This window comes from Diprion similis, chromosome 8 (assembly GCF_021155765.1).
Source record: "Diprion similis isolate iyDipSimi1 chromosome 8, iyDipSimi1.1, whole genome shotgun sequence".
Lineage (NCBI taxonomy): Eukaryota > Metazoa > Arthropoda > Insecta > Hymenoptera > Diprionidae > Diprion > Diprion similis.
The window spans coordinates 21,643,320-21,745,279 of NC_060112.1; the positions used below are offsets into that span (position 1 = coordinate 21,643,320).

General features: G+C 38.3%; 18 protein-coding genes across 33 annotated transcripts; 9 read left to right on the forward strand and 9 right to left on the reverse strand.

The window, feature by feature from the left end:
- Positions 1 to 4,189: 4,189 nt before the first annotated feature.
- Positions 4,190 to 10,739, forward strand: LOC124409352 (pancreatic lipase-related protein 2-like). Of its 2 annotated transcripts, none has more exons than XM_046886927.1 (7): positions 4,190 to 4,921; positions 6,098 to 6,369; positions 6,623 to 6,893; positions 8,669 to 8,908; positions 8,995 to 9,228; positions 9,324 to 9,648; positions 9,749 to 10,739. In XM_046886927.1, exons 1-7 carry the CDS (start codon positions 4,750 to 4,752, stop codon positions 9,852 to 9,854), a joined length of 1,620 nt encoding a protein of 539 aa, XP_046742883.1. In that variant the 5' UTR covers positions 4,190 to 4,749; the 3' UTR covers positions 9,855 to 10,739. The 2 variants fall into 2 exon arrangements, with proteins under 2 accessions (XP_046742883.1, XP_046742884.1); XM_046886928.1 differs by having other exon boundaries at positions 4,192 to 4,360.
- Positions 10,740 to 12,046: 1,307 nt separating this feature from the next.
- Positions 12,047 to 31,834, forward strand: LOC124409351 (pancreatic triacylglycerol lipase-like). Of its 2 annotated transcripts, none has more exons than XM_046886925.1 (10): positions 12,047 to 12,261; positions 27,641 to 27,813; positions 27,899 to 28,053; positions 28,118 to 28,237; positions 28,876 to 29,022; positions 29,114 to 29,342; positions 29,416 to 29,865; positions 30,234 to 30,360; positions 30,621 to 30,836; positions 30,957 to 31,834. In XM_046886925.1, exons 2-10 carry the CDS (start codon positions 27,642 to 27,644, stop codon positions 31,060 to 31,062), a joined length of 1,722 nt encoding a protein of 573 aa, XP_046742881.1. In that variant the 5' UTR covers positions 12,047 to 12,261; position 27,641; the 3' UTR covers positions 31,063 to 31,834. The 2 variants fall into 2 exon arrangements, with proteins under 2 accessions (XP_046742881.1, XP_046742882.1); XM_046886926.1 differs by having other exon boundaries at positions 29,431 to 29,865.
- A 1,812-nt stretch (positions 31,835 to 33,646) lies between these two features.
- LOC124409349 (rho GTPase-activating protein 39) lies at positions 33,647 to 43,224 on the reverse strand. 6 transcript variants are annotated; one of them, XM_046886919.1, is made up of 13 exons: positions 43,073 to 43,224; positions 41,597 to 41,701; positions 40,768 to 40,906; positions 39,444 to 39,605; positions 39,129 to 39,308; positions 38,693 to 39,047; positions 38,041 to 38,556; positions 37,565 to 37,933; positions 37,295 to 37,483; positions 36,805 to 36,914; positions 35,928 to 36,683; positions 34,494 to 34,937; positions 33,647 to 34,410 (listed from the first exon to the last, which is right to left on the reverse strand). In XM_046886919.1, exons 1-13 carry the CDS (start codon positions 43,084 to 43,086, stop codon positions 34,216 to 34,218), a joined length of 3,534 nt encoding a protein of 1,177 aa, XP_046742875.1. In that variant the 5' UTR covers positions 43,087 to 43,224; the 3' UTR covers positions 33,647 to 34,215. The 6 variants fall into 6 exon arrangements, with proteins under 6 accessions (XP_046742875.1, XP_046742876.1, XP_046742874.1 ...); XM_046886920.1 differs by having other exon boundaries at positions 38,702 to 39,047; positions 39,129 to 39,311; XM_046886918.1 differs by having other exon boundaries at positions 39,129 to 39,311.
- Positions 43,225 to 43,366: 142 nt separating this feature from the next.
- On the forward strand, positions 43,367 to 46,457 carry LOC124409353 (ankyrin repeat, SAM and basic leucine zipper domain-containing protein 1-like). The gene is made up of 9 exons (XM_046886929.1): positions 43,367 to 43,597; positions 43,795 to 43,966; positions 44,062 to 44,187; positions 44,271 to 44,391; positions 44,741 to 44,846; positions 44,976 to 45,110; positions 45,207 to 45,562; positions 45,657 to 45,879; positions 45,957 to 46,457. The coding sequence occupies exons 1-9, from the start codon at positions 43,529 to 43,531 to the stop codon at positions 46,101 to 46,103; spliced, it is 1,455 nt and encodes a 484-aa protein (XP_046742885.1). The 5' UTR covers positions 43,367 to 43,528; the 3' UTR covers positions 46,104 to 46,457.
- On the reverse strand, positions 46,368 to 50,256 carry LOC124409350 (conserved oligomeric Golgi complex subunit 5). The gene is made up of 14 exons (XM_046886924.1): positions 49,990 to 50,256; positions 49,797 to 49,889; positions 49,581 to 49,705; positions 49,243 to 49,462; positions 49,007 to 49,149; positions 48,652 to 48,918; positions 48,445 to 48,565; positions 48,258 to 48,375; positions 48,037 to 48,177; positions 47,574 to 47,957; positions 47,359 to 47,484; positions 47,169 to 47,277; positions 46,832 to 47,047; positions 46,368 to 46,699 (listed from the first exon to the last, which is right to left on the reverse strand). Exons 1-14 carry the CDS (start codon positions 50,027 to 50,029, stop codon positions 46,520 to 46,522), a joined length of 2,283 nt encoding a protein of 760 aa, XP_046742880.1. The 5' UTR covers positions 50,030 to 50,256; the 3' UTR covers positions 46,368 to 46,519.
- A 1,699-nt stretch (positions 50,257 to 51,955) lies between these two features.
- Positions 51,956 to 62,156, reverse strand: LOC124409348 (activated Cdc42 kinase-like). 8 transcript variants are annotated; one of them, XM_046886917.1, is made up of 8 exons: positions 61,918 to 62,156; positions 61,145 to 61,237; positions 59,402 to 60,994; positions 58,955 to 59,215; positions 58,621 to 58,685; positions 58,193 to 58,423; positions 53,194 to 53,876; positions 51,956 to 52,948 (listed from the first exon to the last, which is right to left on the reverse strand). In XM_046886917.1, exons 1-8 carry the CDS (start codon positions 61,919 to 61,921, stop codon positions 52,003 to 52,005), a joined length of 3,876 nt encoding a protein of 1,291 aa, XP_046742873.1. In that variant the 5' UTR covers positions 61,922 to 62,156; the 3' UTR covers positions 51,956 to 52,002. The 8 variants fall into 8 exon arrangements, with proteins under 8 accessions (XP_046742873.1, XP_046742872.1, XP_046742871.1 ...); XM_046886916.1 differs by having other exon boundaries at positions 58,561 to 58,685; XM_046886915.1 differs by having other exon boundaries at positions 58,546 to 58,685.
- A 982-nt stretch (positions 62,157 to 63,138) lies between these two features.
- LOC124409972 (NADH dehydrogenase [ubiquinone] 1 alpha subcomplex subunit 10, mitochondrial) lies at positions 63,139 to 65,297 on the forward strand. The gene is made up of 4 exons (XM_046887986.1): positions 63,139 to 63,372; positions 63,654 to 64,310; positions 64,527 to 64,919; positions 65,053 to 65,297. Exons 1-4 carry the CDS (start codon positions 63,304 to 63,306, stop codon positions 65,161 to 65,163), a joined length of 1,230 nt encoding a protein of 409 aa, XP_046743942.1. The 5' UTR covers positions 63,139 to 63,303; the 3' UTR covers positions 65,164 to 65,297.
- On the reverse strand, positions 65,159 to 68,498 carry LOC124409975 (synaptobrevin homolog YKT6). Its single transcript, XM_046887989.1, has 5 exons — positions 68,287 to 68,498; positions 67,956 to 68,149; positions 67,658 to 67,853; positions 67,108 to 67,379; positions 65,159 to 66,377 (listed from the first exon to the last, which is right to left on the reverse strand). Exons 3-5 carry the CDS (start codon positions 67,845 to 67,847, stop codon positions 66,237 to 66,239), a joined length of 603 nt encoding a protein of 200 aa, XP_046743945.1. The 5' UTR covers positions 67,848 to 67,853; positions 67,956 to 68,149; positions 68,287 to 68,498; the 3' UTR covers positions 65,159 to 66,236.
- A 284-nt stretch (positions 68,499 to 68,782) lies between these two features.
- LOC124409974 (inhibitor of growth protein 5) lies at positions 68,783 to 71,240 on the forward strand. Its single transcript, XM_046887988.1, has 4 exons — positions 68,783 to 69,186; positions 69,701 to 70,153; positions 70,405 to 70,583; positions 70,715 to 71,240. The coding sequence occupies exons 1-4, from the start codon at positions 69,150 to 69,152 to the stop codon at positions 70,814 to 70,816; spliced, it is 771 nt and encodes a 256-aa protein (XP_046743944.1). The 5' UTR covers positions 68,783 to 69,149; the 3' UTR covers positions 70,817 to 71,240.
- On the reverse strand, positions 71,097 to 73,068 carry LOC124409973 (beta-1,3-galactosyltransferase 6). Its single transcript, XM_046887987.1, has 3 exons — positions 72,939 to 73,068; positions 72,009 to 72,770; positions 71,097 to 71,928 (listed from the first exon to the last, which is right to left on the reverse strand). Exons 2-3 carry the CDS (start codon positions 72,692 to 72,694, stop codon positions 71,643 to 71,645), a joined length of 972 nt encoding a protein of 323 aa, XP_046743943.1. The 5' UTR covers positions 72,695 to 72,770; positions 72,939 to 73,068; the 3' UTR covers positions 71,097 to 71,642.
- Positions 73,069 to 73,260: 192 nt separating this feature from the next.
- LOC124409971 (large subunit GTPase 1 homolog) lies at positions 73,261 to 76,011 on the forward strand. The gene is made up of 4 exons (XM_046887984.1): positions 73,261 to 73,397; positions 73,659 to 75,081; positions 75,295 to 75,619; positions 75,737 to 76,011. The coding sequence occupies exons 1-4, from the start codon at positions 73,296 to 73,298 to the stop codon at positions 75,870 to 75,872; spliced, it is 1,986 nt and encodes a 661-aa protein (XP_046743940.1). The 5' UTR covers positions 73,261 to 73,295; the 3' UTR covers positions 75,873 to 76,011.
- Positions 76,012 to 77,081: 1,070 nt separating this feature from the next.
- Positions 77,082 to 78,871, reverse strand: LOC124409359 (RNA polymerase II subunit A C-terminal domain phosphatase SSU72). Its single transcript, XM_046886934.1, has 4 exons — positions 78,535 to 78,871; positions 78,231 to 78,374; positions 77,834 to 78,092; positions 77,082 to 77,624 (listed from the first exon to the last, which is right to left on the reverse strand). Exons 1-4 carry the CDS (start codon positions 78,615 to 78,617, stop codon positions 77,523 to 77,525), a joined length of 588 nt encoding a protein of 195 aa, XP_046742890.1. The 5' UTR covers positions 78,618 to 78,871; the 3' UTR covers positions 77,082 to 77,522.
- A 479-nt stretch (positions 78,872 to 79,350) lies between these two features.
- Positions 79,351 to 81,653, reverse strand: LOC124408528 (gametocyte-specific factor 1 homolog). Its single transcript, XM_046885504.1, has 4 exons — positions 81,418 to 81,653; positions 80,373 to 80,755; positions 80,059 to 80,223; positions 79,351 to 79,803 (listed from the first exon to the last, which is right to left on the reverse strand). The coding sequence occupies exons 2-4, from the start codon at positions 80,691 to 80,693 to the stop codon at positions 79,585 to 79,587; spliced, it is 705 nt and encodes a 234-aa protein (XP_046741460.1). The 5' UTR covers positions 80,694 to 80,755; positions 81,418 to 81,653; the 3' UTR covers positions 79,351 to 79,584.
- An 89-nt stretch (positions 81,654 to 81,742) lies between these two features.
- Positions 81,743 to 82,719, forward strand: LOC124409889 (DNA polymerase epsilon subunit 4). The gene is made up of 2 exons (XM_046887833.1): positions 81,743 to 82,309; positions 82,395 to 82,719. The coding sequence occupies exons 1-2, from the start codon at positions 82,067 to 82,069 to the stop codon at positions 82,533 to 82,535; spliced, it is 384 nt and encodes a 127-aa protein (XP_046743789.1). The 5' UTR covers positions 81,743 to 82,066; the 3' UTR covers positions 82,536 to 82,719.
- A 1,960-nt stretch (positions 82,720 to 84,679) lies between these two features.
- Positions 84,680 to 88,784, reverse strand: LOC124409873 (dnaJ homolog dnj-5). 2 transcript variants are annotated; one of them, XM_046887804.1, is made up of 6 exons: positions 88,506 to 88,784; positions 86,363 to 87,912; positions 85,836 to 86,280; positions 85,526 to 85,741; positions 85,120 to 85,349; positions 84,680 to 84,884 (listed from the first exon to the last, which is right to left on the reverse strand). In XM_046887804.1, the coding sequence occupies exons 2-6, from the start codon at positions 87,898 to 87,900 to the stop codon at positions 84,764 to 84,766; spliced, it is 2,550 nt and encodes an 849-aa protein (XP_046743760.1). In that variant the 5' UTR covers positions 87,901 to 87,912; positions 88,506 to 88,784; the 3' UTR covers positions 84,680 to 84,763. The 2 variants fall into 2 exon arrangements, with proteins under 2 accessions (XP_046743760.1, XP_046743759.1); XM_046887803.1 differs by having other exon boundaries at positions 88,134 to 88,784.
- A 114-nt stretch (positions 88,785 to 88,898) lies between these two features.
- Positions 88,899 to 93,034, forward strand: LOC124409878. The gene is made up of 7 exons (XM_046887816.1): positions 88,899 to 89,024; positions 89,730 to 90,010; positions 90,166 to 90,457; positions 90,535 to 90,620; positions 91,207 to 91,413; positions 91,490 to 91,748; positions 91,881 to 93,034. The coding sequence occupies exons 2-7, from the start codon at positions 89,735 to 89,737 to the stop codon at positions 92,396 to 92,398; spliced, it is 1,638 nt and encodes a 545-aa protein (XP_046743772.1). The 5' UTR covers positions 88,899 to 89,024; positions 89,730 to 89,734; the 3' UTR covers positions 92,399 to 93,034.
- A 256-nt stretch (positions 93,035 to 93,290) lies between these two features.
- On the forward strand, positions 93,291 to 94,313 carry LOC124409890 (protein Asterix). The gene is made up of 2 exons (XM_046887834.1): positions 93,291 to 93,437; positions 93,708 to 94,313. Exon 2 carries the CDS (start codon positions 93,709 to 93,711, stop codon positions 94,039 to 94,041), a length of 333 nt encoding a protein of 110 aa, XP_046743790.1. The 5' UTR covers positions 93,291 to 93,437; position 93,708; the 3' UTR covers positions 94,042 to 94,313.
- Positions 94,314 to 95,115: 802 nt separating this feature from the next.
- Positions 95,116 to 98,005, reverse strand: LOC124409880 (pelle-like serine/threonine-protein kinase pik-1). The gene is made up of 5 exons (XM_046887818.1): positions 97,825 to 98,005; positions 97,604 to 97,736; positions 96,793 to 97,356; positions 96,065 to 96,501; positions 95,116 to 95,819 (listed from the first exon to the last, which is right to left on the reverse strand). Exons 2-5 carry the CDS (start codon positions 97,716 to 97,718, stop codon positions 95,484 to 95,486), a joined length of 1,452 nt encoding a protein of 483 aa, XP_046743774.1. The 5' UTR covers positions 97,719 to 97,736; positions 97,825 to 98,005; the 3' UTR covers positions 95,116 to 95,483.
- Positions 98,006 to 101,960: the final 3,955 nt, after the last annotated feature.

Genomic DNA, 101,960 nt, shown 5'->3' on the forward strand with positions numbered 1-101,960 from the left:
GGTTGCATCAGCCATCGTTTGTCACGGCCCTATCGAGGTCAATGGCGCAACTCAGTTTCTCTAACTTTTTAACGCATGCGAGTCTCACGTCATCCGAGTTCTTATATGAAGCATGAGCACTTATCACTAACATGCGAGTACACACCTGTCAAGAAGAATCGTTGGCTCGCAACAGTTCTGCTGGGGTTGTTTGTCCTTGACACTGCATAAATCAGATCTATAATTTATAATTTTATTTTCTGATAATAATCAATTTAGTCTAGATTCGACTGCATTCAATGATCGTAAACTGCTCCCTCTAAATCTGCGGTCACATATCGGTTTGAATTTAACTATATATGATTCTACCTTCGCCGATGTAGAAAACTCTAGTCAAACTCCATTAGATCTTTACGTGGAAGTTATGGGCTATCATCTGGGCCAATTACAATTTATTCCAATCATGTGCCTGAGAGATAGTGTAACTGCAGTAAAACTGAAAGAAAGGTAAATCGCAGTCTCGTTTTTTGATCAACCCTTGTAAAAGCAACAAATATTCAAATTTCAGATCTGTACAGGTATTCTACAACAATTGTCTTTCTTTTTATTCGTCATTTTAACACAATTTCAAGATCTTCCAATGGTTGTTAAAGTTAATACTTTTATCGAACTTACGTGTACATTACACCGATGTGATGAAGATAGCATTTGATCGATGTTGTTTTTCGTCCTTTTTTTTTTTTTTTTTTTTTCATATATAATAAAAATTCACTCCTCATCGCGTAAAGGGATGCAAATGAAACGACAAGTGGGTGCAGTCTATCGAGCACGTGCTCTTTTCCCCACTGTATGAAAGGCGTCTGCGCAGTGTCTGCCAACAGAGCGACGACCAGCCAGCCTGCCAGCCAGCCAACCGGCGTGCCAGTCGATGAAAATAACTGTACTTCAGTATGTTCAGCTCCGCGTTCATAATCTCCTGTTAAAAAAGTTGAGTTTCCTTTGTACAAGATATTTTGTGTAACTTTAACGTAACGTCGTACTGACTGGGCGGGGACACAAGAGCAAACCTATCACTTACTGCTCGCTGGCTGACAAAGACTCGCGGTAAAAACCCTCTTTTGAAAATCATTTAACCACCAACGCACCGAAAGAGTTAAGGTCAGACAGACACGTGTCAGCTTATAAACCAGGAACCCATAACCACGCGGGGGATGATAAGACCTTTGGCGCCGCCCACATCTTGCTCCGTCACTCCGTTCACCAATGCGAAGGTTCCCGTCGAGCGATAATCCCATTTGAAATACCTACACGAATCTCACTGCATGAAAATATGATTCCGTGGTATTACCTGACGTAATGATTCGAGTCAAACCACTGATCCTTAACAGGCCTTGGTAATTCTACACAGAGATCGATCTGCACTGAATCGAAGTAGTATTTTGTTGTTTTTTCTTTTTTGTAAATTTATAAAAAATAGTGCATCAAGTTTCAGTCTGCGTCACTGAATATACGCAGAGACCGTTTAAAACAGCGAAGAGACGTAATTTCGCCGGTCGATTAACACCGGATGCTGCGGATTGGTTGAGGGAAATAACGAGCGTTACAGCCCCAGGTGATTCGCAATATACCCCCACTCTTTGGTAAAAGGCTTGGGGTGAATTCGAAGGGGTGAGAAGCCCGGTGCCATAGCAACGACACCCCTAGCGGATCGGCGAATACATTTTCCCAGGGTAGCTTTAGCAGTGCTTAATTCACCCTCCTCGCAGAGGGTTCGAGGCGTTACTTACACAGGGGCGAGGGCTCGTACGCACCTCGGGCACGCATGTAAATGAATGGGGTTTTGATAGGGCTGGGTAGCAGGAGATCAAGGAGGCAGAGGAGCCGGCGAAGGGCCCTAAAAACCCTTTGATCGCACGTCCGCAGGTCGCACCGCCCACGGCCCACGATGGGCCGCCCACCCCCCATTTCGTCGTGTGAATTGCCAGCCGCACCTGCAGGCGGACTGCCGAGCCGCGTTGCGTCAAGTACACATCTGCTGCTGTCGAACCGCCCCGCGTACGCACCTAAGGATGTTCGCACACTCTCCAAAAGCTAGTGTCTAACGCTCGTTCTAACCGCAAAACAACACAAACACAACCGGGACACCCAGTTTCCAGGATCTCTTAGGAGTTGCCTAGGCCGTGATGCTTGCTCGCCACCCCATCTCCAACCCCTCCGAGAAATTCCCGCCCATTTGCAAAATTCGCAAACATCCCCTTGGCGAATTCGTGAAATATCATAGGGGTTGCAAAATACCGGGAGAATATGATCGGCGTAGAGCAAATCTCCGCGGAGGGTTCTCTATCGGAAATTTGGTCCGGGGAAGCTGCGGGGAGGGTGACTCTGGGGGGTGATGTGACTAGCAACTCCATTCGGAGTTTCATTCTCCCTCTCTCTCTCTCTCTCTTTCTCCTCTGCAATACTTCGCCCCGATCGATATTCTCCCTTCGCGCAGTCCCTGCCTTTTGTTGAATCAAGTGTCAAAGGTGGAGCGAATCTACCCCCTCGATATCAGGGGAGTAACCGATTGGGCGGATGGGGTGTAGAGACGAGTTACAAGTTTCGTTGTGGAATGGTGCCTAGAAAAGGATGCTGGAAGGGATGATCTGCGCATTTATCGTCATAAGTAATATTGTTGTAATACTTGTAAACGTACGCATTATTTGTCAGCAATAATACTTATCGTACTATCAGATTATAGAGATTTCCGCAATTTCTTTTTATTTTCAACATATACTGATTAAAATCAAATGAAAATTTGCAACCTCTTACATTACACCCACCAGCTTTGAGCCGTACCTACATCGGAAAGCACAAATAATCGTATTTTAACTTTTCTGGCGTGTCCTGAGCGAAGAACGAGGAAAACCTTAGAACGACACGTTATACAGACGGCATGGCAGCTCGAATTTCATTGAGCTAGCATCTGGCACATCTGGTACTGAGTATTTTCTCTGCTTGTTTCCTCTCGGATCGGATGAACGACTTTGCTTGTCAACGGCATGAACGCTAGGCAGCAAACTTGATACCCACTTCGTCCCGTTACTTATAATATTTGGCAAGCAAATTCCTGTAGAGTGAACAAACGGACTACAGCCTATAGCACTACAAGAGATTACTCGGTTCGATGTACAGATAAAGTGTAACATATAATAAAAAGCGGTCAACTTTCATAATAATTAATGATCTCGTGTTAGGGTGAGTTCAGAAATCGCTGTGAAATATTTTCTAACGCGTTTTGTGCGAGATTTTGTTGGGGCAGAAAAAGGTCGAGAAGAGGTTTTTACCGAGAAGAGAAAAAGGTTTATTTTCACATTTCTTTGATTGCTGCTGCAAACGTTTCGTTGGCTGTGGAGACGGAACCTGCGGGGCAGTTCTGTTCGAGGAAGGATATTTAATTGCCATACGCTTCTTGTTCGAGGAATATTCGGCGTCACTGAGAAGCCGTACGCTCGGTAGATCCTCGTCAGACCATAGAAGAGAGCATCTTTTTAGTAAAGGAGCGGTGCCTTTGGCGGCATTTGTTCTAAGGACCACTTCTTCGAGCTGGGTACGTCGATGCACATGTGCTGCTACGCCATTCGATGAAACTAATAAATCACTTACGATCTGAACATTGGTAGCCACAGTAAGCGCCGTCGTTCGTCAGCTGCATGCTTCGTCTTATCCATTCCAAGCAGAGGTCCAGGTCAATTTCAACCAGAGGGTCGATCAGAAGACGACTCCTCGCGTTAATATTGGTTGCTCAGAAGCTGGTGGCATAGTCATTGTACTTGTTGTCAGCCTGCACTGAATTTGCGTGAGCGATAAAAAAAAACCATGGATTCGCAATTGACTCGAAATGGCAACTGCCAAATTCTATCATTTTGGCGGATGTTTTATTGACTCTATTGACCCCTTCGAGTGTGTGTACTAGTCGCCAGTGGGATTCCGTGTAAGCATCGTAAATATGATGATGAAAAAAAGCTTGGCACAAATTGCCTCGGTTTATAGTTACATTACAATTAATTGGCAATTAATAATTAATGTGGTGTCACGACAGCGTTAGCTTGAAGAACATCAACGTTATCTGTAACAGTTGTGCGTCAATCAATTTTTAACGTTTTTAAACACGGAGGAGATCGAGGAGGGTAGGGAGTGCGGAGGCACTTAAAGAAGGTCGGAATCCGGACGCGCATACGAACGGACGATCAGTCACTAAAAAGCACTTCTGAACCTCGGTTGTGTTGAGTGAGCACTGCAGTATAAACGGTGATTAGTAAAACTGTGATTATCTACTGACTGAAATTTTACTCTGTAGGTACACAGAAAGTTGATATTGTTAATAGTCCGGTATAAAAATGTAAGCCAATGTGAAAAGTAATTTGTTTTTTTTTTTTTTTTGTTAATTTTGTTTCGATAAACTCGCTTCGAAGAATTCATATCTCACCAATTTCCCAGAAATTATAACATTCACGCGACTGCGTCGTAAGCAAGTTCATTAAACAACTTTTCCTTATACAAGTATTATACAAAACTTTATAGAATAACAAGTGATTAAAAGTGAGGAAAGAGTAAAGCGATATTTACGCGCCGCATGTTTTGCAACTCGTGTAACGTCATTTTTCAGTATCAATACTGATGTTCGTATCGTCGGTTCAACTGCAGTGATTTCCAAAAAAGTAGAACTGCGCCTTTCGACGAACGTCGTATAATTTTGTAAAAAATTAATTTACGGGCAACGTAGCAAACATGATTCAAATTCTGAACGATACGTTTTTAGTGTTAATGTACACTGCAAATATCATGAGCACACTTCCCAATGAAACGGAGGTGACAAATGTAACTAATTTGTCAGTAGAAAACGACGTGGCGAAAATAAACGTGTCTAAGCAAGAGCACAACGAATTCGAGTTATTAGACGGTGAGTATCTAAAATTAATTTTTTTTAATTGAACGTAGTTACACAATACAGGGGCGGCCGAAAACAAAACCGGATAAATTTAAAACGTGAATAAAATTCGGAATTAAGCGTCGGCCGATTTTCAAAATCTTTTGACTCTAATGTTACAAAAAACGGTTCATGTCGTGTGAATAAAATCTCGAATATTTGCTAAAATGTCAGAATCAAACTTCGAATCACAATTTCAGATGAAAACAAAGTTGAACATTCTTTAATATTAATGTTTTTCATTCTCACGGCAGTTTTTTCACAAACCATTTTTCAATAACGTGTATCTCGGCAAGGAATAAAGATTTTTCAGATTTTCAGATGCGAAACAAAAGGTTGGTCTTCCAATTACGAGAAAAAAAAAGTTTCTGAAAATCGGTCGACACGTTTTGAATATCAGATCAATTTTTTTTTGGCCCACCTTGTACAAGCTGCACGTGAATCGAATTCGATTTTTCTCTTCAAGTAAACTAGATGCGAAAAGTGTTCAAGAGAAATGCACCGCAGCCGTTTTCTTCGCACGGTCAGCATATTATATATCCTGTAGCCGCAGCAATCTTCAATTGAAGACACAACACCGCCTCGTTTAGATACCACTAGCAAGAAGCAGCGTTATCGCTCCGATAACCTTTAAAGAATCTCGCACGCGCGTTAGAACATAAGTCATTGAAAAAGGCCCACTCTATATATACGCGGTTTGATTCCTGGAAACGGCATAACGTAGTCTGATCGATTGGATGACTTTCTTGTTATCCAGATTTGTCCATGACTGTCTTAGCCTGAATGTGAAACCGCGCGTTTCGTATGATTACCATAATATGTAGAAGAAATATAACCGAGACACCATTCAGCTAACAGTAAGTGCGTTTTTTTCCCCTTAGATGATAATCAATGTTTCAATATTTTTTTAAATTTGAATTTCACAATGCTTGCATAATTACGCCAGCAGTGATGTAGCGACTAATTGCGAAATGTATCTATCATAGTTATAGCGCCCGATGCCTGCAGCGCACTATAAACCGATGATAAGTGCGCGTGTGTAAAAGCCCAGCAGCTTAATTGTTATACTGACCTAAGAAGCGACGGCTCAAAGCAGTACGACAACAATAATTACCGTGTAACTAATTTTATTATAATTTATTATTACAGACTGGTACATGTGGCGTTGCTACCAGCCATTCGGCTGTTTCTACATCGGAGAACCATGGTACGGCGAGAACAGACCAGTGGTGGACTTTCCGATGCGCCCGGACAAAATCGGCCCAGGGTATATCCTGTACACTCGAAATACGATGGACAATCCCGAATCGCTGAAGATCGACCAAAACGCCACAATCAAAAACGCTCACATCCGTCCCAACGGGAACGTTTACTTCATCATCCACGGATACCTTGAGAATGGAGACAAAACCTGGGTCCTGGTGAGACTCTCTCGATTTTAACTCAATGCCATTTCACTCTCTAATGTCACCGCGAATCGTGCACAAGTTTCACCGCGATAAAAAATAACCAGTCTAATGTTGCAGCTGTAATGCCGGGCTGCAAACAAATCCGTCTGTTTAATCAGCAGAGAAATTTCAATCAATCAATCAATCAATCTCTCTTTCTCCCGTGACATTTATACGTTTTGCTATCCACCGATCACTGCAACCAATCTCATTTGTCCTCCCCCAGAGAATGACTAAGGAACTGCTCCACCGTGAGGACTGCAACGTGGTGGTCGTCAACTGGCTCACAGGTGCTGGTCCACCGTACACTCAGGCTGTTGCGAATACCCGATTGGTAGGAGCGATGACTGCTCGTCTTGCGGCCCAGTTCATCAACATTGGAGGCTTCGAACCCTCCCGGGTCCACGTCATCGGACACAGTCTCGGCGCCCACACCGCCGGCTACGTTGGATACCACCTGCGGGTTCGATATGGCCTTAATCTCGGCAGGATAACTGGTGAGTCGCAGAATAGGGTTTACGGTTGTGAGTGTGAAGGGGTGCAAGGCTGTCGGACACTTTTTGCGACCCCCGCTATGCGGAGGATGGAGTAAGAGGTTCTAACCGACAGATTCGTTCATTTCTGACGTGGCCGTCTCGCATTCTATCGATCGGATCAGGAAAGATCAGGGTAGCAGCTAGCGACAGAAAGACTCGGAAGGTTCTCGCCCGGGTTCAGAGGCGAGTGGATCGAAGGTGATTACAAAGACGAAGGGTCGGCTGGTCGTGATCGGACCCTCCAATGACTGTCAGAGAGTCTTTAACCGCCGATGCTGTCGAGGGCGTCTAGGAACTCGAGGGCGGGTCGGGCCCCGCCCGGAGACGAGACAACGGTAAACAAGTGGAGTAAGGTACCACGTCCTGCCAGGAAGTGGCAGCGACTGGTTTTACTTCCCAAGGACCAAGCTGATGCATGCGGCAGCTCGCGGGGTGAAAATCTCGCGGAAAATTATAAATTCGCTCTTTAGCTCGACACGCCAGGAATCGTGAGGACATCCTAAACCAGGCTATTCTAGAGAAATACCTCTTTTTACCCCTTTTAGGAATATAGCCGAAAGGTGAACGCGAAGCATGTAGTACAAGTCACTGTAAACTGATTTGAGTGGGTACTTATAAAGTTATACCAAAACAATGAAACAATTACGGATTAATCTTTTCGTTGAATGTTTTCTCGGTGTCATTAGGTCAATAATAAGACAGATTGATGTGAATGACGTTTTCGCCCTGATGGAGGGGGGGGGGGGGTCCTCAGGCTAGGAACATTTATTTATTTACATTATAATATATTTTACAACCGAAAACGACTTAAAAGTAAAGTTTTACATCGCTAGGATGAGGAAAAGATCAGTTGAGTGCTGGATCGTCGTCTACAGAACCGAATTAGAAAAGGCTGACATTAGAATTCGTCGAAAAGACGAATCTTTTCCTTATTCGAAACTGTATATAGGTACATTGTGACAAAGAAGTTGGCAACGAATCTATACGTAATGTGTGGAGTATGTGGACGTGACTTGTGGTCGAAATAATATGGAAATGTATACGTCAGATTCCGAGGATTACATCACAACGTGCGTAATTCAACGTAGATACGAGGTGGAATCCTTCCGGCACGAGTATTTCGAAATGCGGAAAAATGAAACTCGGATATGGTTATACGGGAAAGTGCATAAGATGTCGTTACGGTCCTGGACGAAATGCGTGTCGTGGATATCTGACCGGTGTTGATATGTAGGTCGTTTCGGTCTGTGTGGAAGTCGGTCGTTGTGCAGTAGAAATGTACTTTGGTGGGACTCCACCGCGTCTCTGGTAGGTCAGTCGCGTGTATGTCGGACAGACGTATACCTATAAGCGTGTGTAAGCGTGGCTTGGAGCAGTGTCAGAAACGGTATGGCTCTTTCTCGGAAGTGTAAACACCGGACAACTTTCATGACCGCGAAGCGAGTAGGCCTGTTGCGTAACAACAAAAACACCTCAATTATACTCCAAAAGCCCGCAGGCGAAAGAAATTTGTTTGGTACAAGATGTATGCTCAATGTAATTCGAAGCCAAAGATATAGCTATGCATAAAACTCTCGAAGAAAAAACAATCTCTGATTCAATCGGACTAACGCCATCCTTTCTTCTCCCACCATTGCCGTCACGGCTTCTAATAATTGTATACATTCACAACGAAAGCTAATCACACCAGATTACGTGTGATGCGTTATTCGATATCAACCTTCGTGATGCTGCAGGTCTGGACCCGGCGGAACCGCACTTCAGCAACACCTCGCCGATGGTTCGTTTGGACCCAACAGACGCCGACTTCGTTGCAGTGATTCACACCGATTGCAACCCTTTCATTAGCGGCGGTCTTGGTATCACCCAGCCGGTTGGCCACATCGATTTCTACCCTAATGATGGCCGGAATCAACCTGGATGCAACGAAGGAGTCCTCGACGCGATAACTCTTGAACGTGGAAGCTTCGTCAGAGGTGAGATGAGCGGCAATTTTTGTCAGGCAGTCTGAATCTAGCCGAAACACTGAATAATGCTTGGTGAAAATTGTGGGTTCTTTTAGGCATCAGAAGGTTCCTCGGCTGCAACCACATCCGAAGCTACGAGTACTTCATTGAAAGCATTAACACCGCTTGTCCGTTTCTTGCCGTTCCCTGTTCGTCCTGGACCCGGTTCCAGGAGGGTGGCTGTTTCGATTGCGTAAATCAGTACTGCCCACGATTCGGGTTCGACGCACAAAGAGGAAACTACCACGCATCGACCTACCTAATGACCGCAGGATCAAAGCCTTTCTGCAGTGAGTTCTTGGGTCTTTATTAGACTCGTTACCAGTCAGTGACTGCAAACTCTGCAACTTCTTCCTTTACTAACGGAGGAGTTTTTTCGTTACAGGAGGACACTACAGGGTAAAAATCAACATCTCGAAGACGGCAGAAAGTATGAACCACGGTGGTGAAGTGGGAATCTTTGTCCTGCGAGTGATCGGGGACAACGGCAAACAGACTGAGAAAATGCGTTTCAGCGAAGACTCGAAGTACTATGGACCGGGAACCACCCACACGATTGTCCTCCCAGGGGAAGTTGTCGGTAAGCCGAAAGCCGTTGAAGTCACTTGGGAGTATCAGACTACGTTCAACCCTCTCACTTGGCGTCTCATCACCAAACCGATGGTTTATCTCGACTCCGTCGTCGTTGACAGCCTGGAATCCAATAGCGGGTAACGCTGATTTGTTGTTTTTCGTTGGCAGTATGATGGAATGATTGTTTGAGGAGTTAAGCCGCGTTTCAAAGCTAACGGGAGGTTGACATTCTTTCAGGATAAAAGTCTGCACGGATGAGTCGAAGACTTTGATAGCCAACGAACCGAAGTTTCTAACCGTGGAGAACTGCAATCCAGTGTTGGCAAACATCGTGACGACGTAGGATACAAGACTCTCCTACCGGCATCGAGGTCTCAACGTGATCTCAGCGACCGTTCAATCGCCATGATTATTATACTTTCAGATACAATCGGAAGTACGGATTGACGGACGAATGTCTCCTCATCTCATCAAAGGCATACGTACATCATCATTTTAGGCAATAAGAAAGTCTTTCACGGTCCAACCCATCGCTCGGCTTTTTTTAAAACATGACTACTGCCAAAGCCTTAATCGTCGTGTTCTTTTTCAAAAATTGTATATATACAGCAGCGTGCTTGGGGTTGGGCTAAAGTTTATTAACACTATCAATGCAAGCTTACGTCGACTTAAGAGATATAAGACGGAATGAGAGAAACGAAGGACGAGAGACTCGCTGCATTACTCTTATAGTATCAAAGTCCTTTCACTCCGGTTACACCTGTGCTGAATGCATTTCTAGTTCACCTGATGCACAGCTTCAGACGTGGACTTTACCCAGGACTTTCATATAACTCAATCAATTTTCGTTTTACAGTAATTACAGTGATCGTTAAAAGTTTCACGCCCCTCATTTACTGAAATATCTATAGCTATATTCGTATTGAAAGTATATGTAATGATGTACTTGACAGTTACTAATAAGCGTCTCAATCGTCACGTAGAATAATTAACTGTAAAATAATATATATAACTGTACATACGTAAATACTTTTCACTATTGTTTTGTTAGCATAAAGCACGATACGACAAGTTCACACGTCTACGGTAAATCGGTATTATTAGAGTTTTTTATTCTTCTATTATTCGTTGTTTGTCGTCGTTGTCGTTTATGATTTCCACAATAAGTGTACTTGTAATTTTTATTTTACTCTTTTCTTCTACAATAAACGTTGAATAAAATTGCAGAGCTGAGCGCAATAGCATCCCATTTCTAGTTTCATAATCTCTGAATCCATATCCGCCACTTCCTATACCGAAGACAAAAGACTTTCTTCCATTTCCGCTGTGAATTTTCTACATAATAACAAGGCAGATGTAAACACACTAAATTTATAGCCACACTTGTGTTGTGACTCCCACCGTAAATGATTGCGTGTAAAATTGCATATAATGTCACGATTTACACACTGTATACCCTTGTGTCACAGAGTAATTTACTGTCACCCACGTATGTTTACTTTCAAGGCTGGATTTGACTGGAATAATAGAAATTTCACCATTATACATACACTTCCTCCGATCCGTTTGCCTGTTACGTGCAGGCTTGGTGATGACCATCATCTAGTCAGACTCACGTTGCTGGCTCTCGTCAAAGTTGAGCGGCGAGTCTTTCGAGCTTCGCTGCGCGTGTCTGTCAATCATGTAACGTCGTGAATGATGAAAAAAAAAATATCTACGTACAAAGTCACGAACGTATAACCCCCGCCGGAGCTTTCTTTCATATGATCTTGCTCACGCGACGACGGTGAGTGAGTTAATATATAGGTACCTACCGCGAATAGAAAGCAGATGAATTGTTGTTATCCTATCGTGGCATTAGGTACAGGTGTAACTTCGTAAGGTACTAAATGTCATGAAAAGTAGAGAAAAAGAAAGAAATAAAATAAACTTGAAGTGACATCGCGGGTACCCTTCGTATGTATATATGGTACCTATATACGTTGGAGAAATGCGGTGTCGAAGACCTGTGTGACCCTTCTCGTGTTACCGAAACGAATGAGGAGGAAAGAAGAAACGGTGAAATTAAAAATAAAAATTAACCGAAATTATGCATACCTTGATAACGCCTGACAAAGATATATGTACATATATATATACGTATAATACCCGCCACTCTCTCCCGGAAGTAAGCCTAAAAAAAGTCTAATGTGGTGGACGCTAAGCAAATGTGATATTAGATGCACTCGGTTTACATAGGGTTCTAGATAAGATAATCGGAACATAATCAAAAGCTTCAATTTATTATACCTATACAGAAACATCAATCATGAACTTAACGGAGAGGGGTACACAGGGTGTAATTATCGTTTTGACATTAGGTAATTTGTGATGAGATTGTGAATGTAAATGGATGGAATGGAGAAGGTGGATGGATCCCAGGTAACAGAGTAAAACACTTCCCGTCACTTCTGCACGAGCTGCCCCCCCTTTACCTTTGAGCGGGGGGAGTCGACACCAGGTAGGTAAGTCGGTTCTTGATTCTCTACGAAAGCAGTTCGCTGCTTCGCCTCGCTACAGCCGGTCACAAACTTATACACGGAACTTATACAAGCGATGAATACGGCGTGCTTCTAGCATCAATATACAGTGCGGGTGACATAATTATTGATTTTATCATCGCAATACGGCTTATCAAAGGCTCCTGACAGCCCCCTGACTAATCTCGGCATCGTTGTGGCCGAGGGATGAAGGCTTGACTGCGGCTAAAAGTGAGTCGGATCATTATACGTATCTGCATACTATGTACATTAGGATGATCGTTGAATGGAAGATCATTTTGGATGGTAATAAATCAGCCCCAAATGTAGAGAAAATTGTTCTTTAATTTCTTCAGAATTTTGTTCTCAGTCCTTAGTCTCCCTGTAGATCGTATATTCAGTACGAGTCGTGAGTGTTTTAATTTGGCATATTGTTTTTTGATTATTTTTCAAGCTACGTAACATCGTATTTTGTACATTTTTTTTTCAACATTCCTTGAGTTTCGAATCACCGTTATTTTCGATTGTACGGAAAGAACATTTGTGGGGAATTCCATTCTATTGCTCAAGAATTCAGTACAAAAACAAGGCCAGCAAGTAGACTCAGAGCTCGTAATGAAGATGTGAAAAAATTAGAGATTCGTTTTTTTTTTTTTTTTTTTTTTAATATTTGAAGCCAATCTACGAACATCCAATATTGAAACCCAAAAAAAAAAACATTCAACAATCACCCTAATATACATAGACCAAAAAAACCTATCCGGAGTTCGTGATCTGCACATGTCTTCCTGCACCATAGTAATCCATTGTCATTTGTCGCAGAATATTTATTATTCATTATCTAGGTGAAAATAATTTACAACCCTCCTCTTACTTCATTTGTTATATTCATAATTTATTATGGTCACGTGGCTACATCCGCGCGTGTTTATCAACCAACCGGTCGTTGCTTGTGATCGTAAAATCCCAGAATCCTCAAGTCTTGTTCCAAATGTTATGTTTCGAACTTTGTCCGTCCGCAGGATTCCGAATCTTAACGATCAGAGATGATATCAAATCAGCATCGTTTAAAATATTCCTGATGCAACTCCGATTCCCATATGAATTCAACCGGTAAAAAGTGATTTAAGCACACGCACATGCACACCTGCCTAAGCATGCGTATAATTTTTTGAGTGCATATAGGTAGAGTCAAAGCGTGCAGGATTACAGGTGCCTATACGAACTGCTAGACTTTCTCCACGAGCAAGGCTATAGGTTACTCGTATATATATATATATGTGTGTATATATCCCTCGTGCATACCCTGTATGTATGTAATACTTGCGTGTAGTCGTTGTGTGTTGGGGAAATGATAGGGAAGCCTGTAGCGAGTAGTAACGTAGGAAATGTGTGATGTTCGCGTAATCGAGGATCGGCGTACGGTGCAGAAACTCGTTTCACACATACCTGAAAGTCGTATACACATAATTAATGACAAACTTGCGGTAATCAAGTAATTGCGTTTCATTGTATAAAGAAGTGATTAATTTTTCGGTGATTAAAGCAGTAATCCGGTGGAAGTGTTTCTTGTTTATATCTCCACCTGTTATTTACACCTTACGTAATTCGATACGTAATTCGATGCGGTGAAAATTACAGTTGCAAGGAATGCGCGTTAAAATTTTACTACGGCTACATTTGTAATGAAATAAGACGGTTTACCGATCATTCTGCAAGATGCTAATTATAGCTGTGTGTTACATGGAAATGTCAGTTCACTCTTGCTTTCTCATTTACTTATAATGATAATTTACAAATTTATCTTCTGTAAGAAAATAAATTTCAAATATGATAAATATGACGATAGTAATAAAGAAAAAATAAAAAGGAGGGAAAGAAACGATAATAACACTTTATCGGTATGAATACACGTAACGATTTGTCCGACCTACTAATTATTCAAAAGTTGACTAATGAGTAATACAAAAAAAAAGTCGTAAAACGAAGAAGAAATAGAAATTAGCCTGATCTACAGCGGCGCGTCGTGCTGGTCAAAAATCGTCTTCAGCTAGATAACGTAATAAATTTTGTCGTCGTTGCAGTTGTACTGTAGTGACGTGATCATGTGTGATAACGCGAGAAAATGTGATGAAAACTTTTTTTGAAAACTTTCTTTCCACTCAGCAGATAAAATTTTTGTCGCCATTACAGGTGCTTCCGAAGCAGATAACATGAAAATAATTTACCGAGAATGCATTGTTATGCTGACTTGCAGCAGTGTTGTTACTAGCAGAAACATGCCCGCGTGTTTAGTAAGTAGATAGTTGTTATGGCGTGATGGCGATGGACGGATTATAGTATGGGTATATATGTATAGACTTGCGCTTCCGCGTCCGGCTCTCGAGGTAATTATTCACACGTTAGCAAAGCGTATCCAAAAGCCCGGAGGTGGCGTTTCTTTTGGATAACAAATAACAAGTAGTTTGCTTGTGTCAACTTGGTTCACCGAACGTACCTCTCATAGAGACGACAGGTGGCTGCTTCGAGAATTAATTTATCCGTTCGATACCCACACATTCCAGAATTACTAATGAGAATTGAACCGGGCCATCGGCATCTCGATTACGGCAATTACTATACGGCGGAAAAGCTGAGACACGCTGTTTCCGCGATCGGATCATCGCATCGGAGGTTCCACGAGTGAGCTAGGCTCTTGCAGTGGAGAAAACGCATCGCACCCACACATCAGCTGCTAAGTCGTTAAATTTTCGAACGAAATACGGAGAGACGATTCATCGGGAATTGCTTCCGGCAATGATCGGCGTTGACAAATATCATGACGCGTACCCGTTACTTTCCACACCTCAATTAATTAAACATTCGCATAGATTCTCGAGTCACCGATTCGATTGATTTTTCTGTCGCTGTTATTGCATAATTATGCAATCACTTTTTCACGATATGTGTCACTTTAATAATCATGTGGAAAAGGTATTGATCGAAGCAAATCCTGAGATGCGCGTTTAGTTTCGCAGACATTCGTGGCACAGCACATGTCTAAGTAGAGGTTTATGTATTTGAATGAAAATTTTCAATTATTATCGAACATACGCAATCGAGAGTATTATGTTTTCACTGATTATACGTTACAACACGCCATTGATCAAGCTGGAGGCAGCGTATAACGTTATCATCAGGGCTGTCTTCAGAGAAGCATTAAACTGTGCCAGGCATAACTAATAACGCTAACAAAGTGGTCGTATGTTTGTGGAAAAAAAAATTTTCTAAGTACTGTAGAAGTAAATTTATAACCGCAAGAAAATCCCACTTTTATTCAATTTAAATCCAATTTAAAATAATTATTACGATTAGTGCTCTTACCGCAGAGCAATTTACGACGATCGGAATGAATAAACTTTTCACGATTAGGTAAAACACGGATTCCGTTTATTTTTTTGTTTTCTCGATACTTGTGAATCATGGAAACGGTCAGTATCTGCACGGTACAACGCTTAAATCCATTGTTTCGAACGCTCGCTCGAATAACTTCAACCAGAATGTACACGAAACAGGACCTCTAATGTTAGATTGTACATAATGGTCTTTAATAACCATGCAACAACTTTTTCAATCGAACAACGAGTATTCTTATACCTTTTTGATTGATTTGTCCAGATCAAATATAAAAACTAATTGAGTAACGGAATCCGCGTTTGTATATTTTACATCAAATTTGACTATAAGGATAGTTCGTGCAAATGGAAGAATGTGCAAAATTTTATTCTATAAAATAAAATCGTCCGAGAATTAGCTGCGTATAAGCAGTAAATACTCGATATATGTAACACCTAACTAATATAATCCTGCATGCGCTTATAACCTATACCTTACGACCACGTGGTGATACCCGGCTAGCCACTGCGTCAGTTATTGCTTTGTATGTGGGTCAGTGTAAAGGCCGATGGAAAGCTTAAGGCCCCGGTAGCAGACGCTCCGACGTCCTTCAACAACCGGTGCTGTGAATTAGCCGGCATCTATATAAGTGTAGGACTGAATGCTTCGTGACCATTAACTTGGCCACCGAACGCGACCCGTAACTTTACAAGGAATTATGGATACAGATCCCATACCGACTCAGTTATCGACACTTAGCCAAGACACAAACCTTTTTCGAGAATATTCGAGAGTGTGGAGGATATGAAAAATGATTGCCGTGAAAGTTCAGCGCTGAAAGCGTTTAACTTGTCACATCAAACAATCCAAACAATTAAAGATGAAATTATACGAAGCGAACAAAGTCAGCGTGTAATAAAAGTGCAACCGGAAGCTGCAGCATCCGTTGGCTCGCAGAGTTGAATACAGTCAGCAAATTATGGTACAAATGACCATGACTATGATGAAACTCTCCCGGCCGCAAACTCATGCCGAGGAAACAGAAAGGAAGTTACTTCCCATTGATCCGATCAAGCTCGATGATAAATTATATTGTACGCATTTTATCATATGGACATATGGATTACAACTTTCGCCGTGCACGGTCACTCGAAGTAATTTATTGTGTGAAATTACAAATATCTTATTATTTTAGATGTGAAAAGTTGGATTAAGAACGCTTTTTGCCAATTCGTTTATTGCTTTGTGATTTACAGTTACCTAAATGTTCAAGGAGATATAATCGATATGTACACCAGCTACCGAATGTAAATTTGAAAATATTCAAAAATACTGTACTTGATTTATTCCGTTATCTTTGTGACTATATGCACAGCTCTAATTGAATTTTTTTCCATCGCTTTTGCAGGTATTTTTTCGAGTGGTAATTGCATAAGTAAATTTATAAACTGTCTTATGCAAATCTTAACCTCCATTTTCAACGAATACCTGGATTGTTGCAAAGTTGTTATAAAGTATTCACAGTTAATTTTTGTCCAAGCAAGGTGAAATGCAAAAGACTCGTTCTATCGCCATCATGTTTATCGATTTGGCGATAAATTTACTCTGGCATAGATACGAGCGACAAAAACTAACAATTTAAAGTCCATTACCAAGTAGGCTCTGCAATCTCCTTGGAGCTGGACATTTGAAATTATGATTTTTCGGAAATATTAAATTACATTGCAGCAATAATTATTTGCTTCCTGAACGTTTGAGTGCCTTTTTGTTCACCAAGTTACGATTTTAAGGAGCAAACATTTTGCGAACAGTAATACTCGTGTTGGTGAGAAGTATGTTATCACGAAGAGAATCGAATTGCCTATTTTTTGATAGAAGAGGTAGTCTAAAATAAGTCTGAGACACGTAACGTGATTTACTTTTTGACTGAATCCGAATTTCTTGTGTATTAAAAATATTTATTATTATAAATTTGAAGGTGAAACGTTTTTCAGTCATTTCTTTGAGGAAAACAATTATCGAATAACTAATAAATGCAAATAGACGAAACCCACAATTTAAAATGCGAGAATAATGATGACAACGAACAAGAACGTAAAATACAAGCCTCGTAAAGAAATACGTGTTGGGATTTTGAAAAGTCTAGCGCGTTCTCGCGCCATTAACTTATTATACACATTGCATAATGCAAAAGCGGCCTGCGCGTGAGAATAATTGTTAAAATTTTTTTAGTCCTCAACGTGTATAACACAGAAATCAACGGAACTGAATGAGCGAACAAAAGAATTAAATTTCAAATCGAACCAGAAGTTACTGTACAAGATGTCATGGGAGGGATGAAATCTGGAACTCGCATATCCACTTATTACGAAATATCGCGGTAATTTCATTGCAGATAGTTACAGGGAAAAAAAGAAAAGAAAAAGTTGACCGCGGTCAGTTTACCGCAGAAAGTGAGGATTCAACTTATGCAGCGTAATACAACTGCTGCGGCTTTGTGCGATTACGTAATCGTTTCCTGATCCGATCATCATAGCGTAGCGTAATTAGGGACTCGAATTATGTGTTCACGCATTCGTCAGCACGAAAAAAGATCGGTATAGTTTTTTATTTATAAATATATGTCATAACGAGGAAGTAATCGAAGCGTCGTTTATGCGATGAATGATAAAATCTTATAATTATAAGACCGAATCTTATTATAGACATGAGCATAACCGTTAATGACGGAATGCGTTAAACGTGTGCCTGCGTTTTTTCTCCAATTTATTTGTCCTTGTATGTTTTTTTTTTCTCTCCTTGTTTTTCACAGAGCACAGCGAACGTAAAATAATTAATAACAATCGGGCAATCGTCAATGTTTCATACGTATGAAAAAAGTGTAAAAAATAATAACGGAAAAAAAAGAGAGCTTTATTCGTACGCTGATGTCTATAATATTGCACGAAGTTTATATTCTTACCTCTCTGTTCACGAAGGCAAATTTACGTTCGTGCGTTGCACAACGAATGAACTACTCTATACCTATATACGTTGGAGGAAGAAAACAGGGGAGAAAGGTGCTCGATCGTTCTTACGCAACGAAGAAAGAGCGCGAGAGAGAGAGAGAAAGAGATAAAGAGAAAAGAAAATAAATATAGCAAAAAAGGTAATAAAATGACTAGAAAAAAAAACAAATACAAAATCTACGAGCATGCTACGCGAGGTAATCGAGATGACTTCGCAGATTCTCGCGCATGAGGAGACTAATTTTCTTTTCTTCTCTAAAGTGATGAACCTAAGGTATAAGGAGCACTATATAGACATATATGATATGAGAGCATATGCTTCTTACACTTGTGCCGATTCAAAGTTATCTCGAATATTAGGTTGCTTTGTCAAAAATCGATACGTTTTATTAATTTCATCACGAGATAGTCGTACATCGGGTATTTGCAAAATTATTATATTAGGAAGTCACGAATAGCACTTCGCAAATATTTAAAAAAAATAGAAAATACTGGAACTAGGAATAAACTAAAGGCTTACCTATAGAAAAAAGTATCTCTATAAATTTCTACAAAATAATCTTGTGAATAAAATCAGTATTCACAGAGTGAAAGTAAACGAATCTACCAAATTTTCAAACATTTTGAAGTGATTTGAATCGATGCATTGATATCCAAGCTTTTGCTTATAAACCTGTTAATTTTTATTTGCGTTTTTTATTTTTTTAAAGACGTCTTCATGGTTTCTGAATATAATGTTTTGATAAATACTTGAAGTGCAACTTGAAGAAGTTGGATCTTGCGTGCAAAAATTATTATTATATCTCATACAGGTAAAACGCACCATATGCTTGATGCGAACGATCCCAGTAGGATTTCTTCGTAATGTAATAATGGCAAAAGCGTATAACGTACTTCATACTTGGGTCACGCTTCCTACCTAATTATACCCGCCAATGTAGTGACTGCCTGGATTATAGACGGACGAGCATGTAGGAAGTGCGTTGATCCATCCACTTGAACCTTTCTCCACAAGTACTTACATTCTTAATTTATTTCCCTCGTGAATCGCGAACGAATAACTGCAGCTACGACTCGTTAGGTTAATCGACTGCATGTAGGTTCAAACGTCGAGACTTTGGGGACAATAAATTACACTGCAATTTAAGCTAATTACAACCAACTGAGCTATCGCTAATAATTCATAAATTATTACTTTTTTTAAAGAGGAAAAGAGAAAAGTGCATTCTGGGTTTAGTGGCTAAATGCAGGTATATAACATAACATGCTCATGATATTAAATATTTACCGGAAGTTTAACCGCCTGCAGTAATTACTACACTACAGCTTATCATATATATATATATATATATTTTACCAGTTTATACAAAAGAAATCAATCGAGTTTATATTCAATTAATTTTACAGGTACAAAATTTCGCGATGTGTACGGTGTTTGCGTCCGGCAAATAATTTCCCCGCGTTCAATCCGACGAGCAAACTTGTCCAAGAAGTTTGAGTCTGTCGATGGCGCGACACGCGTTTTACGGTGTGTAGTGTGTAGTGTGTGTAGTCAGTGTACACATGCATCGGTATAGTGGCAGTACAGGAAGCGAAACAGCATTGCCGCCGGGAAGGACGCGGAATCTGGGACAGTTCTTAACTCCTTGCCATGGCTGGGCCCCGTCACGAAGGTACACCTTCTCACTCTCCCTTTTCAAATAATAATTATTTAACAGCGACTTGGTTACCTGGTGAAATGTCTGCGGGCCAGTCCGCCTCCCCCTCTTTTGCTTCTCGCCCAGATTCCGACCACTTTCGATTAAAACATATGTGGCGCCTGCCGACGATGGAACAAACAACCGATTCGAGCTGTCCGTGAAACGAAATTGGTTTATGAAATCCTTGCCCCTTGAAGCAGATCTCTGCTAAAATTACGAAAACACATCCGGCGCTCGTTGAAATTTATGAGTTTTCATTTTACCGGAAGTCAGAACGGACAGAGGGTGGAAAGTTTTGTCTGAAAAGGCGATTTTTTTTTGTTTTTTGGCATAATGAAAAAGCCAGTGAAATCTCGAGCAATTTCAGCACTTACTTACAGTTATTCTTGAAAATTTCGCGAAACATGGTGTTGAATGCAAACTTTAAATTATTCAAACTATGGTGAATATCTTGAGACTATCCGTTCTTGTTTTTTCTACCTCGCTATCCGCTCGCTCGGAAGTTTCGAAAACATTTTTTGGCACTTGACAGTTTTTATTTATACAGATGATAATGGTTTTCACGGTAAAAATGTAAATACGCATGCTAACGAAAACTTCATGTCTTTTAGTAGATTTAACCTTCTACTTTCTATTAACAAACAATTTAATTTCAACGTTATTAAAAGCATAGAAAAAAAGTGTTGCGAAATACGATTTGCCGAAGCGGAAAGTGAGAAAAAAGCCTAATTTCTGTCAGGGAAACAGGAAAGAATCAACGAACGTTTAAATCCAACTCGAGTGAATCAGATTTCCAGAAACAACTTGAACACAATTCAAAACGCAGAGTAGACATTGTAATATATATATATACCTATACACTAATTGTATACAGTTATAAAGTTTCCCCAATATCGAGGCAGGAATTTGTCGGAATGAATGTCGAATCGGAGAACGCGCGTGACTCTTGGAAAGGAAAGGTTCGATATTTGTCAGGAAAGAGTGTTTGGCCAAAAGAACACAAGTCGTGACTTTTGTGCCAATTTCACGCGTATTTTGTTCTTCTCTTAGTAAGTACAGATGTGAGAAATCCTTCGTTGTAGATATCGTTGGACCAATTTCAAAGTTCATTCATTTGCGAAAACTCTATGTATACCTGCCTATTATACATCTATACATATATTGTGTACAAGGTGCGAAGGTGAGTGTGCCGTATACAGTGCGTGACTGAAGTTACGGGTCATGAATATGGAATGGTGATAATTATTCATGGAATGTGCCTGACCAACCTACTTAGATTAAACGTACTAAGTTTCGCACCTCATCGAACGATTCAACGTACTGTAAATTGTAATATAACTGCAGTGCAAATTACAGCTAGACATCTATCTCTGCAATTTATTCAACATCGATGTCAAGTGTTCCACATTTAACGATCGAATGAATGGTCGGCCGGAGATCATTTTTTGCACTCCACAGTGACTACATCCCTTTATTCTTCAGTGCACACTATATGACGGAATTTGTAACTTCCGTTGACCTTTCGACGTTGCGTGCTGAATCAAGTACACGTATATTATGGGTTAATCTCTGAAAGCTTTGTCTCCTTCGTGTGTACAATAAAGGCGAACTTGTTGTGACGGTATTGTACATACCTACTATCATTCTATGAACGCACAACTCTCCTTTATGCAGCAATCCATGTAGGTATCCATGAAGAGTGACTGGATGTTTTCCATTAACCGTTAAATGCAGGCATGAATAGAACGATTAATGCACTAAACTCTGTGCAAACGTGACTTCCTGGTCTCTAACCGTAATTCGCCGCAACCTTAAATCATCTCACGTATAATCAGGCGTAATGCATGCTATTTACACTCGCCTACGGTTCTTTGCTTCCCGCTTTGCGCGGGTTTTTGTATGCACAAGTACCTTTGATTATACGTGCACCATTCCACTGCAGTATTTATTTGCGGGATATATACATGTGTAATGAACATGCATTATGAATAATTGTGACTACTTTGTAGCTACACTACAGAATTTATCGCGTACGATCATTCATTTCATCCTCATTATCAGTTTACGCATTATGCATGCGCTTGCGGCGATTCCATGCGAGCGTAAATAGCAATATGAAAGCGAAGCCGACGACCCGGCGAACGGAGCGCAAGAAAAATCCTTGTCAGTTCGAAGCGAGCAGCTTCTTTCTTGCAACGTTGCAGCAGCCGCTCGATAACTTTCCGCTCTTGGGGCTGTAGGGGAGATGATTCGCCGCGATATAACGCGCTCAATTACCAACTACATGGTTTGAAAACATCGGTTACAAATAGTTAGACGTTGGATTTCCCGAGCTTGAAGTTATTATACGAAGTAATTACAGAGCAAGGTCGTTGAGGTCTAGGTATAAGGTAGGTACTTGTTGACAGCTTTGAGACGCAGCCATAGGAGAACGGGTTATAGAAATCAACCTGGGGCTGTAGGTACGATACTGCAGTGAAAAGTATAATATAATGAGCATTTATCTTGTCCCACATCCTGGCTGTTGCAGGTGTAGGTGTGTGGCTAATGAACGAAGAACTCGTGTGTATTATAGCTGTTCGCGTTAATGTTTGATATTATCATAATTGAACCGTCTATAGGTAGACCGCGTGTGTGGTACCGATTTACAGAGTCCCACTGGCACAGACGTGATACCTGAACGTTGTCTTTGCTATAGTATGTCGAGGAAGTGGAATTTCGAGATAGTCAGCCAGCCATCGCCCGATCGCAAATACAGATCCAATGAAAAGTGAAAGAACTCCGTTTAACTGCAAAGTGCGAAACGTGTGCATGACTTTCCACGGGTATAAGTGAGCTGCTTTAATTGACTCATGGTTGAAAAACCGATCGTGCACAGAAGTTTTCAAAGGGATTTGAATTCTTGTAGTCACGTTTAGTACCTAAATGGCTTATCAAACCTATAGTTGGGACGCAGCGAAATTTAACGCGTTCAATTTGCTGCAAACATCGTGCTCTGAGCGCATGGAGATGACTTTGGAACTGAAAATTGAAACAGGAAAGCTCGATTATCACCATTTCTTATCTCTGATATATATACGATCAATTGCTCGCACCATAGTTCTCACGGATTTATGACACACAAGGCAATTCGAATTTTGATATCACATGATCCATTAATAAGTGGACAATTTTCATAACAATTTTGTAAGTCCAAAGTAATAACCGCTTCATGCTTGCTTGAACAACGTATGGCACTCGGATATAGTTGAAGGTCAGATTTGGCGTCATCAGAGTAAAATACAATTAAAAACCAATCAAATACTCTTCGCTAATGTTGGTATCAGATACTATAGCTTTAATTCTATTACGGTACCACTAGCCCCATGGCCAATTTCGCAATTTCAGTAACCAAACAATCGTCGCCTGCAATTGATATCGCAATCGTGGCCTGATCAAAACAATATATTTTACAGTTATGTACATACTATAGGGCTTATTAAATCATCAAGGGGGCGATACAGCTTGGACGATCTGAAATCATCTCTATTCGTAGAAGTTCCTTTTTTATTTTTTTATTTTTTAGATAAAATGAAAGCACTTGGAGTAATTTGAGTTTAAGGGCTTTATTATTTACAATTTTAGAGATCACGCTTGATGTATGGTTCTCTGCAACAGTTTTCTCTCTTTCTTTTTTTCTTCTTCATCGGCACAGAATGCGAGAAGATGAAGTAACAGCGGCGTGAATGTGGCACAGTGGACGTGCCCTGCTCGCGTGCAATCGGCTACACCTATTATCGGCGTGGTTACAAAATATTTGAAAAACAATTACTGCTGGATAATGGCCGATACTTGGCAAAAAGAGCACGTGGCTGCTGCAACAGCCTGCCGTTGAGAGCCTTGACGATTTACTTTATAAGTCAGTATTTCGCGATGACAAATTGTATATAACACTAGCATCGTGCCGGCGAGAACGTACTCAACCGATTCAATGAATTGTTATGCAATTCAACGCCTATATTATACGTGTCACCATCTGTGTCGGTTATAAGATACTAAGTATTATGTCACGTCGAATTACAAACCACGTGGGAAGCACATAGTTATCATCGGCATAGTATTTGAATACTTTTATCGCGTCACTTGCAGCACTGCGATGCTTCTGATCGTCCGTTTACGCCTTTTACAACGATGGTATAAAAATATTAATTCCATCAGAATTTCCACAATGGTGACATGAAGTGTGTTACTAATGAGAAAAACGGAGACATCGAGGTCAGGAACGCCGAGTTTTATTAGAAAGGCAAACTAAAATCCATATTTTTTACGCGACACCTCATCAATTAGCACTAATTGAAAAAAATTTCGGTACACCGTACAAAAACTGTTTATTCCATTATTGTACACATAATATTGATATAAATTTTGGTGGTTCTCTTGTATATGTAGAATTAAATTGGAACGAATTTTTTACTTTTTTTATTTTTATCGATAATTACCGACTTTTGAAGAAGATAAATCTCGACGCTTTTGGTAAACCGCAGCGATTGCATAACGCAGTCGATACAAAACTTCCATGAATTAGTGAACACCGCGATGCTTCTCTGCACCTCTCTCTTTTTCTCTTGGTCGTCGTGCACCAAGTGAAAACCCGCGAAGGCCGTCTGCAAGCGGGCAATTCCACTGAACGAAAAATACCTGGGTCGCAATTGTTATGCGACGTGTATCGCCGCACCTCAAATCTGGCAACTAAGTATTACTGTAACTAAATTTCGCGACTAGTTTTTTAAAAACTTTTCAACGATATGTCCTACGAGCTCTACGCCGAAGAGACCGCGGCTGATTCGCGCTGTCCAGGCTTGTAAATCAAGGAAAGGAATAACGTGCGTGTGCCTATTGCCTCTGGCTGCAGAATAAAAGACAGAGAGAGTAGCCGTGGCTTTCACCCAAGACTTCGCCTCCGCGTTATTTTGTATAGGCATTATATAGAACTGCAGGAGCTGCCGCGAAGGTGAGGCAAGTTTGGCGCCGCGAGATCCAGAACGAGAAATGACCGCGAGAAATTGTGCTGAAGGAATTTCTCGTGACATAACTTGAACAACAAACTGCCGTAACACAAACTTGGGTCTCGCCTGATATTCCTGTCCGACAACTCAAAAGCTGCTCGGCCATTCCGCGATCCGAAGCCTCCGCATTGCGGTTGTAAAAATCTTGAATCGCAACGAACGAGTCATACATTAAGTGTATCCTAAATTAAACGATACACGATTGCATATAGTTTTAGGGGATGATAACCTCGGTTACTGCAAACCTCTTCTCCACATCCACATATGGTCATCTCATATAGCTGTTCGCTAGCGTGCAAGTATCTTATGTTCAACAAGTTCTTGAATTTTACTTAATTGCAGCTTTGTTTTGTAAAAACGCGAAGGAAATTGAGACGGCCTCACTTGTCTTTGGATGTGTGGTGAAACATATGTAGAATCACACTCGTTCCATCTTAAGGTCCGCGATATGTTCGTTATATAAAGATGAGCATTGCTCGTCTGAAGAGAGTTCAGTTTAATCGTTAGCCCGTAGAACATCGTCGTCTACACGAATTTTCGGTCAGTGATGATATTAAGTCTCATATAAGTGCCGGAGGTCTGTATAGATACCGAATTTACGACATTCGATCGCTTTTCCCGAGTATATCGCATTACACCAGCATTGACCTGAATTACGACATAAACTAGGATTCTGACCTAGAAATATTATACAGTAGCGATGACAGTAAATCAGCCGGGGAAATCGAGTCGAGAAATAGAGCATTTATTCCTTCGGAAGTGTATTTGTGCGGTATATGGAACTTTCTAGATTTAACCCCCCGACACCCCGAACGGCTCGTTTAAAATTCGATACAGCGTGACGCGCCAGTAGGTATCCTATAAACGATGTACCTACACAGTCCAAAACGGAAATCCTTTCACCGGCAAGCGTATACCCGTGCAAATCTCGAGTAGCGTCATTCGAACTTGTGCTCGAGGTGAACCGCAACGTGGACTAAATTTCCTTGAAGACAAACAAATTGGGAACCTTTTAAACCACTTTTGAAATTGAATAATTGACGTCGGTGAGGTCGTCTATCGAGAGTCCGACCTCAGCAGGAAACGGACGGTAATTTCGTAACGCAGAAGTGTTCGTATAACGTATGCCTTGGAGATTAGAGTCAATGGCCTGTGAAACGTCAAACAGTTGTCGTAGCTGGGGTGCTGTTAGATAATGAGTAAAGGTCCCCAAAATCAAACTACCGAAATTATGAAATAGGCAATGACGTCATTTGAGGAAACAACTTTTTCTCGCTATATTATAATAATATATGCGACGTGATGTCGCAGGTTTCAAACTGCGTGTTATACAATCGTGAAACCGCGCTGCGGCAAGTCAGCGTTAAACGAATCAATACCAATTATAGATTCGTAAAAGAAAAAAGTGAAATTGGGTGAAATTAAAAATTCGTCCTCGATTTTAGAATAGAAAGGAGCAGCTGCCCCATGGTGAAAAATACGCTGCCCAATGTGAGGCTATGATGAAATCCTCAATGTCTTGGCGTATTTATACATTTCAGAGAAAAATTTCTGAAGATTTTCTCCAACGCTTGACTGTTCTACAGCAATTCTATCTATATCTACTATACACTGAAAAGCAACGGATTGTTCAAGTATTCAAAATCGTCCTTCAAATTTTTCAAATCTGCGCTCACCTCTATTTTCTGAATGCAGGCAAACGGGTTTCAAAAAAATTGTAATTCAATACGAATTACAAGGACGTCATTATACAATACCGAGATAACAATCCATCTTTGTGAACATATTAAAATACTAATGCAGCTTACCGGTTCAAACTAACGTGCATTATAAGTATATGTAGTTGAAATATTTGGTAATTATTATCAGTGTAACTTTAAGAACATCAGATATTATCTTGTACCGACCATCCGAACTCTTTTTTATCAGAGTTATTATAAGGAATTGCATAAGGGTAAGCTCATGCGGATATTGCTTATAAAAATTCTCACAAATTCTTAACGCATTTGAGCAGAAACATTTTGGAATTTATACTGCAATGAACAGCTATGGAGAGGAAAAGACATTGCGGCACCACTGACCGATGAAAGTAATTATGGCCCGTGATGATTCAAGTACATATATGTATATAAAACGTGAAGTAACTGTGTTCGTTACCACGTCCTTCGAATCTCGACTCGCAGCCTCCGGATCGGAACGTATAAATATATGATACAAATATAATGTTTTGTACGAAGGTCGACTAAATTCCCCATTCGATAATACATAACGCAATCCCTTCTCTATTCGCGTTTGCTGATAAATAGCCAAAACTTTAATAACAACTTCGACAAATAATAATTCAGTTATCATTCAGTCGCGAATCGGTATACAATCCCGGAGCGATTCTTACGATCTAATATACCTGCACAAAATCACGGCGTTATCGTATATAGTCGGTACAATAACATCACGAACTGTAAGGTTAAAATTGTGGTTGCAGTATGCAAAAGATCGTTGCTGGTCCGAAGCGAGTTGACGAGAATTCAATGGGGTTGACGTTCGTCTTGGCATTAGCACTCTTTCTGGCGCCCACGATTTGCCACGCCGGAATCCTGGACCCGTGGCAATGGGCGCGCAGTGATCGCATTGAGGTCAACATCCCTTGGCTACTTTGTGAGTAACAACAAATCGCACGTTGAAATGTGAGTACGATGCTTTTAACAGACGTGTAACGCTTCCCGTGATTGCCGAATTACAGTTGAAAATGAGACACGGTGTTACGAGGATCTTGGCTGTCTGAACATCACCAGGAGCTGGTACCACCTGCTTCACAGACCTTTCAACGTATTCCCACTCCCCAGGGAAGTTATCAACACTAGATTCATTCTTTATACCAAAGCGAACCCAACGGAGGTAAGTTTCATCACTAGCCCGACAATCATACGGCGATTTACCTAATTTCAATCCTCCTTCTCAGGGCCAAGTCTTGATTGCAAGTAAAGACAAATCCATCAAACGTTCAAACTTTGACCCAAAGCGTGAGACTAAGTTCATTATACACGGATTCATAGACACGCCGCTAAGCAATTGGGTGAAGGTGAGTAAGAAATTTTATTACCTTAATTTAAAAGTAATAAGCTATACGCGCCGATTGAAGAATACTAAAAATACCAGCATAGTTGCGTTAACCACCTCGAATCTTCAATCTTATACATTATACATCAGCATCTCGCAGCCCAATGTTTTCAAAGAATAACAGTATTAACCAATTCAACGCGGTTCTGCGCGTAACCAATCTTTGAACTATCTGTATAATCTGTGAGTAGTATACTGCGGAACCACACGTATAAATACGGCTCTTTACTTCGTTTTACCTTGATGCAATCAGTCAGAAATAGTATAATTCAACTAATTACTACCTGCGCAACTCGTTTGAATACATTTTAGTAACTTAAGCTGACTTGCGTTTCGCCTAATGTTATTATTCACGATTTTTAAACATCATATACCGATACGAAAACTGCGTTTCGTTTTATTGTCATTCCAAGCGGATGATGATTTCACACAAAACGTTTAAATCTAACCTAATTAGCTATTAAGTAAACAACTTCAGAAATAACCTCGGCCAAATTTTTAGTTTGCCCAATGAGATTAGAAGTGGTGTGACTATTTCCATAACGTAATTATTTGCACATCTATCGTAGTTCAACGAGTTCTTTAATATGCTGATAACAGGAGATGCGAAACGAGCTTCTTAAGCATTCCGACTACAACGTGATAATAGTGGACTGGGCGGGTGGCAGCCTTCCGCTCTACACCCAAGCAACAGCCAACACTAGACTGGTTGGCCTTGAAATAGCACATCTCGTCACTCATCTCCAGGTAAGTCAAAAGCCCCGTGTTATAATTTCTCAGGGACATGGAACGAATGCACCCTTGAAATAACGATGATTTCACGATAATCCACTTCCAGACAAACTATGGACTCGATTTGGAGAACGTTCACCTTATCGGACACAGCCTTGGAGCCCACACTGCGGGCTACGCAGGCGAAAAATTAGCCGGGAAGATCAGCCGTATAACTGGACTGGATCCAGCCGAGCCCTACTTTCAGGGAATGCCAAATCACTTGCGCCTCGATCCCTCGGACGCTAAGCTGGTCGACGTAATCCACACGGACGGAAAGAACATATTCTTCCTAGGTGAATATTATGAATGAAAAATCGACGCCTCCCTTCTCCTTAAAATGTGGTAATAAATAACTCGACTGACCAGCTCTTCTTCCCCAAGGTATTCCAGGATATGGAATGAGCCAGCCCTGTGGGCACCTGGACTTTTATCCCAACAACGGAAAGGAGCAGCCTGGCTGCACTGACCTCAGCGAAACTACTCCGTCCTTGCCTCTTACTCTAATCCGCGAAGGACTCGAAGAGGCCTCCAGAGTCCTGGTAGCGTGCAATCACGTACGTGCTATCAAACTCTTCACCGAAAGCATCAACTCCAAGTGTCAATATGTTGCTCACGAATGCGGCAGCTTCTCGAGCTTTATGCGAGGCGAATGCTTTTCCTGCAAAAGTAACAGTAGCCTCAGCTGCGCTGTGATGGGATATCATGCTGACAAGAGTCCGGCGCTTCTTAGGCACCAGAGTCAAGATCAGGACGACACCACACCGCTTCTCGGTTCAAGATTCTTCTTCACTACCGGCAAGGAAGAACCTTACTGCAGTGAGTGTTGACATTTCGTAACCATGAAACCGGTGAGCTGGCCACTTCACATCCATTCCGGCTTCAGCACAATATTTGAATATCTGAATGCGGCATTCGGAGAGTAATATAAGGTCTAACAGTGTCAAGACGAGTAAATACTTAGAGAGCTTGTGTTTCAAAGTCAAGCTTCATCTTTTTTTATTAATCACTATACTAATTGTCAATGTCAACAGTATTACCATTTTAATCCAGTTGACAGTTAACAAACTTAGCGAAGCTTTATAATTCTAGTGTCTGATAATCACTTAGAATGTCGTTGGAAACTTTGGATTCCGAGCAATATGTTCAATCACGTTTAATCTAAACTATCCCTTGTCTGCTCGCAGGAAAACATTACAGAATTACCATCGACCTCGCGAGACCTTCAACAGCTGAAAGCTGGGTCCAGGGCTTCATGAAAGCAACTCTCCACGCTGATAACGGTGTAATCCGCAACTTGGACCTTACCCCAAGGTATACGTCGAAACGATCGTTTTCAGTGGAAATAATTAGGCGCTTTTGTTAACCCCTTTAATATTTTTAATGAGCAGTTGAAAAACTCATCATATCAAATACCTTCAGAAGCACTCGCATATTAATCCATAATTAAATCCATTCGAGTTTTCTCACGAAAGGTACGGGAATCTGTAATGGATTTCTACCAGTTTGCCTAGAACATTTTTCAAATTTCAACATTTAGCCACAGTTCGATTAACCATCTCGTAAAATTTTAGCGGGTACATGAAGCTTGAGCATGGTACAACGGCGAGAATGGTGGTCTCGCACACCGGAGGTGCGAGTGGAGATATCGGAAAAATAAGACGCGTTGAGCTTTCGTGGGAATACGACATGGACGTGCTGCAGCCGCGTTCCTTGTGCTTTTTCTGGTGCAACGATCGCCTCTATGTCAACAGCGTCGCCGTTGATATTATGGAACTTCCTGGGAGAGGGTGAGTGAATTTTATCTCGATATCGCTGTCATTTTTCTTATCATTTTTTACTCGTTTTTCAGGCATACTTTTTATTATTACGCATATCAATCTGTCACGTATTGTAATATTTTCCAACAGGAAAAGAGAAACGGACTTTTCAAGCAAACTGTGCTCAGCCGGCAGACAGGAGTTCGCTGAAATTGCAAGCAGATCAAGTGCTTCATTCGTCGACAACTGTTCGTAGCGCAGGAGATAAGGATAAGCGCTGCAAATCGTCGATAAAATTAGCTGGAAAGATGAAAGCATCATGCTAAAATAAATCAGCGCAATTGATTCTGCAATGTATGATAACAATTGTAGAACTGGGTTACAGTTTGACAGTCTCAAAATTAGGTATTAACGTTACTCAAAGAATCAGCGCTGGGCTTCACCAGTATTAATGTGATCACGTTGTAGATAAACTTTTATATATATTGTGTGTGTGTGTGTGTGTGTGTGTGTGTGCGCGACTATTACCTTTGTAGCCTTGGTATAGCATATCGTTTTCGAGCAATTTTAAGACTAATCGTTGTCGTGTGAACTAAATGTATGTATGTATGTAAATACTTAAAATTGTGTAGCCTAGCTATCCTACTTAATTGGCCTAGCTCATAAACACGTATATGCCTAGACTGTGGTGCATTAGTATATGATTCAGATTATTATTCATCAAGGTTATACAGGCGAGTTAGATTTTCTGTGAATGAGTGCCACCAGCTATGGCCTAGAAAATTCTCGACGTAAGTTAATCTGTGTGATATTGTTTTTTAATAATTTAAGGTAAGCCTATGTGCAGGCCGCAGAAGTCCCATAATTGTAGTCTTCAGAAATACTATCACAAGTCACTTGCCCATTGTACATATTCATCATCGTAGACACTTCCGTAAAAGTATTCAATGCTCAAGCAGTGCTGAATATTGTGAAAGATTGATTTAAGGGTTTGAAGTGGTTGATTTGTTATTTTTTTTTTTTATCGTGACAAACTGCAGATGAGACGAAAACTTGGAAACTTAATACGAATCTACTTCTGTATATTGCTGAATGATCGTACTTGTGTGTCTCAAAAATAAATACATACTAAATGATGATACTAATTTTTTGATTGGTACTTTCCCTCTAAAAAAAATCATATACCGACGTTATATATCATCATACTTATTAATCGTTACTGTTAATTAGCATCATTCGACGCAGGATTCTTTTGGAAGGTTAAGCAAGCTTAGTTCTGTTAATTAGACCCTGAGGAATCCAAAGATATGAAAACAATTTTCGATTTTTGGTTGCAACTTTTGATCTGCTTATCGTAGCGAGTCAAAACTATACGCAATCGATTTCTCTCGTAAATTGATATAGAAATAAGGTCATATTAATAGATTCGAACGTTTATTAAAATCTACCAAAATTCTGCTGTAAACATCCAAATAGGGCCTTTCTTTTCTACAATTTTCGGAGACAAAAACTTGTTGTCTCAGAGTCGATTTGGAGGATCATTTGATAACTAAAAAAGGTACATCTAGAACATGGTATGACCGACGGCTAAGGAAATACGATAAAAATCTCTGACGAGTCTAGTATATTGGTGCATAATAGGTGTGACCAATTCATTCAGTCTAGATATCTAAAAAATGTACACCTCTGATTTAACGTTCACAGCAAACGAATTGTGCAATTTGTCGAATGAGCTTCCGAAATGACCAATTACAAATTACGTGTTTGTTTCTCCGGTCTCGCATGATGTATTAGCAGGTTGGGCGTGGGCAAATGTATTCAACAATATGTCGGCTCGAAATGCCTTCCATACATTATTTGTTTTCAATAAATTTATTTGCAAGCAATCATGGAATACGTTGGATGATCAAAGATACTATAATGGTTTATACTGCGATGTAGCGGATTTTTTTGTTCGGTTTCGATGAATTTTTTTTTTTATCAATTATAGTGTAATGTTGAGACAGCTGTCCATCAAAATCCTGACTTTCGTAATAACCAAACTAATCCAATCGATATTATTTTCGTCGTTTGAGATATTCCATCATTAGATATTAACAATTTGAGGAACATTTGCAAGCTTTGCTCAAACAATTTTTTTAAGATGACCCAGAATATTTGCGTTATGTAACAGCATTTTTACAATCGTCTGAAATAATTTCCGGCACGTTATCTAATCTGTTTAAGAAAATTTTCAGAACAGTGTTAGTGTTTTGTGTAATCATTGCAAATCAAAGTATTTATAGGACTGGTAGTCGCACAGATATCTCAACTCACGACCAATTTGAAAACCAAGTTGAAAACATTGGTACGGTTAGTAGCATACTCAAACAGTTTTAAAAAATTCTTTGACAGATCTTAACATATACACATTTACACAGAAATTGGAATTGTGATAAAGCTCAATTCGTTGTGGGATTTTCGAAAAGTTCTGTGCGTAAAGCTTCATGCAGCAGAAAAAAACATATATTTTTTGTTCGAAAAGCGATGCAACATGAATTTTTTTTCTTCAATTTCAATCTGTATTCGTTTATAGCAGCACAAAGATCACTCCACTTTATGCCCACAAAATTAATATACAGCTTCAGAACTAGCAAAGTTGCAATAAGTCTTGTAATTTCAGTGACGCCTTGAAAAACACTGGTAAGCTACAATTACAAAGTGACTTGCTACCAGTCCTATCACCAAAAGCAGTAGTTGGTTGTACCAACCATAGTATCGGCAATTTGCATGTTCGAATAAATATTGATATGTTGTATCTTGTCAATTTATATTGTAAAAATAAATACACAAATAAATGCTAATCCTTCGCAAGTATTTTCTTTTCCTTTTTACTTCATATAATAAATTTGTATATACGCTTATATTCGTTATACAAAAAGACCTCGCTGTGACGATATCACGGATATACACGGTAACGCATTATTTTTTATATTACATGGGATTCAACAATGATGATCGAGTAAAAAAGCCATCGCAATTCGCGCGGTAACAAGAATCGGTAAAATATCATATAGCGATATATAATCTAATAATATTTTAGTAATATACTAATATATGTTTATAAATAATAAATAGGAAATGAGTGGCTCAGCTCTTGTAGACGTTTAAATTACAGAATTATAGATAAAAGTATACGTTTTAACGAAAATAAAAAATAATATTATTAATAATGATAATGATAATAATTGTTTGTATAAGAACAAATCGTAATAGTAATAATATTTTTCAATTAATACAATAATAATAATAATAGTAATAATAATAATAATAATAATAACACTAACGATGAGACTAATAATAGTGAATATACAGTTGTCGTTTTGGCATAGCAGTTTTTTTTTTAAATCTAATCTAAGTAATCTAATAGTCAGTGAAGACCTTCGACCCACGCAGTGTCTAGAGATTGAATGAGGGTGCGAACAAAGGCCATCTCTTTTCTAGCATTTTCTAAAATAACTCTCGGGTCCTGGGACGTACAGCGCAATACGTTAGGAGCCATTACCATAGCCAAGTTGCTTGCATCCATTTTTGTTCGCACAACAACTTCCGGTCTTGCGAATATCTGAAAAAAAAGACCAAAATTTAAATCAACATTCAATAAGACATGGTCTCAATTTTTTTTTCCATCAACTGTGAGTAACGCACCTGTAAAAATCTTATCAGATGACAAAGAACACGACGGTTAAGGTCAGGAAGCCGATCTATCAAAGCAGTAGCTGCCGCGGCAGCGGCTCGGACGTCGTCGTGGCGTAATGAGACGCATTCCGTATAGAGAGCATCCGGGATGAGTGGTTCGTAGAGTTCCCTTACCCAAAGCTTCAATAGAGAGGCTGGTGCGTGAGCATCTTGGACTGAATTTGCCACTCCGCTATCCTCGAATCGGTCAAGAGACGCTTTAAGGACGCTAACCTCATCTGCGTCGGCAGATACTCTGAAGATCCCTTCTGTTGTAGTTCCACCACGAAGTAAAACCTGGCGTGCTAGTGTCGTTTGCACCCAGGGAAGCTCCCTTTGAGGGTATCGATCTCGTTGCAAAGCCATGACTTCTCCTAGCGTCGCGCCAAACATCGAAGCTCGGAAGATTTGTATCTGCGCGAAATAAAATGATGGTCAATCAGACGCCAGTTATCAAGTAAGAATTATAAATTAAATCAATATTATTTTTGACTCAGGTGAAAAACAGTAAATAATACCGCAACATTTTAATATTAATTTCACAACGTTCGCGGTCACAATAAAATTATCCAGAAATCAGATCACTAACGAAGTCAAACCGCATGTATTTAATCGAGGGTGAGAACATTATTTTACGTATTCATTCAAACATCATTAGTAATTTCGTAAACAGTTTAAGGTAAGTGTACCAGTTATTGACACGTTTAGACCCAATTATTGACCCTTTTATTTTCCAAAATTATAACTTTACGGCACAAATTGCAAATTTCTCAATGACTAAAGCCAATTACTAAAGAGTTAGACACTGCAAATTAATTTTTTGGCAATTTTAGAACTAAAGATACAACCAAAAAAGGTTAATAATTGCGACAGGATCAATAGCTGGTACACTTACCTTAGCTATATTCCACTATTTCTAACAACGAACACCAGTTTGATGCCCCCCTTCGAATTCGTTGCAACTCACGTATGTTGTAGAACATTGAAAACTAAAAGACATATTTTATCGGTGGCAAAACGTTTAAAAGGGTGAAAACGAGCCCCAAAAATGGGCACCCAAAGGGTTGATTTCTTGATGCGCTTGATGTATTTAAATGAAATTAACGTTAAATTATTTCATTCGTTAATACAAACATTTCAGCGTTAGTTTCATTTAAATACATCAAGCGCTTCGCGAAAGTGAGAAACCACTCTATTGGACGCCCATCTTTCAGAGACATTTACATCCCTTTAAACCGGTTTTCCACAGATAAAAAAAAATACGTGTCTTTTAGTTTTCGGAATTGGAAGGTGACACCAAATCGATGTTACTTGTAAGTACTAAATTGAATTCCCTGACTGTTCGAAATTTTCGAAACTCGTATTACAGTAGAGCGCTAAAAATCTTATCACTTTTATCATTACCCTGGCTTGGTCAATGTCCTCAAGAGTAGCTTTGCGAGGTTGGCGTTTTCCATGGGCTCCAATACGCTGTAAGCGTCGGCATGCGACGGTAGCGTAGTGACTGACTTGGACGTGTATTGGCCATTTTGGAACTTCGAGAAATTGAAAATCTGGATCTCTATGCCTGTTCATGTAGCCTTCAAGGTACGGCTCAAAAGTAGCACTAGCAGGAACAAATGCAAGACAGACAGCCATCAGCTCCCATCCTCTACGCAGGCTTTCTTTACGAGGATTCTCCGTAGTTTGACGACAGATTTGCACGTAAAGCTCGTCTCGTAGTGGCGGTTTAGCAAAGATTGTATTTACTATGTCCATCGCTACTCCGTCGAGAGTCATACCTACGTTAGCTTTTCTATCTCCCATGTAAACTTGGACGAGTCTGAATAAATTACAAGCTTCTCTCTTAAGAAGCTTTTCACCGTCTCTACCAGTTATAGCAAGCATTGGCTGAGGTATCGGGTCTTTGGACCAACTCAGCATGTCGCGCACGCTGAATTTCTTACGGAAAAGTAATCTGAGTCCCTTCGGTCTTCCACAGTTCAGGTTCAAATTGTCTTGCGCGTATTTTTCTATGTCTCCACCGCCGCCGTCTCGCCTCACGTCGTCAAAGTCTGTCGATCCTATTCCGGATTCATTTCCAATACTCGGAGCTGTTCCTAAATTCGTTCCAGTCGAAGGTGGCAGAGAAATCGGTCTCACGACGCCCGCAGCTATGCTCTGTACCGGTTAAAAAATGTGTTATCAGACGGTATCGTTTCGAAGAGAATAAAAATGAGCCAATATCAACGCCATATTCACAGAACAGTCTAAAATTGTGGTTCAGAAAGTAAAGGCATACCTCAGTGTGAGAAACTATAGTTGGAGGTGGCGGGGTAGCTGGAGGCCTCGTCAAAGTATCTGCTGTATTATAATAAGTAGCTAAACCTGCCGTGTCATAGTTGCCTAAGTCTGAAAAGCAAAGAAGCTATTATTGCACTGGAAGTTACACATACAAAGTGTTATCAGATCCGAAAAACCACAATATTTTCAAGAAAAAGTATTTCAATCCTACTGAAACTAATTTCTCGTAAAATGAAAAATAATTTCTTATTCGTAAGCTTTCATTTAAAATGTGCTGATATTATACGTTATTTAAAATATGCTGCTATTATACTACATTGTTTGAAATATGCTGGTCGTACTTTTACACATTGTATAGTTGTGAGAGAAAAGTGAGAAAAAAACAATGTTTATTCTGTTGCTACATCAGGAAACTGCACTTCAAGAACTGCGTCGATGCATTGTTCTAGTAACATAAGCTCAGTTGAAAACTATGGCCAAATACTGACCTGCATAGTGATCCTCAAGATATTCTTGGCTTGAAGAATCCCCTTGATTACTAGCAGCTTCATCATCTGCGAATTGATCGTCAGAATCGTCATCCACCCTTCCCCCTGCTCCTCCACCTCGCCCACCTTCTTCATCTAACGAATCATCTCCTTCTTCAACGAGCAAGGGATCACCAAACCTATAACAACCTAAAAATATAAAGTATAGTAATTAGAATTAATAACATGTTGAAAGTTTTCAATAAAAACCAACTACAAATGTCATAGTACCAGAGAGTTTAGCCTGCTGAAGAATGTAATGTTGAAGAGGTAGCAAGTGGTCGGAATCTACTAATAGATTTCCGTAATAAGGTGAAGGGGGGGGGCTAGGGTTTCCATTACTCTTCTTCTTTCTCCCATTTGCGCTCTCCTCAACTCCAACCACTTCCTCACCCCCCATGCTGTTACTGCTGCTGTTTGTGCTGCTGGTGTCATTGCTATTGCTGTTACTGCTGTCTCGCGGTGGAGGATGCGGTTGGCCAACTAAATATCTCTCATGCATTGAATCGTCGTCTCTATCTCGTCTCCTGTTTTGCTGCTTCTGTTGCTGCTTTTGTTGTTGAACGAAACTGTAGCTGCGCGCTATTGGCTGCGGTGTGCCTAAACGCATGAATCAACAATAAAATTTTCAGTTCCCTTCTTATGATACTTCTTAAAAATATTTGCAAGCACGAAAAATTTGATATAAAATTAAAAACAGTGCTTACGGTCAATAGAATTATTGCAAGTTGTCCTCCTATGATCTCTTTCACTAACTTCTAAGCTCCTTTGCTTGGAGACATTAGCTATAATGCCGCCTCCACCTCTGATCAAACTTTTATTTGTTTCTGCTCTCTCGGGTGGCACTCCACCATATTTCTCCCTGACATTAGCCTCTGATAGAGAAACTGTGCCACCATGGTGAGCTCTGCTGATACTACCACTGCCTGTTTCCTGCCTGTTGCGATGGTGAATAGAACTAGGATAAAACGATGTTGCGTTTGTTTTATCTAGACTGTTAACCCTCTCCCTGTGATGTAAATCCCGCTCTCTGTGGTATCGATTCCCTGTCGTCTCCACAAGAGATCCATATTTGTCAACTTGAGGCTTGTACACTTGACCGACTTGCACTTCGGGTGGACGGTATGGCGGCATTTCTTGCCTAAAACCTCGCGATTCCATCAACGATTCTCTATATGGCGATGTACTTGGCTCAGGGCCATACGAACCTCTGTTGTCTTTGCCTAAAAATAAACAATCATACAAATATATTCTTTTTACCAAAATACAGTTAGGTAGGTAGTTAAGTGAGCAGCTAATTGTGGTTATTGATCGAAAAAAGAAGAACAGTTTGGCAATGAAAATATTTTACTTTCATACCATTCTTACTTCTATCCGAGTCCAAATTCGTCCCTCTTATTTCCCTTTGCGGTTCCACAAAGGTTTTTTTTTTGAAAAGAGGAGTACTAGTAGAAAGCGATAAACCAAGCGGTGGCGAGTCAGTTTTTGGTTGCGTTTTTTGGTTTTTCACACTCTCCAGAGTGCCACTTTTGTGACTTCGATTTTCCAAGGTACCAGATTGTTGACGCAAATGAGATGATGGTGGTGGTATCGGCTGGGTCTGACCAATGGAACGATGGTGATGTCGATGAGGTGAATCCAGGAGTCGATACCCAGTGGATTCCAAAGACGTACGGCTATGTGATACCGAGCTATCGCTGGAACGTCCGGAATCCTACATTGAAAATAAAAATTAATTGGATATCAATGCAAACGATTGTACTAAATATCTAGAACTAATTTGATCGGCACAAACCTGGGAGTGATTATGTTGCCTACGAGCAGCAGGCTGTTCGTGATGTCTATGATGATGCCGGCTGTTATGGTGATGATGGTGATGATGATGGTGACGTCTGGACGAAGGTGAAAGTGAAGGAGGTGAAGTTTGAGCATCGATACCGACTCCTGGACCTCGAGATCTGCAAGCACTTCCGACCTGCTGTAATGAATAATTAGTCGTCGATTGATTAGTTGAATATTTGTTGTGAACATCAACTGTGAATTTATGTCCTCCATAACACACATAACATGAATATGAGGGGAATTCAAAATTTTAGGATCACTGACTCACTAGTGTCGCAGCTAGATTTTGACTCTCCTGAAAGGGGAAACGTGCAACTCTACCAACTGAAGAAGTTGGAGTCTGTGTTGACACGGACTCTTTCTTCTTGGGCTCATTCCCCCTCTGCGAATCTCCACCAGGTCCGACAGGCTCCGTATTTTGCTTTAATGTCTGTAAATCCCATTACGTTATTTCAAGCTCAGATGAGCAATGATTATTACATGCAAAAAATTTGTGTTGACCAATTACTACACATTTCATTCTAAAAATAATTGTGCAATTGTTGTAAAAAAAATAATAATCACAATACCCCAAACTACATGCTACAAAATGATTTGAATGATATTTTATTTGGAAATACTTGAATACTATTTAATGGTCTTTCTACTTTACTATGGGTCAACTGAGGAGATACGTGTGTGTGTACACGGAGATAATTGGGATCATAAAGTAGACAGCAGTGGAAAGCTAAGGCCTACTTTTTTTTCTTCCTTTTATTGCATAATAAAAAAATACACGAGATGAGAAACAGCTACCAAAATAATTACACATAACATGACCATGAGTCTATTCAAAGATATAATATACATATAATTGATTTGCATTTTGTTTTCAATTTCATTAGTGAAATTATATTTTTAGCAAATTTATACTATCGTTAATGTTTGGAACATGGTTTTATGATTTGATTTTATATATTGAACTAATTCAGGGTGAAGAAATCACTCAAAGAGGATAAATCTGATTTTTTAAAACTAATTTTTTAAACTACTGGAATATTTCTAAATTTAACCATCTGTTATTTCATAAACAAATAGGAATAGCTCTTTAAATTGGTTTACTGTTTGTGATCTCACGTTGGAGTTGGCCTTTATTTTAAGTGCCTGAGGCAGAGTGCCCCTTCAGAGAGAAATTTATCATCAATCTTTGGCGCCGTATGATGGAGAAAAAAAGGCATAACGAACGAAAAAAAAAGAACACACGCAAACATTATCATTTGATATTTCAATATCCGATCTTCCCAAGAACCCCTCCTGAGCATAAGATGTGGCATGATGTATCATACGTGGGATGGTATAATATAAACCAGAGTTTTTTCTGCCAGCTACCGTCATCTATTTATAGTTTCAGAGAGCATAGCAGACGAGTAAAAGAGCTACTTATCCTACCTCAGTTAAGTATAGGTGAGAGCCGGAATGTTCATTTATGTCATACACATCACACGCAGGTAATTGCGTGTCTGGCTATAACTCTTAATCACAGGGGAGAGAAATGTGCAGCAAGCTCCAAATTTTTACCTTAAATTGAACAAAAAATTTTAATCGCCATTTACCTGCAATTTGGCCAGTGGTATGATGTCACAGTCTGTAGGACGATGCCAAACCGTTTTCTGAGATGTTGCATTGTAGTAGTAAAATCTTGACGTGTTCTGATCAAACAATTCCCACCACTGATTGTTGTCTGTCTTTTTTCTGCAATTACATTCATAAATGCTCCGTTTCCCTTCTTGCAATAATATTTGTGTATTCAAAGCTGACTATTAGTAAGATTTCAATTCTTAAGCTGTCCAACTCGTCAGAAAAGAAACCCTCGATTTGTTGTATGAGGAAACATTTTTTGACAGATAATGTTTTGGCAAAGGTATTTCAATAAGAATGCAAAATAAAAAGTTCAATTTATGAAAAAAATGCACTTTCTTAATTCATATGACAAAAGCATATCTTTTCTCAATATTTAAAGACCCCATATATTGAAATCAAGCTAATGATAAACTTCAATAATTATAATCAGCTATTAATGACTTATATATTAAAATAATTTTCAGCAAGCATAAAACTTTTCTTTGCGTAGATTATTATTTGAGTTATTCTGAAATTTTCAACGACGAAGTGAATAATACCAATATGATCGTCTACTAATCTCCATTAAAAGAACAAAAATCTAACATCAACTGTACACTGTGAAAATTTTACGCTTTTCATTCAAATCATAAAAGTCATTTCAGGTTCATCGATCACTCTCTAATGGAGATAAGCAGTTAGTTTAAGTCCCTAAGCACCAACTGATGTCTTGTTGTATACCAAAAGAGAAAGTTGTGTAACAGCATGAAAAATGACAATTGAAAGTTCTTAATAACAGAGTGCCTTTAATAGTCGTCTTACACAGGAACTCCAGGTGGGGGATCCCACACACATTCGCCAGTGGTCAGGTTCGCATACATGTGCTCCTTGGTACGGGGTTCGATGATTTCCACCCATTCCATCCTGCTGCAATTATCAACATCCAGTCAGACTCTACCTTCAGCATCACCTTAATGCTCGCCTTAATGTCTATATTGCCGTTTTACTCTCTCATTTAGTCATTACTGACAGTCGTTGACAATCATTGACTGTATGTCAGTAATGACTAGCCATTAACATTGCCACATGGAGATCATTAATCTCGCCATAGAAATGGTAAGGTCAAAAAATATACAAAAAATGTCACAACAATGTCTTCTGGTAACGATAATTGGTTACACATAATTTCTGAATTTGCTTCTGTAGAATTTTTAAATATCAAATCAAAAGAATGATATTTAATGTCTTTGACTTGGAAAGCTCTTTTAGATAAAGCTGAAGCCATTAGTCAGAGTTAGCAGCTAAACGTGTTGAACTTTTTGGAAATAGAAAAATGTACAGTTCAGTATTATCCTTATGATTCTATAAAAGTATCAGGGGTTCGAGATATTTTACAAAATGTTAATTATTGAACAACACTATCTTATTCCAATGAATCTTAGAACGTTTGCCTGCTAATTCTGGCTGGTAGCTTCCGCCTTGTCTTTGTTTGATACCTGTACATTGCAGAAATATTATTTATCGAATTCTTGTGGTTAATCGCTACCGCATTCTCTTAGAAACCAACTATCACTATAGTGCGTTAATCGAGACAACATAAAACTGTTGAAATACATGTTACAAAGATTCGGTACCTTTGGTTATAAGTCAACCTTGTTTAAGGCATCAAATAGCGGACTGCGTAAGAGATATCAGAATAATAGAAATCGTGCAACGTTTTTCTTGACTAGGATTCTTGAAATCGTAATAAATATCTAGAATAAGCTTAGTACAGTGCAAATTGGTGGAAACAAAAAAGTGTTTACAACGATTGTGAGAAAACCAGGAATGGGGCCAGCTCAGATGAAACAAACGATGGTACGGGGTAAAGATGAGTCAAACGATCCGTTGATAACGTTAAGAACGGAGTTAAAGGGACAGGGGAAATAAGGGGAGCCCCCACCCTCGAAACTCGCCCATAATAAATAGGAAGGTTGGATGGTAAGCTGATGTCATGCAAGCAGTTTAATTGGTTAAATTGACGGGTTCGAGAGCTCAAGCGTGGTCGAACTAGGGTAAAGGCGAAGTTTTCTCACAGGAATGTCGGTCGAGGTGTAATAAATAAAAGAAAGAGTTGATTCGCAGATAAGAATGCGAGGCAGCGATTAACGAGAGACGAGAGACGGCAGGGCTGTGGTCCACCCTATAGGCACTACTATCCACTATACTATTGCAACTATTGATTTACACTGACACTGAACTCACTCAAAAAATTACCATCATTTACGGAATCATGCAAATAACGACCCTCGTATCTACCTGTCGGATGCCATCTCGTCCGTGTTAAACCCGCCACTTCACTCCACTAATAACGACACTTTATTTAGCCATTCCATCACAATGGTCTCCGGCTCCGCAGCCGCAGAGTACGCACGAAAATGTCCAACAGCCATGAGCGGCCACCATCTCCGGGTTGATACTACTCTACCATTTGAATGAAAGTTTGGAACTCGAGGAGCGTTCGCGACGGCGGTCACCTCGGTTTTAATGCGCGAATAGATTCCCCGAAATTGATGCCGCATAAACGGGCTCCTCTCGTTTATCCCCGTTTATTTTCAAGCCAATCAAATACAAGATTTGACTAGTTTCTGCTCGCTTCTGTCATTTGACATTTGACACCGGACCATTGTGTTTGAACGACGTTGCTTTCAAATTTTTTTTCTTCAAATTAAACACCGGAACACTGGTATTTTTAAAGTAAATATTGCGAAGAGAATGTATGCCAGACCCGCGGGACTCTCTGACGAAGAATCTGACGATGATGGATTCTCTTTTTATGACGAGGTTAAGCCGACATAACCTTTACCTTCACGCTTTTTCTGTTTATGTTTACACCGCAAGCAGACTGCAACCGTCGTAGATTTTTGATATGCGGTATCGCAACATTTTAAATTACACGATTACTTAATTTTCATTAAATTATTCACTTGTTATTAGTACTACATTTTTTTCTGAAATACAGTACGTAAGTCTTTCTTTAGATCCCCCAGCGCAAAAGTAGAAATGCTCAAGCAACAGCCGCTGCAAAAGTGCAGGCTGAAACAGACAAAACACAAGAGCCGTGTTTCGGAGAAGAGGAACAAGAACTTCAGTTCCAAGTAATGCACGCCTGCATGGCAGGACACTTAGAGGTCATAAATGAATATATTACTCGTAAGTGTATAGTCACTAAAACTTGGAATAATTTTTAATACCCTAAGATGTGCTTGAATTGTATTAATTTAATCTACATCTTGATTATCCAACAGTGGGTCACAACCCAAATGATTTCTTAAACAGTGGATGGACGCCACTTCTCTATGCCGCCTCTTCAGTTCGCCCTGATGTTGTGGAATATCTGTTATCCTTAGGAGTAGACCCAAACAAGCACAAAGGTTATTGGCATTCTTTTCTTCGTTGCATTATCCTGATAATCGACTTTGAGCTGTCATGTATATACTTTTTATTTCACGATTAGATGGATTCACACCACTGATGGCATTGTGCAACACAAATGCAGGGACTCCAGAAGCAAGTCTAAAATGCTTGCAACAATTAATTTCAGCCAATGGAAATGTGAACGCGACAAACAAATACAAGTAACTCACAATTGACAGTAAAGCTTTACATAGAAGACGCATATTATGAGATTTTTCATTTGTCTTTTTGTAAAGCTATTTTATCGATTTGTATAACAAAAATCAAGAATACAAATCTAGCTTTAGGTCTAATGAATTCCATTTCGAATATTCGAATCTACAAGTCCATCAATATTACTGAATATTTCCATATATCGTTATTCTTTTTTGGAGAGTTGTTTTCAGAATGCATGACAGCAACAAATAAAGTTAAATATGAGAAATGCTCAATCTACATATGGCGGTTTTAGATAAGCTACAGCATCCATCAGCAGTAATTCTGATCAATAACTTGCAAATTTATTATTAGCGAAACTGCTTTGATGCTTGCCTGCAAAGAAGATAAGTCGGAAGTTGTTGCAGAGCTCTTGAAACATGTGGAAAATGTAAATTTGACTAATAACGAAGGCAAGTCAGTAAGTAGTTTAATTCTTGAAGCAAAAAAAAAAAACTTTTCTACCAATGCCCCTATATTTTTGTCCAATTTAAAATGAAAACCATTTTGAATGTATGATTTGCTATTGTGCTGCGTTTTTTAATTGCAGGCTTTGTTCTATGCAGTGCTAGCTAATAAGCCTGAAATATTGAAAGTTCTTTTGGAAAATGGTGTCGATATAACGATTAAAGATAAACATAATTATACTGCAAGAGATATAGCAATTGCTAAAGGCTATGAGAAGGTAATTTTTTCACTGTGCAACATATTATTTTCATGATCAATTACCAGTCGTTACAATTTTCAAATAATTTCCTAATCGTTGTTATTTTTTTTCAAGATCGCTCTGTTGCTGAGCACAGAAGCTGATGATCTTCTCGAAGTAGCTGATATATCTGAGAGCGTCCAGACGTATGGCTGGAGGGATATGTTCCCCATGCTCTGTACAAATTCAGACAAATACGTAAACTTTGACATAGCGACTATTTTATGTGGCATGGGTATGGAACGGTATAAATCCATGTTTGAAGGAATTGATTTGAAAACGTTTCTGAAATTGACTGAAGAAGACCTTGTTAAACTGGGATTTGACATGCCTTTTCAAAGAAGGCAATTTATGGAAGGACTTCACAAGTTCCATGTCAAAAGTTGGAGCGCGCATAGCATTGGTGCTATAAGAAAAAGCTTGCCATACACGTAAGTTTTATATAATATTCGGTACCATCGAGCGTAATAAGTTTTTACATCTGCAGAGTCAGCTGCATTTCACTGCATTTTTTTCTTTTCCCAGACTTTATGACGGCGTCGTATCTCTCGGGCACGCAGCAAAGCAGATAGGTGTGATAGGTTCCAGTATTAGATTCATTAAAAATAGTCTCGTGGGAGCAAGGAAACAAAATCTCCAACTATCTGACACAGAGAAGATGAAATACAGCGGTGAGCTGCAGAAAAGTCAACAGTGTTTACTGACACTTGAAAAAGAGTTAACATATATGAAAACTCTCACCAAGAAGGTGAGAAAAAGAATCTACAATTCGAAAAACGATTCAAATCAATATCAATTCTGTAACACCCTGATGATTTTTCATAGATTAGCAAAGATACAAAATTAATTCCTCCCGCTGATTACATTGGGCCAAAAAAAAAGAAATCCAACTGGACCATAATCATTGGTGTCACTTTGATAATAGGAATGTACCTCTCAAGGACCAACAACATCCAAAGAATATGGAATTAATACAAATAAGTTGATAGGTGTCGACTGTGTGATAATAATTTTAAGGAACTACGCATTGCACAATCTACTTATACGTCAACTTTAAATATTATTTGTTACCTGTAACTAATATGATTTATACGGCATTAATTACTGTTAAATAATTCTAATTTTTGTAAGTGCCATGACCTGTTAATATCTATAAAATAATCCTAATTAAGTTTGGTGGTGCACTTTGCACCGTCATCTTTCAAGACTGATTTGAATTATTGTAGTTCATGATTTCTTCATTGCACTTTCATCCTACAATTTTCATAAAATTTCTCTAAAACGTGTAAGTCAAATATTTTTGGTGTGCCAAACATTTTTTATTAATTCATATTGCAAAAAACACAAACCGAATATTCTCAAGAAATAAAACTTTGTAAACTTACTACCTAGTTAAGACTAGCTAACTTTGCCATGAGGGGAAATAGCGGATGGAATGTTGGCTGATTTCGTTGGCGAACAGCCAACTGGTAACGTTGTAGAGGGCCACTGCTCAATGCCAATCTCTCTCTCTCTCCAGGATTAGCATCCAGCCACTGAGACAGTCGACTCACGGACCAGCCTGCACTCTAAACATATCGAGAATAGATTATGTCATCATTTTGATTTCCATAACTGCGCTTAATCAAGCTTTTGTCGCTAGCATAACCAATTTGTTTAAGTTCCATACAAATGATGGGAAAAATTAATTTTTTCAATACCTGATGAGGAGATGGCAAATCACTTGGAGCACCAGAAAATAGATGTAAGAGGACAAGGGAAGAGGGTACACTCCCTTCACCCTCTAATACTCGTTGAACCATTTCTTCAGGTCTAAGAGGAAGCAGTGCTCTCAATGCTCGAAGCACTCTATACTGCTGTTGCTCAGCCAAGCCAAGCTGTCCACTTCGGCACAGCGGCATCACTGCCACTTCCATCTGCAAACAGAATGTTGCCATATTTATTCCCTAAAGGCTCAGTCGCGGATCGTCGCTAACTTTATTCCTTTTGATAACAAAGGTAATAATTTCACACAGCCTATCTAATAAATGGATGTACCTGATTGAAGTCAGCAATGAGCTTAGCCCTCCCGTATTCACTTAACGGTCGCAGAAGGCAAGCATGTCTAACAAACAACTCAATGCACCTTGAAGCTACACTCTTGCAACTGAAATCAAAAATTGATTTTTAATAATCACGATTTAATATACAGTTACTAACCAAATGTGTGGGAATCAAGCCCACCTACCACTCAGCAACTATTGTTTGATTCTTGTATGGAACTAGGAATGTGTTGACAGATCGGAGTATGAAGCCCTGTAGTTCGCGCATGTACAACGAGCTCCCAATTTCTTTTCCTAAGGGACTCCCAGATCTGGCGACGACAAGACACATCAGAATTAATCTCGAAATGAGCAAGAAATATATATAATAGCAGGCATTTCAGGAGAACAAAACACTTACTCTCTAAACTCTGGGTCATCGTGCATCGTCAGGAGGATACTTTCTACTGCATCACTGATAGATGCTAATAATGGTGCTAGTATTCCTCTCGTCAATGTATCCGTGTGCTCTAGAGCCGAAGCTATAACCGATGCTCCGCCGACCGGTAAGCTGCCAGCCATATTTGCTATCACACGACCCATTTGGGCAGCGAGATAATGCAGTAAATTGGCAAGAGTGATATTCAACTGTTGGCCAACATTTGGAGTGTCGATCACTTGACTTGCTTCAGCCCCAGTGACCAAGCCTTGTTCGCATTTCAAGCAGAAAAGCCGCACGGCTTTACCAACATTGCGTGCAACAACCATTGACAATCCTTCATCCACTAACGATACGCTCAGTTCACTGCAATAGTTTAGTTTGATTAGTTTATAGGTCTTTCTATTCAACGAACTTTATGCATTCATCACCAATGTGTATTTACCTAGTTACGGTACGAATTAAGCTGTCTATTTCGTCCTGGTTTGGGGCTCCGTCTCCAGAAAACATTGTGTGCACAGGATCCAATAGTCTGGATACCGAGCGTGACAGGTAAGCATTTTCAAACGGCGACAACACGTCTCTACTACAAAATTTAAATTTGTATGATGAAATGAATTAAATGAACTGAGTTTTTATGAAATCGAAATATGGAAAGGAGCTTACTTTACAGCGTACACACCGATGGCTTGCGATCGATCTTTGAGACGTTTACTAAGATCCAGATATATTCTAAGAAATTTTGGATACTCCCCTTCTAATGCCTGCTTGATAAATGACGATCCTGTAAAGTAAGTACATCTATACTTACCATCAAGATTTAATCATCAGTCTGACTAATGGATGATGTTACCTTGAGAACGTTCGATCAGAATCTTAGCCAATAGCCCTGTGACGTTGAGCCAAAACTTTTCCGACAGATCGTCAAATCCCTTTGAGTGATTTTCCAGTAATATTCTTTGAAGTAACTCAATCTGTCCACGAAACGTTATAAGTTTCAATTAATGTCCAGCAATTGTGGAAAAAAACTGACAGATAGAAGAATTACTAAAAATCAAACCTGTATGCATTGTGTATAAACTGAATCTTGAAAAAGACGTTCCAAGTTAGCCCAAAGTCGTGTGCGCAGATTACCAGATGAGCCAGGTGAAGGTATAGCTGCTCTTCCAGGCCCGACTCTTTTTCCTATATCCTGATTGGTGGGTACAGATATATCCAGAGCCTCTCTGGCAATTTTTTCAACTTCACAAAGGGCTTGAGTAGAAGTTGTTTCTACTGCATTATCAAGTATTCCCAAATTAGCAAATACTTGTACCGCAGTGCTAACCTATGTAAGTAAATAATTTCTCCATAAATAAATATACCTCCAAGACGTTTCATAAGACAGAATAGTGGCTTCGAATCAATCACTGTACCTGTGAACGATCATTGGATTGTAAACCTTGAGACAGAGTATGCGTAGCTATCCTCTGAACAGTTGCTCTGTGAACTTTAACAGCCCTCTGGTCTTCAGCAACCACGTCTAAGCCACTCAAGTCCGTGTCAACCATCAATTGCTCTGTGAAATAACGCTGATTTATGTAAGAAGAATCAGTAAACTTTGATTATATGATTTTAGGAAACTAAGGCTACTGTGACATCATTACGGTACCTAATTCATGCAAGCTGTTGGCTGCCTTGACAAAATCAGGACTAGCCGTGCTACTGCTCATCTGTGATTGTAAACGCCTTGATAGGTGTTGCATTCTTGTTACTCTCCGTAGGAGATCAGAAGTTTCGTGAAGCCGTGACAAGACCAGTGTCTGTGTCTCAATTCTGTTGAATGGCTCTACTATTTTTCCACGAAGTCGTTCAACTGCTGACAGTAGGCTCTGAATTAAAAAGAAAACAATACGTACAAAAATTCTGCAATCTGGAGTTCGAAGTAAAGAGTAATATCTTGCACGTTGGATACAAATCTAAGTATTCAAGAGTCACTAATGAGCTCACTTGCACATGTGTTTGCATTGTGGAAAGTACACCTTCCAACTTCTCAACCCATGTGACTTGGGAAAGAAGATCTTCGTGGTTGGCTAATACTTGGTTTTGCAGTTCAGCATCCAGAACCGCTATAGCTGTAAAAAGAAAGCACTCAATTGATAACGTTCTTAAACGATTATACTACCTGTGTTATTTTTTGTTATTTATAAGTGGATAAATACATGCCTTGAGCTAACTTGTTGAGCTGTTGAGCAACTGACAGCACCTGATTGAAATTCGTCTGCCTAATTTCACCTCCGAGGAATTGCTTGAAGAATTCTGAAACTCCATTTACGTGAGATAGATATTTGAATAATTGAAGTGCATATTATTTTTGTCTGTTCACAATAGCATCTACAGATTGTATTTCGTAATTTACCGTCATTTTCAATTGTCTGCCAATTTGACACGTTGCTCATTTTTTAAGGTTATTCATACAATATCTTGCAAATGTCTGTGTTGACGATTAGATTCACCAAAAGTCAGAAGCCGCTCCCCGATTTTTCATGATCTTCTCTGTCTGCTGAAGAAAAATTATTCTTTCTTGATAAAATACCAAATAGTTTTAGGATTTAGTTTTACATCAACCATGGGATGTTAAACTTTGATTAAAATGCCAAGCTGTCAGACATGATTAGGATTCAAGAAAACTTGTGGGCTTATCAAAATTGGAGCCTGCATGACAATAGATGGAGCCACCTGAACCTTTTTCTCGTAAGAAATTGCAGTGAAAAATTATGATTATAAAATGGATCGAGAGACGATATTTCAAGTTCAAGCTATTTATTTTTTACCCCGTTGAGTTACACCGGTTACACCTGGGCCGAGAGGAGAACTGGGATTGATATGCTGTTCTTCCACATTTCAGATCTTGGACCGCCATGAATATTTTTTCTTGGAATGAGATTTGTAAACTGGAGAAAAATTCTTGTTTTATTGCGAAGCCATGTGCCGCACTTTTTAGTCTCTTCCTAGTTTGTTATTTGACACTTTCTTATGCTTTGCTTGACGCAAAGTGTTGGAATAACTTGTTGAATTCAAGATTCTTGATTCGGTTGTAACAGATACATCTTGAGCAATCTTATTATAGAATGGAAAGGGCTACAAGTAAAATAATAATTACACTTTAGTATATTTGTAGGCAAACTTTGAAATTTCAGGTATATATTATTGTAAATTCAATGGATATAAAACATCTCTCCGTTCTTGTACAACGTAAATATATATACGTATATACATTATACATGTATGTATATAAATATTAATATAATCATGTATAAAAATTATAGATATAAAAATGGTTTGACAATTACTCAGGGGTATTGGGCAGAACATTAATTGGTAGTATATGTATAATAATGATTTATAACTTAAACTTATTTTATATCTGTACCCGAGACCCATAGGGCGTTGATTATACATATACTTCCGGTTTTCTTCCGAATTTTAGAAATATCTCAAAATAATATAATGGTATAGGACGAGCAGAATCAATACCATGACTTTTAAGTACAAAAGCAAGCATTACATAAGTACACGTTCCGTTCCGCAGTAGACAATAATTACGAGTTTCCACCTGTGCCAAGACACAAGGTAAAGTAGGCAGAATGTTTTCCAAATGCAAACAATGAAAGTAGACGACTATTGCATTTGTAGAAAGTGCCACCCATCTTCATGTGCGAGCGCAATTACTTACATCTCTGATGTCTAAAATGTCACGTAAATGCGTTGTGAATTCCTGCTATAGATTAAATTTATACAACTATATATAACTGCTACAAAGTCAGTACCCCCAGTACTTATTAGACCGGATAAGGTGCTGTGTTTTTGGAAGTTTGATTGACTGACAGGCAATGACCAACACTGTCTCAACAATGATTGAATACAAAGCCGTGATTCTATATCAACTTGAGGCATCGATACTTCTTCACCTCACACCAACAGTTCAGCTCGATAATTAGGCTCTTAGCAGCTCTAAGTACTTGAGATTTCTTAGTGCGAAACATTCGATTCGTTAAATAAAAACAAACCTGGCTGCGAGAGCATAATTTTCCAACTTAATTGGCGTAAGCTGACTATGCAAAGAAAGTAATTTTGGGACTGACGATAACATAATTTCATCATTAAATTATAATAACGAAATCGAAATGATTAAAAGAAAAGTAATAAACGTCAAAAGTAGATTAGTACGTATTGAAGTTGAACACAAAATAAAATATTCAACATATCTGAAAGGATTCAATGCAATAGTAATTAACAATGGAAAGATTTTTGGCTTTGAAAACGACTAAGGAAAATAAAGAACTAAATCAAAGCAATAAATAAATCTCAGAAAAAATCTTTTCAACCTAATCACTTTCTGTAAGCTGAACAAAATACAGACCGTTTAATGTTAAACAGCAGCAGTATCTTCCGTATTTCTAAGCAAAGCCGCAGCTTTTACAACATCGCCGCCACACTGACCCAACATAACTTTGCAATCTTCGAGCCCGACAAAGTTGTTCTCCTTTCTGAGTAATCCTTGAAGTCTTTCGAGCTTTATTGCTGCTAGGACATCCCAGTCTGACACGTTTAATGCCTCGACGCATGACTCGGGTGTTGATTGTTCGTGTAACACTTTCATCATGATTCTGACCTCATCCGATTGTTCTCCGTTGCGAGGTCCCCGTGTTCTGCGAACGTTTGGCCCGTCACATGCGAATTCCAACAAATCTTCACACGATACGTGATCAGACTGTCGCGAGAGATCGCTGGACCTCGTGACGGAGGAGGATGAGGAGGAAGACGCTGACGATCTCTCTTGCGAAATCTTTCGATGGGCGTTTACAGAATTTACGGAGTTTGCAGAATTTACTGCATTCCCAGAATCACTGCTAATCAATTCTCCGCTCATTACAGGCTCGGAAAACACGAGCAAACTACTATCCTGCAGCGCATGATTCAACTTTCCTATCCTGGATGTGGTGGTACATCGTCCTACACTTGCGCTTGAATGGATTCCAGCAGCCCATCCAGTCTCGGTCAATGTATCCATGGTAGAAGTAATCGGTTCGATTGGGGTAACTGAAACTGGGATAACTGTAGATCCTTCGATTGGTGGCTCTGAGTTTCCAGTACTCGATGGCGGGAAGGAGATCAAAGAATCCTCTGCAGAATCAAGGCTGACGTTTTTTACTCCAACAGGGTCAACTTCAGCTGGATCGCAGTCGATCAAGTTGTCAGAAAACTCTAGAAGGTCCTCAGAAATGACACTGTAGCGTTGCAGCTTGTTTTCCTCAAAAGGTAGAGAATCTAAAGCTGCCAATTCAGAGTCGATCCGCCGTTCGAATTCCTCAGGGCTGGAATGAAAACAATTCTTTGGCTTGATGATGAATTTATATCTAATGTGATTCACTTTCTTTTTAACTCATGAAAGTCTAACTCTAGCAATAATTGTGAGTCGAAAAGACAAAATAAAAAAAGAAGGCAAACATTTTTCACTCCTCAATTCTTCAATCCTATGTATGCAAATATCTACAGTCCATCAAATATTGTAAAATGATATTGTTGTCGCTTTGGAAGCATATAACAAAGCAGAACCCACCTATTAGCAGCGGCGGGGGCAAGCAAATGACCAATATCTTCCTGAACATTACAGACCAAATTCCTGTGCTCAGCTACAATGATAGGTGCATCCTGCAGCTGGAAAATTTTTGAACCATCAACATGGTCCTCATCACAGGGTGGTGTTGTGACTGCGGCAACCTTAGCAAGTGTTCTAGTAACTCCGCCACCGGGAATAATCAATGGGTGCTTCCTTTGATGCCTAGCAAGACTGGACTTTGGCTGCAACGTTTTTGATCGATCTCTTGGCGGCAATGGTATCGGATTTTCCTCAACATTGCTTCTATTACGGTTATTTTCTATCTCCGATACAGAGTAATGCCGACCGATAGTCCTGTTTACCGACACAGCCGCTGTTGTGGGAACTGGAGGTGGTTGTACTGGGGGCAGTGGCCCACGAATTTTAGGCAATGTTTTCGCACCACTGTGGTGCAGCAGGTCAAAGTGAAGACTGTTATGGTTCGTTGAGTTTTCCTCGGATAAGGAGTGAGCGGGATGGTGACCCATAGTAGCATGGTGTTTGTTTCCTCTAGATCTGGTTTGCCGCACTATCGGTAACCCCGAGCGAAGCATTCGCAATGGATTAGCATCCGTTGCCGTGTCTACGACAGGAGTCTCGACCAGGCTGTTGTAAACTTCTTTCGCCTCGTCCGAAAGTGTCGCCTGAACAATCAGGGTATGGAATGGAACAGGACGGGGTGGGACGGAATATAAGGAAGAAATGGAGATGAGATAAAGATTGGAAAAATAAAAGAAATAAAAAACAATCATAGAGAACACAAAATAAACAAACATGAATAATATGCAATCAAAATAAAAGGGAGAATGATAGAACACATTTGTCTGTAAAATATACATAAACAAGTCTCCTGATCTAGTTACAATAAAATAAATATCGTCAAAGTCATTAAAGCGAAATGAACATAACTCTTTGCTTCCAAAACGTGTTTACATTGATGAGTGATGTAAATATACGATATTAGAGGAAACGTAAGTAAATAATATGGTGATCGGGATGAGCTTAGTTACATCTATCATCGCATTGTATGTATGTACACACATAATGTGGTAGGTCTAATAGTGCAATAGGTACGTATAATACGTCATATATAAAAGGTCTACATTTGCAGATGTAGTCCTAGTCCGTTCAAATTCTAACATTATAGTATGTATATGTGGTATACAAAGTAGTATGCATTTCCATACTTATATTGGAAAAATTAAAGAGAAATTAGTATTATTTTGCTCTCTTTCAAAGAAATGTGTAAAAGATATTAAACGAAATCTAATGCGTCAGCAAGTTAAAAATTCAAGGAACCAGCTGGTTTCAAGAGCATCAATCTTAGAACAAACAAACAAGTTTGAATGATGGCAGATGAAAAAAATAAAACTAATTTCTCCTCCTTTCTTTTTCCTAATCCCCCTAGCGAATATTTAAGTATAGGATAATTGAGTGGTTGCAAAAATTTATATTAATAACGACAACTATATAATATGGTGTTAATGTGTCATGCAAACATGCCAAGCGTTATAATTACTGTGTGTTTAGGCAGCAGGAATGTTATACAAATAATTCGATTGGTTTGCTACTTTTTAGGAGTGTAAAAGGCCGTGATACATACTGTACTTAGTAGAGCCCAGTCGTACGCATACGTTTAACATTTGGTTAAATGAAACGTCGTCGTAACACGAATAACATCAGTGAACAAATGCAACAATCGATGACATAGTTTAAATAGGAATTATGCCGAAAATATTATATTGCAGAAACTGTTGATGAAGAAGCAAATGACTAACTTATCGCGATAAGTTCCAAAAGGTGACGTTAGACTTCGAACACTTGAATAAAAATGTTAAGAAACTCATCAAAACTCATTTATGAAATTCAGAAATACTTTTTGGAGACTGATGTGAATGGAAAATGTTGGGACACAAGGGCTCTATCAACACAGGGTGAAACTCGAATTTCGATAAATTTTTGACCCAACGCGAAAATTTAGAATATTTTGAGTTTTTTCCAACATCTACCAAATCCCATAGTTCGGAGAATTCAAAATTTGTCATTACGTGATGTGCACCTTGTACAATATTCAATTTTATTTTCTTTATTTCTATTTTTTTATATATAAAATATTCAGCAGATTGTGCAACAGAAATAAATCCTCCTCTTTCCGCAATAGCGGTTTTCCAAACAGGCACGTATGAAAATGTAAGTGAAACATTTGCCCGCGATCATAGCGACGTGTTTGCAGTTCCCATTGGCGTCATTCCATGACCACTTCTAGCGCTAAGGGCAATTAACTCTCAGGGAGCAGGCGACGGAGGAAAATTAGGAAGGTCATTTGTAAACTCTGGATACTCTGAGCTAGTGTCTGATTCTACGTCAGAATTGCTGGTAAAAGTGAGACTGGAGCTTGGTGCGCTTTCTGGCCAAGACAAAAGGTTGTTTCTAGAAGAAAATGGAGGTGAAAGTGAATTTAGGAAGCTCGTTGATGGTGGCGGTGATTTGCCACATTGATCGGTGGAAGAAAAGCCTCTTGCAGAGTCAGGGTGTAAAAATTGATTTCCCTTTTTTCCAGCATTGAAATTCAGCCGCAAGTTATGCGGCGGACCTGCACCTGCACCCTTGGTTACCGACATTTTTTTATGCCGACGTCTGTAACGGAAACGACTTCTTATATCTGTCTCTGATCGCGAAACCGAATCAGAATCTTCGCTAGACTCATTCTTGGGATGAAACGATCTCCGTTGGTTTCTTCCGACTGTAGCTTTCCGGTTATCAGATAGAGAAGAGGTTCTGTGACGATAAAAGTGTGAAGATTCATCGTTTTGATATAATTTTGGAGGTTCTAATATATGTTGTTGAAAGTTGTTAGGATCACTTGATTGCTGCAGCTTTTTCACGTTGCTCCGTACACCTGGCTTTGTGACTGTCCGTGGGTTGAGGCCTTGAACGGGAATATTGAGGTCCATATTGGAACGATCGAGCGGAATATTAAGGCTGGGTGGTTCAAAGTCACGTCCATTTTTTTTATCAAAATCCTCAGGTCTCTTTCGTACAGAATTATCAAAATGACGCGTATTGTGTGCAATATTTTTACCAAGCTGAATCATGTTCTGCGTTAATTTTCCAAGGCCCAAATTAAAGCCCTGACCCTTCCTCGAATCAAGATAATTCTTCACACTTTCAAGACCCGAAACCTCTCGCTGATACTTAGCAGCAAAAAGCCGACTGCTCAATTCGGTCTGATTGTTCGCTTCTGCGTCCGATTTTCGTCTGAAACGCTGAAAATTTACTCTCAAGCTCTCAGAGCTGTCATATAATGGAGAGTCCTTTTTTTCAGGATCTGCTATGAAAACAGGATTACTCGAAATGACAAATGGTAACTGACTCTCACGACCATTCAAATTCCGTTCAATTGCATCTCCCGCATCAGAAACTCTTGGATTGTCTAGAAGTAAATTGAGATTGTTTCCGATGCTGTCATCAGAGCTGTAAATCGCTTTGGTTCCTACAGTTGAGTTTTTAGAAGCCAGACCAACGACCCCGGACTTCAATTGCTTCTGGGGATCAAACTTTTTGTTACGTTCCACTGCACATACAGTTGAAATCTTGGGTCTTGTACCGAGTTGCTCAAAGTTGTTCAATTTTTCCAGTGATGTTTCAAACCTTCCAACCTTTTCTATCGGAACATCAAGGTTCTTTAGTTCGTCAGGTCGTGTTTCAGAATTTATCATTTCCCTGTACATAGGGTCTCGGTTGGTTATTTTTTCCCGTGGTACAAGGCCAAATTTGTCATTAGCGGTAAAGTTATTTTTAAAATTGTCATAGAACTTGTTGCACCCCTTCTCCTCAAGGCTTAGCACCTTATCGTAATTCTTTGCTGTATCCTCTTGGTAGCAGAGCTTCTTGTCGTACCCGTGATCAAACGATCCGGAACCAGATCCGCCATCATCAAAGTATTTAGGTAGTTCAAAGTAACGATCTACATAGCTTGCTGACACTCTTTTCGGCTGCCTTGCAAAATGAAAATTCGCATTTTCCATGTTATAAACAGCAGTCTGGCCATTTTGCGTTATATTAAGTTTGGTGTCTGGCTCAGCAGGGCCTTTAGTGAGGGTACATCCACCGTTAACGTTCCCATTACCGTTTTCATTTTCAGAATACTCATTTGATCTGACAAGAGTTGATTTGGCAGATGAGTTATCATCCAAAGCCCGCGTTTCAAAGTCCATTTCCATGTACGAAGTCCAGACACTTGGTTTGGTTAACAGTTCTCGTGACTTGGCAAAGCAAAACTCTGCCGAAGCCTTATCCCATAATGGGAGTTTTAGCGTTGATGGAGCCCCTAATGATTCTATGCTTGAAACAGTTGACGAAAGAGACTGGAGACTCGAGCATAACCACTTTTTGAAAATAAAGTTGTTGTTTAGAGTTTAATGAATCAAAATTGTAAAGCGTACGAGATGAAAATAATACCAACATTACGTGAATTGAACAGTTCAATCCATGGGTTCAGAATTACAACGAAAATGAGAAACAAACGGTCAATTAAATAGACAGGTTGATAGATTGATGAATGAAGAAAAGAGGATGATTTGGGGACAGTAAGGACATTGCAGGTACAGATTAATTTATCGAAGTATATTAGTACTTATTAGCGTTGAAAATTGGCCTCTATTTTTTTTTTTTTGTCTGCTTTACAGAGTGTCAATAAAATGATGCAGCCGATATAGTGCGAGAATGTAAATAAACTCTATGTATTCGGATTTCAATCATTTTGATAAATTCCAGTAAGAAACATTTCAAAATCTGTCTTGTCCAGAAATTATATTTTTATTGACCCTCTTTCCTTTCATAGTATGCAGTGTTAATGTAATAGTAACTTTTCCCATAGTTTGTTATTAGTAAACAGTGCCAGATAATAATAAGAGGTACATGAAGATGAAAATTGATGAATCAAAAAATGCAAATGTACCTGTATGTCTGGAATACTGGCAGCCTCCTCTGCAAAGTGTCGCCGGTCAGGCTTTGGGCTATGTTGATGTGGTAACTTGAAAGAAAACTTTCTGCGTCTTGAAGGGCTGACCGGCGTTCTTGGAGATTCAGGGGGATGTTCAAGGTCAGTCATTGAGCGAGCAGTCAATTCCTGCGCCATTGCTATTGCGGAGTATAGGGTTCTTTGGTCCGCTGCTGATATTGGTTTCACCTGTATTTAGATTTCGAAAAATGCTTGTAAGGTAATTACTCTTGTATGATTTTCATCGCAAGATATTAGATCAATCCAGTTATTGTTGCCATTGTGTAAATGTATGACAAAAGATACTGTACATTTATAGGACTCACGGTGGCCTGTTTTTTTTTGCCACTTTGCCTTGACTGAATTTCTCGAAGTTCGTTTCTTACGTTACTTGAATCGTGTTCACTTGGCAATGGATGAGCTGGAGGTGGTGGTGGTGGTGGAGAAGAGCCTGAAAAGTTTAAAGTATAAGACTAAAGATGCAGCTCACTCTCTCAGAAGTTATCTACTCAAATAATTAAATATAAGCAAACGACTGGTTACTTTACTTCTTTCAAGTTTATTTTAGAGGGATTTGACATTATAATTGACAATGATCTATACAAAAACTTTTCATTCGTTCAATTACGACTTGCACCATTCTCAGTAGGCTGCCAAAACTGTGGCTTGAGTTTATCTCTGCGCACACTTGAAAAGTTGTTTCCATTCAGTAATTATTACCCAAGGATCGGAACATCTGGTCCATTTCATCCAACAAACTTGGTCCAAAATCGAAATTGAGTGGCTTGTCGAATCTTAGAGGACTGTCGTGGCTTTCCTCATCGCTAATCTCGTGGTATTCATGGTCCAGTCCAGCTATGCTCAGCACATCAGTCGTCCCACTAGTCACAGATGGCGCCTTGCCTGTACCCACTACTGGGGTCCCAAGGTGAGTAATATCGGAAGCAGTATCTGACCACGGATTATCTGGAAATATCAAGACTTAGTGTATTCAGTGAATTACAGATTCAGTTATGAGCGCAATTGTTACAAGACATACTGAAATATTTACATGCAATAGACACGGATAAAAAAAATTCAAGTCTGAAAGTGAATTTTTGCGAAATCTTTCTTCAGTAGCAAACAATATCTGGTAAGTCGTAATACATGTACGCTTACCGCGCTTACTATGAATCATATCTGCATGGAAATGTTGAATATCCCTGCTGTCCCTCGCAGAGTCCCTCGCCGATTCAGACCCACTTCCTTCTTCAGTGATTTGGCCATAGCTATCCGTAACATCTTCATGGGGTTTGTAAGGATTGACAACTTGTCTAGGAAGATGAGGATATTTTCCCCCAAGGAAGCTAACATCCCCAAAATAAGCTCCATCCAAACCGACATGTCCAGTGTGCTTGAGATCGCCTTGTGGCGAGGATATCATGTCTGGCCGTATCTTCTTGCGCTGGGAGGAAAACGCATTCTTGCCATCACCCCGTGTGAACTCCCCCATTTTATTACTTGGCAAGTTTGATCCCAGATAAGCTATGGTGTGTGCCGGATTAAAGAAGCCCGTCTTTCCATTAGCTAGGACTCCTTTCCAATTGGCGTTGCCCGACAATGTCCCTTTGTCCAGAACTGTAAGCACGTCTCCTTGACGATAAACCAGCTGGCTTTCTTCAGTACTGTCCTGAACTGCTTGGACTTGTTCAGGCTTGAGGTCGGGCAGTAAATGTGTGAGTTCGGAAAATTTTGGTCGCTTTGCAGGTTCATGCTGCCAACACTGCTCCATCAATGAGAAATAGTCTTTTGGGCAGCACTCGGGCTGTTCTAGTCTTTGGAAATTTGGCTCGTCAATTGCTTCGAGAATCTGTTGGCCAGTTAGAGCAGCCCATGGCTGAAAACCATAGCTGAACATCTCCCAGAGGGTTACACCATAGGCCCACACATCACTGGCTGAGGTGAATTTCAAGTATGAAATACACTCAGGAGCACACCACGCAATTGGAAGCTTCAAGTTAACGTTGAAGTTAGTTTGGTAATAGTCCTTGCCAACACCCAGTGCCCTGGAGAGACCAAAGTCCGATATTTTCACTTTATTTTTAGAAAAAACAAGGATATTCCTAGCTGCCAAGTCTCTGTGTATAAGCCGCTTGGCTTCCAGATACTGCATGCCATCTGATATCTGAACTGCAAAGTCGCACAACGATAGAACTGGGAAACTTGCTCTGAGGCTCGGTTCCTTTAGACATTCTAGTAGGGAACGAAGTGGCGCCAGCTCAGTAACAAGCATCAGAGAATTCGTGTCCAAAACTACTCCGTACAGTCGGACAATGTGCTCATGATCTATGGCATGCATGATGGCTGCTTCTTTCAGAAACTCAATCGGATTGTTCTGCATTCTTTCTCTGGAAAGGCATTTTATTGCCACTTGGATCCTTTCTCCGTCATTTGTCCACACTCCTTGTTGAACTACACCAAATTCTCCGGTTCCCAGTTCCTTGTTTACAATTATTGCATCCGCAGGTATCATGTGCTTGTTTGGAACACGAATCGGAGGTCGGTCTTGTCTCTCTTCAGGCAGCACACCCAAAGTACTGGATGTCTGTTCCTCACGTTTGGGCAGTAGCATTTTCTTAAATTTGGATAAATAATTTTGTGGAAAATGCTTCTGAAAATACTTTTTAAGTCGACGCATCTCTGGCTTACTCATTCCGATTGCATTCAAGTCTTCTTCGGTCACATACTTGAGCTGGGCAGTTGTCTGAACTTTTAAATCTCCTGGAGAGAAAAATTACTCTATGAAAGGACATTAAATATTCAAATATCCTCCAGTTTGTTGGAACAAGTTCCAAATACATCAATGAAAATGCTTTGAAAATGACTCGAAAATCTGACAGAATACTTAACAGTACTAGGCTAGCACCTCACCTCTGATTCCTGGATAATACTGTTGCAGCTCAGCTTCCATTAGGAATTCGTACAGCCCTGGCCCGGTATGGCGAGACATTCCAGTCTGGGAATCTGAGAGAAAAAATGAAATGGATATTAATACACGGCTGGCTCCTACAGCATGGGTTGTAGTGCTTCGTCAGCAGTTATGTATATTATGTGACTCAAGTACATAATTGACATACACTGAATTCCGCATCAATGCCCCTCTGTCTCTATCTCTCTCTTTCACTCATTTCATAGTTCTCTAAAATTTAAATGGTGTGGTAACAATAACCGAGGAAAACAATATCATATGCGTCACACAGCGTTAGGAATGTCGACGTTATTGTGTGCAATTGTTTACCGTGCGTTATGCCCGCGAGTTGAAGGTTAAAGATTGAAGAGTCGTGAAGTTGCTAGCTGTTATTTACGCATAAAAAACATGAAACATGAGTCGAACGGCGTGAAACTTACGAGTCACCGTGCGGGTATGGGAACCACGTACTTGCGGCCCGCTGCACGCTCGGTGCCGAGTCGAAGTTAATTATGGGTGAGAGCTGATCGTGAGAGGAAACGTGAGCGTCACCATCGCGGGAAGCAGGAACGAGGAGGGCGGGGAAGTTTTCGAGGGGAAAAACTAGGCGGGGGGCACGCCCAGGGGAAGCTGAACCAACAATAAGCCTTAGACAGCGGAGCCGAAGAGCTGTAAAGATTTTTTACAATGTCTACGGATCCTAGTTGTAAGTTCCTCAAGCGGGTGATTCACTCACCCATTATTACGGGTTGGGAGAAATGCCCGGAATCTCATCGACATCAGAAACTCACGTTCGTTGTCAATCGCTTCTTGATTCTGAGAAACAAAAAGTCCTTTCGCAGGAATTTGAGTCAGACAATCGCGAATTCATTTCGCTTCAGTAAATTGACTGTCCATCGCGAGGAGGTCACCGAACCGGCATCGTACCGTACTCACGAAGGACTCGTCTATACTGTCGTCGATTGTAATTCTCTTGCGGATACTCATCGAATTTCCGATCTTCAGGATCGAGCCAGGCACAGGAGTAATCGCCAAGCCTCACCCAGGCTAGAACAACGAAGTCTCAGCATTCGCTGTTCGGCGCCAGCCGCCCTACGCCGTCTCTTCCATTTGGAATTTGGATCGCTTTGTTGTATTCAACACTCGACACTCGCATGTGTGCAGGCTCTCTCTTTTGTACCTGTATGCACACGTATATTCCCGCACCTCTGGTCCCGTGGGATCATTGCGGATCACGCACACGCGTACACGACGAATCGCATCCGCGTAACATGGTTCGCAAAAATTGTACAGAACCAGGGATTCTGTATTCAATCCTGGATTATTCTTTCACATCACCGTTTATTAATCTCTGTTATATTTTTCCAACTGTCAGTTATATGGGATTTGTACACGATCACGCTTTCTCACCGTTCTCAACACGGTACCCGCTCACACGCGCGGCGGTACACGACTACGCGCTTATACCTACACGACTGCTGATCTCTACACTGTAGGTGTCGCGTATTATTTTCCTGCATTTTTCTTGTGACGAATTCAAGCTGTGGGTTGGCCATGTTGCTTGTAGTCGAATGTCGCGGGAAATTCAAAGACTCGTGGAAAAAGTTTCATGAAAAACGATAGAAATTGCTTTGAAATCGAATAGAACTTGAAGAATTCACTATCTCGAATATTTTATTAAAGTTTTAATTCCAACTTACTATGAAATTTGCATAGAAATAATACAAAATATAAAATTTGGATGATATAACAGCATGATTAAAAGCATTTTAATAAATCATTTTACAATCTGTTACAAGAATAACCGCTAAAATAATGTAATTTTCGTCAGATTTATAAATTGGCCCACTGATCTCTCTTCTATCCTCCATGAGCATGCCTATCAAAATAGAAATCAGCTTCGTAAGCCAACTTCAAGCAATTTAAAAACTGGCAGCACTGACGCCAACTTATTTTTTTAAGTCGAACAAGTTCACTCGGTCTAGCAGACTGCTCATTGGAGTCGACTGTCGAGGAGGATTGGGTATTCGAAGAGTTATGTCACTCGATTTACACTGTACACTTTTCGCCTGATAATACGAGAACGTTATAATATTTGGGGTCTTGGTTGCCGTTCCGCAGAATGGCAAGTGCGTTACGATCCGGTGTAAGCAAGCTGCTGGCTCGCAATTCAGTATCAGGATTATGCAAGGTTAGAAAGACATTCTCAGAAAAATCACTACCATATTATTAAAGTGCTTAACATGTATGACCAAGTAGATGGCCCTGGTGCCAATTCCTCTTCTAACCTGTACCAAATTTTTTCAATCTTACCAAATCTGTAAGCTTCGCACCACATAAATCGTTAATACTAACTGATTGTGAGACAGAAGTTAAAATTTTTTATGTTATTTAAGTTAAATGAAAGTGTAGCCACATACTAATCAGCATTATCAATATGCCACAGAGATTTGAGTAACTTATGTTTTTTAGCCATCATTTGGCGCCAGCGGCTATGTAGCCAAAATACAAGTGGCGTTCATTTCGGGACAAGCAATGCGGGTGGTCGAACGCAAGCGGCCACCTCCGTTTCCGTATAAGACGAAGAGGTACAGTTTCTGGAATCAGCTATTTGACAAAACTGTACACAGAATGGATGATAATTCCAAAATCGTTATTATCGAAGGGCCAATTGCCTCTGGCAAGACAGAATTTGCCCAAGCACTGGCTAAGGATTTGGATATGCACTATATGCCAGCAGTGACAATGGACATGCATTACATAAACTCGTATGGCTTCGATATGCGGCAATTGGATCACAAGATGCCAGAATCTTGTAGAAGTTATGACGTTAAGAACTTCTGTAAAGATCCGCACCATATGAACTGTGCCAACTATCAGATCCAAATGTTTTATTATAGGTTTAGCCAATACATTGATGCCTTAGCACACCTTTTCTCAACTGGAGAAGGTGTTGTTTTGGAACGCTGTGTCTACTCTGATGCCATCTTTATGGAGTCAATGTACAACGCCGGCTATGTCAGCAAACTTGCACGAAATACTTACCAAGATCTCACACAGCTGACTTTGTCTGAACTCCGTCTGCCGCATTTGGTTATCTATTTGGACGTTCCTGTACCTGTGGTCAAGGTTCTTCCTTGTTCTGGTTCTTTTTTTTCCCATCTTATCTTTACCCTACTTTACCTACTTTAATGCTGAGATCAAAGACTGAAAATACCCAAGTATAATTTAGATTTTCTCCAGAAACTTGAGCTATATTTTTCATTCAGTTTCAATCCTGTTAGAATTTTACTAGGTCCCAGAATTAATTGCACAGCATATCAACCAGTTTATAAATTATTTTAGGAAAAGATTCAAAAGAGGGGGATACCTTACGAAATTGAATCCAAAGTTTTCACGGAGCAGTATCTGACTGATATGGAAAATCTTTATAAACAGCAGTATTTGAAACAAATGTCAGAACATGCTCATATTCTCATTTATGACTGGTCAGATGGTGGTGACCCTGAGGTTGTCATTGAGGACATCGAAAGATTGAACTTTGATGTTGATGACCGAGACGATCTCAAATTCAGGGACTGGCAATTCTGGGATGCTAACGATTGGAGTGATACAAGGCGCGATTATGCTGATAATAAATTTTCAATGCTAGCGCTATTCAACTTGGGGGAAGTCCATGCACCAGAGCTTCTTGTATCAGCAGACGACCATGGCGCATATCTAAATGTTTGGGAAAATGTGAGTATTTCAATCTGATCTACAGATACAGCTGATGAGTTAGTGATTAAAAACAAGTAACTCCTGTAAAAATACCACTACATATTTCTAAACTATTTTCTTACAAATGTTTATATATTTTTTTAACAACTAGGCACCCGGTAACAAGTATATTGAAGGCTACAATAAAGATATGGGAGATACGGGATTACTGTGGAAAGGCCGACCGACTCTTCGGGAATACAGAATGCCGCCTTGGGCGTAAACTAGGTGCTGCTAAAAACATGAGAAAAAATTCACAAGTTGGCAGAGAAGTGATTAAATTGTAGTGCGTCGAATTGAAGTTGTCCTGGTAGAATTGTACAAACCAACAAATTACAATAAATAACATTCTACGTACTTCATACTTGTGGTCAATTACTTACATTTCATGTTACTTGGCACTGAAAGTAGATAAACATTCACGTTTAGAGGGAAGAATTAGAGTGGTATTTTTGAAATTTAGACATGATATATTGAAACACTTTTTAAATACATACATACATACGTACACATATTTTTTTTTGTTTTATCCATAACTGAACTCTTATCCAATGTCGAAACTGCACAACGGAATAACAAGTTACATTCCATTGCAGTAAGAATAATAGATGAACGACGAAGAAGACGTTTAATAGACACTGGGTTACATAGATTTCGTGGAATTTCTGTTTATGTGTCTCAAAAGGAAAGGATATTTAACCCTGTATGTATACAAGCCAATTAAAGTTAACACAACTTTTTCAATAAACTAAAGTAACTTAAATTGAATACTGAACTCTACGTGACATTCTTCATGAAGCTAAACACCGTTCACTCACAAATACAATCTGAGGATCTCACGAAAAATGATGCCTTTGCAATCAAGACACATAAAATTCAATCACTCGTAGTTAGACATTGTTGGATAATATGTTGCATTAAAACATCTGTTGTTCATTAACACATATTATGGATAACATTACTTACTTAGGCCTCTTAACAACATTCATACCTTTGGCTGCACAATATTTAAATCAATCTTGCTCAATAGAAAATATACAAGTGAAATCTATTGGTAAGACAAACCACTTTTGCAATTGCAGGTAAAATCCATTCAAAAATAAAAAATTGTACAATTACAGGTAATTAATTACGCCGAAAAGGCAAAATCATCTGAACAAAAAACTGTTACAACGGGCAAAAGTTATCAATTAGCTTTCAAATTTCAAACATTACTCAACATTCTTTTTTTGACAAACCTATCTCCACATTTGTAACACAATAATATGAACACAATGGAATCATGGTACACGGTATTTAAGCCGTCAAGCTACAACAGGAATTGGTTTTCCGTGCTGTTTTGTAAAATGCTTTTGACTGCATGCTAAGGCCTTCTGATTTTGACACCAAATCGTCCAATTTTTCGCCCCTTTCTAAAACTGCTTCTATTGTATTATGCTGTAAGAAAAATGATATACTATATTCATAGAAATAGAGACATGTGATTCTTCATAGTATTGTATTTGCACCAGTTACGTAATCTTCCAATCTACAATAACTAGTTGAAAACCAACAACAGCACATAAATGAATGCCTTTGTTAACATCTCAGAAAATGAATTAAAAGCATTACTTGCAAGACACAGAGTGCACCACATAAGAAAAACCTCTATATTAGGAAAGAAAAATAGGTAATGACCCTACTTTGTTCGAAACGTGTACTTTTCCTAAAAATATAGATTCAGGCATAACAAAAAGTTTATTAATACGACGACTATAGTAATGCTAAGACCAGTAATAGCATTTCTAAAAAAAGTTATCTGAAAATTTCAATTTTTTAAATAACTGATATTTACAGGACTTTTTGAAATCCATATACTTCGCTTTGTGCTGTACTTAAAATGTGCCGCCTAGCAGGACCTTGAGCCAATGAGCTTGAAGTTCATAACATTAATGCAATGATGTAACTTGAAAATTCTCTGAAATTCAGTAAGGCACAATTTTTTTGCAAATTCGTCTTCTTCGAAGTCATCCTAACGTTACAAAACAGCGATTTTTTCTCAATGATTTGTAACAGTAATATTGCGAACTTCAAACTCGTTTGTCCAATTATATTTTGTAAATGAGTAAACTAGCGAGCTGAAACTGGATAACTATGAACTTTATTTTAAGAAAATCTTGAAACTCACCAAAATGATCTTGGTTTCATCAAGGTCGTTTTGCATTTTTGTAAATGCATCTGCTTCCCGGGGATTTTGATACTTCGCTAAGTACGTATTCACTTGTGGAAATATTGTTGTCGCTTCATTTAAAGTGGCACATGTACTGGGTGGGTACTGGGCAGCAAACTCATCTAGTACTTTTGTGATCAACGTATGCGAAACTCTGCTAGGATATTCATGATCGGAAATTAGAACTCCAGCTAAATTATCTGCTCTCACATAAACGTGACACATATACTCTGAAAGATGAGAGAAAATATGTGAATTTTGTAAAACTATCTGTAGCGAGCTGAAAATAAATAAAAGAGGTCAAAAAATAGACATTACGCATGCACAGAGTGAAATAATAAATTAAATTAAAGGGCAGTTTCAAGATCTTTTGAAATATTCTTTATACTGAGCGAGCAATAGTTTGTTTTTAAATATAATATTTTCGATGAAACCAATGTCATTCATAATAGATGCAGATTATGATGACACGATAATTTATAAGGTACAGGTACTGGAAAATAAATACCTTTTTCCTTAACACTTTGCCTAGCTGCGACTTGAGTTCTTTCAGTAATCGTTTTACTGACAAACGCCATAAATTCCTGAGCACTACTGCGTTGAAAAAAAGAAAAAGATCCAAGTTCGTAAGCTGATTTGATCGTTGTTGCTGTAGTCGGGCCTTTGTAGAGGATGGTTAAAGCGTACAATTTAACCATTTTAGACTGTAACAAAAACAAGCTATTTGCACTGCAGTTTTTTTTTTCAAAGGACTGTCATTTTTAACGTATCGTATAAATTACAATTTGATGTAGATGATTGGTTACCTGGTGATCTCGGCTAACCGGCAGTTATGACAAGAAGACTAAGAGGATACAACCGACGCAAGCCTAGTAAAATTTCAGCTCCAACTAGAACTTGACCTCCTTTCGTTACCTGGTTTTCAACTCTCACCGCCGGTAGAATGTTATTGTCAGTCGCACTGCCAGTGTGACAATGATCATTATTTGGTTTTTCTTTCCTGCAAGAAGATAAAAAAATTAGATTCACTCAACATCATATTATGTGAAATTAAAACAAGGTGATGTCAAGTGAAATTAAGATAAGGGCAGTCGGAACTGTGTCACGCAATATTTGAGGTAATTTTCTGCTTTCTACCTCCGTTAATGAAATGCTCAATCAGAGGGTGGATTCGGGAAAAAATTAACCAAAATTGATGTTTTGACTCCGCCCTCCTGGGTTAAAGACAAATGTCAAATCGCGTACTTCGCCACTTTCAAGCTTGCCTAGCTCCTAACAGCACTGACACATCACCCACTAGAACTGCGCGTCGCAAACGGCGGGCGACGTCCCCACGACACGCATACACGTAACACGCGTGTGTGCATGCGCAGGGCTTGCTCAGGAAGGATGGGGAGGAGATTGTAGACGGCGGTCAGCGACACGACTCGACGTTTATTGAATGGTACGAATTTTCACCATACCGAGCTGATGATCCCGAGGCATTTTCAGTTTAAAAAAGTAATTTTAACCAACAAGATTTTATTGAAATTAATTTACGCAATTTAAGACGCCTGCTTTTTTTCCACACCGGCACAATTCAGCAATTACGCGGCAAACGGTGCATACTGTGTCCGCATCTGTCATCTATCTAGTTAGTCGTAACGTGCGGAAGATTCAGATTGTGTCGCCACCTCCGTGTTGTGTAAACTCCCCCGCAGGCTTGATCGAATAACTAAAGTCGTGAAGAATGAGTAGGCCGAGTAAATTATGCACACAGAGTACCAATGGTCAGTTTTATGTACGTATATACCAATTAAAAGGAATTAAATTTCCAACAAATATACAAAAGTGAGAGGATGGAGTAGGAGTAACGATTTCAACGTCTTACCAGTGATGTGTAGTCAATAATAACAGTGTGTAGTGCAATAATCGGTTCCACCATACTCTGGACGAGCAAACTTGGAGAAAATAAAAGATACACAAATCCAGGGTTTCTACTGCGGTGTCTACCGTGCGAAATGACGTCCGCATTATACTTGGAACATTATCTAGACAGTAAGTCAACTTTTATCTACGGTTGTTGAACAAGAAAAAAATCGCTTGTTATGATCACGATCTGGTAGGATCAAACTAGACATTTCAATATCAGGTCCGTTTAAGTTTACTTCATTAATCAGTAACATTGTTCAGCCTACCGTCGATGGACTTAACCTAACAATAAGCTAACCATCATGGGATGTCAATGAGTCGGTGTTGAAGTTAATGTTACAAACATGTGAGATTTTGAGTTGTCCGTCCTAAAATACAGCGTGAAAATCTTTTTTGTTATGTGAAAGTTACATGAAGTACATTCCAAGTGCTTACACCAATCAAAACTCGTAGATTTCCTGAACAATTGCATCACACATAATACAACTTCTGACGAGGATATTGGATCGATTTAGGTGGGAAGTTTGTTTATTCCATTGCAAAAAAAAAGCCCAAGATATTGTGAAATGTTGACATTTCATTAGAAATTGCGGGAAAACCTTATCAGTTTGAAATTCAGTCATTTTCCAATATTTTTCAGGTCTAGATAATTTGCCGATCGAACTACAACGAAATTTCACATTAATGCGTGATCTGGATGCACGTGCGCAGGGGCTGATGAAAGATATAGACAAGCTGGCTGATGAATATCTGAAAAATGTGAAAACGCTTTCAGCGGACAAGAAAAAAGAACAGTTAAACCACATCCAAAGCCTTTTCAATAAAGCTAAAGAATATGGGGACGATAAGGTTCAATTGGCTATACAGACATACGAGCTGGTTGACAAACACATCAGAAGACTCGATTCTGACCTTGCTAGATTTGAAGCAGAAATTCAAGACAAGGCATTGAATACAAATAGAGTCCAGGAAGACAGTGCTGTCAGTAAGAAGGGCAGGAAAAAACTCAAAGAGAAAGAAAAAAGAAAGAAAGGGAGTGCTGGAGCTAGCAGCGAAGATGAATCAAAGATTGCACGCAAAAAGCAGAAGAAAGGTGTGACTAATGTGTCTTCTATCAATGCCTATGTTTACTCTTATAGTATTATGTGATAAGTGGTTTAAATTTCTTTTGATGTTCAGATCTTGAGGAGTTCCACGTTACCGTTAAATGAAAACCAAGATTGCAGTAGTATATTATAGAAAAAATGATACTATTTTTTTCAAAAACCTTAGTGTACTTGAAGATTAGTGATTGGTCAAGTTTTTTTCATTGATACATAATATTGAAATAAATAAATTTCTTAGGCGGATCCGTTACTTCAACTGCTGCTTCTGGGGCAGTTGGAAGTGGTGCTCAGGCAGACACCAGTGCCTTGGGACACCCAGCCGATGTCCTGGACATGCCAGTGGATCCAAATGAGCCGACATATTGTCTTTGCCATCAAGTATCTTACGGAGAAATGATTGGTTGTGATAATCCAGATGTAAGTTTGTATTTCATTATTATTAAAGGTTAATAAGCTTCCAGTTTTATTACATAATATTCCCATTATGATTATATCTGTTACACAAATCAACTTGTAAATATTAACTCATACTTCTGCTGTTATTTCAGTGTCCGATCGAATGGTTCCACTTTGCCTGTGTTGGATTGACAACTAAACCGAAAGGGAAGTGGTACTGTCCAAAATGCACACAAGATCGAAAGAAAAAGTGAGAAATTATGGACTAAAGTATCTAATTTTCTTACATTTACTGAAAATTTCTCCCTTTTTGCAAACTAATTCTAAAATCTATTTATCGACCTTCGGGATTGCCGATTGAGCGTGAACCAAAAGGGGGGGAAATTGAAGAGACCCGGCACAGTTATATTGAAAAATCAGCGAACCTATATTTCGAAGTGGAAATAAGATTTGGGCTTCGATATGAGTAGCACTGGTAGCTCATCACAGCGGCAAGACTTGAGAATTGGCCACTCGTTTTAATAATTTTTGAAGTTTTTTTTTTTATCTGTCCAATGGTAGTAATTTATTGATGTTATTGTTTTAGGAAAATTGTACAACTTTTTATACTTTTACGCCCCTTTCCCCCATAACAACCCATTGGCCAGTTTTTGAATCACTGTGATTTGGTACTTGGAGCATATATTTAAGAATTATTAAACCCTATTGAATAGTACGTAGATACTAGGCTATTAACTATTATTATCAAATGTCACATAGTTAATTATTGTTTTGATATTTTATGAGTGTATATTAGTGTCGGACTAGTATTACATGATCCAACTGATGCAATCAATATGATAAAAACGATAGTGTAAAGTTACGAATAAATGTAACACATGAAAAATAATTGTCCATCTTTTTTTTATATCTTTCAATTATAGGTACACGAGACCAGGAAGATGAGAACATTAAATGTTCGGCATTTATTTCTGATCATATAAGCCTTTCAGAGATATTTGTATTGCGCAGGGAAAGTTGTAGTCGCAAAATTTTCACAATAAGAATCATATACAGTATTACCTTAAATTTACAATACTCTCAAGGGATTCCAGGCTCGCGTATACAGCATCTACTGGGTGGGTCATCCCAGTTATATCTGTAACTGTTACGATATTTAACTTCCTTCACGCACAAGGCACCACTCGCCTTATATGTCTGATACATAGTAATCATGGCTTCCGTATTTTGTTTGTGTTTAATAATATGCTCATTTGAACAACCCCTCGACCGATATTCTGTGTCAAAACGGACATCGTGTTTCCTCTCAATATTAGACAATGGAGCCAGCCAAAGCCCCACAGAAACATCTTCGGAGTTGAAGAGTCTGAAAACCAATTATAGCTACATGATGAGTTCGAACCTGAGTGAAGACACTAAATATGTAAATATTGTATCTTCACATGCCTTAGAATGTTCGAATTATGAGCAATGAACTTGACCAGGTTCTGAGATAGGATGTATCCACCACCCAGAGCGTATGGTAAATAAAAATCACAGAAAATCCAGTCAGTTTCTTTCCATGATCCACTTCTCTTAACTTGAGCCTTGCCATTAAAGAAGCCCCAGTATAGTTCCTTATCCAATGCTTCATATCGCTGCTTCTCAAACTCCTTCAGTATTTTGTCCACCAGGACAAACGAGTCATCGTCACATTTTAATAGATAGTCGAAATTGTACTCTTTATAGATATGAGCAAAAGTGTGAAGGAGTTTTTTTGTTAGAGTTTGATAAGAGTCCTGTAAATTTGGCAAGAGGAGTAAATCATGGTAAGCTTTATTCTCAGAAGCTAGACGGTCGTGCTCATCAAACTCCATGTTCTGAGTTCCAATGACAAATAAGTGTTTGACATCCTCGTAATTCTCAGATAGCCATGTTCCTCTCACAGCTTCTCGCTGTTCTAGGTTACTCGGTGCAGAGAAAACAACGATTATCAATTTGTACTGGTCTTTAATGTTTCCTTGCTTGTGTAGCATGGCAAACGATGTCTGCTTTTTGCGACTTTTGTATTCTATGTAGAGAGTACATATCAATATCAGTATTAATACACCCAGAAACAGTTTCGTTGATCCTCTGAATTGTCTGATCAACATTGTCACAACATTGCAGAGAAATATGACTTAGCGATTATCACATGAGTTGATATCGTTGAACATTTTCAAACAGCTCCTGTGGACAAAGCGAACGATTATATGCTTTATTTGGAAAATCATTATTTCGAAAAGCAAAGCCGTGTGAGCCAATGGTTACCCAAAAAAGGCAGACGTTGGAAAATTATCTATCAAATATAAATCTAATTAACCATTTTTGTTTTTAAAGATACATTTTGAAGTGTACCTATTTCGTCTGGCATCCTGGTCCCTGTTGTTGTAGAAATTTATTTACTCGTGTTGTCTTAGCCTAGAATCTGTAGGGACGGACTGTTGCATCAGTTTCTCATGAGATCGAAATATCGTAAAACACAAATCAGACAAGGAATATATTCTCCTGTTATGGCGGCAAAGCAGGGAACAACAAAAAGAGCATTGTTGTAAACAAGAAATAACACTGGAGCGCGGCGCGACCACGTGACTGACGGGAAATTTGAGTTCACGATCAGACCCGCACGAATCGTGTCATGCGGTTGATTTTTTTCGCACGGATTAAATACAGCATATACCAGAGAAATATTGATAGTAGAAAAACAGATCGAAGATGGGCAAGAAAAATAAAGCGGGCGGTAACCTGGGTCGAGCCCTGATTAAGGACCGCTTTGGGTCCATGAAAGGGAAAAAAACAGCGGGCGAATCGTCGATGGTGAGGTTACCCGTCAAAACGTTTTTGCCGTCAACCTAACCTAACTTAACCTAGGTTTTTTTAATATAAAATCACCTAATTCGATTTAACTTATTTCCTTTATTCAGCTTGGAACAAGTATGAGGTGAATTTCTTCGTGGCGTAGCTATTTTCTACAAATTTTTCTTCTACTCTTACAGTTATACCCGAAACTCAAACAGTATAGAATATCTAATGCACTTGAAATTCGATCACAAAAGTAAATACAACTTTCCTTTCAAGTTACATACAGCAGAGATCAACGATGGCTATGACTGGGGACGTCTTAATCTCCAATCCGTCACTGAAGAGAGTTCCTTCCAAGAGTTTCTCTCAACGGCAGAGCTGGCCGGAACTGAATTCCAGGCAGAGAAATTGAACGTTATGTTTGTCAATCCAAAAAGTGGTATCGGGTTGTTATCAAATGAGGAGAAAGCCAAGGTCCTAGAGTCCCACGAGGAGAACAAAAAGCTTTTAAAAATACCTAGGAGACCGGCTTGGGATCAGACTACAACAGCTTACGAGTTGCAAGTAAAGGAGAAGGAAGAGTTTTTGGAATGGCGGAGACAGCTGGCACTACTTCAAGAAGACAAAGGTCTTATGCTGACTCCTTATGAAAAGAATTTAGAATTTTGGAGGCAACTCTGGCGAGTAGTCGAGCGGAGTGACGTTGTTGTCCAAATTGTAGATGCGAGGAATCCTCTCCTCTTTAGATGCGAAGATCTAGAGATATACGTCAATGAAGTAAACAAAAATAAGCTCAACATGATCCTGCTGAACAAAGCTGATTTTCTAACTGAGCATCAAAGACAAGCATGGGCAGATTATTTTAGTGAGAAGAATATGATGGTTGCATTCTTTTCAGCAACGCTTGCCGCTGATGAGAAAGATTCTGAAGAACTCTCGAAGGAAAGTGACGACAGAAATGATACGGATGAAGAAAGTAGCGACGATGATGAAGATCATAGTCAATATACCAGCAATCTCGATTCTGAGAATGGATCTGAGGCATCTTCAGAAACTGAGTATGAAAGCGCAGAAGATGGCTCCGCAGATACAGCAGAGAATCCCCAGCAATCTTATCAACATATTAAAAAAGATCCTGTGGAGCAATTACATGAAACTTCTAATCCAAATGCATCTACAGACAATGATAGTGTTAATAATACTACAGCTAAAAGTTACAAGCAACTCCAAAACTCATCAGAATTACTAACGAGAGAAAGATTAATAGAACTTTTGAAGAACATTTACAAGGGGAAGACGTATCAGCCTGGTATTACCACAATTGGTTTGGTGGGTTATCCAAACGTTGGTAAGAGTTCAACGATTAATGCACTATTGATGGAAAAGAAAGTTTCCGTCTCGGCAACACCAGGAAAAACAAAACATTTCCAGACGATATTTCTTGAAAAAGATCTCCTTCTTTGCGACTGTCCTGGACTAGTTATGCCGAGCTTTATTTGTACTAAGGCGGACATGATTCTTAATGGCATATTACCAATCGATCAAATGCGAGACCATGTCCCTGCAGTCACTCTACTCGGTACTCTTATTCCAAGGCATATAATTGAAGACTTGTACGGCTTCATGCTACCTCCACCTTTGGAAGGAGAAGATCCTACCAGACCACCTACTGCTGAGGAACTGCTAAATGCCTATGGATGTAAGTTCGAAGACTCGTAGACAATATGAAAGTTCAGTCATGTATAATGTTTATTAAACTTCACAAACAGATTTGCTTAATTACTACTGAGGTATTCAAAATAAGAAATGAATTACGAGTCATCAGTTTTAAAAGTGATCCCTGTGATAAACGGTCTTCAGGTGTGGTTTTGTATACCCTATGTATTTTCTCCTTGATTTTACAAACACGCAGATAACAGAGGGTTCATGACACAGAATGGACAACCCGACAATGCGAGGTCCGCTCGCTATGTGTTGAAAGACTATGTGAATGGCAGACTACTATATTGCGTAGCACCACCAAACCTCCCGCAAGACATATTTCACAAGTTTCCTGAGCGAAAGAAACTCAGTATAGTCGACAGAGTCCTACCACCTAGAGCTGCCAGAGCTGTGAAGGGCGTCAGAGTGACAACAGATGATTTGGATAAAGCGTTTTTTCAGAAAACAATACCAGGTGCCCATATCAGGGGAAAACTTGGTAAAACTGGAGGCTTACCTATTAGAATTGGACAGAGGTAAGATTTTCATACAAACCATATGTATATTATTAAGACATCTTATGTCATTTAAGTCATTAATTCCAATTTTACCATAGAACATTTTTTAATCTATTAAAAATTCTTATTCAACAGTGAAACAGATTCGTTGATTGGTTCGACCTCGAATCTGACAGTGGGTGCAAAGCCGTGGAAACAGATAAATAAACATTCAAACAAGAAAAAACGTGAGAAAGCTAGACGAATTTACGCTCATCTTGATCAGCACTGAAATACCTATTCTAATACTCGAAATTTGTTATTAAACCGAATAATTCAGCCCAAAAAGGGTTACTTACATACTTGAGATCTAAATTCAATGTGTGAATCTAAGCAGCAGCTTCATAAAAATAAAGAATGTACATAGTTTAGTACGTCGTCAATGGAAAATCTATTAATTGAGGTATTGATACAATTTATTTGTACACGCAGTCTCTATGTAAAAATATTGTTTATTAAATCATTCATATTATCTTTATTGTCAATCATATTACATGATCCTCATTTTTGGTGATGTCTTAGAAATCCTCAACAATTAGCCTGTTCGGGCATGTTTCCATATGAAACGGGAATTCTTCTTCGTTCAGGGTCCTGTGTTCCAGCCAAAGGATGTGCCACTGGCATTGTTTGAATTTATGATTATTATTAACATTTGAATACCTTGTTACTCAAGAAGCTGCGAATATCTGTAACAAAAAAGGAATACAATAATAGACATACTTATATGTGTTTAGCAGCCAAAGGCGACGAGAATATAACAACTTCATAGTTCCAAAGAGAATTATAAACATCTACCACAGTTTATTCAGTTTAATCGTATTTTGCGTCGCAGAGTGACGTCGTACAAAAACAAAATTCGTATCTAAAAAACATCAGATTTTCTACTAATCATTAGAGTAGGTACATCAAACTTGAAAGATAAAGTGTTCAGCATGATATTGAAAGTGCCAAATCACCCAGAAATCTCTGCGAAGGATGAATTTCACCAAACGACACGTTATACGCCTTAGGAATCCAAAAAAAGATTCATCGTACAACGATAACATTAATTATCGTTCTGATTCATCCTCGGTGCAACAAGTACATCATGAGAATGGAGAGAGAGAGAGAGAGAGAGAGAACCGTTTGATTTTTTGGTTTCAGATTAACCATCTCCGAGAAGTCATCAACGGCGCAGACCTACCTTTTATCAGACTGATTTTCAACTACGATTTTCGTGCATAAAAAGTGATTAAAATCGATACAAATTTTTTTTTATGTAATTCGAGAATATATTTATTAAGCCTAACAAAGCATATATTAATATTTACAGTTAAAACTTGTTGAAAAAATTCTTGAGAAAACCCTTTTTTCTTCCATTCATTTGTACACCCGGCCTCTATTTAAAAAGATTGTTTGTCACATATTCTAATAAATGAATAATTTGGAAGCACATAATGAATTTTGTATTGACAAATATATTTATTTTGACACGTTCCATAACACTTGGAAAAACAATTAAACGCTCTTTGCAGGGCATTGTATCATACATGTTGTTATAAGCCTAATTTTTACTTCCCATCACTTGATACCTATTGATATAAATCAACAGCCAATTTAAATATACAGATGTCAATAGGAACTTCATAAATTATTCAATGTTTTAATAATATATTACTAATAACTCTGTACTCAACGTATAAATACAGGTGTTACGTTGTTTTGAATTGTAAATGGTGATAATTCCATCGATTGACCGATCTCCCTATTAAAGCAATAAGTAAACCCCGTAGCAAAGTCACTAGTCCTAAAATTAAATATTCCTAACTTATATTAATTTATAATCTAGTCCCAAGATCTCTAACAATAAGAAGAGCTATCAAAATTGTTATATTTTGAAAAATCAGTAGAACAGTACAGTGTGTAATATGGGCCGTGCACATTTTGCTTCGAAATCATGAAGCAGTTCATCTATGTCGTTGTCCAGATCATCGCTGTTGGACAACTGTAACATTAAATTGTTATTCTCTTACAGAAGAAAATCGATACTGTTGTTACTTGAATAATAACAATTAACAATTACTAATGAGTTCAGGGTCATATTTTAAGAATTATTGTGCTGAATCTAATATGTTTTACAAATACATTAAACCATTATTTAACTGAACAAAATAAGCCCTGATTCTAGGAAGAAGATTGAAAGAGTAAAAATACCACTGTGACTAGTTCGCAAATGAGAAACGAGCCGACCGTGGCCTCCTCATGGTTATCCTGAATATCAATATTGATAAGATGTACAGGCTGATTATCTTCCTGGGTTCTCGCTTCCATGCATTCGATGACTTGATCATAAACACGCTCTTCGCATGTAACTAGAATATCAAATTTGTCCTTGGAAAGTTGAAACCGCTCAGGTCTTGGTTTTATCCGACGATTTCTATCCAGCATGTGAAGTAGCCCGTTTTGCGTGTAACTGAGATTGTGATTAAGGAAACTTGTTGATTAATTGAGTTATGTATTTCAAGTGAAGATTTTCAGCCCAGGAAAGGTGCTGAAATTAATTACAGGGTGAAATATTAGCCATAATAAACAAGTCAAATTATTAGGATACTATTGCTTGTCCTTGGTCAGGAGGTCGTTATAAATTTCTTCGTACGATGTGCCAAAATCATAAATGTTTGGACGGTCCGGAGCATTTCCTGGCAATTTCACCTTGTCCCCAGTCCCAAAAGACTTGACATTAAAACCCTTTTTGCTGAAAAATTGATAAATATTTTTCATTATAACTGCAGTGAACACTAGGACTGATGATATGAGTCAAGATTGAAATTTTGATGTGAGAATTGGCAAATTATATCAAGCTGCGGAGTTGCTCTAACTTCGACGTTGAGTCATTTACACAGCGATCAGTTTACCTCAAAAATGCATGAGCTTCCATGCTTCTGTTCATATTACTTGAACATATGACTGCAACGCTTATTGTATTCGGTGCCGGCATTGCTTTTGCAGGAATACGCAAAGCGTGATCAGAGTTGTAGAGGAATGAAAGATTAACCGACCTAACCTCAAAATCAATGACTTGAACAATTTTCACGTATGATTATTCTAACTGAAGAAATTTCTCCCTTGGAATTAGTGGGTTGAAATAAGCTTTATACTGACGTTTCGACGCCGGCAGAAAATTTTTTACAGTTAACCACCAAATGGTAACAAAGAGTTAATCAGACCGTCGTTCGACTCTCGTGTCACCTGCGTGACTGCAAACAGGCTGCAAACGTCACTGTAAAAAACCAACGTCCAAGCTAAGCGGAGAGAAATCTTAATTATACGTGTGGCGCCACCCCAACAACAAACGAAAGAAACGATTTGGCGCTGCTGCTGAATCGAAATTTTTGAAAGAATAATTTAAGGATTTTGTGGGTGGGAAACTGTCATGAACTTTTTGAATTCATTGAGTCATGTACAGAGAATAAATATGGAGTAGGTAAGAAAGTTTCATATTCCAAATTCAGGAGGTTAAAGATATTGTAATATCGTAGTGTATAGTTTCCGAAGTTTGCGTATTTGGCACCCACCAGATCCTGGTCCCCTGTAAGCTATAATTTATACTTGAGTGATTTCCATGAAAAACTAATGCCATGCAATTAAGATTGATTGAAAAATATAAGTTATATTTTTTTGTTGTATGGATAAACTTACAGTCAATAGGAAAAACTCATTTATAGATTAACAAAATTTAGATAAAATCATCGTGCTAGAAATGCACCGTTCATTATTATCGTAACACATAATAACGTAATGAAAATACAGAAATAATAACAGTGACAAACTATTTAATGATATGAGATCTATGCTACTGACTTTAAGGGTAAATAAAAACTTAATAAATTTGAATGAAAACTAAATATAGTCCAAGTGTCGCCCCGAAAATTGTATTCGATCATTGTCAATAAGCTTTTTGTTGTTTAATATGTAGTCCTGCCACGTCCCTTTGATCGGAACACTGCATAATCATCAGCATGGCAAGATGGTCCTGGTTGGTGTTCAGTACGTAAAACAGCGCTGTGATCACCTGAAACGCCGGCTGCATCACCCCTGGCAGATGACTGAGAGCTGAGAGATTTTGGCAGAGTAGTTGGTTGTCTCAGGGGCTGATCATCGGGGAACTCTTTTTCCTTAATGGCCTAAATTTTGAATCGAGCATTATCAATACAGTACAGTTTCAAGATTACAGTGTATACAGAATATGAAATAAAAACAAGTTTTAAAGAATATTTACTCCTAGAATTAATTAGGTAATTTTATTACAGAAATTTAGCAGTTTTTTTCAAGAAAAAGCTTGTTTAGTTCACTGTGTGTTATCAAAGTAATTGCAGATGAATGCGTGACCTTAATTCACAAAGATGATAAAAGAAACCCCCAAAACAAAACAACTTTACCTTTGGTTCAACCTTGGTAACTGTAGAAGTTTCATCCATCGCCCGGAATCTTTGTCGTTCTTGTACTTTAAATTTTTTGCGTTGACTTGGTGCAGCACATATCAAAGTGCGTATTATTGGTGCTTCTGCCACATTGTCGGTAGCATTATATGTCCCACAGTAATCCTGTTTCATAATTTATATTACTATTGAAATATAATAAACTTACAACGTATACTATGTTTGCCTTACAAAATATTTTCATATTATCATTGGTGAGTTAGAGATACTAAATATAATCTTCCTCATCTATGCAAAACAAATTTCTTACTAACATTGTCCCAATTCTCATCACTGGGAGGAAGATCAGGCTCTGGCGGAGATTCTATTACACGGTCGTCATTTTCTGTGATATACTTAAAATTGTCAACAATTCCCCTGTTCGAGCATGTTTCCAAGTGAAACAGGAATTCTTGCTCGTTTACCATATGTGTTGCATTGTAGGGGCACACCTGCTTTTGGGCTGAGGGACAAGCTTTGCGACATTTAGTCAAATGGAATTGCATACGTTTGCGAGCCAGTCTATGAGATGGATTATACGGACATGTCAAAAAACTTTCAGGGTCCGGTCCTCCAGTCAGAGGATGTGACGGCATTATTTCAATTTATGATTATTATTATTATTTGTAGACCTCGTTACTCAAGGAGCGGCAAATATCTGTAATAAAGAAGATATACACAAATAGACATACTTATATCTGTATGAGAGATAAAAGCGACGAGAATATAACAACATCAGAGTTTCGAAGAAAGTTATAAACAATTAGCAGTCTGTTCGGTTTAGTCGTATCCTGCGTCACGAAGTGACGTCACACGAGAAAAAAATCATATCCAAAAATATCAGATTTTGTACTCATCGTTAGACTATATCAAACTTCGAACCTAATGTTATCAGCATGATATTGAGAGTGCCAAATCACCCAGAATCCGTACGAAGGGTGAATTTAAGCAAATGAGAAACGATAGGTATTAGAGATACAAAAAAAAAAAGATTTATTCCATAGAGATAATATTAATTATCTGTTATATCGTTGACTGAGGATATATATCCTCAGTCAACGTCTCTATGATTCATCTTCAGTGCAACAAGTACGCCATGAGAAGGAATAGAGAAAGGACCTTCGCCATCTAGGATCACGTTTTCGCAACCATCTTACGATTAGCATCGTATGTAAATTGGGTGTACTGGTTACATTACCGGAATACTTTCATTAGGCCGTCTAATGTTTGACCTCGAGATGATATCGGCTCGATGACATCTCTGTAATGCAATGCGTTATTCGTTTTGATATATGAGACCTTGCTAAAATATGTACTCACCCCGTAAATAACTGCAAACTGATAAAAAAAAACTCGAGAATAAATACACGTCAACCTCGAGTTCAACCACATTCAACAAATGTGTACACAACTTTGTTCAAATTTTCTACGTTGAGTAAACGAAGTGACTAAAAGAATGAGAAATTCCCCATGAAAATATATTACTTGTCCAGTATTGTGTATGAAGAGAGATAGATGCACTTTCGTAGCTATGCAATTTGTAGTCACTAACTGCACTACCGGAAATGATAGCAATCCGTCATCTGGTTGACATGTTTTCCGGTTTTCAGCTTGCTAGCAGTTGCCACCATTGCACGAAGTTTACTGTTATTGTCCGTTTATGGAGGCTAGTCTGAGTAGCGTTCCAAACATAACCTTAAATTTTAATCTGCATGTGATTCAATCATGATTCAATGCGTTAGGTAGTGTGAAGAAATATGCGTGAAACTGCTTACTATACTTTTGTCAACTGACTGCTCCGTAGAAAAAAAGTAGCGTATAGCACCTAGACGGACGAAATAGTGAAAAATCAATTGAAATCAAGTTGCTTTTTGCGATTGCATAACGAGAAACCACGCATCAAACGGTCCACTGATCCATAAGTCGATGTTTGGGTCAGTAAATTGAACGTTACACAAATACTTCAAAAATGTCTGAAATGGAAGTGCATGCCTTCATGAATAAAAATGAATTGAATGAAAATGCAGTCAGCGATGTAGCTGAACATTCTCAGGATTCCCAAGAAGAAATTGACAGCGTTCCTCATGGTGACGAGGAACAAAAAGAGAAATTATTAAAACTCCCACTGAGTAGAGTTAAAGCAATAGTGAAACTGGATCCGGATGTAAATTTGATCACTCAAGAGGCTGTATTTCTGATAACAAAATCAGCGGTAATTAGTTATCCAAGTTAAATTTTTGTCCTACATCTTCCTAATATACCTATTCGCAGTTATTGTTAAATTGCATTGCTTGCAGGAACTTTTCATTGACTCCCTAGCAAAAGAGTCCTACAAGTACACAGCACAGAACAAGAAAAAGACTGTGCAAAAACGAGATGTCGAAATCGCCATTGAGAATGTCGACGCATTGGTGTTTCTAGAAGGCGCATTAGAGTGACTTTGAATCTTTTTTATACTAGCTTTAACACTTACATGTCACTCATGCGGCTGACTGAGATGATTTTCTTATTTGAACCGATATATTGCGCATGAAACAAAATTATGTTATGTCATGTAATTATTAAGATAAGTATTTAACTTCGTTAATTCATACAATAATTGAAGTTCTTATAATAACATTTGAATATGTTTTCAATTATTTTTGTGTCATTGAAGAAATTTATTCCGATACCTTGAAATACAGATTAGTTTTTAAACTAGTGTCATAGAAGTGAACTGGCTCACATTAGCCTGGGAAATTTTAATTCAGAGAGGTTTGAAATAATGGTATTAAGGACAAATAAGGCGGTTTATTTTGTAAAACGTTAAAAGGTACATACGAAGTTATTAATCACGTTATTTATTATCATCATTACAATGCTTCAAAGCGGATGGAACAACGAAAAATCATCCAGCGACAGGTAGACATAAAAATAAGCATTGTAAGACTTGGTACAAAGAGTATTTATTTGCTTAGTTATTACATAACGCGTGCCACATTCGCTTGATTAGATCATATCAGCTTTAGTTGAATACATATAACATTTCCTCACATAGGTATAGATTTTATTTCAGACGTATTTACCTGCACTCAATTGTCTTTACCCATATTTCAGAGCTAAAAATGACGTGAAGATAGTTATTGGAAAGTACCAGATTATTTTTATTATCATTATAAATTTCGTGAGGCAATTAAAACTGAATGATGCTGGGAAAATAAAATCAGTCTTATTTTCGCACTCTCTGACTAAAGATTCTCTCAGCATATCTAATTGAATTGTTAGTTAGTAACTTATAGAGATCATAGACATCCTATTAATAGACTAAATTGTGAGTCGAGTATGAAAATGAACAAATCTCAAATGCTGTATATTGCACAGAAATATTATATGTATAGCGTGATTCAGATATTAGTTTTTATTATTATTATTATTATTTTTTAAATGCAGATAAATCATCTAGCATTATTTAGTAACAAAAATGTAATAAAAAATCATTGTCATTCCAGATCATAAAACTCAAACCTTGTAGGCTACTATTTACTTTAGAGTTTTAAGATTGGATATATATCAACCTATATAGTACGTATGTACTGCAAGTTTCAATTGGCAATGCTCAAAATGAGTGGCGGTGCTAGTATCAATCGAATCATATTACTAAAGATTCTTGAGAGAAGTTTGAAAAGCAAATTTTAGGTGAGATCACCATGCATAAGTTTGAGATTATTTTTCAAATCTGTTCTAATGCACTGAAAGATTCTAATAGCCAGAACATCAGTATGCATGAATGACGTTTCAGCAAAAATCACTTACAGTCATCAGTGTTTGTTTTTTAACACCAGATGTTACATCATGTTCAATGAATATTGCAAAGAGCTTCTCAACACTTTATATTCCACAAGCATTTTCCCACATAATTCTAGTTATCAATGTAATTTGAATTTCTACTAATACAATTTCGTTTTGAATTATTGCTTGGCAAACAAAATTACAATTTCTATTTATAACGTTTTCGAGTCTCAATTTCATCCATCTTTCTGAATTTATCATTGCCTTGTGTTTTCAACAAAAATTAGACAACTGACCAAATCCATAGATTTTAAGTAAAATTAGGGATGTCCTATTTCCATTTTATATTATGCTTCATTGTTAACTCATTGTTAGTATGTGATCACTTGATGCAGGTACTGTTCCAGCACAACCGTGCAGTTTTACAACTTCCATTTTTGACGGTTGTTGGCATTCAGTTGAAACATTACCAATATTGGGCAGAGTAAACGAGCCAAACTTTTTAGCAGTACATATTTAATTCTGTATTCAATTACAAACCACTACTAAGATTAGCTCGTTTTTACTCACCCACATACAGTGGTACAATGTTTGAGTATTTACTCAATATGTGATCATTTTCGATTGATAAATTCGTCATTAATTCAGTGTAAAAACGAGATGCACTGGTTGAGTAAAAGTGGAATAAAATTAACCATTTCCGAAAACAGATTTAAAAAAGGGCAAAATCAACATTAAATGATTACAAAATTGTGGGATGATATTCTTTCTCTGTAAATACAGCCCAGAGTTCAGGGAATAGAGTGTGAGCTCGTTCGTGTACATTTATGTATGTATATTAACCAGTAGTTACACAGGATGCATTTCTAGAAGACATAAAATCTCTTATCACTGAGGTTCACTTCTTGCGCTTAGTTTTACGTCGCCGATTATCACTCTTTGGGTCTCCGGATGCCGATGCATTTCCCGATTTGCTGTGATTGTACAAATTATTCAGAAAATCTTCGAAATCTGCCTCGCTGCAAAATAATTTTGCATTTAATTATTATATCACCTTCTTTCAACTATGCTACGGAAAGTGATACTTCATCGTTGTTCCAAGATGCAAAATTAACAACTGTTTCAAATTCAATTTGGTAAAAAATTTCAAGTCTGGCCAAAGTTAAAAAATATAGTAATTTTTTGCTTCTAACACGAGAACCAAAAATATCATATTTAAATAATTGTATATTAATAATGTAAATGGATGCATACCTTGTGTTAGGATCCACTTGTTGACGTTTTTTACCTCCGTTGGTTGTTTGCGGCGGAGGTTTTTGCCCCAAAACAATTCTGTACTGAACGCTGTGTGTATTGGCTCTCAGATGTTTCAAGTTTCCAGCTTGGCAAGCAGCCCACTCCGTAACATCATATACCGCACCTTCCATACAGGCATAATAATGCCATAAAAAACCCATTATCCGAGATTCTGCCCAAATATCTCCCTGGAAAAAAGCGTAACTAATGAAATTGATTTTATGGGGCATAAACAAAATCAGGTTGACAACTTGCAGTTTTGTTTTAACTTGAGGAATTTAAATTTTTTGCATAAATTGTCATACCAAGGTTAACGTATCAAAAATTGAGATTGAACATGACGTATGAACGAAAAAATATGTACCTCCTTTGCACTATGCCGTATTTTGCACTGAGCACAGAATCGAGCAGCGTAGCATGGCCGATGTGTTGGAATGCGTTTATGCCTATGACCACAGTTTGTACATCTTATTGTGTTTGCAGCCTGTTCCATTTTTCTATGCAACTGAGATAGTAAATCGCTCAGCTCACCCCAGGCTGCTTCAACTTGCCTAGTTTGATCAAACGCCTGCCTACGTTCCTGAAAAGTAAAAGAATATTTTTATTTTTTAAATTTACAACAGGCAACAAAGACGTGTGATCAATTGTGAGACCGAAATTTTTTACGAACTTACCGGTTCACCAATGATGTCGAAAGCATGTACTAAAATTTTGAATGCTTCTTCTGCCCCTGGCTGGTTGTTCTTATCAGGATGAACTAGGAAAGCTTGTCTCTTGTAGTATTTTTTAATGTCATCATCAACGCACGTCGGCGTGACACCTAATATACTGTACGGGTCTTTCCCTTTGCAAGCCAGTAATCTCTTCATAGCTTCTTCGCCAGTACTAGGCAACGCAATGTTTGCTTCTAGTCCACCAGGAATCCAATTAGTGTTCTCTTCTTGCTCCTCCTTCTTCTTGGATTTCAATCTATCCCAAAAGGCAAATCTACTCCATCCAATCCAGCTGTCTAATCGTTTTCCAACTGCGTTTAAGAATTTTACTTTTGAGAATGTGCCAGCTACATAGACCCACGAGTATTTCAGATATATAAGAATGTAGAACCAAGCACACTTGCCCCTGAAAAATAAAGAAATGAGTAGTAAGTATTTGTCAGACTCAAATATCTGTGTTCAATTGTCTGATACTTCAAATAACGTACAATTGGGCAACTAGGTTCGCACTCATACTGACAACATCGGAGATTAAATGAAATAGCCAGTAAAATATTTTCAATCCAATTTTGCTCCATCGAGAAACGTGCTTATTCAAGTTCTTGTACAAATCTTTGACCGGTGATTCTCTGCTTTCTCTCTTCCTATTTCTGTACCCTTTCTTGATCTGCTGGGTTTTCTCAGCTTGGGATCTTTTGATAGATTTTTCCTTAGTAATTTTTTTATCATCCTTTGCAGTTTTGTTATTAGCTTGTTGATTTTTCTCTATTTTATCGAGTGAAACAGTTTGACTTGAACTATTTATTGTTGTCAAATTATTATTTATTTGTATCGGACGTTTTTGAATATTTGGAGCACATTTTGAACTACTGTTCTGTATTTTTGTATTATTCAATGTCTCATTTTTATCACCTTTCTTAAAGATCTTGGAACTTTTCTTTTTCTCGACATTTTCAGATCTGTCAAACGTGTTCAATTCGTGAGATTCTATTTGTGAGCCCAGATTATCTAGCGAAACCCAACGTCTAGGTAAATTTGAATTATTCTTCTCTAAAACTTTTTTGGGAACTTGGATTTTAGGTGAGCTATGGTCTTCGCTACCTGAGGAATTTTGTCTCTTTAACACAGCTGGCTTTGTTTTGTTTTTTGCACTTTTGATCGAATTCTTTTTCACAGTAGTTTCAATTTTTGGCTTGGTAGCTGGCGGAGTCAATGGGGGCGGAGGAGTTGGCGCAGATTTGGTCAAAACATCAGAATAGGAGGGTCGCATTGGCCTCACCTCCGCCACCATTCTTGGCTTTTTGTGATGAACATCCTGTAAATTTCTAGGTAATTCTTCAGATTCCCTAATCTCTGGCGTGCTTTGCGGTACTGGAGTAACGTTTGGCGAGCCGCCGAAGGGACTGTAAGTACCAGATTGATTTGGCACCCAATTTCCAACCAAGTTATCGATTAATTGTTTTCCGTTAGAAGTTTGCGGAGTCAAGTTAGGAGATATCGGCATTTGTCGCTGGTCACCAAACAAGCCATATTCGCGATCCGTGTTATGAGAATCATAAGGCGGTAAGCTATTTGGTTGACATTGTTCAGCCATCATTTGCGGTGCGTTTCTATAAATCACATTAATGTAATTCCCACCGCCGACGTCAATCGTTCTCACCAAATTATTGTTCTCATTCAAACCCAAATGATTAACTGGTTGCTGCGGAAAGTACATCGGATCAGGCGACGGTGGGTCATACGGAGGTATCTCTGGCATGTAGATCGGTGATGGAATAGGATTTATTGGTTGCCTACCAGCTTGCACAGACAATGGAGGCTGGCTAGTCAAATAGTGTCGAGCTTGTCCAGGTGTGTAATCTCCCCAACCGTGTGGTGTTTGTACAGTTGTTTGCAAAGGAGGAGTCACGCCAAACTGGACATATTGTCCTGCAGAATTTTCCAAATCTGCTGTCATAGATTCAATTATTTTATCCAAAGACATTCGTTTGCAGCCTGGCGTATGCTGCTGCTGTTGTTCCGCCATCTCACTGGCTATCTGCAAATTCAAAATTTCATCATGACCAACAAAGCAATCAATGTCGAAATCGGAAAAATACCATTTTCAATTTCAGAGGTAGAAAACGACTGCTGAAAAACTACATAAAGCGGAACGACGTTGATTAGACACAAGCATGATATGCCGTAATCCAGGTCTTCCAACTAGTAATAAGTAAAAGCGTATCACGGATTCAGGATACAGCAGAAGCCCGGACTAACCAGAATCTTGCTGAATGTTGCGTCAAATCACACAACTCATTGCAGCCAGTTGACTTCAGAGATGGTTGTTGGTATTGGAATATTTAGGGGATTTTTACTATCGTTAGAATAAATGGGTTGTGGCTGGTCAATATGTGGCACCTAACCAAACTTGCGGATCGCGTTCCTGAGGTGAGCTCAAAAGGTCTAGGATCCGCTATGCGAGAGAGGCAGGTGAAGGCAAATGAGGATTTTGTTCGCGGTAATATTATCGGGACGCAGTTGCGTTCGGAAAAAGTTTGAATCACGGTATATCGATGTATTCATAACCTAAAATATTATCAATATGTGACGGCAAGTACCTGAGTAAAATTATGTAAGATGATTGCTTACGTTTATGCTGCGGTAAGTTTATCCGTTGTGTACATCAGGCACGATCACTGATCACTCGACACATTTATCGCGTCGTAAAATATTTGGCATTATTATAAATAGAATACACAAACTATTTTACGTGACGCGCGTACCATGAGGCTCGCGCAAGATCGGCCATTGTGCTCTCCGAGCACGGAAAGATTCAACGAACTGAAGGAACGGTAATGCCTTGATACAGCCGTGGAGGATTTACGGACGCGCGTAAGGTTTTTGCTCTTTCCTTTTTTTTGCGCCGCTTTTCCTATTTCCTATATACCCACGGGCGTTCAGATGAGGATTTCTTAAAACCAGTTCTATTCCGTTCCTCCATGAACGAAACGCACGGATCCTATTGGCCACGGTTCAGATTTTAAACAGTTTACGGCAACGGGTACCGAATGGAGCCATGGAGCAGGCGAAGTGTATGTATATTTTATAAACACGTCTGACATAAGTTACACAAATATCTTCGCCGGAAAAATTATAACTGAAAGAAAGGCAAGTTTTAAACATTTTCATCAACACGTTGAATATTCAATCATTTAGAATAAAATTCCATCGCGTAAAAATATTTTGTCCTTCTTATTTTTGTACATGTATTAGGCGCTGAGGGGTTAACTGTTATTTTCGTGACGGGTAGGTGTTTTAGTTTTCTTTCAGCCGTTATTCACGTTCACCTGAAGTAAGGTAATTCCTAAAAATTCATTCGTGCATACTATACACAATGCATATTTTTATGTGCCGTGCATTGTACAAAATTTAATGGAATTTAATTTTGGTACGACACGTGAATTGCTTGCTTGGTGCATGAAATTGAATTCACCATTGTTTTGATGTTCAAATCCTCACCCCGCACGGTATTTAATTTTTGCCAATTCTGTTATGTTTCCAATTCTGATCAGCAAAAATTGAGGTATCAAACAGTTGTCTCATATCTTTCACAAAGCCACGTCACCGAAACAATTCATGGTATCCCGCAAATTTAATATGAATACTCAATCCTAATCTGTGAAGAATCTGGATCTATTACTAATTTTATCATATTTTCAAATGCTAAAAAACATAGTGTATGTCTTATAAAAGTATTTATTTTCTTGATAAATCATTCTAAACCAGCTTCTGCCCATTTATTTAATTTTATTACCTCTGCAAACAAATTTATGTGCTCTAGTTTATAATTTGCACATTGAAACGAATTTTCAGCTGTGATGGAGCAAGTGCAATGGTCGACGCCAAATAAAAGTGATATAAATCGACACGTGTCGCCGATAGACAGTCCCCGTTGTCTGAGGACTCCTGTAAAACAATATGAGTCTAGACACAAACAAACTGCATATCAGAATAATACTGGTGGTTTTACTGTTTTGCCAAATCACATAACTCCACCGTCTGGGTTCACAAAGTTCATAGCAAGGAACCCTTTCGAGGCAAACCTCACCAACAGGCTACATTTATCTGTGATTAGTCCCACCGTGTTTACCCAGGTATTTACATTTAATTTTCATTTTGGTTGATTTATGAATACCAGATATGACACTTGTAAATAGCGCTAACTATTAAACTAAATTAAACGATATTATGTAAGTAATAGAGAAACTGTATTTACAACATTTTGCTAACTGTTATAATGCTCAAGCAGGTTTCTAGTCCGGGACAAGAATCACCCAAGTTCATGTGGAGTGTTGAAGAACTGGCTCTTATTAAACCAGCTCGGATAGAAGAATCTCCTGTTCAACAACTTCACTGTTCAGATCCTGAGATTGAGATTAAAGCGCAGGCTGCTATTGATAAATTCTTTAGCGAAAACAAAATATTCCCAAGTCCATGGGATTCCAAGCGGAAAGACTTGAATAGGATAGAAATATCAACACCAACAAGGCCTCAAGAAGACTTAAACAGCACAAGAGATTCTCATAAAGCAAAAAAAGATAGTAAGTTGTGAATTTCTTTTTATTACAAATACTGATTTATATACATACTGATTCAAAAAATATTCATTAACTCACAGGCTGGACACAAACTGTACTTACCTTAACTCCTAATTTGCCCAAGGATTTAGAGGAAGCTCTGAAACCATACTTCACATTTACACAGGTAGTTTCAATCACGGTATTATGATGTGCATTTATATATTATATATAATCCTGGTTAGTTATGTACATTTAGTAATTAATTATTACAACAATTAAAGGTACATCAGTACAATGGTTATAATTATATTTCCAAAATTTCCATTAAATCTCTCTACTAGTCATTCTGATTACAGAACGTTTTAACAAACATTATGAACTTTTTCACTTCAGTTATCTCTGTCATATACATTCACAACTATAATTTTTACATTCACATGTGTTCCAACATAGTTCTGTAAAGGTCTGACGTCTGTTCTTGTGGTCAAACCATTTTTAGCAGAAAATGACATGTGATGTATACTTCTGTGGTTAACTACTCTTAAATTATGAAAGCCTTTTACAGATATGCAATTTAAATAACGTCAAGAGACATCATTTATTATTACTAAGCCTTGAAAAAAAAGAACTTTAGAAAAGAATTTTGTATTAGATATTTGAAAGTACGTTGACGTTGAAAAAGACCTGAATAGCTACAGTAAAAGCTGGCAAGTTACCTGTCACCATGATCGTTAAATTTAAATTAGTATACATAGTAATTTTAATTCCAGGCGCAACAGCAAGTCGAAAATGACGAGGCTAATTTGAGCAATAGTTCGCTACGCAGAAAGTTATTTTTCAATCAAGATGATAATCTTGAAGATGAACAGTATAGTTCCATGTCACTTTCGCCTGTACAATCCAATGGTGCAATGGAATTAGGTGTTACTTGTAGTCCCACTCAAAGTGGCATGTTCCTAGAAGGATTGGCTCTGAAGGTATTCACTAATTTACCACATTATATTTTATAGTCACAACCTTTCTATTTAACAACCTATTTCACGAATTTTACAGAGAAGTTCGCGAAAACTTCAGCGTGATCATGGTACACCAATAGCTAGTGCTAGTAATTTATCACCTCCAAATGTCTCTCCGATTGTTAACAATAACAGTAACATGTCTTGTCAAAGTATCAGATCTCGAGTATCTCGTTCTGTGGCTAGGCTAGATTTTACGACTGACATGAGCATCGAAGCTTCTGTGACTGAAGAGAAAAAGACTGACAAAGATGATGAGCATAATGATTCAATGCTAAGTTGTCGCTCAACTTTAGGTAACTATTAACTATCAATCATTCATAATACATTCTACAACGATGGCACTGTTGCTGAAGATGCATACATTTTGTATTAGTTCGTTTGCATAGCTAAATGAGAAACTAATAACTTTTTCTTCTGTTTCCAAGGTACTTCTATGCTATGCACTAAGTTGAGTAGCTCCACTGAAGACATAGATAAATTTGTAGAACCACAGAAATTGAAAAAACGGACAACACAGAATGAAACTATCGAGATGATACTTTTAGGAGATGAGACAACGCAAGTTGAATACGAAGACCGAATTATGGATGGTTCGTCTGTTGCCCATCGGCAGCAAAAGGAAACCGTGAATCGTTTGAAGTTAGCCGCAGAGTGGTGCAAATTGCATTCCAACGAGAGTTATGCTTATCAGAACAACACGTTTGCAGGAATTTCAGGGCAACAAAGTACTTTTAATTTTGCTCAAGATACTGGCTATCAAACTCAAAGTATGAATAGTACCAGTATGAACGAAAACGTCAATGCCTCTCCAACTAAAAGCAACATTCGATGGGATGAAAGAATTTTGACACATGATGACGAAATGCACATGTCCGATTGGAAAAGAAACATACAAAACATATACAGTTCAACTCCGTCAAAGAGTAAAAGCAGAGACAATTGAATTTATAGATATATGTGAGTTTCTACACAAAGTATTGAATGTAATATTCATAATCTTACTTTGCATGACATTCATCGATGTATATGTGAAACAGGCATTTCAGCAACAATAAGATAACAAAGTTTGGCGATTACAACCTGCATAATTGCCATATGATATATATTTTTAAATATCGTTAATTAGCATAACAGTTTATTATGTGTTTGTAAAAAAAAAAATTCGCAATCGATAATTAATTTGTGTAAATGTTTTTGAATTGTGAAATCATATGACTGCCATATTAGTTGGTTAAGTATCATACTATTTAGAAACTAAGACTACTCGTATTATTTTTCTAATTGACCAGTATTTCCTGCCACAAAACTAAGTTACGTATGATTGTAATCAATATGTTTTACACCTTTTGTAGAATTGTTGAAGTGAATACTTTCTACACGAAAATGATGTACTTCGACTGCAATACAATTGAAGTTTCAATTTCTTTCAGTTTCTTTATCCTAAATAAGGACTTCAGACTAAGCAACATTAAATATGAAATTGAGCTACAGAAATTTGATTTTATATAATAGTGTAAAAAGAAACAAATTAATAATTTAGTGTGACATGTTAATACAAGTAAAAGTAATAATACAATTATAATAAAACTTACAGCTTCCCAATATAGTGGAAAATTATCATTAATTCACAGAGTAAAGGAGAAAAAATTGCCAGACAAATAATATTTCCCTACACATACGTACCTATAGGTATGCATGCCTTCATCGAACGTTGACTGCATCGAAGACGTATATCTCATTTATGCATGGCAACAAATTCAGATATCTCACACTGTCTCACTAAACTGTGTAAGCACACGCGACCGTAGCGCCCTCATTCTCGATTTTTTCGACATCGTAAGTTGACGAAAGTCACGAGCGAGAGTTCTCTTCAGGCTCATCTCTGCATATCATTCTAACTTTAAACCTGTTGTTACCACAAATTGCCTATTTCATTATTATATTTTGTAACAATCAACCAACGAATTTCCATAACAGAAAATGTAAGTGAAGTTCGCTAGTCACTTTCTGACTTAAGCATTGATTGACCTCAATCAGCAATTTTAGGTTACATTTAAAACTTTTATCGAGTCTTCCACTTGCTATAAGTAACCTGATTTATTTATTATTCTCCCTGATCATCGGTTATCGAAATCTGAATTCCTCTCAATAACAAATTAAGCAAAGTGATTGCGGTATCTTAGAAGCTAGCAAACTGAATTCTATATTCTATAAACGTGATCAAAAATTTATTCATAAACTATAAATTTCAGAATGAACAACTCTTCTGATCCTCGTCGTCCCGATAAGGAAGTTCGTTACAAGCCGATTGTATCGAATAGCCAGGCTCAGCCAGGAGATGATTTGACGCCAGATTATATGAACATTTTAGGAATGATATTCAGTATGTGTGGCTTGATGATGCGACTTAAATGGTGCGCCTGGGTGGCTCTTTACTGTTCATGCATCAGTTTCGCCAATTCGAGAGTGAGCGACGACACCAAACAAATTCTAAGTAGTTTTATGCTTTCCATTTCGGCTGTTGTTATGTCGTATCTTCAAAACCCACAACCAATGAGTCCACCTTGGGCATCTGCGATGCAGTAGTAACTTTTAGGAAATTTGCACTTTGTTATATTGTGAAAATTCTCATTCTACAAATTTGCAATAACTTCTATTAAGGATCCACTAAACTGGGTGCTCTGTCATTCCACAATGGTGTAAATAATAGTTGATCAGACAAGACTGCTAACTAATAAATTGATGCCATCTTTGTATTATTCGTATTGAATCACAACTATTAATACTATGGATTAGCTGTACAAACTTGATTATCACTGGTATCGAATAAAACTTTTAATCAATTGTTACATTCTGAATTATGAATTCAGCTAGTTTTGATTTACCTTCCAAATTGTTACCGTAAGATGTTTAGTACGGTCGAAGTTTTTCATTCTAAATATGACTGAGAAAATTTGTACTTAATTTTTTCCTTCTTGTAGGGTGTGGTCAGTTTATGACTTGTCAAGTTTTTGATCTTGGTCAAAAGTCAAACTGATTCTGATGATACTGATTTCAAAGTTTGGGCTTTTTATTGCCACAATACTTAATTGTTTCCTCCTTGTAAGATATGTTTAGTTTGACTTGTCAAGCTTTTTACCTAGATAAATTTTTTTTTTTAAATCAGAAGATTTATGACAATGATTTCAAAGGTTGGACTTTTTATTGCCACAATATGATTTTCCGAACAGAATTGTTAGTATCTTTAATATGGTACATTGATTGAATTATACTTATGATTACAAATTTCCATTTATATGAAATATTACAAAATTTATGAAATTGGTAGTATATTGGTATAAAAAGTACATTAGGCATCAATAGACACAGCTATTTACAGTTTATAAACATTTGTTTTCAAAGTTATAACATAATAAATTAGAGCACAAGTATCACCCAGAATGGTGAAGTCTGATAGGTTCAATGGTTTTTTTTATACATTACACATGAAATAATCTGAGAAATCCCAATTAAGCTTCAGATTGCTACTTAACAACACCACTTCAAAATCCATTTCAATTTTCACCAAAAAGTGAGATTCGAATATGTATTTATCGTGCTGCAACTTAGATACATGTGTGGCAAACTTTTATACCTTTATTCCTAAAAAAAATACTCAACCAGTTCATTTCGGCTCTAATAAAGACTATAAAAATAGGTAATTTTCATGACTTATCTTTACAAGGCATTTTCTGATATGACTAGTGACTAACCTATGAATGAGGACCAATATTGAAAGCTGGAATTACAGGATTTTGTCAATTTTCAGAACGTCCAAAACAAAATTATTTTTCCAATTTCCAACTTAATAGTAAAAAATCTTAATCTGCATTCAGAGTACTTTCACATGGTATAATCGTTTAACATAAATATACTATATGGAAAATGTAATGAGATGTATGGCCTTATACTTAGTAACATAACTTTTGTAGATCTGTCTCAGAGGTAAAAAATGACGAAACAATATTTTTACCAATGTTACATTATTTTCAGTGTAATTCATTGAGTTTTTGAAGGACTAACATCATATGTAATCTATCTTCAGGCTTACTTTTGGAACAGCGTTTTCCTAAAGTAATCAGTATATCATACACTTCTTCGTATGTCTCTTCCACATCAAGATCTTTCAAAAAAGGTATAAATTTTCCTTCCTCATTGTCTACCATTTCCTTCAGAGCCCTAATGTTTCCATCGGATGCTGTTTTGCCAGTGGCTAGTTCAATTAATACAATACCATAACTGTACATATCAACTTTAGTCGACAGCTCTCTACTGTGCAAATAATCGTCTGGTAAATGAGCTGTTGTAACGCTGATTCTGCTCACCTGTGAAAAATTGTTTAGTTGATTCAAAGTTGAAAAATTTTAAGATCAAGAAAATAGAAGATGCTGCTATAATTATATCCAATCTCAATATTTGAATAAAAATATCCATAAGAATCGCTATTGCGTGATTGTCTATTGGAGAATTTCAAGGTTGCATGCAGTAGATAGGTACTTTTGAAATTAAATTACACTTCGTTCAGAGTCTTTAGATGAATGATTATTGATAATAAATGAGTTTTATTTACTTTCATGTTATCATTTTTGAGTTCTTCGGCTAATCGAAAATTTCCGATTTTAGGTTCGAAATTCTTGTCCAAAAAGATGTTAGCGCTCTTGATGTTGCAATGAATAAGTGGCCTTTTCCCACCAGTGTGCAAAAATTGTATGCCTCGGGCGATACCCTTAGCTATTTCATGCCTTTGTAGCCAAGTCAGAGGACTTTTTTTCTTTTTCCTTTCAAGCTGGTTTTTCAATGTATCATTTTCCATGAGTTGATACACCAGACAAGGCATTTCCCTGCCCATGCAGCAAGCGAATAGATTTATGATATTATCATGCCTGTACACGTTCAGAATCACCATTTCCTTCAGCAACTGTTGTCGTTGTATATTGTTGTCCTGAATAGTATCAGCTATCTGTTTGTCCATTCTTTTAATTGCCACCAGCCTATTTTTCAATTTGCCTGAAGGTAAAAATATATGCACGAAACGTTCATTATACTGAACGATAAAATTTGGGACGGAACAATTCTTGCAAATAAATGCATATTTTTGTTGCCGAAGATCAATTCAATTGCTACTTTAATCTAATCGATTCTAAAGTGATAAAATCAAATATTATCAACAGTGAAATTTTCTAAATTGTATGATTAAAAAAAATCTGAAGGAGTTGGCATATCCATTCTGATTGAAAAGAAATAGTCTATTTTGAAAGACATCACAAAAAAAAAAATGGAATATTAAGCATGCCTCACCTCTAAATACTGTTCCGAAACTACCTTCACCCAGTACAGTTTTCCAACCCATCGTAGCAACTTTCAAATCCTCATACGGAACTTTGAGCAAGGTTGATTTGATTGGTGAGATATTTTTATTAATAATCTTCGAAGTTCCAGCTTCTGCCTGTTGGTCTGACGAATCGTTGGATGATGAGAAACTAGAAGGGTTGTTTGATATTTTTGTTGTATCCCCGTGGTTCTTAAGTTCATGAACCAAAAATTTTTTATTTTTAGATATAGCTGGCTCACTCTGATTAAAATTTTGCGAACCGATCTTGCAGTCTCTCGAATTTGAGTTTCTACCCTTGTGGCCGGAAATTATATCAGCATTTTCTTTGCCCTTATCTATCAGGTTGTGATGCTCTTTGCTAACGAATTTTTTCATCATATCCATCAATTTGGACTGTTGCATTTCGTTCAGCAGAAGATATAAATCTGATATCCTAGGACACCCACGACTCCACACAGTGAGTAATGCATTCATTGGATCGTTTTCGGATCCACATTTCCGTTTAGTTTCGCTGTCACATCTTATACGATCTGTTGATCGTCAAAATTGATGTTAAAAATAGTTAGTTCAATTCTCTCTTTCAACGTTAATAACTCGAAATTTTTATTCGCTGTTGTGGATTCATTCAATTTGTAGTTTTCTACATAATATAACTACGTGAGTGAAATTTTCTCAAGGATAAATTATAAATCTTTACAATTAGTCTTTCCAAATTGAAAGATTCGTCTACGAGAACGTTTCGAGGAAAAAGTAATACTAAACGTCATGACAATATACCTGCAAAGTCCATCCATTTCCCGCTCTCATTTAAACTCCTGCACAGCTCATCACGTGGTTCAAACGGCAATTCATAAACGTAAACTATCTCTTTGTAACAACGATTCTGAGCCATTTTACGCTGTTGATAATTAGGAATATTTGGAGACTGACAGCAATACTGTCGGGTTGTAAACTCTTTTAAAGTTTAGTAGGTTGTGCCACATGCATACGTGGTATGCTATCCAAGAGTTTCCTGGTATGAGTTGTCTTCCTGGAATTTCCGTGACGTTTAAGAAATGAAAATAGGAAAAGTGCAGAACGTCCAAATGACGACTAATTCGATGTCGGCGAATCTACAGTTGACTTCAATAAATTATACGAAATTGTTATCAGACGATTCACGATTAATTAAATCTGCCAAAGTACTTTCGCGTGTTTTTTTTTTTTATCACTATCGCAATGCTTTGCAATACTGCGCACGCGTATAATAATATTACGTTCTCTCACAAGATGCCTCTGAGATCGCGAGTCATAGTAACATAGTAACATAGTACATAGATTAGTAACAAGGCTAATTCAAAGTCAGCGAGTCGTGTATGCACGGCGAATATGGAGTTAATTAATAAGCTGAACGATTCAGGTTTCAGTAATTTACTAGAATTGGGAAAATGTCAGGGAAAACTAGGTCCTAGGTCGTGGAAAACCTGGATACGTCATGGAATTTTTTTTCCTAAACCTTAATTGTGACCACCCTGATAAATACGAAAGTTTAAATAATTAGAATGAAATAGTTGTGGGTCGGAAAGTTTATCCAATTATAATATCGATTCAATATACTCTCGTTTAGAGCATGATTTCAGCGAGTAAAAAAAGGTACACGATAAAACAATTAAGGTCAAACAGGTTCCAAATGAAATTCGGAGTTGCCTCGAGAGCCTGATTCGTAGAAGGTCAAGTATCACGGTTTTTAACTTTTTTTTATTATTCGACGAATCATTACAAACTTCGAATTTTTCGAATGGTATAATGTCATTGGAATTTTATGGTAAATTCAATACCGAGGCTTCAAAAACCTTGGGGAATCCTTGTGTGCATCGAAATACGGAATTAATTTTGAAAACGTAATATCGGTGGTGAATTTAAAGAAAGAAAAATTGTTTACCCACAAACTGTTGTCAATATCCCTAAATAATACGCGTCAAATACAAATGAATATTTTTAGAAAAGATCAATAAGAATGTAGCTGAGTGTCACTTTGGTACGTTGCTTATTAGAGAAGAATTAGTCAATTAGAATACTCGCTCAGAAAGTATAACGTTAATTCCTTAGGCCAGTTGCTCATTAACAATAAGTTGCGATAGTTTTGGGCCTTATCGTCGGAACGCGCCAAAATTTTTCGCTTTCCCGTTAATTTACTTTTACTCGATTATGCACGAATTAAATATCTTGAAAGAATCAATCGTCATTCAATACTTCATACACAAACATACAGATGTGATATTTGCGTATAGAGGGAAAGATCACGTGACTCAATTACGACTACGTTATTTATATCTCTTGTTAAACTCTATCAAGTTGTTCAATTAATTACGACTGACAATCTGGTTAAAACAGATTATATATAATGTCTTATTATTATGCTTTTAACGTGGTACGAACGAATGTCATTTTGATTATGCAAAATTCACCACCCTGTGTGAGATTGTGAGATTTATAGGTATATGCACTTATTACATAATCATAATGAATCCGTTACCGTCTCATGTCGACGGGTATGATTTGGACTTGACATTCAGCGATGTTTATCATTCCTGCATAAATTAATTATACAGCGTATTGCGAAGAAGATTTTTGTCGATATACGAATTATAACTGAAGAACTTCCGTCAACGTTGATGAACATAACAATCAAGTGTTCATCGAACAGACGAAGTGATCACGCATGAAAATTATGTTCCAAGAAAGATCTCGGTCTGTATATAATACATACACACCAGAAATAAACTTTGATAAACGACTGGAAACTGTGAAGAACCGTTTAACACGTAGTACCTTCACTTTTTTCGAAGCACGTATTTGTTGAATACCCCCCAATAATTAACTGAAGTGTGTCTCCATCATTTTTATATCATCTGATGGTTGCTTACCTTGCCTATATTCATTTACGAACGGGTAATATTCATTATCGATAAAATTATACGGTAATTTAGTAGTCTCCATGTGAGAGTTTATTCACGCGAAAAATTCAAGGGTAGATGGTAAAAATGAAAGGTTTCATTATCACCATTATCATAATTATTATCATCCTTCATCGTAATGACATTACATGTTTTCATATATTATAATGTGTAACGTGATATAATATGGACCTGTAAAAATTACTTTTCAAGAGTTTCATCCCAGTCACCGATCCTTCATTTTTACAGTCTGTCCTTGAATCTTTCGTGTCAATAAACTTTGATACGGAGACCACTAAACTACCGTGATGTTAATAATAATATATATGTGACATGTGCGTATGTGTGTGTGTGTGTGTGTGTGAGTTTCGCTTGAAAGTAACTTTTTTTTTGCTCTCGGGTGTCTCTTGTATAAATTAAACCGAATTTTAAAACGTCGCTTTTGGAAACAGAATTGTTTTTCTATCGAAATAAGGCGGAGTAGATCTAATTTTTAATTCTTAACAAAATGCTTCTAAGTCCAAGGCTGCATCGTTAAATGCTGAGTGGTAAGAATTAAAGAAAAAATTATGTCTTCGCCTTGTTACTTAAATAGGAAACCTTCGATTTTCGAGGCTGACCTTTTAGAATTGGATTTAAGAGATATCCTTCTGCGTGGATTCTTTCCTTCACAATATTAAGTTAAAATAAAGATGGTTACTTCAGATAGAATTGGGAAAAAGATGCTGCTTTTAACCGGAACATCCTATACATTTATATTTACTATATGTTGTACCGGAGTATAAGGCTGATCAGTTTTGAAAATCACAATCTAAACTTCATGTCGATTTCTATTTCATACATACGGTTATGACACACGTGCAGCTGTTTCAAATCATTTGGATTTTAGAAAATCGAAACACTTGCGAAATCCAGCGAAAGTGTAACCTGTGATTACATTTACCTGCTGTAGCCATCAAATGTCCAGAATGTATTCTATCCTACAAATACAATCATTTTGCGAAATTGGCAGGCTACTTCCGACCAAGCAAATAAAACCGATAGAAGTTTGCAATAGATTGATGTAGAGCATCAAAAAATGAAACAGTGATACGCATAACTACAGGGCTTGATTTATACTTTTGGTTAAAGCTATAAAGTATTTTGTTAATCTAACGTTATTATTTTTTTGAATTGAAGTGATTCTACACGAACGAATCGGTCATCTTGAGTAGATTCAATAATTTTCCTTGCCGCACGTGCTTTCATTCGAATATTCGTCCGCATTATTTTAATCTAATGTTACTATTTCAACGTTATATTTTTCTGCATACTTCTCAGTCTACTGGTATAACTGTAAGTGTAATAGCCATGTGAATATATAAATATAGATATATAGACTCTCATTGAGGGTGATGAAGAAACGCAACCTAGGGTGAAAGTGAACGTCAACAATAATATTCCCGTGTGTTCATTTAGATAAGAATATCTTCCCGTTAATTACCATAAATTTTAAAATTGGTACAAGTGTAATATTCTCAAGGCTTCCAGGGTACCAAAAAGTGCCTTTTCGGTAGATTCCACGTACACTGCATATATTGATGTAGCTGGAGTCCACAAACACCGGTCATCTTATCGAAATGTGCATCGAGACTTAAATTTCCATACCTGAAATCCGTAAAATGACTCTGCAAACCATTTGCCAAACAAAAAAGCCATCAGACTTGATATGCGCGTTTTTTTTACTCCGAGCAAACAATGTTAATGGATTAATAAACTATGCAGCTCTTCCACAGTCGAGATGTGATACCTAATTGATCCATGTGGATATTGATAGATACAACTACAAACAGCCGATCCCATCGAACCCATATTTAGTTTGAAAAACTGCAGACAATCGATGCCCACTGAATGTACTCTTCTCAGTAATAGATGAAACAAAAAGTGCATTCAGTATTGTGATTAGGAGAACCTGTTATTCCAGTACAAAGATGACTATTCTCTTCCGTTTTAACATTGATATAGATAGCGATTACATCTGACGCAAGATCGCACATCAGATCATTTTTTTATTCAATTATCAAGCTTGGATGCCCCTAGCACCTGTTCTAATCATGGCTATCATTCATTATATGCCAATAAGTAAGTCTCATAAAATATTCCCGACATTGTATAACATGAACGCTAATTATGTAACTGAGCGGCTTTACACAGGCGAA

Bases quoted from the DNA above. Each gene is read 5' to 3' on its own strand.
- LOC124409352 (XM_046886927.1), top strand. From the start codon at position 4,750: ATGATTCAAATTCTGAACGATACGTTTTTAGTGTTAATGTACACTGCA. The intron at 4,922-6,097 runs GTGAGTATCTAA...TTATTATTACAG, and splicing joins CGAATTCGAGTTATTAGACG to ACTGGTACATGTGGCGTTGC. The intron at 6,894-8,668 runs GTGAGTCGCAGA...GTGATGCTGCAG, and splicing joins TAATCTCGGCAGGATAACTG to GTCTGGACCCGGCGGAACCG.
- LOC124409351 (XM_046886925.1), top strand. From the start codon at position 27,642: ATGCAAAAGATCGTTGCTGGTCCGAAGCGAGTTGACGAGAATTCAATG. The intron at 29,343-29,415 runs GTGAATATTATG...TCGACTGACCAG, and splicing joins AAAGAACATATTCTTCCTAG to CTCTTCTTCCCCAAGGTATT. The intron at 29,866-30,233 runs GTGAGTGTTGAC...GTCTGCTCGCAG, and splicing joins CAAGGAAGAACCTTACTGCA to GAAAACATTACAGAATTACC.
- LOC124409349 (XM_046886918.1), bottom strand. The intron at 39,048-39,128 runs GTTTGTGCCGAT...TTTTCAATGTAG, and splicing joins GGCAACATAATCACTCCCAG to GATTCCGGACGTTCCAGCGA. The intron at 36,915-37,294 runs GTCAGTATTTGG...TTTGCTTTTCAG, and splicing joins TCTTGAGGATCACTATGCAG to ACTTAGGCAACTATGACACG.
- LOC124409353 (XM_046886929.1), top strand. From the start codon at position 43,529: ATGTATGCCAGACCCGCGGGACTCTCTGACGAAGAATCTGACGATGAT. The intron at 44,392-44,740 runs GTAACTCACAAT...ATTTATTATTAG, and splicing joins AACGCGACAAACAAATACAA to CGAAACTGCTTTGATGCTTG. The intron at 44,847-44,975 runs GTAAGTAGTTTA...TTTTAATTGCAG, and splicing joins CTAATAACGAAGGCAAGTCA to GCTTTGTTCTATGCAGTGCT.
- LOC124409350 (XM_046886924.1), bottom strand. From the start codon at position 50,029: ATGAGCAACGTGTCAAATTGGCAGACAATTGAAAATGACG. The intron at 48,919-49,006 runs GTACAGTGATTG...TTACTTACATAG, and splicing joins AATCCAATGATCGTTCACAG to GTTAGCACTGCGGTACAAGT. The intron at 48,178-48,257 runs GTAAGCTCCTTT...TAAATTTTGTAG, and splicing joins ATCGGTGTGTACGCTGTAAA to TAGAGACGTGTTGTCGCCGT.
- LOC124409348 (XM_046886908.1), bottom strand. The intron at 60,995-61,144 runs GTGAGGTGCTAG...TTTTCTCTCCAG, and splicing joins GTATTATCCAGGAATCAGAG to GAGATTTAAAAGTTCAGACA. The intron at 58,424-58,545 runs GTACAGTATCTT...ATCTAAATACAG, and splicing joins CCACCGTGAGTCCTATAAAT to GTGAAACCAATATCAGCAGC.
- LOC124409972 (XM_046887986.1), top strand. From the start codon at position 63,304: ATGGCAAGTGCGTTACGATCCGGTGTAAGCAAGCTGCTGGCTCGCAAT. The intron at 63,373-63,653 runs GTTAGAAAGACA...TATGTTTTTTAG, and splicing joins CAGTATCAGGATTATGCAAG to CCATCATTTGGCGCCAGCGG. The intron at 64,920-65,052 runs GTGAGTATTTCA...TTTAACAACTAG, and splicing joins ATCTAAATGTTTGGGAAAAT to GCACCCGGTAACAAGTATAT.
- LOC124409975 (XM_046887989.1), bottom strand. From the start codon at position 67,847: ATGGTTAAATTGTACGCTTTAACCATCCTCTACAAAGGCCCGACTACA. The intron at 67,380-67,657 runs GTATTTATTTTC...CTCATCTTTCAG, and splicing joins GCAAAGTGTTAAGGAAAAAG to AGTATATGTGTCACGTTTAT. The intron at 66,378-67,107 runs GTGAGTTTCAAG...TTTTTCTTACAG, and splicing joins ATGAAACCAAGATCATTTTG to CATAATACAATAGAAGCAGT.
- LOC124409974 (XM_046887988.1), top strand. From the start codon at position 69,150: ATGACGTCCGCATTATACTTGGAACATTATCTAGACA. The intron at 69,187-69,700 runs GTAAGTCAACTT...AATATTTTTCAG, and splicing joins CTTGGAACATTATCTAGACA to GTCTAGATAATTTGCCGATC. The intron at 70,584-70,714 runs GTAAGTTTGTAT...CTGTTATTTCAG, and splicing joins TTGGTTGTGATAATCCAGAT to TGTCCGATCGAATGGTTCCA.
- LOC124409973 (XM_046887987.1), bottom strand. From the start codon at position 72,694: ATGTTGATCAGACAATTCAGAGGATCAACGAAACTGTTTCTGGGTGTA. The intron at 71,929-72,008 runs GCATGTGAAGAT...ATTGGTTTTCAG, and splicing joins CATAATTCGAACATTCTAAG to ACTCTTCAACTCCGAAGATG.
- LOC124409971 (XM_046887984.1), top strand. From the start codon at position 73,296: ATGGGCAAGAAAAATAAAGCGGGCGGTAACCTGGGTCGAGCCCTGATT. The intron at 73,398-73,658 runs GTGAGGTTACCC...TTTCCTTTCAAG, and splicing joins CAGCGGGCGAATCGTCGATG to TTACATACAGCAGAGATCAA. The intron at 75,620-75,736 runs GTAAGATTTTCA...CTTATTCAACAG, and splicing joins CCTATTAGAATTGGACAGAG to TGAAACAGATTCGTTGATTG.
- LOC124409359 (XM_046886934.1), bottom strand. From the start codon at position 78,617: ATGCCGGCACCGAATACAATAAGCGTTGCAGTCATATGTTCAAGTAAT. The intron at 78,375-78,534 runs GTAAACTGATCG...TCAATTTTTCAG, and splicing joins GAAGCTCATGCATTTTTGAG to CAAAAAGGGTTTTAATGTCA. The intron at 77,625-77,833 runs GTATTTTTACTC...TTAATGTTACAG, and splicing joins TTTGCGAACTAGTCACAGTG to TTGTCCAACAGCGATGATCT.
- LOC124408528 (XM_046885504.1), bottom strand. From the start codon at position 80,693: ATGCCGTCACATCCTCTGACTGGAGGACCGGACCCTGAAAGTTTTTTG. The intron at 80,224-80,372 runs GTTAGTAAGAAA...ATTATGAAACAG, and splicing joins GTGATGAGAATTGGGACAAT to GATTACTGTGGGACATATAA. The intron at 79,804-80,058 runs GTAAAGTTGTTT...TTCAAAATTTAG, and splicing joins TTACCAAGGTTGAACCAAAG to GCCATTAAGGAAAAAGAGTT.
- LOC124409889 (XM_046887833.1), top strand. From the start codon at position 82,067: ATGTCTGAAATGGAAGTGCATGCCTTCATGAATAAAAATGAATTGAAT. The intron at 82,310-82,394 runs GTAATTAGTTAT...CATTGCTTGCAG, and splicing joins TTCTGATAACAAAATCAGCG to GAACTTTTCATTGACTCCCT.
- LOC124409873 (XM_046887804.1), bottom strand. From the start codon at position 87,900: ATGGCGGAACAACAGCAGCAGCATACGCCAGGCTGCAAACGAATGTCT. The intron at 86,281-86,362 runs GTACGTTATTTG...TTTATTTTTCAG, and splicing joins GCGAACCTAGTTGCCCAATT to GGGCAAGTGTGCTTGGTTCT. The intron at 85,742-85,835 runs GTAAGTTCGTAA...TTTACTTTTCAG, and splicing joins TCGACATCATTGGTGAACCG to GAACGTAGGCAGGCGTTTGA.
- LOC124409878 (XM_046887816.1), top strand. From the start codon at position 89,735: ATGGAGCAAGTGCAATGGTCGACGCCAAATAAAAGTGATATAAATCGA. The intron at 90,011-90,165 runs GTATTTACATTT...ATGCTCAAGCAG, and splicing joins GTCCCACCGTGTTTACCCAG to GTTTCTAGTCCGGGACAAGA. The intron at 90,621-91,206 runs GTAGTTTCAATC...TTTTAATTCCAG, and splicing joins CATACTTCACATTTACACAG to GCGCAACAGCAAGTCGAAAA.
- LOC124409890 (XM_046887834.1), top strand. From the start codon at position 93,709: ATGAACAACTCTTCTGATCCTCGTCGTCCCGATAAGGAAGTTCGTTAC.
- LOC124409880 (XM_046887818.1), bottom strand. From the start codon at position 97,718: ATGGCTCAGAATCGTTGTTACAAAGAGATAGTTTACGTTTATGAATTG. The intron at 97,357-97,603 runs GTATATTGTCAT...GACGATCAACAG, and splicing joins GAAATGGATGGACTTTGCAG to ATCGTATAAGATGTGACAGC. The intron at 96,502-96,792 runs GTGAGGCATGCT...TTTTACCTTCAG, and splicing joins TTTCGGAACAGTATTTAGAG to GCAAATTGAAAAATAGGCTG.